Source organism: Marmota flaviventris, chromosome X (assembly GCF_047511675.1).
Source record: "Marmota flaviventris isolate mMarFla1 chromosome X, mMarFla1.hap1, whole genome shotgun sequence".
Classification (NCBI taxonomy): domain Eukaryota; kingdom Metazoa; phylum Chordata; class Mammalia; order Rodentia; family Sciuridae; genus Marmota; species Marmota flaviventris.
In genome coordinates, this window is record NC_092518.1 from 112348742 (window position 1) to 112492920 (window position 144179).

The 144179-nt window shown below is 37.1% G+C and overlaps 2 protein-coding genes across 5 annotated transcripts; one reads left to right on the forward strand and one right to left on the reverse strand.

Moving 5' to 3' along the window:
- The first annotated feature begins 3577 nt into the window (after positions 1-3577).
- On the forward strand, positions 3578-14262 carry Rab33a (RAB33A, member RAS oncogene family). The gene is made up of 2 exons (XM_027940063.2): positions 3578-3835; positions 13737-14262. The coding sequence occupies exons 1-2, from the start codon at positions 3578-3580 to the stop codon at positions 14190-14192; spliced, it is 714 nt and encodes a 237-aa protein (XP_027795864.1). The 3' UTR covers positions 14193-14262.
- Positions 14263-25852: 11590 nt separating this feature from the next.
- Positions 25853-84952, reverse strand: Znf280c (zinc finger protein 280C). Of its 4 annotated transcripts, XM_027940067.3 has the most exons (21): positions 84835-84952; positions 83138-83207; positions 82702-82782; positions 76216-76262; positions 71133-71282; positions 67883-67948; positions 67647-67783; positions 63482-63572; positions 60472-60648; positions 60220-60326; positions 52529-52749; positions 49492-49649; positions 48950-49050; positions 48071-48217; positions 41019-41150; positions 37985-38295; positions 36793-36933; positions 30911-30973; positions 27835-27953; positions 27652-27688; positions 25853-27526 (listed from the first exon to the last, which is right to left on the reverse strand). In XM_027940067.3, the coding sequence occupies exons 4-21, from the start codon at positions 76244-76246 to the stop codon at positions 27511-27513; spliced, it is 2205 nt and encodes a 734-aa protein (XP_027795868.1). In that variant the 5' UTR covers positions 76247-76262; positions 82702-82782; positions 83138-83207; positions 84835-84952; the 3' UTR covers positions 25853-27510. The 4 variants fall into 4 exon arrangements, with proteins under 4 accessions (XP_027795868.1, XP_071462385.1, XP_071462387.1 ...); XM_071606284.1 differs by lacking the exon at positions 83138-83207; XM_071606286.1 differs by lacking the exon at positions 82702-82782.
- Positions 84953-144179: the final 59227 nt, after the last annotated feature.

Consider the following 144179-nt stretch of genomic DNA (forward strand, 5'->3'; position numbering starts at 1 on the left):
AGAGATTTTTTAGTTGTAGTTGGACATTTATTTATTTATTTTTATGTGGTGCTGAGGATGGAACCCAGTGCTTTACATGTGCTAGGCAAGCACTCTACCATTGAGCCACAACCCCAGCCCCCAGCACACTTTTGTGGCACAATGACAGTACATACCGCATTAGGAAGTTGTGATAAAGACAGGTAAGTATGGTGGGGTGAGATTTGAACTGGCAAAAGAGTTTCCTAATTTTGGAGGTGATGAAGTTAAATTTTTAGTGGAATGAGAATAGGAAATGAAATTACAGGTATTGTTTTAAGAAGTTTTTAACCCTGGAAGCAATCTTTATTGGATGAAATGATCCAGAGTTTCCTTAGCCATTCAGCAAGAGTAGATCATTGTTGAGAAGTACAGTCAATGGGTGACATTTTACCTAGAGATGCTTCAGGGAATAAATATTGAAAACATCAACTGCAGAATAAGGAAATTATTTATAGTTATTTAATATTTTAAAGGACTTACAGGAGGGCTGGAAAGGCCTTGGGTTCAATCCCCAGCGCTGCCAAAAAGAAAAAGAGAAAAAAACCCTTACAGACATTGTTGTATATTGATATTTCTAAATCTATAATATACCTAGAAGGCTAAGGCAGGAAGATAGCTTGAGCCCAGGAATTTAGGGGCAGCCTGGACAATGAGATCCCCATCTCTTAACAGCAACAAAATAATAATAAAAATGATAATAAATTGATTGAATTGATCACATCTGTTGGTAAAAAAGGTGGAAACACTGTGAAATCATGACAATCAGGGCCTCATGAAACAACCACATATATTTAAAAGAATTTAATGATCCAAAGTTAAAACAGAAAGCATTTGTAAAGCACATTTGTTTTTGTAATAGGTGCAATTAAAAACTATATTTTACGTTATAAAATAGCAAAATGCCCATCAAACTGATTCCAAAAATCTTATGTGAAAGCCCCCCAAGACTTGTCCCACACAAGTAACATACACTTTTTATTAGGACAAGAAGCCCATTTTGTTTTGTTTTTGCAGTACTAGGGACAGAACTAAGGAGCACTCTATCAGTGAACACAACCCATCCCTTTTTATTTTTTATTTTGATATAGGGTCTCACTAAGTTTCCCAGGCTGGCCTTCCAAGTTGTTGGGATTATTGCCACCTTGCCTGGCTACAGAGCCCATTTTGAAATACCATATTCCCAGAAATCAAAATTTCTGTCTTACAGAGGTAGACTCAGTGACAAGTTTTTGCTAGAAGCATACATCTAAATAATCTTATGTGGTTATAATGCTTATTTTTATACTTCTTAGGAAGTTAGCATTAACTCTAGGTATGAGTTGGCAAAGACTCTTTCCACCATATGTACATGATGTTCCCAATTAATAGTTATCTCTCCCTTACTGTTTACAGCTATTCTTTTATAGGTAAAGGACACTAGGGGCATTAGCTTTTAATACAGATGAGAATGATCCACAAACTATTATCTAGGCATCAGGCAATAAAAAAACCAAAATACTGTGCAATGATGATTGATATGCTGTAGCATAGTAATTGGTATTCATGATGATGACCTTGGATTAGCCAACTAAGATTAATTCCTTCTCTGGATGGTTTTAATGTTGAATAATATGATCTAGGGTTTTAGAAATGGGTGACCCACATATATGATAAAGAGGTTAGCTATAAATATATCTACTAACTCAGTTAATACACTGAATAACTAGAAGACCCCATTTTGAGTAATTTGAACTTAACTGAGTAGTCACTTCCACTTTGCTCACAGACATATCACTGATACTGAATTGTTTTTCCTCTTGGTGGGAATGGATATAGTCATATTTGTCTCTTCCTGCAGCTCAGATTCACAAATAAGATGTCAGCTCGTGTGCAGCTTGAATCCCTGACTTTGATGGCATTATCAATATCTCATATGATGGTGCTATTGGCATATGTCACTGTCACCTTAGCCTATGAAATACAGGGAGGAGTATTCTTTAAAGCAAATATAAAATGGGTGCACTTTATTGTATGTAAATTGTTTCTCAGTAAAGTTGATTTCAAACAAATTCTGAACCTGCAGATCACTTTCGGAAGAGGGAATATGGGTCTTGACCAAAACGTATGATGATTAATAAGCTTTGGGAAGCTGCCCTCTAATACCGTAAGAAAGTTGTGTTCATTTATCATCTTCCAAGCATAATCTAGGCTTCTGGCAAATTAGACCCAACCACTTTGTTCTACATTCAGTTGCAGAGGGGGTGGTGAACCCTCCTAGGGATTCGCAATTCTCCTTGAAACTCTGCCATCCTGAAGGTTTAATAGTTATATGGAAGGCTCACGAATGCAAGGCACTGTGGAATTTATGCCATGTCCTAAGATCCCTCACCTGGGCCTGTAATGGCTAGCTCCAGAAACAAAATCCCCTTATTCTGGAGCGGCCACCACCAACTCTCCCCCTTCTCCTATCCTCCATGTGTCCCACTCCCGTGGCGGACCTTCCCTATTGGCCAGCCAAACACAACCGACTACGGCAGCCAATGGGAAACGCTCTCCTGAACATTCAGAGGATGGGTGCTCGTGGTGTGATGAGGGGAGGTTGGCGCCTGGTACGCGCCCCCCTACATCTGGCAAGTCTGTGACAGAAACTGTAACACCCCCTACACACGCACACCCGCGCCCCCTGTCTCCCTTCTTTCAGTTGCGCTCCTCCCCCCCCCCCCACACACACAGCCCACTGCGTGTCTTGGCAGCGCCCTCCCTGGCTCCTTGGTCTCTGCCAGAGCACCTGCTTACTCAATAAGACAGAGCATCCCTGCATTCCGAGGCTTGGTGGTGGTGTCGGTGTTGGGGGAGAGATAGTGGACCAAGAAGGAGCAGTGCAGCTGCCTGCTGCTCCGGAGGTAAAAGAGGTATCTCTGACCCCCCCACCCCTACCTTTGAGTTGATCGCACTGAAGCCAAAGTGCTCTAGTGATGCCTTAGTGTGCAGCTCTCTTTGTCCTCCCCAGCTGTGCTCCCTGCCGACTGACTTTGTGCGCTCCAGCCAAGGGGGGAAGGGGGAGAAGGGTGGGGGAGCTTAAAACCTATAAGACAAATAGGAAAAGGGAGAGAGGAAGACTATCCCAGGGTGGTGTAAGTACTCTCCCACCCCCTTCCTTTCCTCGGTAGTCGTCCTCCCTCCAGTGTGTCCCTGGGGTCCAGACAGGGGAGGGTCTAGGCAAAGGCACGGGAACAGGATCACATGCCCTAGCGTCCGGTCCTAGGGCACACACAGGCAGAAGGCGGCTCGCGGTTTGTCCATTCTCCTCCATCTCTCCTCTCCTTGGCTTTTGTGTTGGTGCCTCGGAGCTGCAAGGAGGGTGCGCTGGAGGAGGAGGGGGCCTAGGGTGAGAGGCACCCCCTTCACGCGCGCGCGCGCGCACACACGTTGCCGGCGCACGCACACACGGGCGGACACACACTCACAGACACGCACACACACGCACAAAGCTCGCTCGTCTCGAGCGCACTAACGTGGCCCTTTCTTTGTGTGGAGCCCTCGAGGGGGGTTGGGGCCCCAGTCCGGTCCCGGGGAGATGGCGCAGCCCATCCTGGGCCATGGGAACCTGCAGCCCGCTTCAGCCGCTGGCCTAGCATCCTTGGAGCTCGACTCATCGCTGGACCAGTACGTGCAGATTCGCATCTTCAAAATCATCGTGATTGGGGACTCCAACGTGGGCAAGACCTGCCTGACCTTCCGTTTCTGTGGGGGAACCTTCCCAGACAAGACTGAAGCCACCATCGGTGTGGATTTCAGGGAGAAAACCGTGGAAATCGAGGGCGAGAAGATCAAGGTGATCTAGCTGGTCAGATCTGGGAAGGGAGGGAGCTGGGAAGGGGCTTCGCCTGAGGGATAGCTCTAGTGGTTGCAAATGCCCAGCATTGGCTGAATAGAAGCTTGCTGAGCCCCAAGACCCTCCACACTTCCTCATCCCTTTTCTTCTCTCTCACTGAACCTGGTCCCCACCTCACCCAATTTTTTTAATGCAAGTGGGAGTGGTTGCATTCTTACCTTTTGCCCTGCCTGACAGTTTGTGCCAGGAAAAGCATGTTTGATTTCATCCTTGACCCTGACCTACTGAGGAGGAGCAGCGGCACCTGAGGGCAGAGGGAGGCGGGAGGCATCCCTTGGTTCTAGTCTGTGGGATGGATCCCAAAGCACTTTACACAATCTTGAAGTCTCTTATACCTCTTGAGTGCCAATAGGCTGAAAAAAAAACCCCACTTTTGCTAAGCCAGGTGGCATCAGAGGGAAGGAAAGCATGGAAATCCACAGAGAATGAAAGCTGCTTATTTTAAATTGCACTTTATTAGTTAAGATTAGGACTGAGTTGGAATTGGGGTGGAGTAGGGTGTTTATGCACAAAGCCATGAACCCTTTTAAGGATTGAGACTGGATCACCTGCTGGACCTTTCTAATAGACAAAACTTGTTCTTGGGGAACAGTCTTTCTCAAATGATATTTTCTTTACTTGTCTGGGGGTACCTAATGAATGAACTGCCCATTGGTTGTTGGTATTGTTCAGAAGGCCTTTGCAAAAGCTGCTGAGCACCTTAACCAAGGGCCAAAGAAAGTGCCTTTTCCCCCATTAGTTTATCAAATAGGCTAAGTACAAAATATTCTTGTCTGATCATTTGTACTCACATTTAGTTCAGAAAATGCAGAAATTCGATAGGACAGAAATATGTCAATGTGCAAAGGGTGGCAGGAGGGAGGACATGGCAAGGGCAACTTGCCATGGGAGGAGAGAACGGGGCAGGATGATGGGAAAAGAAGCTCCTGAAAAGCACTAGGGGGTGCTGGGGATATAGCTTACTTGATAGAGTGCTTGCTTCACATGCACAAGGCCCTGGGTTCAATCCCCACCAAAAAAAAAAAAAAAGAAAGAAAGAGGCACTAGGGACCCTGGAGACCCTCTGGACTCACAGTTGGCCTTTCCCTGAGCCTATGGTCAAACAGCCAAAGAAACTGCAAGGCCACTGTGAAGTGGAAAGAAAGACTGAGCAACTGGGGAGACTGATGAAACACTCCCAAATATGCAAGACTCCTTGATTATTAAAATAAATGTGGGTTGTTTTTTCTTTTTTTGGTACCAGGGATTAAACCCATAGGTGCTTAACCACTGAGCAACATCCCCAGCCCTTTTTATTTTATATTTTAAGACAAGGTCTTGCTAAGTTGCTTAATGCTTTCTGAAATTGCTGAGGGTGACCTCGAACTGCAATCCTATAGCTTCCAGAATCATTGGGATTACAGGTATTTGCCACCATGCCCAGCTAAAATGAGTGTGTTTAAAATGGCTTCAGAAACCAGGCCAAGGCACTAGATGTCAGGAAGATGAGCAGCTCAATATTGATAAGGCAGAGTACTAGGGTCTATGTTTTGAGTTGTAGATGGAAACAGTACCTTTATTTTATTTATTTATCTTTATGTGGTGCTGAGGATAGAACCCAGTTCCTCACAGGTGCAAAGCAAGCACTCTACCACTGAGCTACAACCCCAGCCCAGGAAGATAGAGCATTCTTTTGAATTTGTGATCTTTTTTCTTCTTGCATTTTTTTTCAGGGGGGGGGGATTGCTACACACCCTTTTAAAGTCAAGGTAGTTAATTATCCCTATATTTTCCTGGGACTCTCATTTTGATGTTTGCATCATGTTTGATGTTCCTCTAGTATGTCTAGCTTCTTTAATGTAAGGCTGTAAGATTCTGTAATGTCTAAAATATGCTTTTTCCCCCAAAGTGGAAATATATGGATGGGCTCTTAAACTCTCAAAAATCCTTAAATGTTGATACCCTGGATTTAAAAGTGGGGAATTAAATTCATTTGAAATTTGGGTGGAGGATAAAGGAAGTACTGGGGAGTCTAGGGGAGGGGAAAAGAAGAGAGGAGAGAAAGAAGTATGAAAGTGAGGAATGGGAGGTGAAGAATGGACCCTGCTTGCTACCCAATGGCCTCAGGGAGATTTTTTAAAAATGTTCTTCCCTTCTAATACCCTTATGCTTAGCCCAACTAGGTTTCACAGCCTCTGCCAAAGATTCCAGACTTTTTCCCAGAGGGCAGAGTCTGTGACAGTGTGACTCACTAGAAACAGAGCTCAGCACACCACCACGTGCAGATAAGTGCTTAACACGGGCTTTTTTGGGAAGATGATATTTTCAAGAGGACAAAGCCTTGTGACACTGCTCAAGAAGGAGCCCCTCTGAGGACAGATTCTGTAGTAACTCTAAGTGGAGTATGGGAATGGGGAGATGGTGAACCTGCTTCTTGTAAAGCTGCTTCAACATCAAGGCCAGAGCCAGCAGTCAAGAGACCAGCATGTCTGTGGGAAGATAGAAGAGCCTGGCAGCTGGCACATGATCTAGATAGGAGAAGATTTTGCTTCATCATCTGGCTGACCTGGAGTTTCTCAAGGAACAAGTGCCAAAACCATGCTAGGAGATGGCTGCCAAAGGCTTCCCCCTTCAGGGGAGGGAGAAAAGTCCAATGTGACAAGTTGAGATAGCCCTAGACCACAGCCAGCAGCAATACAAGGCTGTCAGGTCATAAAATCCCAGCCCTGGCAGGAGAATGCTAGAGAAGTCTTAAGGAGCTCTTGTCTTGTGCCCAAGGGTAGGGTGTGGTCTCTCATGGACTGCCTCCCTGTGTCCCAGAATAGCACATAAGACAGTGCCTACTGGGAAATGACTGATTTGCTGTAGTTGAAGCTACACTCTTAATCACCAGGGCCATCCCTAGGGGATTGAAGCCCCATTTGGTCTCTCCTCTCACTATGACCCCCACCCCCACATCATCACAACATTTACAATCCAGTGTTTCCTGGTGAAAATGACCTCAAGAAGAGCAATACTAGTAAACAACTTTGATTTATTGAATTAACAAGGAGCCCAGTCTAGGTACTTTACACACATTGTCTTATTTGATACTCACAGCAACCCTAGGAAATTAGGACTGTTATCATCCCCATTGTACAGATAAGGAGATTAAAGTTGGAAAAGAAATAACTTGCCCAATGACACATGGATCTGAGCTTCTGTCTTTGATTCTCACTCTCAAGCATTTTTCCCCTCTTTGTATCTTGCTTTCCTTGTAACAGGGTCAGGATTTCAACCCAGATTCAGAGCCCATGCTCTTTACCTCTGTGCTGTGCTCTACGTAGCAATATCCAGTCTCTAGATTGGGAAGTGTGCTCAGGGGGAGGCAACCAGTCTTGCCATCCCAAAGATGTATCCCAAGGACCCAGGAGCCTTCAAGATGTCTCCTTTAGGGCTGGGCTTGTAGCTCAGTTAAAGAGTGCTTGCCTAGCAAGGATGAGGCTCTGGTTTCCATCTTCAGCACTGGAGAAAAATAACTCAGAGCACTTAGAGTCCATGGGTTTTGCTTTTTGCACCTTGGGCATGAGAATTAGAACATATTCCAAGATAGAAGAGAACTTAGAGATTCTCTAATCCAATGTAATAATTTTATAGATAGAAAACTGAGGCTCAGAGAGAGAGAAACATGCCCAAGATCAAACAGGAGCAGGCCTGCAACTCAAGTCTAATTCCCTTTCTTGTGCTATTTTCATGCATCATGCTTTGAAGAACATATAAATCACCACTAGTCCATCCAACCTACAAGGTTACTTGTAACAACACACAGAGGGACATCATATGGGAAAGCTGACAGCTTTTTCTGATATCAGTCTAAGAAGGGTGGAGGCATTGCCTAACCCTAAAAGGTAGGACGGAACTTCTCTATGTGTCTGTCACAGGTTTAACTAAACCATATTGAGTCTGCCTCAGTCTAAAAGCACTGGAAAGGGCTGGGGATGTAGTGGTAGATCACTTAACTTAACATGAGTGAGGCCCTGGATTCCATCCACAGCACCACAAAAGAAGATAGAAGAAAAGAAAGAAAGAAAGGAAAATGAGGAAAAGCCTCAGAAAACAATGAATAGGGTTTGGGGGGTAAGAAGTAGAAGGGAAACTCAGAAACTAATTTTTCAGCCATTATTGATAAATTCTCATGATAGAAGCCCTCCTGTTTAGTTTGTTTCCTTCACCAGGCTGGGTACCCTTTCTGTCCCAGCCCTCAGAGCCAGGCAAACTGCAGGTCAGTTGTGGCTGTGGCAGGTGCAGCCTAGGACTGTGGATTTCTCTTCCTCTGCTGATCACTGAGAACAAAACACTGTCTTGGATTACTATAGCGAATGGATGAAGGCTGAGCTCAGTGTTCCTCAGAAGCTGCCTGCAGTCAGAATGACATCATGTCTTCCTTAGGGCTTCTGAGCTTCCTCCCATCCTCTGCCAGTTAGCTTAATGGTTAATTATCCATCAGTGTGTGTGTGTGTGTTTGTCTCCCTGGCTGCTGCTTTTTCTCTGTGTGTTTCTCTTTGTCTCTGTTCTCCTTTGCCATTCTGTATCAGCTTTGTGTGTGTATCTTAGATGCAGATAGACAATCCAGCTAGTTGAAAAAGGATTTCTTTTAAACTTTTCCCATCACCCACTGGGGTGTCCCCCAAAGGTTAGAAATATATTTGTCTCCCTTTTTTGCACTTTTACCCTCCCCCATCAGCCTCCAACAAAAGGACATTCATGCCTCATCTGTAGAAAGATATGTTCCCTAGAGAAAAGAAATACCCATGTCAGCTAAGAGCACGTGCAGGGGATGCAAGGCTTGCTAAATCTTTCATAGGTAGGGATAGCCCCAGGAAAATGGTTAAAAATGTTCAATTGATCTTTGGCGGTTCCCCATGCTGTGCCCTGCAACCCTCTTCTGGCACCCACCTGCCTCTGGCCCCCCATGGCATGTTGACCACATTCCTCTCTGTCTCCCCACAGGATTGCCTTTGCCTTGGCTGTATTTCAGTTTGGAGAAGCCAAGCTTTCTGTGCTTTCCAGGATGAAACCCAAAAGATCCAAGGAGCAAGACTAATGGGGAGGGCTGCTGAGCTTTCAGAGAATAACAACTAATATTTACAGAGAACTTTACATTTTGCAGAAGCTCTTTCTCATATTATTTCACTGGCTCATTCCAGCCACCATGAGAGAATGAGTTCCCATTGTGCAGAGGAAGAAAGTGTGGCTCAGTTGAGGGTGGTTAAATTACTTTCTTAGTCTTTTACTCAAATACTAAGGAGAAGAGCTGGAATGATGCCTTTCCAATAGCATCCAATCAGTTGTCCATCCAGATTCAGTGGTGGGGTTTCTGGGCTTCTCAGACAGTTGGTCCTCTGTATCCATGGGTTCCACATGTAAGGATCCAACTAACCAAGGGGTAAAATTATTCGAAAAATTGCATCTTCAGCTGGGGCTGTAGCTCAGTGGTGGAGTGCTTGCCTAGCATGTGTGAGGCATTGAGTTTGATCCTTAACACCACATAAAATAAATAAGTAAAATAAAGGTATTTTGCCTATCTGCAACTACAAAAAAAATCTTTTTTTTTTCAGCTGGGTGTGGTGGTGCATGCCTGTAATCCCAGCAGCTTGGGAGGCTGAGGCAGGAGGATCACAAGTTCAAAGCCAGTCTCAGCAACTGCAAGGCACTAGGCAACTCAGTGAGACCCTGTCTCTAAATAAAGTACAAAATAGGGCTGGGGATGTGGCTCAGTGGTTGAGTGCTTCTGAGTTCAGTCCATGGCATGAACCCCCCTTGGCATTTAAAAAAAAACGTGCATCTGTACTGAACATGTGCAAACATTTTTGTCATTCTCCCCTAAATAATACATTATAACAACCATTTTTTAGCATTTACTTTGTATTAGGTATTATAAATAATCTAAACATGATTTAAAGAATATGGGAGGATGAGTATAGGTTATATACAAATATAACAGCATTTTGCATAGTGGACTTGAACTTCCACGATTTGGGCATCCTCCAAGGATTCTAGAACCAAGCTGCTGGGGATACTGAGGGCTGACTATATTTAGTCATAATGTCATGTACTTACAAGGAATGTTAATGCTCACATGATAGCTACTGCTATCTTCATTTATGCAGATAAGGACACTGAAGATAGGGAAATTAACTTTCCTAAGGACACCCAACAATTACATAATTTGGGCCATGAAATGCAGACACGTTGATTTGACTCCACTATACCCCACTGGCCCTCTGAGAGAAATGAGGATCTGGGGTGTGTGTGTGTCTAAGAGGGTGTGGTCATCCCTGCACACAGGGTAGAGGTGATATTTATGGAAAGGACATGGGCCAGGGGTTATAAAAATGGTGAGAAGAACAGAACACTGAACCCCAAAACACAAGGAGATCATTTCCCATATCTGGTGAACCTAACAGCTATTGCTCCTTTTCTGAGGGCTCTGAGACTGCACTGCTGGGAGCAGCCTGCTTCCAGGCTTACCTCTCACCACAGACAGGGGTGCAAATAACTTAGATTAGGTTTTTAAAGAGCTGGATTGGGAGCAATGCCTACTGTTGAAATTCTGAGCCTCCAAATAAAAGCTTCCAGAAGGAGGCTCTTGATAGCAATACCCTTGGAAAGGCAGAGGAGGTCTCCAGCAGAGAGGGCCCTCCCTGCAGTTCCAGCAACTTGGGTGGTATACACAATTAGGAAGCCAAAGAAAAGCCAAACAGCCAACCTTACTCAGCCTCAAACACCTCACACACTCCCACCCGTGTTCCTGCTAGTGGCAGGTATTTTTAGAGTCCTGAGCTCATGGTGTTAAAGCATCTGCCACATGCCTGAGGGCTGATAGGGATTCAGCCTTACTCAGAGGCAGGAGGGAGAGTTAAGACTACTGGGGGGCAGGGTGGGAAGTGGAGATCAGGAGCCAAGTGGTAATGATATTCCTGGGCTAGACCTGCTCCCTTCCCCATGACCTCCAGTCCTTTCTCAGCCTACTTCCCCTTTCATCCTGTTCATAGCATCAGAGAGGTGGAAGAAATGAAAATCTTTTGTCTTTGCAGAAGCAAATCTATCTTCAAGGACATAGGTTTTTCTATGTAACAAAAGTCATATATTCTCTCTGAAATGGCCTTGGCAGATACCTAGACTGCCAGACTGTTTGTAGTTTTGGTGGCTCAGGCCAATAGTGCTTTTGATGATAATGAAAACCTTGATGGTGAGTGATCTGATGTAGAAAAAGACTGCTTACAGTCTAGCTGGAGAGGTGCCAAGAGCACTGAGGAGACAATCAGAGAACACAAATATATTCTAAATGGTATGATACAGACTCAAAATGCAAAAGAAATTCCTAAGGAAAAAAAATTGTATAGAAAGTGGGGAAATTAGCCAGGTGCACTAGCACATGCCTATAATCCCAGTGGCTCAGGAGGCAAGTGGATCACAAGTTCAAGGCCATCCTCAGCAACTCAGCAAGACTCTAAGCAACTTAGCAAGACCCTGTCTCAAGATAAAACATAAAAAGGGCTGGAGATGTGACTCAGTTGTTAGGTGCCCTTAGGTTCAATCCCTGGTACTAGAGAGGGGGGGGGAGAGGGAGGGAGGGAGAGAGAGAGACAGAGAGAGATATTTAGAAAGTTTGAGGAAGAAAGAAGATGGAGATATGAGCTTAGCCTTCAAGAATGGGTGGGATTTGGATAGGGCAAAGAGGGGGCAAGCAAATCTACAGTAGAAGGGTGGACTAGCAGGATCAAATGAACCAGGTGTAGCTACCTGAATAGTCTGAATCCAGGTTGGGAGAGTCAACTTATGGCAGACAGAAAATTTTCCATTTGAAGTCACACACAGTAGAGGGCCACTATAATTTCCTGAAGTATAAGATGACATTCAGATACAAGTGGGGATTTGGGAAGGCTAGTTTGAAAGTAGCATTCAGAAGACAGTGGAGTGGATATATCCAGAAATCAAAAGAATACTGTAGTCCAAGAGCAAGGAGGGGAAGGTCTGACCAAGGGACATGAAAAATGAAATAGAAGAGGGGGTTATGCTGGAGACATTTGAAGCCATGTCAGTAGAGGATGATGAAGGAGAGCCAGGACAATGAAAACTGATGTTCAGAATGATGACTCTGGGGCCCTGTAAGATCTTCACTCAGCAAAGTGATTCAATTATATTTACTAGATTATATTTATGGACCACTAACTCCAAACAAAGGCTATACATTGTTTTAAAAGCCATAGTAATCAATTAGTGGCCATAATCAAATTTTATTTGATAGCCGAGAATTGTATAGGGCATTGGGACCATCACTCTGAGCATGAATGTCTCTTGTCCAAGATGTTGGATGTATAAAGGGCAAAAGGATTGGGCTTGAGTGTGTGTGTTCCCTGGGTGTTCTCTTTGTGCATGTTAGTGATACCAGCTTTTTTTCCTTTATAAATTGGTCTTATCAAAAAAAGCCAGCCGGGCACAGTGGCACATGCCTATAATCCCAGTGACTTGGAAGGCTGAGGCAGGAGGATCACAAGTTTGAGGCCAGCCTCAGCAACTTAGGCCCCAAGAAACTTATTGAGACACTGTCTCAAAAAATAAAAAGGGCTGGGGACGTGGCCCAGTGGCTAAGTACCCCTGGATTCAATCCCCAGTATAAAAAAATTAAAAAAGGTCAAAGTGCAGAAGAAAATTCCAGTGACTTAAATAAATTCAGCTGAAAGGTGAGATTTTAACACTAACTTTGCTTTCTTTAAAAAGTAATGTAATATGGCTGGGGATGTAGTTCTGTGCCAGCCTAGCATGAAAAAAGGCACAGGGTTCAATCCCCAGCACTGAAAAAACGAAAAGAAAAAGAAAAAAATTCCAAATAAAGCAATGCATATTTATGGTAGAAACCTTGGAAAATACAAAAAAAAGTCACCTATAGTCCTGCTGCCCATAAATATATATAACCATTAATGTTCTATATACACTTCCATTCTTTCCTATACATATGTTTATGTTTCATGTTTTATTAAAAATCAAGACAATAGCATATGAATTTTTTTGGTGGTGTTGGGGATTGAACCCAGGTTTTCTACCACTGAGTTATACCTCAAATCCTGAAAAATCTTGTATCTATTCTTTTGTTTTTCACTTCCTTGTACTTTGTGAGCATTTCTCTTATCATTTATTCTTTGGAAACATTATTTTTAATGGCTGCATAATAGCCCATTGAATAGCTATACACTTTTGCTTCCTAGTGAGCATTTAGATTGTTTCCTGTTTTTAGAAGAGTATAAATAATACCATGGTTAAGATCTTTGTGCAGAATTTTGAGCACATCTCTGTTACGTCTTTTGTATAGATTTCTGGAAGGGGGATTACAAACTCCAAAATTTGTGAATATTTCTTGGATAATATTGCCAAAGTACCCTCCAGAAAATTTGACCAATTTATGCCCCAGTGTTTAAACTAAAAGCCTTCAGATTTTCAACTCTATTTGCAACTAATAATCTTAAGAAAAACTTGACAAACCCTAAAATTTCTGTCTGTACTTTGATAAGTCCATTCTGCTTATCTGTCAAGAACCACTTCCTATGTCGGGGCTTGTAACCACATTTTCTTTTCTTTTTTTTTTTTGTTTTTTGTTTTTTAGTTGTAGATGGACACAATACCTTTAATTAATTAATTAATTAATTAATTTTATGTGGTGCTGAGGATTGAATCCAGTGCCTCACACATTAGGCAAGCGCTCTACCACTGAGCAACAATGCCAGCCCCGTAACCTCATTTTCTTATGCTACAAGACCATATTTTCTTTTGTCTGTTTATGTTTCCTTTTCTGACTCCACATATGGGTTTTTGTATCTTCCAGGTTCAGGTGTGGGACACAGCAGGTCAGGAACGCTTTCGTAAAAGCATGGTTGAGCATTACTACCGCAATGTGCATGCAGTGGTCTTTGTCTATGATGTCACCAAGATGACCTCCTTCACCAACCTCAAAATGTGGATCCAAGAATGCAATGGGCATGCTGTGCCCCCACTAGTTCCGAAGGTGCTTGTGGGCAACAAGTGTGACTTGAGGGAACAGATTCAGGTGCCCTCCAACCTAGCCCTGAAATTTGCTGATGCCCACAACATGCTCTTGTTTGAGACATCAGCCAAGGACCCCAAAGAGAGCCAGAACGTGGAGTCAATTTTCATGTGCCTGGCTTGCCGATTGAAGGCCCAGAAATCTCTGTTGTATCGAGATGCTGAGAGACAGCAGGGGAAGGTGCAGAAACTGGAGTTCCCACAGGAAGCTAACAGTAAAGCTTCCTGTCCTTGTTGAAACCAAATGTTGTAAATACAAATTATCACTGGAGTTTTTTCTTTCCCTTTTAATGTGCCTGCATAATGCTGACACCTGCTTGTTTCCATACAAATTGATATCAAAATAAAATTTGTATAGATTATCACATGGCTTTATGTTTTGCTTTCCTCCTAGAAGACATTTTTTTCTTTCTTTTTGCACTACTGTGGTTTGAATTTGGAGCCCTGGTGCATGCTAAGTAAATGCTCTACCACTAAGCTACACCTTCAGTCTCAAGAAGACATTCCAGATTGTAATGAGCTTGCCCTACTATAGTGAAATACTCATGCAAATGCACACTCCCTACCAGACTTTCATGCTACCTGAAATACCCATTGAATCATTTCATTGGGACTAATTCATTCTCTTGCTCAGTGTCATCAGTGGGTAGAAGAAACACCCAGAGGGGATGACACATAGGCCAGATGTTTTTCTAGAAAGACAATGCAGGTGGTCAGGTAGAAAAGTTTTGAAAGGAGATGTGGACACAGTATTTCCTAGGAGTGTGCCTTTGGATGTACAGATAGACTGTTCTCTTCTTATTTCCTAAAGTTTAAAAATAAAAACTATACAGTAGTTAGATCCTGTTTCCTGTTTTTTACCAAGCTGGCTTGGACACCAAAGGTGTCACCTTGTCCTCCCTTTTCCTTTCTTGGATGGGACAGGGCTGAAGCTAGCAAATAGCTATTATGCTCCCAGATTTTTTTTTTTTTTTTTGGTACTATGGATTGAATCCAGGGGCACTAATCACTGAGACACAAGGGATATCCCCAGTCCTTTTTTATATTTTATGTAGAGATTGGGTCTTGCTGAGTTGCTTAGGGCCTCACTAAGTTGCTGAGATAGGCTTTTAAATCATGATCCTCCTGCCTTAGGCTCTCAAGCTGCTGAGATTACAGGTGTGCACCACTGCACCTGGCTGCCCCCAGAACTTTGTTGGATGGTATGGAATATATGTTACAAGAGACATGTCCCCTATGTTCAAAGGCCCTATAATCTAGTCACAGGGACAATGTACAACACTAACTACCTGAGAACAAGAATTAGACAACATCAAGTCCAAGGTTGTACTATGGGGATTGAAAATACTATGTATTTGGGGCTGGGATTGTGGCTCAGTGGTAGAGCGCTCACTTAGCCCGTGTGAGGCCCTGGGTTCGATCCTCAGCACCACTTAAAATGAATAAATAAATAAAATGAAGGTATTATGTCCAACTACCACTAAAAAAATAAATACTAAAAAAGAGAAAATACTATGTACTCAACATCAGGGCAGGCTTACAGAAAACCAAATGGAGTTATTGTGTCTATTGAATATAGTGTAATTTTTGATTGGTAAAGAGGAGGGTACTGGGCAAAAGTAAGGAGGTAGGAATGTCTTTGGGGTTGGATGGGAGGACACCTGGGAGTCTGACCCAAGAAGAACCCTGGTGGAGAGCTGAGTTTGGAAAGGACCTGTGCATCAGGGAGAACTATTTGCACCTGGTTTTTGAGACAATGGGAGCTTTGGGTGGTCCTTATAAAAACTGGCTACTAAAGGCATATCTGCAACAGCCCCAAGAAGATGGGGGAGGGGGGCTCCTTTGGGGCCCCTCTTCTTGGAATCCCACTGTGAGCAGGTCCTGGGATGACAGCTCCTGAGCTGTTTCCTGTTAGGAGTATGCAGTTCTGCTCCCAGACAGCAAAGGGTAATGCACACCAGATGTGCTTCCCACCCAAACAAAGAGCCTGTCTGGTCCTGCCTGGCTCATCCCTGCAGCACTCTCCCATGCTCATTTAGCCTCAGGCTCAGCTCAGTCCCTGGTCTGGTTCTCATCTCTGCCTGGTTCTGACTTCTGCCTGGATTCGTCTTTGGAACCTACTTAATATCTGGATTAGAGCTGGTCTTATCAGTTGTCCCTACACAATTCATTGCCCCCAAATGTCACCCAAACAGGAGGAGGGGTCCTGTTGACTGTTGATATGCTGATGGGTTGAACTCTAGTTACTATGCTTCTTCTGGAGGGGAAACCTCATGACCTTGTCTCATACTCTAGGTGCTCCAAGCCCAGGACACAACCTGCTGTTTTGGCACTTTTTGGCCCAGCTGCAGAGGTGAGCCACCTCTGAGTGACTTCTCTAATGGGCACATTTTGATCTGGTTCCTGGTTCCACTTGGTTAGGACCTCAGGGCCAGGTTGACAACATTCCAAGTCCTCTAACCAGGACTGCCTCTTCTTCGACCTTGATTAACTCCAACACCTTCCAGGCAGCTAACAAAAATTTACCAAGCACTTATGTGTCACTATTCTAAGCCCCAGAGATACAAATGAGTAAAATATACATACAAAATGAAATCCTGTTGTCAGAGAGACAGACACTAAACAAGAATGAGATATATAAGAAAGATCATTTGAGAGAGTGACAAGGACTCAAGGCCATAAGACAGGGTAAACTCAGAGAGAGAAACATATTAGCTAGCAAGGTCACAAAAGGCTTCTTTGAAGAGAGAATATTTGAGCTGAGAATTGAATGAGAAAAAACAAACATCTGTGAGATCATGGGGACAAGAACCCCAATCAGGGGAAACAGCAAATATCAAGACCCTAAGACAGGAGTGAGGCTGATATGTTTGAGGGACAGAAAGGGGACTAGTATGGCTGGAATAGAGCAAGCAAGGGAGACAGTAGTGGGAGATGAATTAGAGAAGTAGGGGCTTTGTAGGCTTTGACTGGGATTTGTTTATATATATATATATAGTTGTCAACGGACCTTTGTTTAATTTATTTATATGTGGTGCTGAGCATCAAACCCAGTGCCTCACACATGCTAGGCAAGCACTCTACCACTGAGCCACAACCCCAGCCCCTGATGTTATTTTAATTTTATTTTTGGTGCCAGGGAATGAACCCATAGGCATTTAACCACTGTGCCACATCCCCAGTCCTTTTTATCATTTTTTATTTTGAGACAGGGTCTTACCAAGTTTCTCAGGGCCCCATTAAATTGCCAAGGCTGGCTTTGAACTTGTGATTCTCCTGCCTCAGCCTCCTGAGCCACTGGGATTACAGGCATGCACCACCATGCCTAGTAGGATTTGGGTTTTTTAAGTGCAATAAGGAGCCAGTGGATTTTAGCACCATCTAGACTCAGTAACCTTCAGAAAGATTCAGCAGGCTGGCTGAATGCAAGAAGGAAAAGTCTTCTCTTTCAGCTCTTCTGAGATTGATAGACACCCCTTTCTGGGTGATTCCTGAGTGTGTGCCTCAAGGATGCCACTTCCATTCCTGGGTCCCACCCTAAAAACCAGGCTCTGAAAACTTCCCCTAGACTGTCAAGGCCCTTGTCATTGTGCTGTGAAGAGCAGACATTCACTGACCTGCCTATTATATCTTCTGTGCCTCACCTACCTGATCTTACCCCTCCCCACAGTATGAGATTGTTCTCCCCCAGTCACCTGGCAACACTCAAAAAGTTCTGGGGCTCACCATGTGTTTCCAGGAAACCTGAGAACCTCCAGAATCCACCCAGACCTCCTTCCAGTCCATTGGCAGGGTCCCTAGGTCCCTTTCCACAGGGTAAGATGCAGGGGAAGATGGGACCCTAGTTCTAGTAAGGTCCCTTTCCAGGTCCCAGCACTGACTCATGGTAACAGAAGTTGGCATGATGGTGCTCAGGCATCCCTTGTGTTGAGAGAAAGGATTTGGAAACAGGCTGAACCCAAAGCATACCTAACGGAAACCCAGAAGGCTAGAGAACCTTGTTGCTGTGAGGATGGAGAGGAATGGAGACATTCAAAGGAAGTTGGTGTTTCCAGGTTCCTCATTTGATATCACCGAGTTTCTGGAATTAATTATGATGGCCACTGCCTCTCCTCTATAGTTCTTCACTATCTAGACCTGTCACCTTGGGATCTTTTCTAGTGCTACAGAACAGAATTAGGAGAAATAACTACACTTAACTGCTTATTATGTGCTGGCACTGTGGTAAAACTCTTGACATTCTCTCATTATCTCTTTTAATGCTCTTTTATTAATCTATGAGGTAGGGATGATTTCTGTTTTATAAACAAGAACATGATACACTGACCAGATACCTCCAAGAAGCCTGATTGTCTGACTGAAGTATCAGTCTCTGAGCCAAAGGAGTCCCTAAAATGTCCTTGCATTAGACAATAGCTGGGGACCACACAGCCAACAAGACTTGCTGTTCAGGCTTTGGGGCTGAAGGATCTTGCCACTAGGCTCTCCAGAGCTGTCCCTCCCTTCAGTATCTGCTCAGGCCCCCAGATTCAGCCTGAGGATTTGTTCTGGCTGAGCTCAGTGAGGCTTAACATGATCTCTGCTGGGTCCTGCAATCAGAGCCCAGGGCCAGAAGCTGCTCTGAGCACCACTGCCTAGAGCAGGGCCAGGAGGGATCCCCAGTAAACACCTGAAGCTCCACCTGCAGGGGAGACTGCAGCCCACCTGAGTGTATGCCGGGAGTGGGGGAGGGTCTGAGCATGTGCTGAGAGCTCCATGGAAAGCAAGGTTCAGCTTCTTCTGAAACCCTGACCCACAGATGCAGACAGAGGCCAGCATTTATTCTCTCATGACACTGGGGGACAGAGTTGCTATCTTGCTTCATAGAGGCTCCTTTCTACTGGTCATACCTCATCACTTCACTGGAAGGGGCCTTGCTCCCTCTGGAAGAGCTGACCTACTGTCCTGAACCACCTAAATTCCCCTGAAGATGTCAGCACCATTCAAAGGCAGCAGTCTCCTACATGAAAATCTTGTTCTGCCTCTAAGCCCTGTTGACTGTATATGTTCCTAAAGGTTGGTACTGGGGCATCAGGACTGAGATGGAGATCCCAGAGATACTCCTGGACTAGTGATTCCCTAATGATGGTTCATAACCTACTTCAGGAAATCTATGGGGCACTTGTTAATGAACAGATTCCTGAGGCACCAGCCCAGCCACTTTGATCTATTAACTCTGGGTATGGGGACAGCAAATTTGCACTTTATAAATGTCCACAAGTGGTTATGATGTACCTCCAGGGGTGTGTGTGTGTGTGTGTGTGTGTGTGTGTGTGTGTGGTATTATCCCTCGGCTTCCTGATGAGCTCTAAAATCAGAAACTGTTTCCTGAGCCAGAGATTCAAAACCAGCTGTGTGAACCCTAGAGTAAGCTGGGTAACCAGGGAACTCAAATCTAGTGAAATAGATTCTTTCAGGCCCTAAAAAGAATAAATTAAACGGTTCCTGTTACACCCATTGTCCTTGGGCTGTTTGCCTGAAACTAGTAGGTAAGAGCCTCTTAACTACAAGAGTCAACTGAAGACCAATCCTAAGTATAAACACTTTCACACTAAGTACCACTCTGGATGAAAGGCAAGAGACAGAACAATACAATGAAGAGATTTTGCACGTCTGCCAAGCGCCTCCTGCTGGTAAGATTAGTAAAGGCAACAGAGTATTTACCAGACATTTTTCTGACTAGTACTGAGCATTTTCTGAAGGAAATAATCCTGGTCCCTATTTGGACACTGAGATACCTGGAACTTGAATATTACTTTTATAAAAGGAAATGGGCCAGGTGTGGTGGCACATGTCTGTAATCCCAGTGACTCGAGAGGGTGAGGATAACAAGTTCAAAGCTAGCCTCAGAAACTTAGTGAAGCCTTATCTCAAAATAAAACAAAAAGGGCTGGGGATGTGGCTCAGTGATTAAGCACCCCTGGTACCAAAATTAATAAGTAAATAAATAAGGAAATGGGCCAAGAGTGTCCTAAAACTACCTCTGCCAAATCATGAGAGCTGAATTCTCCTAAGGGGAGCCTGAGAACTGTTAAGAACTACTAGCCTAGGAGGAGGGATGGAGGAAGGGGAGACATTGAGAAAGCACCTTACCTGCACAGGGAGAAGTATTTTGGAGCCAAAGAATTAGGCCTGATACACTGGGAACACAGAGAGCTTCCCCTAGGCTATGATGCAGTTGGATTAGATGAAAAATGGACTTTGCCGGGGGTGCAGTGGTGCACACCTATAATCCAAGTGACATAGGAGGCTGAGGCAGGAAGATCACAAGTTTGAGGTAATCCTCAGCAATTTAGCGAGACCCAGTCTCAAAATCAAAAAAGCAAAAGGGCTGGAGATATAACTCAGTGGTAAAGTACCCGTGTGTTCAATCACCAGTACAAAAAAAAGAAAGAAAAGAAAAAGAAAGGAACTTCATGCCAAGCCTGGATCCAATTCAGCTCTTTGTACTTGATCTCTTCCCCAGCAAAAAAGTAAGTAGTGTGACTCTCTGAAATTAATCTTACAGTGTGTGTATGTGGTGCTGGAGATTGAACCTAGGGCCTCACACATGCTAGACACACACTACCACTGAGCTACATCTCCAGTCCTTTTTATTTTGAGACAGGATCTCAAAATAAAAAGGATTGCTCAGGCTGGCCTTGAACTTGTGATCCTCCTGCCTCAGCCTCCTGAGTTGCTGGGATTATAGGCATATGCCACAGTGCCCGGCACAAGATATATACATATTTTTAATCATTTCAAAGTCCTACAAAAGGAAACACTTTACTATTGCTATTAAATGTTTTCATAAAATTAATAGTTTGAATCTCAAAAACAAGTTAATAGTATTGGATAAGTACTCAAGATTTTTGGATGTGGATTTCTGTAAGTGGATATGTGTGTGTGCTTGAAACTGAATCTAGAGACTTGCACATGCTAAATACTCACTCTACCATTGAGCTATGCACACTATTTACAAAGTATGGACATTATTTCTAGACCTAGGTACCTTCTTTTACAGAAATCAAAGTGTTCCTTTTATGAGAGTTAACTGTGCTTGGGAGTAATTGGGACAATTCATTTCTCAGTGTTAAGTCCTTGTTTCTGTTGTTGGAAACAGTAGCATTTGGCATTCTTTCTTTCCTCCAACTTTATTGAGGTATACTTAACAAATAAAATTGTAAGTTTAACATGTACAATGTGATATTTTGACATATGTCAAATGATTACCATTCAGAATTCATTTTCTCCTAACAAATTATAAGTGATGTGTAGGTCTGACCAAAATAGAATCACAGAATCCCAAAACTCTAGAACAAGTTAGCATCCATGTTTTACAAACAGAGTACTTAGAGTTTTCCAGATAAAATCACTTTTCTGGTGTTCCTCTCACATAACTGACCACTTAGTTTCTATTTGTTGATTTCCTTTCATCTTCCTAAACTCTTATTGTCTTAATGCTCCAGAACTCAGTCTGCAGACTTTATTTTCTCTATCCCTTGGTGGTCTTGTAGTTTTTAAAAATAAATTCAATATTATTGACAGCTTGGACCTCTCCCTTAAGCTCTAAACTCATATATCCGAATGTTTATGACATTCCCCACTTGGATACATAATAGGTATCTCAAACTTAAACATGTCCCAAACCAAAGTCCTAATCTTCTCTCCCTAATCTGCTCTTTTAAAGTCTTCTATGTGTAAATTAATATCAACACCAGTTGCCCAGGCTAATGACCATGCTGTCCCACACATTTTTTTTTCACATTTTACACTGAAATCATCAACAAATTCTGTTGGCCTAACCTTCAATATATACCCCAAATTGAGTCACTTATCCCCTGTGCTCTTTCCATCCTAGTCTAAGCCCCCATCATCTACCATCTGGATTATTATAACCCTGATTATGCCCTTGGATTGCAAACAGCTTGTTCTCAAGACAGCAGCTGGGGGGATCCTATTAAGACTGTACTTGAGAAACTTTCTTTTGAGGTCCAAAGGATTGAACCATCTTGCTCATGCTTGACAAATGCTCTTCTACAACTCTTCTTAAATTTTGAGACAGGGTCTCACTAAATTTGCCAGGTTGTCCTCAGTCCTCAGACTTGTGATTTTTCCTGCCTGAGTCTCCAGACTAGTTGGAATGACAGGGGTGTACTGCCATACCTTGCTAAAATGATTATTTTACCTATTCATCGTCATTCCTTGTTTGAAAGTATGGCAGGCTTGTTCTCAAAATAACAAGAAATTTGAGGAACATTCTTAACTTCTCTATCTGATCCTGCCTTTTGATTACCAGGAAAACATCCAGCTCTGAGTTACACCTCCAGCCCTTTTAATTTTTTTGAGACAGGGTCCAAGTTGCCCAGACTGACTTTGAACTTGGGATCCTCCTGCTTCAGCCCCTCAAGAGGACTTTCATTTTCATTGTTTATCAAGGTATAATTTACATTACCCCATTCAAAATCTACTAATAGGGGCTGGTGTTGTGGCTCAGTGGTAAAGTGCTTGCCTAGCATGTGTAAAGCACTGGGTTCGATTCTCAGCACGACATATAAACAAATATATAAATGTCCATCAATAACTAATAAAAAATTTAAAATATCTACTAATGGCTTCCCAACACAGAATAAAAGCTAACTCCTTTAAACTCCCTATAAGGCTCTATTCTACGTGGTCCACATGATCTCCCAAGCCATGTCCTATCTGCCACCGCTTAGTCTACAGATCTTCTGCAGTGCCATCAATCTTGTGTTTTTTAACCAGGCACGATCCTGCTTCAGGGCCTTCTCCCCAGCCCTTTCTCCCATCATAATCATGTTAGCTGTAGATTTTTATTAGGTTAGGTTAAGGAGGCTTCCTTTATATTCCCAGTTTAATTTAAACAGTGATGTTAGATTCATATATCATAAAATTAGCCATTTTAAAGTGAACGATTTAGCGGCAGTACATTCACACTATCATGCAACCATCTCTATTTAGTTCTAAAACATTTTCATCATCCCCAGATAAAGTCCCACACCCATTAGGCAACTGCTCTCCATACCCTGCTCCTCCAGCTCTGGAAACAACCAATCTGCCTTTGTTAGTATGAATATGCGGATTCTAGATATTTCACATAAGTTGTATCATAAAACGTGACTGTTAGTGACTTTCTTTCACTTAACATGTTTAAAAGGGTCACACATGTTGCAGGATATAACAGTACTTCATTCCTTTTTATGCTTAATAATATTCTATTTGATATTCCACAATTTATCCCTTTATTTGTTGATGATATTTGGACTGTTTCTATCTTCTGGCCATTGTGAACAGTGGTGCTATAAACACACATGTGCTGGTATGTTAGTCTCTTCTTTAATTTTTTTTTTTTTTATAACAAGTCTCACTAAATTGCTGAGGCTGCCCTTGACTTTGGTGATCCACCTGCCTCAGCCTCCAGAGTCACTGGGATTATAGGTGTGTGCCACCAGACTTGGCTGAATTATTCTGGATATATACCCAGGAATGGAACTGCTGGGTCCCATGGTAATTCTTTTTTTTAAAAAAATACCTTTATTTGGGCTAGGGATGTGGCTCAAGTGGTAGTGCGCTTGCCTGGCATGCACGGGGTGCTGGGTTTGATCCTCAGCACCACATAAAAATAAAAAAAATAAAGATGTTGTGTCCACTGAAAACTAAAAAATAAATATTAAAAAATACTTTATTTTATTTATTTATTTTTATATGATGAGGATTGAACCCAGGGCCCTGCACATGCTAGACGAGCGCTCTACCACTGAGCCACAACCCCAGCCCCTCCCATGGTAATTCTATGCTTAATTTTTTGAGTAACTGCTAAACTATTTTCTATAGTGGCAGAACCATTTTACATTTGTACCAGTAGTATATGAGGTTTCCAATTTCCACTTCAGGGATTTTGTTCTTGTTCCATTTTTCTAGGCAGTACTTCTGATACCACTTCCTCATTTCCTTCAAATTTACTCAAATGTTGTCTTCTCAAGGTCTGCCTTAATGGCAACCACTCACCCAACCCTCAACCTATATATATATATATATATATATATATATATACACACACACACACTATTGTTCCCTACTTAATTTTTCTCTATAGATCACCATTCAGAATACTATAAAGTTTTCTTTTTTAGTTATGAAGGATGTTTTCTATTTTTAAAATTTTTATTGATACACTATAATTATACATTAATAGTAGGACTTGATGCCATATATTTGCACATTATTTACATTCTATTGTATTTCTCCCCACCACTAAAATGTAAGCCCCATGAGAGATGATTTCATCCTGTATTTCCAACACCTAGAACAGTGGTAGGTATATAGTAGATAATTATTTGATGAACAAACAAAGACTGAAGAAGTTGTTTTGTCAATGTGTCACAAAGGGCAAGAATCTAAATCTGTGTATAAGTGGTTACTTTTCTAACAATGGTGATGAATTGAAACTGACATATAACTTTTAGTCAGCTAAAACAAAAAGCCAGTAGGCAGGTATGCAAGAGATGGGTATTTCTGAATCAAGATGAAAAATCTATTTAGGATAGCCTGAAGATAAAGAGGGATCAGAGGCTGGGGTTGTAGCTCAGTGTTAGAGCACTTGCCTAGCATGTGTGAGGCACTGGGTTCTATTTTCAGACCACATATCAATAAATAAATAAAATTTAAAAATTCATCAACAACTAATAAAAATATTTTTTAAAAAAGAGGGATCAGGGTGACAAGATAAAATTCATTAGTACCAATTAAAACACAATTGTAACTGCCTATAATAAGTAAGGTTAATATTGATTGAAATGTTTTAAACATTAAAATGCTGTTACATGGCACAGAACTTTAAGAGTATTATATGTGTATTTTGAATCTTTATTAACAGTATTATATTTTTAAGAAAATACCCTGATATATAAGAAATAGAATTCTATGGAAGAACATAAAGCTGTATCCCTGTACCTAATGTACTGCTTATAGCATGTGGTGTTTCATGTTTCTGAACTGTTGGCAGAGAACCTACACATAAATAAAAAGAGAACCTATCTTTAAAATGCAAATAAATTATTTCTGGGTGAACGTTTAAAATTTTTTAAAAATGAGCATCATTAATTCCACTAAACTTGTATACTTATGAATCATTAAAGTGGCAAACTTTATATTACATATATTTTATCACAATTTAAAGGTTTTAAAAAATTGAGTAGAAAAGTGGAAATTGACAAAATATCCTAGAGATAGGTATGAAAATAAAAGACCAGAGTATCATGAAGTTCACTACTATGAAACAAACCACTTCTAAAAATTTTGGAAAATGATTCATAGTTTCAAAATACATTCATGAAGTTTTGATTTTGGAGTTTAAGGAAAAAAACACTCATGATTGAGTCAAATGACTTCAGAGCTTGTCCACCTTTATGTTTAATAAGATCACAAAGCGGGCTTTTGCTAGGTTTTAAAGTTCAAGAAAGAAGCCTGGTGTAGTAGTGCACCCCAGTAATCCCAGATACTTGGGAGGTTAAGGCAGAAAGATAACAAGTTCAAGGCCAGCCTTGACAACTCAGCAAGACCCAGTCTCATTGTAAAAAATAAAAAGGGCTGGGAATGTGGCTCAGTGGCAGAGTGCCTTTGAGTTTAATTCCCAATAATGCAGGAAAAATGTTCAAGAAATTACTTAATAAAATATAAACAGTGAGCTTCTAAATATGCTGGGAGAAAAAGTGCAAGATGCATTCAATAGATAATGTTCTTGATCTGTAGGCCAAGCAATCAGGCTTTCATGTGAGAATCAAAGCAATCTTTCTAGTTACTTATATGATACAATCTACAGTTTTATATGAAGTTATTTATTAGAAAACAATTCTCAAGGCCCTTTAACAATACAAATTTTATTAAAAAAATAAGTAACATCAAAACTGTTCAGCAAATCTATATTCAATGTAACCAAAATAAACAAACACCAAATTAAAAAAAATATACATCTATATATATATATATGGGCAAGAAACAAGTGCATTTTTTGGTCCCAATATTTTTGAATATATTATCTTTATCCAAAGGAATTACATTAATGGCTAAGAAGATATTATGTATTAGATAATCAGAAATGTAACTTTAAAATTTGTTTTAAGGTCTGAAAGAGGAGTTTTTGCCAATTCTTTATGTCTTTGAACTCACAATCCCTAAGATGTTAATGAAAGTCCCAAGATAGAGCATGTAATAATGTCTAATGAGCTGAACAAGTATCAAAATTAAGAAGCTACCAGTAGGTAGCCACATGAAATCTGTGGAGAATTATAAAGAAAATTATTGGAGTTCTTAACAAAAACAAAACAAACACAAAACAAAAGCTTTAAAGAGAAGAGTACAAAAATAGACATAACAAAACGGACATCAATAAACTTGATGAAGAACAACATAACATCAAGCTACTAAAATTTAATGAAAAAAATTTAAATTAAAAAATCTAAATATTAGTATTGCTGAAAACTCCTAGGATTAATACTGGATAAAACTTTAAATGACAATGTGAATAGTTGTTACTTTGGAACTGTAAATTTAAAGTTCTCTTTTCCAAAAACATAAAAGTAATCTTGGTTCTCTATACAACAGAAATTTCATTTTCTTTAGACTGCATGCATGCTATAGGAAGATTAAAGGGCAGCAGCCAAAATGATTCGACTTCAACTTGGATGTTGAAGCACTGATTTGATGGGCTTTTCTTGGTTAGAATCAACCCATAAGCTTAAGATCAAGAACGAAAGCCCCCAGTGGGGAGTTGTGCTCAATTTGGTGGGCCTTGAGGTCATCTCTGGCCAAATCAGCATCAGCATTATGGGAGGCCAGTCAGGTAGGAAGGGACTCTCCCCAAGATCTGATTCCTTAAGGCCACAAACTAGAAGAAGTCTCACAGTCAAATAATTCACATTCCTTGGAAAGACAGAACAGGCATCAGTTGTGTCCATCGAAGGGGGACACTGTCCAGGAGTACACTGGACATTTTTTGAAATTTCTGTGTTGCTTCTGCATCTGAAAAATAGGACAAAAAATAGAACAATGACAGACAAAGAATGAGGGAAAAAACATCTATCTGACCTAAAAATGTAAGACTTATAAGAAATTAAGAAAGCAGACAAAACAGACAAAAAAGATGAACAGCCATGTCATTTGGAATGTAATATTCAGAAGGCAAGTACAGGAGAAAAAAACACAAATTATTTTAAGCAAAGCAAGAAAAGATCATAGCAACAAAAGTTATTTTTGGAGAAAGTCAACTAGAGGAAAAAAAACACGTTAAGACATGTTAACCTGACACAAAGATAAGGTGGAATAAGAATCTAGTGCCATCTGAAAGCTGAAAAGAGCTGAATGTCATGAACTTTGTTTAACCACCTTCATGTGAGAAAACACTTCAGAACTTTGAACTTAGGAAACTGCCTTTGTGTAAGAAAACACTTCAGAACTTTGAACTTAGGAAATTCCAACTTGTCTTGCACCAGGTTGCACGAGCTCCATAGAGCAGGAATCTATTTCAACAAGCCGCTTTAAAAACAAAAACAAAAACAAAATACTTTAATATTTTTCATTTCTATTAATTATACATTTTAAAATTGCAACAGTGCTAAAATCCATCAAAGTAAAATGCACTGAATTAAAATTAAACTTACTCAGAAGTGGGTTCAGAAGTTGAGGTACTTTCGGAAACTGTAACCAGAAGAAGAGTTTTACATTTAAAACAGCATATATGAAGAATAAATTAATTTGTAATACCTGAAAGTCCATACTGTGGCTGATCAAAAGTACTAGATGAAATATCTAAAATTCAAAGTAACACTATTATATATACATACCATTCTCTATTACAACTTGGCAAGTATGAGTTTTACGTTGACTTAAGTGTTTAGCCATACGGTCTAAGCCAGAAGAATCAGTTAGGAAATCACACTTAAGGCACACAAGAGTAATGCCCCTACGGAAAAAAGAATTAGATGGTAAGAGAGACTCTTATCTTGTATAGAAATCAATACACAAGTTCAATGATTACTGCTCCACATAATATAACTTTTTATTTTATGTACCAAGATTATCATTTTCAAATTCTGTAATATGAAATATACATTTGCCGAGGACTTCCTCTGCACATTGTACTACTAGGTATCACAGACACAATTAGTGAAGAAATAGGGTACAGTCTATGCAGCCTATAATCTTGTGTCTAATTTAAGACAAAATTAGAAAGGAAATGTGAGATGGGCTAGGATTGTAGCTCAGTGGTAGACTGCTTGCCTGGAATATGTGAGGCACTGGGTTCAATTCTCAGCACCATGTGTAAATAAGTAAAATAAACATCCATTGGCAACTAAAAATATTTAAAAAAGAAAATGTGAGGATTTAAAAATAAATTCCTTAATGTAATTATTATCAGTTTATTAACAAAGCATAAATATATTTTTCAAGTTCATCAGATACTTTGAATTGGAATATCCTTCCTATATAGGAATAAAAAACAGTAACATATGGGTTGGGGTTGTGGCTGAGTGCTAGAGTGCTAGCCTAGTACATGTGAGGCACTGGGTTCGATTCTCAGAACCACATAAAAATAAATAAATTTAAAAAAATGGTAACAGAGCTGCGGATGTGGCTCAAATGGTAGCACGCTCACCTAGCATGTGTGAGGCACTGGGTTCGATTCTCAGCACCACGTAAAAATAAAAAAAATAAAGATATTGTGAAAAAAAAAACCCAGTAACATCCCTTAGATTCATTCTCCCCTGAAGTTCTAGTCTTAATAGTCTGTTTTTATACCTAGCTCTTACTCAGATGAATCACATATTATCTTTGTAAAATTGAAATTGTGTGCTTTCCTCCCCCAAATCATCCTTCCTGTTTGTTCTCTCTTATGGTGCCACTTCCCTGACACTGATACAAACCAGTAGTTATCTTTTCCTTAAAACATTCAATATTTCAAACACCTAGAACAGTAACAATTTATTGGGCAGGTTGAGGGTTTTAGATATATCAGCTGATTTATATCTTCTAACAACCCAGAGAAGCAGGCGCTGTCATTAGCACTTTTCTATAGAGGACAGGATCAAGTTTACTTAACTACCAAGGCCAGCATGAGATTTGAAACTGAACCCTTTGATTCCAGAGCTCATGATATTAAATATGATGTGATAACACTTCACTACCTAGGTCATCATTAAATCAGTTTTAACTACCACAATAACCTTTATCAGTCTATGCCTCATGCAACTACAACTTACCTTATATACCCAATCACAGTCTTCCTTTGGAACCCTTGATTCTACTCAAAACAATAGTGGTTTCCCCAATGTTCTCCAAATTAAAATTAAGTATAAATGACTTGGAATCGTTTTAAACAATTCTAAACTCTGGATCTAAGCTCAAAACCATTCTCCCATGGGCTGAAGCTGTGGCTCAGTGGCAGAGCACTTGCCTGGCACGTGTGAGGCACTGAGTTTGATCTTCAGCACCACATAAAAATAAATAAATAAAAATAAAGATAAATAAAATAAAAAAATATTCCTGCAGACATTGATTTTAATACCACATTATATAAACTTTGTGTTTTTCCCAAAATACACTACAAGTTATCCACTGTGAATGTCTGAATGTGTACTGTATGCTTTCTGTTTCCCATTATGCAAACTTTTATTCATGATATTTCTTCCAACTAGAATGCCCCTGTGCCTCTTAGAAGTAGAAAACATCTCTCTCCTTTGAAATCAGTTGCTTTGATTGTACTTATTACAAACCTCCTTATATTATTGTAGTTATTTTTGTTCATACATTTATATCCCTCCAATAAATTGTACATTCCTTGAAGAGAGGTACCAAGCTGGCTGCCTTCTTTATCACTATAATTTGTATAGGATCTGATATATTCTGTTGTATATGTGGCGGATGTACAACAAATAATTAAAAAATAAAGAATTCATTTTAATAAAATAGTAATTACAAAAATATTATTCTATAGAACTATAAACATACTAAGTACCATATATAAAAAAATGACCAATTTTCTTTTTAAAATTGAGAACCACCCAAGTTAGGAAAAAAGCATCTTAGATCTTTAAAATCATACAGTTAATTTAGAAACCAAGCACACAAGTGAGCTTGTCAACAAAGTGAAAATCAAATTAAAATCTCATCTTCAACATTAAACCTATTTTCATTCTTTAAAAATATTCAGTAAAGGTAACACTTATTTTACTTTTTTCCCCCAAGTCACTGAATTGAGTAATGATTTAAAATAGCATGACTATGTTTTAAAAATTGAATCAAATTTCCCTCTATTTATGAGTTGTTGGTTCAACATCATCCACGTTGTTTTTAATATGTACATTAACTTCTTTAACAAATATTTTCTGAATGCCTATTACATGCCACGCACTATTCAATATGAGCAAAACAAACAAGGAAAGATGGATGGAAAAGGAATTAGAAAACTGAAAAACCCACAATGCTTAGCAGCTTCTAAGTATTTGCGATATAACTAAAGTTAATTATCATTTAGAAATATTAATCAGTAATTCTTTCTGTACAGTAAGCAAGCTATGTACTTTTATTTCATAAAGAAAAACTAAGAATTTGAAAGCTATATATTAATTTTAACTATTACAATGTTTTAATGAACTCATTTCTATTCAAATATTATTAGCCTTATTTTTTGTTTTACAATGCAAATGCATGAAGATTTGATCTCAATGCCTGGCACCATTGAACCAAAGTTCAGTCAGAGATGACAGGCCATCCCTCACTATGATCAAAGAATATAGTGAACAGAATTGTATCATGTCCAGTAACAATCACTGAGAGTTTCAAATCAGGTACCCAACTATTACGTTTTTAAAAGTTACTATAATTTTTCAGTAAAAGAATGGAAAAAGATCAACCAGTTACCTGAGAATTCCTGAATGCTTCTTGAAAATATAAAACCGTTTACTTGGGTGGTTGCTATGAGAACTGGAGAGATAAAACACAAACAAGATTTTTAAAAACTTTTATTATATAAAAAGTTATATTAATTACATGACCACATTTCAATTCTTTTCTTAATTTTTCAATTTTGAATAAAAGATCATTATTAAATGATAAGATTCTGTTGATCACTGCTATGATCTGAATTATTGTCCCTCCCCCCAAATTCATATGTTAAAACCTAACCCCCATTGTGATGCTATTAGGAGGTAGAGCCTTTGAGTGGAGAGCAGAATTCTTATGAATGAGACTAATGCCCTTGTAAGAGAGACCTTAGAAAGACTCTGGCTTGCCCCTTTCACCAGGTGATGATGCAGTAACAAAATGCTATCAGGAATGGGCCCTCACCAGAAACCTGTTATCTGCTGGCACCTTGATTGTGGGCTTCCCAGCCTCCAGAACTATGAGAAATAAATTTCTGTTGTTTAAAAAAGCCACCCAGTCTATAGTATTTGGCCCAAATGGACTAAGACAGTCATTTCTGTTTAATTCAATATTTTTATCTTACATTCCATTTTACCTGTAGTATATTTTCTAATGACATATTTCCCTGAGAACATTCTTAAGATGTTCAGTACTTCACCACTATAAAAAAAATACTCAAAGAGTTAAAAATGCAAACAGCATCAAATTAATTCTTTCAATTATTAAGAGTAAAAACAATTAAAAAGTTATTTGCTACTAATGTATTTTGCTATAATAGAAATTGCTATGAATAATAATTATTTATTTTCTAATCTTAAAACATTGGGGGAGGGCAAATAGTCCTAATGATACTAGAAGTAAATTTTTTATTTTTTGCGGTACTGGGGATTGAAGAAAGGGGTACATTACCACTGAGCTACATCCCCAGTTTGTTTTAAATTTTTTAAATATTTTGAGACAGGATCTCACTTAGTTGCCCAGGCTGGCCTTGAACTTGAGATCCTCCTGCTTCAGCCTCCTGAGTCCTGGGATTACAAGCATGTGCTGCCACCATGCCTGGATTACTAGGAGAACTTTTAAAGAAAGTAAATTTAAGGAAGTGGAACTTGTGAGTTAAAAGAATGCTTCTCCTATGCAAAGAACCAAAAAACAACAACAATCTAAACTTTGTAGACAATGGTAATAGTTTTTATACCCCCGCCTTTTAACTCACAAGGAAAGCTTTCCTGTTAGAAACTAGCCTAGTGCAGCAACACTAAAAGTGTGGTCCATGGACCAGCAGCATCAGCATCACCTGAGATCTTATGAGAAATGCAGTTATCTCAGCTCTCCCTCACCATAAATCTAACAAATTAATCTCTGGCAGTGGAGCCCAGAAATTGATTTTAATGCATTTTCTAGCTGATTCCTATGCAAGTTAAAGTTTGAGAAGCACTGACTGTATTTTGCACTAACAGATACAAATGAGTAAACATGCCATGGCAATAGCTACCCTCAAACATAAGGTAACCACCACCAGCAAACTATGCATGCATGGGGAAAGAATCTGACATTAAACATTAAACCTATTTTCATTCTTTAATGAAAGAATCTTTACAATCTCAAGAAAATACTCTCAGAATAGGTACCATGGTAAATATAAAGAGCTTCTCTCACAAGATAATATAGACACACATGAAACAGAATAATGAAATATTACAGAACTCAAGAGAAATTATCCCTGTTGAGTGTCAATGATCAGACACTTCACAGAAGGTGAACTGAGGGAAGGAGAGGGGCATTCCAGGAAATAACTAAGAATAGGAAATTCACTTTAGATGTTGAATATGGAGAAACTATCTTGTGAAAAAGATTAATAATCTGGGGGCCTTTCTTCTGAGAATATACTTGGTTATGGTTTGGGAATAAAGGTACTTGACCTTATAGAGAACTTAGTCCTATGAGAAAAAGTTTATACCAGGTAGGAGTAAGGGTATGCCAATTACAGTGAGGTATGAGGCAAGAAAGCATAGTGCTACTAAAGTAGGAAATATGAAAGGGACCCATAAGGCCTTTAGAGAGAACTGGAATCTTTCAGTTCTATATAAGGCTAATGATAAATAAGAGTTTAATGTGTGGAATGACAGTGCAGGTTTGGGGCTCACTGGAATTTGGGAGCCTGTGGCCTATTGAGAATGATAAGGGACAGAATGGGACTAGAGGTCCTATGAGATATTTTGGGGCTTCTATGGAAAATGGGAAAAGAAGAATGAAATGACACATGGTGTCAGGGTTTAGAACTTAAATGTTCTCCAAAGCCCACATGCTAAAGCATTGATCATCAGCCTGTGGTACTACTGTGAAGTGGTGAAGTCTTTATGTGCTCTAGAAGTCTATGGGACATCAGACTCTTTCTTTTCATTTCCATGCCACCACATAGTGAGGGCTTTGCCCCAGTTTGTGCTCCCCACCATAATGCACTGCCTTGCCCCTGTCCTAAAAACAAAGCCATCTGACCATGGACTGAAACCTCTGAAACCCTGGGCCAAAATAAAATTTTCTTCCTTATAAGTTGTTTATCTTAGGTATTCTGTCATAGTCACAGAATTCTAACACACATAGGTTTAAGAAACATCAAAAATATTTTCCAATTTAATCCTTTATAAATGAGGGGCAGAGTTAATGTACCATTAGGGCAGTCATGTGTTTGGCACAGAGTGAGATCAACATTGTTCCCAGCAGCATACTGAGGAAAAGGCTGGCTGGGGCTCTATTTAGAACAACTGAGGTAAGGGTGTAAAACCACTGAGGTAGTGGGAAGGTAGAGTGATAAACTGCAGAAGGTAGATTCTCAGGAAGCCACAATATATGGTGGCAGAGCAAGAAAACCTCACCAGCTTCAGAAACTTGGGACAGTGAATTATTTCCAGCTGTTGCTTCACATTTATGCAAATAATACCCTGAAGCAGACTGAGTATAAAGGGTATTGGGATGAAGGTGGTTTGAATCCTAGACATACAATAATGTTTGACTTAATATCAAACAGAAATGAAGAACTAGGTCTCAGTAAACTCATCATTGAAATTGGGAGGATTTACAGTTGAAAGGTAAAAGAGAAAACACTGAGAGTGGTTAAAGTAGTGACAGTTTAACAGAAATTGAGTTTCAAACGTGAGTGATTAGGGACAGAGGGTGTAACTCAGTGGTACAGCACTTGATTAGCATGTTCAAGGCCCTGGGTTCCATCCCTGGTCCCAAAATCAAAGTGATTAGTCAAAATTATCAAATACTCTAAAGAAGTCACAGAGGGGTAAGAATGAAAACTAGTGAGCATATTTAGTATTGGGACATGACTGATAATTTTTTTTTTTTAATACCGGAGATTAAATCCAGGGGCATTTAACTACTGAGCCACATCTCCAGCCCTTTTTAATATTTTATTTAGAGATAAGGTCTCACTGAGTTGCTTAGGGCCTTGGTAAGTTGTGAGGTTGGCTTTGAACTCACACTCCTCCTGCCTCAGCCTCCCCGACCACTGAGATTGATAAGCATGTGCCACCACACCTGGCCACCTAGTTTAAAAGTTTAAACTACCTTTTAAAGGAGTAACTTTAGCTATAGGTAGGGATAATACTCATATTACAAAGAGTAAAAAATGACAAATAAGCTAGTAAAAAATATTCTTTGTAAATGCTGATTGTAAAAGAAAGATAAGCAAATACACAAAATAAAAACAAATCACCCTCATCCTACAAAGCAAAAAACAAACCCCAAAATCCAAGAACTCTTATAGGCAGAAGATATGTGTAGAAAGAAATTAAATGAATGCCCAAAACAGCTGAATAAAGTTGTGGAGGAAATATAGATGATTATAAAAGTGGATCATGTCTATTTTCTGAGATTAAACTATGGATGAAGGAAAAAATTTGAGGTAGGAAAAAGTTAATCTTGGGAAAATCAAAAGCAATGACCTCTGAGTAATCTGTAGGCAAGATTAATAACTGAGAAAATAGAATAAAATTCTTAAGGTCATGAAAAGTATTTAGACAACTGATGCTGATAAAACAGATATTTTTAAAAGACCAAATTAAAGATCATTAATTCACAGCTGAAACAAGTGGCTCGATAGACTAGAAGCAAGCACAGATACTTCAAAAAGGATAAAAGATTCAAGAACAGCAAGACTAAGCATGACTGAAGATGTAAAAGGATTCTAGGACAAAAAACAAAGCACCATTCAAAACAGATGACCCTTAAGGCTTGGTGAGGTTGACTAAAAAATTGGATTGATGCTGCTGGAATAGAAACAGTGATCAAGACCCTAAAAGTAATGTAATGAGAATTTGAAATCAATATTGTGTACAATAAGATAAAATGAGACTGTGGTAAGAAAGGGAAGTGGACGCGAAAGAAGTTAGAAGTGGACGTGAAATGCTAGCACAAAGAAGTCAAAGTATCCTGAGGTCAGGCTGAACGTTATGGAGGTGGGGTGGGAAATGCTGAAGTCATCAAAAAGTGAGGGAAAACCCTTCATACCTGGGGTAGCCTACTAGGACCAGAAAGCAACAAATAGACCTTGTTACAATCTTCGATAAAACTACTTTTATTGGTTATATCTTTTTACTAACTGAAATAGAACTACCTCAATATTTATATCTGAATTTTTTTGGCTATTTAAAAAAGTCCATCCTAAAGGAATAAGTCCCTACAAAATAAGTCCAAATGAAAGTAAAATGAACTCTGAAGTCTTTCTTCTAGCATGGAGTACACAGTAGGTACACAAATTATGGCAGCTGAATCAATATATGAAAAAGAATTCCAGGGCTGGGGTTGTGATTTAAAGATAGAGCACTCGCCTAGCATGCGTGAGGCACTGGATTTGATCCTCAGCACCAAATAAAAATAAAATAAAGGTATTGTGTCCATCTACAATTAAAAAATAAATGTTGAAAACAGAATTCTAATAGCAATAGTATGAATGGAGTATTCTTATAGCTTCTTATTTCATATTTCACTGAATGAATTTAAACATAGATGGATGGCTAGAGAAAGGAATGGATAAATGGATAAGGGAAGAGTGGAAGAGGGAAAAGAAGAGAGAAAAAGAGAGGGAAAGAGAGGGAGGCAGGTAGAGTAGCAGGCCAAAAGAAAAAGTAAATAATATTCTTAGCATTACTGAAAAACCTGGAGCCTCTCAAAGTGATCATTTGAAGAGGGTAATTCGTGTAGTTACATGTGTTTATTTGATAAATATATTGAAGACATTTAAAATTTTATATTTAAGCTGGGTGTAGTGGCTCACACCTATAATCCCAGTGACTAAAGAGGCTGAGGCAGGAGAATTCCTGATTTGAGGCCAGCCTGAATAAGTCAACGAGACCCTAAGTAACTTAGTGAGACCCTGACTCAAAAGTAAAAAGGGCTGAGGATGAAGCTAAATAGTAAAGTTGCCTAGGGTTCAATACCCAGTACCAAGTTTAACTAAATTAAATCAAAATTTTGTATTTGAAAATAACCACTTTTTTACTGAGAAGAAAAAAAAATTCCCATAGCAAAACACATTTCCCTAATAAAGCCATTCTTATTTCATTAGTCTAACTGTTCTTACAATTTCTTTCCTAGTATTTTGATCAGTTACTGTACTGAAACAGTGCAAGGAACATCCTTGAAGTTCCCTTATGTTAGACTTTTAGCTCCTTGATAAGACAAACTTGCTTCTAATATGGGAACTTTGTTTTTAAAAAATCAACTTCTTGAATGGATATTTTAATTATTATTATTATTTAGGTGCTTGGGATGAACTCGGGGCCTGGCAACATGCTAAGCAAGGGTTCTACTGCTGAACTAAACCCCCATCCCTGAATGACAATTTTGATCAACAATTTACATATTTAACTTACCTCATCATATGATTTATAAAGGCTTTGTTACAGTTAGTGTTGTATTTGCAAAAATTACAGTGGATATATATAGAAAAGTGGCTTGCAAAGTCCTTTATTTTGGAATGACATTCAATGCACTTGTGAATTCCCCGACGACACCTTATGAAGGCAAAGGGAAAAAAATGATAAAAACATATTGTAAAACAAAAACAATAATGCAATGTCTTATTAAGAATTGATTAATTAAAAAAGGAGGTTATATTCCATTTATGTATGATGTGTCAAAATGTCTTCTACTGTCATGTATAACTAATTAGAACAAATAAAAAATTTTTAAAAAGAATTCATTAATTGAGGGGCTGGGGTTGTAGCTCAGTGGTAGAGTGTGCTTGCTTACCATGATTGAGGCACTGGGTTCAATTCTCAGAACCCCATTAAAAAAAGATCCATCATCAACTAAAATATATGTGTATACAAAGAATTCATTAATTAAAGACAAGATGTTTAAATTAATATCCTTAAATAGAAACTTAAAATTTGAAAATATACTTTGAAACAATAAGTTAGAACAAGTGCAAAAAGTCAAACATCAGGGGCTGGGGTTGTGGCTTAGTGGTAGAGAGCTTGCCTAGCATGGGTGAGGCACTGGGTTCGATTCTCAGCACCACATATAAACAAACAAATAACTAAAGGTCCATCAATAACTAACAAAATTTTTTTTAAAAAGTCAAACACCGGGCTGGGGATGTGGCTCAAGCGGTAGCGCGCTCGCCTGGCATGCGTGTGGCCTGGGTTCGATCCTTAGCACCACATACAAACAAAGATGTTGTGTCCACCAAAAACTAAAAAAAACCATAAATATTAAAATTCTCTCTATTTCTAAAAAAAAAAAAAAAAAGTCAAACACCAGTTAATATTTCCATGGAATGAAATGGATCAAATTAGCTGATTCAACTATCACAAGATTAAAAATATGGAATAAACACAGTAATTTGAATTTTGCTCAGCAAACGTAAAAAGTCTATCTTTTATCATGTAAATGGTAATAAAAAGGTCTACTTTTTACATTCACTTGCCTTTATGCCAGATAAGTGATTATCATGTAAATGTGCAAGAGGGTTCTGTGATATAGTAAATTATATTAAAATGAACTTTTAATATTTAAAATTAAATTAGTATTTTTAACAGGACTAATAAAGATAAAAAGTACCTTAAGTTTTTCAAAGCTATGCTGATTTTATTTTTTCTGTTGCGTTGTCTCTTCTGCTTGTAAGAGTGTTTGGCTTTGCTTTTAGTTGTAACTCCACTCTGTTTACTTGTGTTGGGTTTACTTGCAGCAGAGGCAGCTGCATTAGGCTTACTTGTCTTAGATTTACTTGCATTAGATTTTGTGAGATTTTTAGCAGTTGTGCTTTTAGACTTTGGAGGTAAGACCTGAAGAGAAGAAGTACTTGGAGCACAATTGGATGGTGTACTTGATGGTCTTGGCTGAAGAGGTCCAAATGAAGCTCGAATAGTAACCTAAAACAACAACAATATATATATATATATATTTATTCTAGAAAATTAATTTCACAGTAGTGTTAAAAATATCATCTGTAAGTTCTCACATTTATTATCAATGTATTTTAGACAAGTTGCCAAAACAATTCCATGGGGAAAGAATACTCTTACCAACAGATGGTGCTGTTAAAAACTAATATCTATACACAAATCATACTGCATAGTAAATACAAAATTTAACTCCAAATGTACCAAAGACCAAATTTTATGACCTCAAAAGGTAAAACTTTTATAAGAAAATATGATAGTAAATCCTCATGGCTATAAGTTAGGCAATGGTTTCTGAAATATTTCACCCAAAGCATAAGCAAAAACAGCAGACAAAAAAATAGACAAATAGGCATTTCTTCAACGACACAAAAACTTGTACATGAGTTTTTGTAGCAGCATTACTCATAACAGCCAAAAGAAGAAACAACTCAAATGCCCACCAAATGATGAATGGATAAATAAAAGGTGGAATATCCATAACATGAAATATTATTTAGTCATAAAAAGGAATGAGATATTGAAACATGCTATAATATGGATGAACTTAGGAAACATTATGGCAGCCAAAAGAAATCAGTCCCCAAAGATTACATACTGTATGATTTTATTTATAATAGGAAAATCCATAGGGACTGAAGGTAGATGTAAGTTTGCATGGGATGGTGGAGGAGAAACAGAGTGACTGCTAATGGGCATGGGGATTCTTTTGGGGGTGATAAAAATGTTCTAAAATTGACTGTTGGTGATGTTTTAAAAACTCTGAGAATGTTCTAAAATAAAATCATTGGATTGCACAATTTAACTAGATGAATTACATGGTATGAATTGCATTTTCAACAAAGTTGTTACAAAAAAATCACTGTAATACAAAAAGTTAAATATAATTATTTTGAAAATAGTAAATATAAAAAACAATCAATTCTCTCATTTATTCTAAATGGTCATACCAATTAAATGAAATTTAGCTTGGTATTAATTTCCTGCTATTATATATATATTTTTTCTATTGGTAGCAGTTATGTTAACACAGATATTAATGGATAATTAGGAGTGTTAGTGCAATTTTAGCAATATTAAAAAAGCATGTTCCCTGGCTATTTTTATACTTCAGTATAAGTAAAAAGTTTTCACAAACAGAGATCAAAATTAAAAGCTGAGGATATAGCTCAGTGGTAGAGCACTTAGCATGTAGAAGGCCCCAAGTTCAAACTCTAGCACCTACGAACTACCTAACTACCTCCTACCTACATATGTAAACAAATAAATCCCACAGCCTAAAATCACTCTGTAAAGGCCTGCATTATCAGATCGTCAGTAAATGTGACCTTCTCTTTCTTTCTGGGGACTCATTGGGCATGATTTTTGCTTCCAAATATCATAATGGAGGTTAAATCAATTTATCGTACAGCATGGAGATTTTAATAATGCTCAGAAGTTCCTTAATGGTAGCTAATATAAAAATTATCACCTAACATTTGGAAAAAGAAAATATTCAATTATACCCAATAGTTAATGATGGAAAGCAATCACTTATTAACACTCTCTTTAATCATGTGACTATAATTCCCTCTATGTACTTGAGGAATAGTCTATGTGATGTTCTGTGAAATACACGTGACTTTGGTATCATATAAAAGCCTAGGACAAGGAGTCAAAGGACCTGAAATTAAATTTCCATACTACTTGTTTCTAGCCATGTGACTGTGGGTAAGGAATTTATCCCACCTAAGCCTTCTTATCTGTAATATGGGGAGAATATGTACCTTGCCTATCTCATTAGAGCACTGCATAGATGAAATAAAAAGAATGTATGAAAAGGCACATTGATAAACTTTTTAAATTTGGAATTAAGCTTATTCCAAATGCTCTAAGATATTAATATTAATATTGGGGCACTTTGTTACTTGCAAGGGAAGATATGAGAAGTGTGTACTTCTTACATTAGTATTCTGCATGGAATGAATGACTGTAGAGAAGGACACCAGATAGTTTTTCTCATTCTAAAATCTCAGATCATTGCTTCACATTATATCTTCTATTTGAATTAACTAAAATATTCACATTCAAAAGTATGTACTCAAAGTTAAATATCAATGTCTGGGGATTATTTCAGTTTGGATTATCCATCCCTTCTCTGGAGCAAATATTCAAGTAATAACTTCATATAAAGAAGTCAGAGAAAACATGTATATAAGGCAAACAAGAAAAGGAAAGTTTGTAGTTAGATGTGTGCTTCTTACTAAAAACAGCAATGCTATCCAGGAACAGAACTTGTTTCAACAAACCTATGGCATTCAAGGCATTAGGACAGATGCTTGGGACACAAAGATAAATTAAACAAGATTCCTGAACTAAAACATTTTATAGTCTAGCCCCTGAAACAGACACATACTAATAACTGGAATAGCTCAAAAACAGCCTACAGAATACTGAAACAACAGCTGTCTCAGCCTATAGTTAATCTAGTTGCACTCTCTACAAAGTAATATTGCTTCAACAAAGCACACGTCAATCAACTCAAAAATACAGTTTTGAAGTTTTCCTTTCCAAGATAAAGAACAATAAAACCTAAAATTAAGGTCTTAATTATAATCAGATGTTATTTTGTATATTATAGATAACAGATGAAACTAGGCAGGAGTTTATTTCTCTTATAAAAAATGTTAAAATACAACATAGTTGATACTCACTTTTGTTCCAGGAGGCAATCCTTCCAGTTCTTTAGGCTTTATAAATGTACGATGCTGGGTCTTATGATCTGTTTTCTCCTTGCAGGTCAAAAATTGTAGCCTGCATTTTGTACAACGATGAATTCCTTTTTTCTGTTTACATAAAATAGTAGAAATAATAGTAGGAACAATAACTTTTACCACCATAAATTCTGGGGCCTGAAATTCATCTTAATTCTAATAATTAAACCATTTAAAACCAGTATCTTACCATCTCTCACTATAAATAATGTCATAATACCCTCTTTATGTTTTTTTTTTTTTTTTTGGTGCTAGGGATGAGACCCAGGGCATTGTGCATACTAGCAAAGTGCTTTATTTCTTTTAAAATCAATCCTTACACTGGTATTTGAGTTTCAAAAGTTTTTGTTACCATAAAAATATCCAATATAAAAATTATATCAATTAGGATCTAATTGGGAAAGTCCTATACCAATTGTAATGGGAAGGTGCTTTTAATTATAAATTTGAAGTATATACTATTCAAACACATTATACTGAGAAAATGAATTACACCACATTTTTATCCTTAGAAAATGTAAAGTACAATTTTAGCTATTTCCATTTGTCTTCCAAGTTAGTAATATAAACTGAACTTTCTAAAATCAAACAAATCTAACCAGAAACTCCCAAGAAGGTTAAGCTGCAGGAATAGTTATAAAAAGCAAACCTATCCAATAGAGCCTTTTGCAATGATGATGTTCTACAGCTGTACTATCCATTATTTTCACTACTCATATGTGGTTACTGAGCACTTTAAATGTGGACAATTGCAACTGAAAAGCTGATTTTCTAATTTTATTTAATTTTAATAAGTTTAAATTTAAACAGACACCTGTGGCTAGAGGCTATAATATTGTTAGCATGAGTATGGAGGGTTAGGGTTAGGGTTTTAAATGAGCACTGTTTCCAATTTACTGTTTGAGAACCACTTGACTGAGTTCTTCCTCAAGTAAAGTCCTATTAATAATAAGAAATATGGGGCTGGGGGATATAGCCCAGTGGGGGGCTGGGGATATAGCTCAGTTGGTAGAGTGCTTGCCTAGAATGCACAAGGCCCTGGGTTCAATCCCCAGAACCACAAAGAAAAAAAAAAGGAGAACTATGACACAAGAAAAATTTGTCACTTGCGCAGAGCTGGTTAATGTTCTTTCCACTATATATTATTAATTGTAATCTTTATGTATATGCTTGCATTAATTAAATTTTTTTCTATTATATGTAAATTCAGAACATAAATACATGTTTTCTCTAAAGCTCTAGCTCCATAAGCACAACAATCTTTTTTTAAAAATATTTTTATTAGTTGTTGATGGACCTTTATTTTATTTATTTGCATGCGGTGCTGAGAAGTGAACCCAGCCTCATATGTGTTAGGCAAGCACTCTACCACTGAGCCACAACCCCAGCTCATATCACTATATAAGACCCAATCTTTCAGAATAATCAAAATGAGCTGACATATGAAAAATACCAGGAGTTACTGATGCACAGCAGGCATGTGGTGAATAAAATTTCTATAAAAAGCTCAAACTACATATTATATAAAACGTATTTTACTATGTTAGTTTTATCTTCAGACTGTTTGGGAGGTGTGGTGTCTTATATTATATCATAAGTACAGTCAACATAAATAAACTCACCTATATATGCTCAAGAGAGAGGTGGAAGGGGAAAACTCACCCAAGAAACAGAAATCAAGATAACCAGAAAGAAAATCCTACAAAGTATAATTCCCAGAAATCTTTTCTCTACCCATACCTCATCTAGTTTCATGGCTTCATTTATTTACTTGTTAGTGGGGATTGAACCCCAGGGTACCATGGAGCTACATTTCCAGTCCTTTTATGTTTTTTATTTTGAGACAGGGTCTTGCTAAATTGCTGAGGCTGGCCTTGAACTTACAATCCTCCCGCGTCTGCCTCCCAAGTCCCTGGGACCGCAGGTGTGTTGTCAGTAAGGGTCAGTTTCATGGCTTTAAATAGCCACAATCCAAATACCTACTTGACATCTTTGTTTCACCGTGTATGTGTGTGTATATGTGTTTGTGTGTATGTGGATGTGATGGCGAGAGAATGTGTTCCTCCCTAGTTTTGCCAATGTCTCGGTATATGGGAACTCTATTTCTATAGCTATACAGGACAAAAGGAAAAAAGGAGAAAGTCTGGTTATTCTTAACTCCTTTTTCTTATACCTTACATTCAACCCATTAATAAAATGTATTAGCAATATCTTCAAAAGACATTTATAATCTTTTCACTTCTCATTATCTCCATCAAGTCAGGCACACTGGTGTGTGCCAGTAACTGAAGTAACTCAGGAGGACTGCAAGTTCAAGGCCAGCCTCAAAACATAGTGAGGTCCTAAGCAACTTAGGGAGATCCTGTCTCAAAATAAAAATTAAAAAGGGTTGGGGGCTGGGCTGTGGCTCAGTGATAGAGTGCTCACTAGCATATGTGAGGCACTAGGTTCGATCCTCAGCACCATAAAAATAAATAAATAAAATAAAGTCATTGTGTTCATCTACAACTAAAGAAAAATATTTTTTAAAAAAGGGTTGGGGATGTCGCTTAAAGGCAAAGCATCCCTGGGTTGGGTTCAATCCCTAGTACCAAACAAACAAAAAAACTCATCATTCATCACCTCTAACCACTTCTACCACTCACATTAGTATAAAACCAACCACTCATGTAAACTCTTGCAATAGGCTTCTATTTTTCTCCCTGTTTCCACCCTTCAATCCCATTACAGTCAATTCTTACGGCTGCCAGAGCGATGTTAAATACAATGCATATCTTTCATATACGAAAACTTCTGAAAGTGGCTTTCCTTAATACTCCAGAATCCTGACTCTAGCTTATAAGGTCCTATATAATCTGGTTTACTTTCTATTGCTGCAACCTCATCTCTTCCTACTTGTTTACTGTGATCCAGCTACACTAACCTCCTTGCTGTTTCTTGAACATCCTAGTTATATGCTCACTTCATTATCCTTTGCCTGTCCCAGATAGCTACAAGACTTACTCCCTTATCTCCTTTGAAGAGGCCCCCTGTTTTTTACCTCATACAAAAAACAGAAACCACTCCTTCACCTAAGACCTGGCAACTTCCTATCCATTTGTATTTTTCCCATTGTACTTGCCACCAGTTAGCATACACATACATTCAGATCTTCCTCCTTGCTTGCACACCTGTGCATGCATACACAAACATGTGCAAACATGTTGTTTTTCCACAACAATGTAAATTCCAGAGGGCACAAACTTTGCTTTTCTCACTTCTGTATCCCCAATACCTAAAATAGTCCCTGGCATTTATTAGGTTCAATAAATGTTTGTTAATTAATGAGGCAGACAGTAAGAGACTGACAGACCACACACAAGCAGCAGGCACAATTTAGCTAGTTCAAAATGTCTACCATTCCATTCAGTGAGCATTTGCACAGAGCCCTGAGGTTGGAGACATTAATCTACTATTCCCTCTTATGCTTGTATACATTCAAGATGCTAAGGATGATGATGATGATATAGTACCTTTTAAAAATAACATTATATTCAACCAAAGAAACAGTAATGTGAAGTTCCAAGAGTAAAGAAGAAAGTTGTCTGACTTGAACTTTTTGACAAGCATATTATAATGTTTGGGTGATTTGAGTGATTTTTCATGGGTAATGACTAATATCTCTCTTTAGGCCTCATATCAGTGTGTGGAATATGGGTCTGTAGTAAAAACTTGGACTCTTAAGTCAATTTTTGGCTTTGCCATTTATTGGAGAATGTGATATTATGCAAGTTACTCTCTATAAAGCTTTATTTCCTCACCTATAAAATAGAAGCAATTACATACCTGCTTAATAGTGTGACTATAAATATTAAACAAAATAGTGCACATAAAAGCACCAGTGGCTGTCATATGGCAAATGATTAGTATATGGTAACTGCATATTCTTATTACTAAGGAGTTAATGAAGATATTTAACACATCTGAATTCTTTCATCCTTTCATAAAAGTTATACAAACTGGACTGCTAGCGCTAAAATCACTCAAGATGTGATAATGTATTTATTTTTTTTTAGAAAAAAGTTACAATCGAAGTCTTCAAAAATCTGTAGAATAAACTACAGGTTTAATAATTCTTATTGTCTAAAATTGCACTAATAATGTCATTTCTATTATAAGATTATAATCCTGCTCAGTTCTAGCTTTTGAGTATTTACTGAATAATACACAAACTGAAAATAACTTGAGGGATGCCTGATGATCCTTTGATCAATAGATTCTTTTCCTTTTTATTAGTGACTGCCTACCTCTTAGATACATGAAACTTATCAAAAAAAAAAAAAAAAAGGCTGGGGTTGTGGCTCAGTGGCAGAGCACTTGCCTCACACAGGAGGCACTGGGTTCGATTCTCAGCACCACATAAAAATAAAAAACAAAATAAAGATATTGTGTTCATGTATTTAAAAAAAGGAAAGAAAAAAGAAATTGAACTCCTGTGATGGGTCAAATGTTTAAGTCTGACGCCAATTCATATGCTGAAATCCTAGCCTCTAATGTGATAGCATGGGAGGTGGGGTTTTTGGAAGGTAATTAGGTCATGAAGCTGAGGCCCTCATAAATGGGACCCTGGAAAGCTCTCTTGGGACCCCTTTGTCATGTAAGGACACAGTGATAAGATGACTATCTATAAATTAAGAAGCAGGCCCTCATCAGACAACTCAGACCTGCTGGGATAACTCTTTCCAACACACCTGGTAAGTTAGGACATATGAACTAGGGCATTTAGAGTGACTACAGATTAGATAAAGAACTTAAAGAGACACAGTCCACATAGCCTACCCTATCAATTTCTACCTTTCTAAGCATGTATCACTCCATGTCTATATCCACATACTCTGGAGCCTAGTAAAGCAAAGGAAAGAATTATGCTAAAAGCCTTATTATGAAGCAGGGAGAGTACTGCTTTTTATTTCATTCTTTTCAAAATCAAAAGCCAAAAGTGAAATACAGAGCACAAAGAATAGTGTTTCTCAAATTCTATTCCTTAAGAAATGTTAATAGGTATTATACAAATAAAGGGTAGAAGCCGGTCACAGTGGCACACACCTGTAATCCCAGTGGCTCGGGAGGCTAAGGCAGGAGGATCATGAGTTCAAAGCCAGTCTCAGCAAAAGCAAGGCACTAAGCCACTCAGTGAGACTCTGTCTCTAAATAAAATACAAAATAGGGCTGAGGATGTGGCTCAGTGGCCAAGTGCCCCTGAGTTCAATCCCTGGTACCAAAACAAACAAACAACAACAACAAAAAAGGTAGAATGGTCAAACAAGTTTAGGGAATATTATGTACTGTGTCCTACTTGAAAATTTATATATATATATATATATATATATATATATATATATATATATTTTTTTTTTTTTTTTTTTTTTTTTTTTTTGGTACTGAGGATTGAACTCAGGGTTGCTTTACCACTGAGCCACATCCCCAGACCTTTTTATTTTGAGACAGGGCATTGCTAAATTGCTGAGGCTGGTCTAGAACTTGGAATCCTCCTCCTTCAGCTTGTCAAGATGCTAAGATTACAAGCATGTGCCATTGCACCTCAAATTTATATTTTCTTCTTCTTTTTAGTTGTAGGTGGACACAATACTTTTATTTTATTTATTTATTTTTTAAGTGGTACTGAGGATCAAACCCAGTGCCTTACACATGCTAGGTGAGTGCTCTACCAAGGAGCTACAACCCCAGCCCAAGATTTATAATTTCTGTTAGGATATTAAAAGCTCTAAAAAGTCTGGATTTTAAACACAGCAAAAAATTCTACTAATTTTGTAAACCCAGCCATTTGTGAAATTTATTAAAAACAATTTGTGAGAATACCTATTAATACCTGATGGAACACTGTTGGGGAAATCCTTGAATGGAAAGATTTTGCCAGAGTTTCTTAAGAACATGGTAGCTGACCAGGATAAAAAAAAAATACATTGGTACCATGGCAATGGTAACATTGACAATCCTGGATGTGTCTGAAAATTCTTTAATAATTTTTTCCAATTAACAACTACAAGTTGATTTCATGATTATCTAATGACCATAACCAAAACCCATATTAGCACCAGTACTTAATAAATTGGCCATGACAATGCAGTCAATAATAAGAAAATATAATAAGCTGATCAGTGAGGAGGCAAAGCTTGATTACATAATCAGATTCAGTAAATCCACTGACTTCTGATTTTGACAGAAGCACTGTTACTCTTTTAAACATCCAAGAACAGGCTCACTGCTTCATGAAAGTTTTCAGCCCAAGTGACAGTCTAATTGTTTCAGGAAAAGAACCAGTGGGGAGAAAAATGAGAATTCAAGGGAAAGGTACAAGCACTAATACTGGTATCATAGAAATTACATAGCAGAACTGTACAAAGTCATACAGGAAAGAATTGCAACCTAAATATAGTTCTCCAGCATAATTCACATATCTGGTAATAAGGGTCACTGCTGTTTCTTTTGCTATCAGCTGCTATAAGAGACCATTCTGGGTCACTAATGACAACTACAGGTCTTCCAGTAATACAAAGTGGGTTGGGAAGTAGAAGTAAGGTTGGAGGAAAAAAGGAAAACAGAAGGTTATGAGTCCTCAGTCTTAAGCTTCCTTGGTTCACATATTCTTTTCCCTACTCTTGATAACCACCTTCAAAATCATTCCTGTGTCTACCACTCTTGGACCCCAAAATATCCAACCTGAATATTCCACTCATCTTCCCCTTTCCCTCTATTCTGAGGTTCCCTTTCTAACTACCTTTCAGAACTTTTATTGTATATAAGCCTCAACATCATCAGAAAGCAGGCAAGGGAAAGAAATGAAAGTTTCACAAGCATAAACATAAACTGTAAATTAATTATGTCTTTCAGAGCAACTTTGCTTCCTGTTCAGAAGAAATTTAACCAATGTTCTAAGTATGTCTAACATTTCATCAAAACAATGCAAACAAATACGAACTACTAAATCTCACCTGATGTTTCATGTAATGATTCATATAGGGGGTTGCCATTCTACTAACTTTGAGGCAGAATGGACACAGCAAGTTCTTCGTGTTTTCATGGGATGCTCTAAAATGAGTTTCTACATCAGAAAATGTTGAAGATCTAAACTGGCAAACCTAAAAATAAAAAGAAGTTTTAGTTTAACTGAAGCTTTATAATTGCATAAAATGACATCAAATTAGCCATGATGAGGTACTTGTTAAGAATATTCTGAACTACTAGTTTAGCTTTACTGTCTATGCAACCAAGAGTCCTATTAGTAAAAGTAATAAAGATAACTCTGAAACTGAAGAGTTATCTTTCAAAGTTAGGGGTATATTCCAAAACATAGCTAGACTCCCTTCTTTTCACCATCCCCATCTTGACTTGAATTTTCAAACTTTGATGCCTCTTGTTCTGTAAAGTTTTTCCTGCTATACAAAAAAGTATTTTCTTCTTTAGATTTTTAAAGGCTATGAAACAGTGGCAATTTATCGTTACCTTGCTTTCTTATTACTGACAGTCACTTTAAATTCTGGAAAAACAATGGTCCCAAAACATGTAATTGGGTTCTCTATAACTAGAAGCATTTCCTGTTTTCCTGTAATGTCTACATTCTCCCCTAATACGATAAGCCTTTAGGTTTCTTTCTCCAGCAGGATATCTCTTTGCCCAGAACAGGAGGGTCAACAAACTATGGCCCACAAGGCAAATCTAGCCTATCACCCCCAAGGGAGTTTTCACTAATGAAGAGGCTCTTCAATTTTAGTACGATAACTACCTTAAATGGTCAAAAATCCAAAGAACAACATTATTTCATGGCACCTGAAAATTAAATAGATACCTAAGTATACAAAAAATCTGTTTACCTGGCAAATATATGGCATTTCACCAGGTTTATGAGTATCCTTCATATGTTGTAAAAGAATATGCTCTGTTTCAAATGACAATTCACAGATTTTGCAAATGGCTGCAAGTGGGGAAAAAAATCACACAATTTTAAGGATGTATATTTAAAAAGGATGCATTTTGTAAATCTGTAACAATGACAACAAGATGTAACAGTAATAGTGGTAGAAATAACAGTGAGGGTGTTCTAATAATTCTATCACTATTAACATTGTTCTAAGGGCATTATTTAGTTTATTTAATTCTCATAACATCACTGAGGGAAGTGTACTACTAGTTTTAGCCACATTTTTCAGATGAACCAAAAATATAGAAATATTAATGAATTGTTTACAAGAGGCATTTCAATTTTAGTAACAAATTTTATTTAAGTATAAGAGTTAAAAACTGTTTTTTAAATTTTACCCTCAAAGTCTATTTTACCATCAGGATTCTTAAGGTTCTTTCATAGTTCAGATGATCAAAATCAGTAATATTCATAATTTCAAGGATTGTCACTTACTAGAAAACTCATGGGGAGTGTGAGTACTCTCAATGTGGCACTGCAACTGGAAGGGCGTGGGATACTGTCTGTAGCAGTGCTGGCAGGTGGTGTGGTTTTCCCAGCTCTCACTATTCTGCTTCTCGAGTTCCAAGTGGTGCTTCATATGGTTCATGAACCTATAAATCATTGTCAACAGGTACAAAGATTCAGATTTATAACCAGAGAGAAACCTCACAAATAAACGTCTGATCTTAAATTTTAAAAATACAGTTGTCTGACTAAATCAAAATAATATCTCCAAGGCCTTAAAGTCCTCTAAAAAAAAACAGCCTGGGCAAAACAGCAGGACCCCATCACACACAAAAAAGTGTGTACTTTATTCATTAAGTGGCTCACTAAACAATTTTTCTTTTCATCTTGTTTCAAAACGTTCTGCGTAAAGAAAAATAGCAGGCTTCTTCTCAACACATGAAATACTATTTACATTTCAAAATAAAACACTTATAGAAAGAAAACTACCACCAACAGTAGCTATGGAGTCATGAAAGAAATCTTTTGAAGATTTTGAAGATATATATGTATGTATTTGTATATTGGTTTCAAAATGCATGTAAAAATAATAATAATAATTAAAAGAACCTTTTGCTTTATTTAGTGATACTGGCTTACTGTTGTTACAAATTGTTGGGCTGGGGATGTGGCTCAAGTGGTAGCGCGCTCGCCTGGCACGCGTGCGGCCTGGGTTCGATCCTCAGCACCACCAAACAAAGAGGTTGTGTCCGCCAAAAAGAAAATAAATATTAAAAAATTCTCTCTCTCTCTCTTTCCCCTCTCTCTTAAAAAAAATTGTTCATTCTTCCTTACAGAATGTCATTTAAGGCACAGAGTATACAATAAATGGGCATGCCTACTTTGAAGAGTGTACTGAAGCTTTTGGCTGAATTTCAAAGTAAAATTTCAATCAAAGCAACAATTTTAAGAATGGGTCAACTACTTACAATAACTCACTATAAGTTCCTAAAGAAAATCTTGAAACAGGGTGGACTAGATAGCAATCATTGTGAAAGTTTAAAATTTATCTCTTTTTTACGCCTTCAAAACACTGCTTCTTTTTAGAGTTGATTATGAAATACCTTGCAATATCTTCTTTATTCCTTTGGTTTTGGAAAATGTCTGCAATTTACTTTGAAAACTACCCAAAAAAATCAAATGGTTCTATCAATAAATAGATACGTGGTAAAATAAGTACAAGCTCAGCATCCCTAATCTGAAAATCTCAAATTTGAAATGCTCCAAAATCTAAAACTTTTGCACACCACGATATCATAAGGTGAAAATTCTGCACCTTACTTCATATGATGAGTCACAGGCAAAATGCCAAGTATACCATAAATATTATATAAAATCACCTTTAGACTATGTGTATAAGGGACATGAGAAACAAAAAAAAAATTTGTGTTTAGACTTGGGTCTTGAATTCAAGACATCTCATTATAGATATATGCAAATATTCCAAAATCTGATAAAATATCCCAAATCTAAAGCATTTCTTGTGCCAAGAATTTTGGATAAGGGATACTCAACTTGTATAGTAAAATGTTAATGGTAGAATTGTGTTGATAAGGGCTGGGGATGTGGCTCAAGCAGTAACGCGCTCGCCTGGCATGCGCGGGGTGCTGGGTTCGATCCTCAGCACCACATAGAAATAAAATAAAATGTGTCCACCGAAAACTAAAAAAATAAATATTAAAAAAAATTATCTCTCTCTCTTTAAAAAAAAGAATTGAGGTAATAAACAGATGGTCACTGTAAATTTTTTTAATTTTGTTGAATATTCAAAAATTTTTATTATAAAATGTTAGAAAAACAACCTCACTTAACATAAATGTCAGGCTACACAAGCAATGAAAAATACCTATTGAGATGTCTTGTTACTTTGTTTTGCTACTACCTCATTTGAAATGTTAAGATATGTAATGTAACACATAACTCAAAGACTACAAAGTACATGTTCTTAAAATTTAAAGCATACATGTATAAAATCTTTAAAATTCCACTGGATGGTGTGACTCTACTTTGTGTACAACCAGAGACATGAAGATTGTGCTCTATATGTGTACTATGAACTGAAATGCATTCTGCTGGCATGTATAACAAATTAGAATAAATAAGTAAATTTTTAAAAATTCACTGGAAATTAAATCTGTTTTTAAATGTATTAAATCATAAAATCAAAGCAAACATGTTTCATAGAACTTGAAAATTTCTAAAAGATGACCACCAAAAAAGATCACTATCTCTATAGGTAAATATGTTAAAAAATTTAAGTACAAACAGAAAAATTTGAGCATTAAATAAGACCAGCATGGAGGTTAGATTAGATAATGTATTTTTTCTTGTGATATAAAGAAATTTAAGGGGCTGTGGCTGTAGCTCAGTGGTAGTGCACTTGCCTAGCATCTGTGAGTCACTAGGTTCAATCCTCAGTGCCACATAAAAACAAATAAATAAAATAAAGGTATTGTGTCAATATACAACACAAAAATATAAAAAAAGGTATGTAAGATTCACAAGCAACTAGAAAATAAAAACATGTTACAAAACTCTTAGTTCACTGTTATATAGATAGCAAAGAAGTAATTTTCCTTAAGTTATAATATATTTTGTCCTTTCTTAAACTAACTGAAAAAATATGATTATGGAGATCCAGGAGTAATACAAGTATTACTAATAATAGTAGTATTACTACTAAAATATAAGTGAGCAAAAGGGCTAGGATTGTAGCTCAGTGGTAGAGGCTTGCCTAGAACATGTGAGGCACTGGGTTTGATCCTCAGCACTACACGAAAATAAATAAAATAAAGGTATTATGTCCATCTACAAATAAAAAAAAATACTAAAAAAAGAAAAAATAAAGAGAGGGCAAAATCTTTTCAACATACTGTTTTACCTAGAGTGGGAAAGAAAAATAATATAATATTCATATTCCAAAATTCAGTATTTTATACATTGTAGTATCTAATTGTGAAACAATTGTAAGTAAGTATTTACATACCTAATATTATTTTTAAGAACTTTCAAGCAACTGAAGCATTTAAAGGTTGTGTAAGTCTTCGGTTCTTCCTCCATGGCTCCTTCATGTCTTCCATAATAAAAGTCACTAACTAACATGATCAATTTTCCTTTCTCTGAACCAGTATTAGTTTTGTCTTCGGCACATGAAAGTTCTGTTTTAACACTTTCCATTAAGTTATTTATCATGTCCGGGCAACAACGCTAAAAAGAAGGGGGAAAAAAGCCTTTTTTATATCTCTTTTAAAAATGAAAGGTCAAAAATGAATTCTGTGTTTGGGCTGGGGTTGTGGCTCAGTGGTAGAGCACTTGCCTCACATGTGTGAGGCACTGGGTTCAATCCTCAGCACAACATGAAAATAAATAAATAAAGATATTGGGTCCATCTACAATTAAAATAATATTTAAATAAATAAAAATGAATTCTGTGTTTACATCTAGGGCCAGATCATATAAAACTGTGCATGGCAATATATCTGGAAGGACATTCACCAAAATGTTGGCTTTCTTTTATAAATTTTGAACAATTCTAACAATAAATACTTACTATATTGATAAAGAAATAGCTTCAAAAACAAATTGAAATCCTTAAGGTCAGGGATATCTATATATTTGACTTATATATTTATAAATGAAAATACTTAATAATTTGCTTCTTGGCCAAAAATAATATATTTCATATTTGCAGCAACATATAGCTTAAAGAAAATGTTGTTTGAAATGACTATGTATAAGCTTAATTATTAAATAACAAAGTAGTAATTTAGTAAGCTTGGTTGGAAGCAGACTCTAAGCATTGCTAACCTGCCATTCTCCAGAGTTAAGGTGCTAGAAGATATGTGTCTCACAAAGAAAGAAGCATCAATTATATCTTGCAAATCTCAACACATTCTATCTGGAATGCTTAAATATTAGACAGGGAAGTCTATCTCATGAATAAAATCAAAACCTCACATAAACTGATCCTATTGTGGAATACTTTCATACACAAGCCTTTTTTCTCAATAAGAAAATGTATTCAGGGTCAGGCATGGTGGCATACTCCTGTAATTCCAGCAGCTTGGGAGGCTAAGGCAGGAGGATCTCAAGTTCAAAGTCAGCCTCAACAAAAGCAAGACACTAAGCAACTCAGTGAGACCCTGTCTCTAAATAATATACAAAACAGGGTTGGGGATGAGGCTCAGTGGGTGAGTGCCCCTGTGTTCAATCCCCAGTACCAAAAAAGAAAAAAGAAAGAAAGAAAGAAAGAAAAGAAAAGAAAATTTATTTATTGTCTCTTAGAATCATTTAAAAACAAAAATAAATAGGAGAAAATATTCACAAACCACAGATCTGATAAAAGGTTAATATCTAAAACATACAAGATCTCTTATAAGTCAACAGAAAAAAAACCAAACTGATTTAAAAATGGATACAGGAACTGAATAAGACATTTCTCAAAAGCAGATATAGAAATAGCTAACAGGTAGGTGAAAAGGCACTCAACAACATTAATTATCAGGGAAATACAAATCAAACCACAACAAATTATCACCTCAAACTTTACCAAAAAGACAAAAGATAAGTGTTGGTGACAATGTGGAGAAAATGTATACCCATAATGGGAATATAAACTGGTGTAGCCACAGTGGAAAACATATGGAAGTTCCTCAAAAATTAAAAACAAGTACCAAAAAATCCAACAGTGTTATTTCTGGGTACACATCCAAAGAAATTGCAATTAGGATTTCAAAGGCAAATCTGCAATCTTGTGTTCATTGTATCATTATTCACAATAGCTAAGACCTAAAAGCAATCTAAATACAAATGGATAAAGAGAACGTGGTGTGTGTGTGTGTGTGTGTGTCTCACACACACACACACACACACACACACACACATACACACTGGAATATTATTCAGCCTTAAAAAAGAAAGAAATTCTACCATTTGAACAATAGACTTGCAAGATATTATATTAAGTGAAATAAATCAGCAATAGGACAATACCATGATTCCTCTTTTAAGAGAAATCTAAAATAGTCGAACTAATAATACAGAGGATAGACTGGTAGTTGCCATGATCTGGGAGAAAGAGCAAATGGGGAAGTTTAGTATTAGTCAAAGAGTATGAAAGTTCAGTTATTCAGCATGAGTAAGCCCTAATGGCCTACTATACCAGCATATTGCCTACAGTTAACAATACTGTATTGCATACTTAAAATAATTTGCCAAGAGGGTAGATTTTATGTTGTGTTCTTATCACAAAAATAATACAATGGGCAGTTGCAAACTTTTAAGGTGATGAATATATTTATGGCATAGACTGTAGATGGTTTCACAGCTGTAAACTAATTTCCAAACTCACTGAATTGTATGTATGAAGTATGTACAGCATCTTGTCATACCTCAGTAAAGTGGTTTAAAAAAGGGACAAGCCTATATAACAAAACAAGTTAGGTTGGGAAACAGTAACTTTCCTAAAGTCTAAGCTATGTACACATAAAATAAGTACAACATAAAAGACTCAAAAAATAAAACATAATAAAGTAAAACAGAACCAAGACCAATTAAATGTATCTTACCAATTAAATCTCTCCTATCAATGAATATAAATGGGCTTAAATGAATGAAAACAAAGATTTTCATGTAGGATTACAAAAGAAACTAGTGAAAATAAGAAATCTACAAAAAATAAAGTGATTTGGAAAGGTTGAAAATAAAAGGCTAAATAAGAAAATAACAGGTAAATTGCAAACAATAAAAAAGCAAGGGTTGTAAGCTTGCTATCACATAAAATTCACATAAAATGGAATTTAGATGAAAAGCATGAAACAATCAGATAAAAAGGGTATTTAAAAAAATGTCAATGGTACATTCACAATGACATTATAAAAGAGAGAGATATCCACCTATATCCTAAAGAGCAGCACCACAAACTAGAACAGGAAAATATCAAAGGAAATATTGATAATGTGAGACTTGGATTTGTTGAGAGCCACAGCCGAAGGGGCCCCAGCAAACTTCCAGCTGCCGGCTGATGATTGGCTCACAGCGGCCCCAGCAACATCTAGCTGATTGGCTCCTCGGCCCCAGCAACATCTAGCTGATTGGCTCCTCTGCGGTGATGCTCATTGGACTGTTTCCCTGCCCTTTCAGACCACGGAGCTGCTCATTGGGGGACTTTTTTGGCTCCGCCCACGTGACCCAGCCAATCGGCCTCAAGAGCAGGAGGTTTGTGGGAGGTGGAGGAGAAGCTTGTGGGGGGAGAGACAGGCTTGTGGAAAGCCGGTGGTGGCAGTTGAGGCTCTGAGGGGTTTTCCTGAGGAGCTGTGTGGTTTGGCGTGTTTGGTTCTAAAAATAAAGTTAGTTTCTTTTGACAAGTGGCTCCTGATTGTGCCCAGCCAGACTGCGGCATTTGGTGGCCCGTACGGGGAACGAACCCGCGACCTTGGCGTTATCAGGAATAAAAGCAGCAAAGGGAGTGTTTGGAATTTCTCCCAATAAAATTATTACTCCATATACTATGAATCAAATTGATGAGTTAGCTAATGAGTTAAATACTTGGGCAATAATCATGTGCAAATCTAATGTTTCATTTGATAACCACTTACCATCTAATCCTTTATTGTCTTTTTGGTCATTGCATCCTGTAATTTTTCCAAAAATGACAAGAAAAACACCTATCATGAATGCTCCAAATATATTCACTGATGGGTCAAATAATGGTACAGCAGCAGTAGTTACCCCTGATCAAACTTTTACATTTTTAGTACCCAAACAATCAGCTCAAAAGGTAGAGCTTAATGCAGTTTTACAAGCTTTTGTGATGTTTAAAGATTCTGTATTTAATTTATTTTCTGATAGTCAGTATGTAGTTAATGCTATAGTATCTCTTGAAGATGCTGGTAGGATTTCCCCTTCTTCTACTGTTTTCTCTTTGCTTTCCACTATACAAAGTCTAATCTGGGACAGAAAAGATCCATTCTTTATAGGACATATCAGGGCACATACAGGATTGCCTGGAGCCCTTAGTTTGGGCAATGATTTAGCAGATAAAACTACACATGACATACATATTTTCTCTACACTAGAAGAAGCTATAAATTTTCATAAAAAGTTCCATGTCAATGCTAATACTTTACAAAAGCGTTTTAAAATAACTAAGGAACAAGCTAGACAAATAATAAAACAATGTCAAAATTGTGTGACCTTTTTACCACAAGTTAATCTTGGAGTCAATCCTAGAGGATTGATACCTAACCATATTTGGCAGATGGACGTCACACACTTGCCAGAATTTGGAAAATTAAAATATTTGCATGTTACAGTTGATACTTCTTCTGGATTTTTGATGGGCTCCCTTCATGCCGGAGAAAAAACTAAAGATGTTATAGCTCATTGCTTACAAAATTTTGCCACTGTGGGTGTTCCAAAACAGTTAAAAACAGATAATGCCCCTGGTTATACTTCTACCTCTTTTAAACAATTTTGCTCAACATTTGGCATTACTCATATAACAGGAATCCCATACAATCCACAGGGACAAGGCATAGTTGAAAGAGCTCATCAAACTATTAAAATGTACTTATTAAAGCAAAAAGAAGGAATTGGGAAGGGGTATATATTCCCCAAAGATAAACTTAAAATAACCCTTTTTACTCTAAACTTTTTAAATTTGGATTCATCAGGACTTAGTGCTGCGGAAAGGCATATGTGTCCAAAAAATGTGCATAAGCCCAAGATACTTTGGAAGGATATTCTAACAGGACAATGGAAAGGTCCTGACCCAGTAATTGTCTGGAGTCGGGGGTCTGTTTGTGTGTTTCCACAGGGAGAACAGCAGCCGATTTGGATTCCAGAGAGATTAACCAAGGTCCTGACCCAGTGATTGTCTGGAGTCGGGGGTCTGTTTATGTGTTTCCACAGGGAGAACAGCAGCCGATTTGGATTCCAGAAAGATTAACTAAAGCGATTTCTACAGACCAAAAAGAAGATGATTTGGCTCAAATCCATAACAACTGATATCCAAAACTCCAGTTTGGCTATTCTTACATCTGCAACAGAACCAGGATGCTTTTTTCAATATCTATTTTATTATTGCCCTTTGCCATATCATGAAGTTCTATTTTGTTTTTTGAGCTCATACAGACCTAGGTTAATGTTTTGCTGATCAGTTCTATTTTTTGACTATAGAGTTTTTAAACATTGCAATGGAGATTTCACCTGTAAAAAGTTATAAGGCCTTTACTATAATGTTATGTGTTGTATGTATTATGTTATGTGTGCACACTTGTGTTTTGTGTTATATGTTTGAATGTCCATATATCATATATGATGAGCGCTCATGATAAAATGGATCCAAATATTTTTTTTTTTTCACGTGATTTACATGGTTTAATTTAAATTGGGTAAACAACTGTTGAGGATTGTTTTAATATGTAAACAAAAAAGAAGGTTAACAGATCTGTTTGTTTACTTTCACCTTTCCTTTTCATTATATTTAATAATTCTCTTAAAGATAATGTAAATTGCTAAGAAAATTGTTTTCTTTTAGTGCCTTCTGTAATGTTACATAATTTTTTCTTTAGCCATTATTGCCAGAATTCCTATCTTCATCCCAGTGCTGGTGAAGTCAAAGATAAAACCAATCTACACCTTCTACAATAGCCATCACTGAACTGCTTGCAGAACTTGCCTGGACACATTATGAGCTCACCTGTATGCATTGTGAACTATCTGTTGGTGCAGCGACTTGTGGTAGTGTTGGGGTATTTTTGCTGATGATGTCACCGGTGGTACAATTTTTCAAAGGAGCCCTCAATTGGCTTAATGTCATGGCATTTTGCATCCTCCTCTACTAGTGATGGTCTAAAATTTGGGGGCCAACAGAGGTGAGGCAAAGAACCTCACCCCCCCACTGGTGCAAAGGCCTATCCACAAGTATAGCTGTATGCTGGACCGGTAGTCAGTGACGGGTATGATCCAATTGCAGTGGTACCAACCTAAGACAGGAGGCTGACGCCTAGAGGTCAGTTCATCCGATGACGGGTAAGGACCATATGTTGAATTGGACTGCCTAACAGGCACGGTCCCTAAACCACATGCTTGTTGTTTAAACAGAGAGGGGGAGATGTTGAGAGCCACAGCCGAAGGGGCCCCAGCAAACTTCCAGCTGCCGGCTGATGATTGGCTCACAGCGGCCCCAGCAACATCTAGCTGATTGGCTCCTCTGCGGTGATGCTCATTGGACTGTTTCCCTGCCCTTTCAGACCACGGAGCTGTTCATTGGGGGACTTTTTTGGCTCCGCCCACGTGACCCAGCCAATCGGCCTCAAGAGCAGGAGGTTTGTGGGAGGTGGAGGAGAAGCTTGTGGGGGGAGAGACAGGCTTGTGGAAAGCCGGTGGTGGCAGTTGAGGCTCTGAGGGGTTTTCCTGAGGAGCTGTGTGGTTTGGCGTGTTTGGTTCTAAAAATAAAGTTAGTTTCTTTTGACAAGTGGCTCCTGATTGTGCCCAGCCAGACTGCGGCATTAAGGAAATATTGATAATGTGAGACTTGGATTCACCTTTCTCAAATACACTCTGGGAAGTAAGTGTAGTAATCTATTCAATAGTTTTGCCCCCAAAGAGATTTGTATTTGGAATTTTAAAATACGTCTTTTCCCCCTATTTTTTTTTTTGTAAAACGCTTAATTTCAATAAAAATATGCCAATCTTCAGAACAGTGAGCAGTACCTTTTCCTAAGTTGCTTCTTTGCTTTGCACTCTTCTCATCCCTTCTTTCCCATATATCATCTACATTACCTTTTTTCTTGCTTCCTTCCCCACTTCGTGCCATTTACACTGGGCATGCAAAGAGAATACAGACTATCTTTATACAGAAAAAACAGAATACTGTAATATCTTCTAAAATATTTTAAGTGGAGTTTCTCCTAAATCCCACACCTTCATTAGTACTTTGAAAATCACCTAAATCCTAATTTCAGGAGTTTCCTGAAAAGCTAGAACTCATTTGAAACTATATAAAGTATATTCCAGATTGAGTTAAAACTATCATTTCATATACAATGTCCTATCATTAGAAGTCTGTTGAAAATTAAATGGGAAAACTAAGATTTTCAACAAGTCATGTGGCATGCATTTGTCACAATGGATAAAAAATACATAAAAAAAGAAGGTTGGGGTTGTGGCTCAGTGGTAGCACACTTGCCTAGCATGCGTGAGGTATTGGGTTCGATTCTCAGCACCACATACAAATAAATAAAATAAAGATCCATCAACAACTAAAAACTATTTTTAAAAATACACAAAAGGAATTTTAAGTTTTATGTAGAATCAAGTACCTAATAAAATGCCTGCTTTACAAAAAGTTTGAAGAATGGCATGATATAGTCACTAGAGCATTCTGATTAACACTATTTTCATTTAAAATTAAAGTGCACTATGAATGCACTGTGGCATGTATATGAACTGAATTTTCAAAAAAAATTTAAATTTTAGGAATGGGAAGATTTTATAATCTTCTATAAAGACAATCATTACAAATATCAATTTTTACTTGAGTTATACTGAAATACCAATGAGATGATTTATTATCTAAATATATGAACAAACCAGCTTTACTATGGATCAATCCTGAATATTTTCATGGATTTGTACATATTTTAAAAAATCAAATTTTGAAAAAAGCTTTACCTTCATGTGGTATTTCAAAGGATCCAAAAGATTGAATTGAATATTGCACTTTGGACAAGATCTTAGGAAAGGTACTCCAGTTTTATTTTGAGTTGAGGTATTTGAACCTAAAATAGATTAAGGACTTTAATGACTCAAATTCATCTTTTCTTTGAACCTTAAATAACCACTAACCATTGTAAAATTCATCACAATTTCTAAAATTCTGTAAATAATACAATTTCTTTTTCATATGCCAGATTTCATACTTACCTGTTGTTGTTGATACCATAACCTGGGAAGATGCCTCTGAAGGGGAGTTATTTAAAGACAATGAAGATGAGGGATTTATTTCAGAAACACTTTTGCTGGCTTTTGGCTTTTTTGGATTAACACTGTTTACTTTAGAAGTAGAAGGACGTTTTAATCCAAAGGAAGATTGATCCATGTCTACAAAGATTTAAATAGTGGGAAAGATATTTATAAATACTTTAGTATAGACTATTACATAACATTACTACTAAAATAGCCTTATGTTTAAAATCACATAAAAATTACCTTGGGGCTAAAGGTAATATAATTGAATTACTGTGTTATACAAATGACCAAAAAAAACCCATGCTGATAATTTATATAAACAAAAGGTAGAAACTGTACAAACAGCTTTTTTTTTTTTTTTTTGGTGCTGGGGATTGAATCCAGGGCCTTGTGCATGCAAGGCAAGCACTCTACCAACTGAGCAACAGCTCCAGCCCTGTATAAACAGCTTTTATGGACTATATATATTTAGCAAATTCATGAAATAAACTTTATGCAGGAAAATTCTAAAGATACTTTCAAAAGAAATATTTAAACAGGTTATCATGAAAGGAGTCAGGCCCAAAAATTCCAAGCCAAAAGAAAGAAAAATAAAAGCACAGAGAATCTCCACCCAGTACCACAAAAACAAAACAAAACAAAATCAAGTTCATATCCAATTTTCTCTAAGAACCTTCTATGATCATATTGGACACAAGTTCAATAATCATGCTTCCAAACAAATACCACATACAACCATTCATAATTATCACTACAAAAAAACAGTTTAAGTATTTAAAAACTTATGATGCAGTTTTCACTTATCACTTATGTGGGCCTCAAACAAAGCCATGAGATAAGCAATTTTATCTCCAAATGGCTCATTTCAGATCTAGAGAATGAATGCATTATGTGAGAAAAGTAAAAGTATCTATTTTAATGTGAGAAAACTGAAGTGTAAAGAGCTTAGGTGACCTGATAAAGGCAACAAAAATCATTAGAAAAGAGGCTTAGGGCTGGGGATGTGGCTCAAGCAGTAGCGCGCTCGCCTGGCATGCGTGCAGCCCGGGTTCGATCCTTAGCACCATATACAAACAAAGATGTTGTGTCCGCCGAGAACTAAAAAATAAATATTAAAAAATTCTCTCTCTCTCTCTCTCTTAAAGAAAAGAGGCTTAAATATATATATATATCTTCCTAGCCAACTATAACAGTGTTTATCATTCAGGGCAAAGTTCCACTCTCTGCAATATAATAACTTTTAAAGTAAGAATAGGAGTCACTGTCTTTTTGTGTGTGGGGGGCGCGATACTGGAGATTGATCCCAGGGACACTTAAGCACTGAGCCACATCCCCAGCCCTTTTCATTTCTTATTTGAGACAGGGTCTTGCTAAGTTTCTTAGGGCCTTGATAAAGTTGCTGAGGCTGGTCATTTTTTTTTTTTTTTTAATTTCTAAGGCTGGTCTTGAACTTGCTATCTTCCTGCCTCAGCCTCCTGAGCTGCTGGGATTACAGGCATGAGTCACTGTACCCAGCTAGAAGTCACTGTCTTTAACCACTAGAAATTTTAGAAATTCAGACTTATTCTGATAAATAAACAATGGGCTTTGTAAATTCAGATTTAAGACAACTATTTTATCTCCCTATTTATTTTGGTTCATGGGTATTTAACTAGATACCTAGACAGGTGAACATCAAACAAGTATTAAAAAAATGGGAAAATACTTTGGGCACTAATATTACTATAACTTTTTAGTTTGGGTTTGATAAATGTTGTATACTAATTTGTTAGTAAAAAATTTTAACATAAAAAAATTTTTTGTGAGCTGGGTAGGGTGGCTCAGGCCTATAATCCCAGCTACTCAGTAGGAGGCTTAGGCTGAGTATCCCAAGTTGGAGGCCAGGCTAAGCATTTTAATGAAACTGTCTCAAAATAAAAAAATAAAAGCGCTGGGGATATAGCTCAGTAGTAGAATGCCCCTGAATTTAATCACCAGTACTGAAAAAAAATTATCACTTTCTCCATTTAATGAAATATATCAATTTAGCTAATACAGAAATAGTAATTTCTCTGATTATAGAGAAGTTTTCAGCTAGATAAAATTCCTTCACTGGCACATAATTTATTTTGGTTAATGAAGAACTTCATTATGGCAGACAAAGAACTGTAATTATTATTCAATTAGAAAATTTTACTATTCCTTCAATGGGTATGTACTGAGTATTTATCATGTGCAAATCACTACTTCTTTAGTTCTGTCACTTTATAGTACTACTCTATAATGATATTTAACTACAATATCTACACATCATTCATTTGAACAGAAAGATACTAGTCTAGTAAGGAATCAACTATAACCATACATTTGTTCTCATACTAATAGACTTGCAAATAATCAATACTTTATTTTTAAAAATATTTAGAGCATTAGAGGACTTCTTGAACTCACAGAAATTGTACCAAGGTTTTTAAACCCATTGCTGGTTCCATGTGAGAATATGTTCAAAGAATACATGCTAGCAAACTTAATAGAAAAAAATTCCATTATTAAATATGGTTTTACATAAAATCACCCAAGAAAGGAATTCAGAAATGATTAGCTCTAGCCAGATGTGGTAGCAAACACTTGTAATCTCAGTGACTCAACAGGCTGAGGCAGGAAGATCACAAATTCAAGACCAGCCTCACACAATTTAATGAGGCCTTAAGCAACTTACTTGAGACTGTGTCTCAAAATAAAAAAAGGACTGGAAATGTGGATTAATGGTTAAGTACTTCTGGGTTTGATCCCCAGTACAAACCAAAAAAAAAAAAAAGAAAAAATAAGAAATGATTAGCTCTATTCTTATAATACACACAAAAAATTAACAAAATGTTTGGACTTCAAGATAGAATTTAATTCCCTATGTATATTCATCATGCCTCCTTCTGTAATTTTTATTAAAAAGTGCTAAACCAAACCTTCCAAAAATTTTTCAGTATACCTGGGGACAGTGGTGTTGTATCCTGGGTCGAGCCAAACAATAAGACTGAAGAATCATCTGATTCAACTTGTGATGAATTCTTTGAAAAATCCTGTAAAAAGTTATAGTTAAAATTTTGTTTCATAAGTTTTTATAATGGCAAAATTAATTGTGTGCCAACATAATGAAGAAAACCTTATTGATTAAATTACTATAAACTATAAAACAAAAAGGTAATTACTAGTTTCTGCCAAAATTAACCCCTATTGGGTAAGGATATATGGGAACTCCTTGCATTATTTTTGTAATTTTTCTGGAAATTTAAAATTAGCTTGAAACTAAAAGTTGAAATTTAAAATTAATAATATTATTGGCAAAGTGGAGGTTATATTTTTAGTTGTAGTTGGACACAATACCTTTATTTTATTTATTTACGTGGTGCTGAGGATCTAACCCAGAGCCTTCCATGTGCTAGGTGAGCGCTCTACCGCTAAACCACGACCTCAGCCCAAAATGGAGGTTATATTTTGGTATAACTTTTCTTTCTTTCCCTTATATTCTATGTTTGTTTTTAAATTATTCTAAGAGACAATAAATAAATTTTCTTTTTGGTACTGGGGATTGAACTAGGGGACACTCAACCATTGAGCAACATCCCCAGCCCTATTTGGTATTTTTATTTAGAGACAGGGTCTCACTGAGTTGCTTAGTGCCTTGCTTTTGCTAAGGCTGGCTTTGAACTTACAATCCTCCTGCCTCTGCCTCCCAAGTTGATGGGATTACAGGCGTGTGCCACCACGCCCGGCTTGGTACAACTTTTCTCTAAGAAAATTTTAGCAGTATCTTTCAAGGGCTTTCATAAGTTCATATCCTTTAATCCAATTATTCCACTTCTAAGAATTTGTGATATGCAAATGAAATGTTTAATGGAGAATTATTTAGAAGAGTAAGAAATAAAAGCTCATATCTGGTAATGGAGAATGGTTAAATAAATTAAATGATAGACTATCATTCACCATCATGCTTTTGAGAAATATCTTTTTCTTTTGACAAAGAAATATGTTCTCAATACAGTGTTCAATGAAAAATGAGGAATAGGTTATCAAACCAATATTAATATGGCCCTGGTTATTATACTCTATATACCACACTAACCATGTACCAGAACAAAAGTCTTCTTTGTTTTCTAACCCCTCCCATATACATTACTTTTGTAACGGGAATATAAAGATTTTGCTTGCTTGTTTTGGGCTTAGAAGTTGAGTTCAGTAGATTGTAAGAATTTTACTTTGCTACTGTTTTCTAATGATGTTAGTTTGTTAAGAAGATAAATATTAAGTGACCCAAACCATTCCATCTCTAGAATTTGAGGCATAACAGGCAGATTTCTGCATAAGCCTTTATATTTATTGTAGAAAAACAATAATGGTTATACTTAATTGTAATCAAGCACAATCTTACTGAAAGGTATTTTCTCTAAATAGTTGCACTTATAACTTGTTAAAATAATTCTCCAATTAGAAATTTCTTATGTCTCATAATGATTCAAAAAGGTACCAGAAGAGGTGATATACTGGGATTTAGAAGACCTGTCTATTTACTTAAACTATATAACTTTGGAAAATTCACTTCTGAGTTTCAAGTCATTTATCTTTTCAACAGAAATAATAGCCACCAATAATTTAAAATGCATTTGCCTTTTTTCTTTCCTTTTCTTTCTTATTTTTATTTTTCATTTTTGGCAGTACTGGGGTTTGAACCCAGAGGCACTGTACTAGTGTGCTACATCCCCCAGCCCTTTTTATTTTGAGACAGGATCCCATTAAGTTTGCAGGGATTACAGGCATGCCTAAACCTCCCAAATTGCTGGGATTACAGGTGTGCACCACCATGCCCAGTGGTACTTGCTTTACTCGTAGTACATGTATTATACTAAGTAGTTGTTACAATAATATTAATAAAGACCTTATATAATCTCCTGTTTTATAAATAGGTAAGCTCAGGCTTAGTGCAGTTAAATAAGGTTCTCAGTACAACTCAGTTTATTGCTGATGCAGTAGGTGGAATTAGAATCCAGGTCTGCCAAAATGCAAAGACTTTGCCCATAAGCTATAGTGCACTGACTTTAAAAGTGATTCTAATCTCTCTCCCTGCCTCATTGTTGGGGCAGAGAGAATAAAATAGTTCAAAAAATTAAATAAAACTCTTAATAGGATTCTCAATTTATTTGAGAATATGTATCTATCATTTTCTTTCTTTCTCTCTCTGCACCAGGGACTGAACCCCAGGGTACTTAACCATTGAGCCATGTCCCCAGCCACTTTTTTTTTTTTTTTTTTTGGAGAAAAGGATCTCACTAAGTTGCTTATGGGCTCACCAAGTTGCTGAGGCTGGTCTTCAACTCACATTCCTTTTGTCTCAGCCTCCTGAATCACTGGGCTTACGGTGTGTACTACCATGCCCAGCTGAATCTATCATTCTTAACCCTGGCTGTACAATATAATCACCTGGAGAATTTTACAATGTCAACACAGTAAAAAAGGCAGGTTTCTTAGAGTCATGACAATAGCTTTAACCTCCTGGACACTTTAAAGAGTCTCAGAAACCTCAAGGTTCTGTGCACATCACCATTGCCTTAAGCAATGTTTTCATTTTTAAAAGAATATACTTAAATATACATACAGATTTGTGAATAGGCACATTTTTAAAACTCAGTGTTAACTTGGATCAAAATCCCATATCTAGCTCTGTGGCCTTGAGTGGATCAGTTAGCCTCTCTGTGCCTCTTTCCTCAATCATAAAATGGGACAATAGTGCCTACCTCATAGGAATGTTCTAAGAAAGAATATATAAATATATATATATATATATAAATTAACAGACCCCTAAATGGTATTACTTTACCTATTATGTTAAGTTTAAAAAACTGAAAAATGAAAGTATGTTCAGAATAAAAATCTTCGGAATAATTTTCTCAGTTAAGAATATCTGTTTATGATCTTAAGTTGATTTCACCGAAGTAGAAGAATAAGCAACATTAGAGGCTGGGAAGGGTAGTGGGGAGAGGGAATAGTCAGAGATTGGTATAAAAACACAATTAGGGGCCGGGATTGTGGCTCAGCACTAGAGCGCTTGCCTAGCACGGGCGGGACCTGGGTTTGATTCTCAGCACCTCATAAAAAAAAAAAAAAATAAAGGCATTGGGTTGTGTCCATCTACAAAAAAGATTCATTTTCTCTCCCTCTCTCTCTCTCTCTCTCTCTTTCTCTATCTCTCTCTCTCTCTTTAAAAAAAAGACATATACACGTCTTTAAAAAAACACAATTAGTGGTGTTTATAGTACAGTAAAATGACTATTAAATATTTCACTGTACATTTTAAAATAGCTAGAAGAAAGAATTTAAATGCTTCTTACACAGACAAAGGATTAACGTTGAAGGAGATGGATGTTAATTGTTCTTATTTGATCACTTCATGTTGTATGCATGTACTGAAATATCGCATACCTCCCAAATATGTACAACTATGTATCAATGAAATAATATATTTTTTGGTACCGAGGATTGAACTCAGGGGTACTTGACTCCTAAGCCACATTCTTAGCCCTATTTTGTATTTTATTTAGAGACAGGGTCACACTAAGTTGCTTAGCACCTCGAAGTTGCTGAGGCTGGCTTTGAACTCGTGATTCTCCTGTCTCAGCCTCCTCAACCGCTGGGATCACAGGCATGTGCCACTGTGCCCAGAGAAATAATATTTTTTAAAAAATTAAAATAAAGGGGTTGGGGTTGTGGCTCAGATGTAGCATATTGGAAGCACTGGGTTCAATCCTCAGCACCACATAAAAATAAATCAATAAAATAAAGGTACTGTGTCCAACTACAATAAAAAATTAAGTAAAATTGCCACAATACAATATTCATTACTAATTATACTTTTTAACTCATATTTAGATTGCATAGTTTTCAATACTATACCTATTTAAGCTACCTGATTTATTAACATGGTAGATAATTAGTTTTGTAGTTATTATTCTGGGTATTAGTTGAAGTATATCATAAAAGTGGTGACATTTTCTGAGGCAATTATACTTATAATGGAATGGTAACTAGCTATGAGAGTTCATAATTTTAACTTGGTATCTAGTATGTCTCTGAACCAATTGTGCATTTTCAGAAATACTTACAGGTTTAGATGTATTCTGAACAATAGCAGAGCTCTGTGAAGATTTAGATTCAGGATGAAATCTAGGCAAGGCAGTCACTGGATTTGATGCTGGGTCTTTGTAGTGTTGACTTGTAGACTTGAATAAACCAGGAATACCTATATGTAAAATTATACCATAGATTGAATATATTTATACATAATCAATTCTGTCAAATTACTTTACTTTAATGTTAAAATAGTACATTAATACTGTACCTGAACTGAGTGAGTCATTTTTCATTCCCTTTGAAGATGAGCTGGAATTACCTCTGTTCAAAATATCTATAAAAATAATATTTATTTTAAAATTCATTATTTTAATGAAATAAAAGTAATAAAATTTTTCCAAAAGTATATCCATATGTAACCAATAACAGAAGTATATTTCTTTCCCTTAATGGTGACAAGATTGTGACTAAATACAAGACCTTCCTCAATCTCTATGCCACGTTTACTTTGCTAAATGCCTATAAGTTTCATTAGGGGTGAGCTGATTGGATTACTCAGCTCTTGATTACTCAGTACTATTACTCTTTTTTGTTTTGGTACCAGGGATTGAACCTAGGGCTGCTTAACCAATGAGCCACATCCTCATCCCTTTTTATTTCATATTTTGAGAAGGGTCTCACTAAGTTGCTTAGGACCTCGCTATTGCTTAGGCTGGCCTAGAACTTGTGATACTCCAGCATCAGCCTCCTGAGTCACTGATATCATAGGTATATACAGTACCATTACTCTTGAGTTCTAAATAAGAATTCTTTTTGGTACTGGGGATTGAACCCAAGGGTGTTTGACCAGTGAGCTACTGCCCCAGCCCTTTTAATTTTTTTTTTTAACTTTTTGAGACAGTGTCTCAATAAGTTGCTTAGGGCCTTGCTAAACACTTGCTAAACTTGCTAAACTGTTGAGTCTAGCCTTGAATTTGCAATCCTCCTGCCAAAGCCTATAGTCAGTGGGACTACAGGCATGTGCCACTGCACCCATGTGAATAGGAAATTTTCCTTTTTCATCTCCTAGTAGAAAAGAACCAAATCTATAACTAAAAAGAACAAAAAAAAATGTAGGAGGCAGGTTAGATTTGGCTGGCAGGCTGTAAACTGCAGGCCCTTGTTATAAGGATTAAAGACTGTTCAATAGAATAGTAAAAATATTCATTCAAAAAAGAAAATAACTAATCTCACAAAATAATTATACAAAGTAAAGTGTCACACAAAGGGTTATTTTCTGATCACTATAGAACTTTCCCAGGAAAATAGATTTCTTTGTTGATTCAAAAAACTTGGTATTGTTTTCATTCAGAAATTTCAAGATAAGTATTTACTCAAATCATTAAAGAGTTATTCCTGCTGGCCCAGTAGCACATGCCTGTAATCCCAGAGGCTTGGGGGGCTAAGACAGGAGTATTGCAAGTTTAAGGCCAGTCTCAGCAACTCAGTGAGATTCTGCCTCAAAATAAAAAATAAAAAGGGCTGTGTATGCAGCTTAGTGGCAAACTTACCATGGGGTAAATTCCCAGTATCCACTCCCTTAAAAGAGTTATCTCTACTTTTTCTGTTGGGAGTCTACTGAACACAAACTTTTAGTACCTTCCCTCCTGCACTTTATGGTACTTCTACATAAACATTTAGGTTCATACTCCATTTGCTAAAAGTATTTTATGATTTATACATAAAACACCAATAAACTTATTTACATTTAAATTCTGAGTTAATAATTTAGAAAAGAAATTCCACTGTTGTCCAATTCCTTTTTTGTTAGAATCATTTAAAACGAAGAGACACTATTCTAGTTCAGTGCTATTAATAGTCGTCTACAATTGACTTGCTGTAAGATGGGTGTAGCCAGAAGGTACACATAACACATGTAGGCACACAGAACAGAGACTGTATAATCTTGCAGTGCCTATACATTTTATAGCCATGAATCAAGATGATACTTTGATGAGTCAGTTGCCTATATGTGAGAATCACTATAACACACTAACACAAACTTATTCAGTATATTTTGATATTTTAAGCAAAGCATTCCAAATACTTCATTTTCTGTACATCTGGGCTGAAGGGAGAAAAAGAAAAAATCCAGACTACTTGGCTCCATTAATAATTAGCATTTCCCACTTAAAGAGAATGAAGAGAGATCCTATAGAACGGGAGAAAATCTTTGCCAGCTACTCTTCTGACATAGAATTAATATCCAGAATATATAAATAACTCAAAAAATTACCTCCAAAGAGTCCACAAATAACCCAATCAATAAATGGGGCAAATAAACTAAACAGACACTTCTCAAAAGAATAAACATAAATGGCCAAGAAATATATTAAAAAGTATTCAATATCACTAGCAATCAGGGGAATGCAAATCAAAACTACACTAAAATTTTATCTCACTCCAGTTAGAATGGCAGTCACCAAGAATACAAATAATAACAAATGCTGGCAATGATGTGGGGAAAAGAATACTTAAGACACTTATGTGATTGTAAATTAGTATAGCCATTATGAAAATCAGTACGAGGTTCCTAAAAAGATGAGAAATGGAATCTCCTAGTGATAGGAATGACCCAGCTATACCTCTTCATATTTATCCAAAAAATTAAAGTCAGCATGCTACAGTAATACATTCATACTCATGTTTATAGCAGCAGCACAATTCACAAAAGCCAAGTTACAAAACCAATCTAGATATCCAACAACAATCGAATGGATACAGTGGATATACTATAGAAATTTTTTTTGGCCATTAAAGAATATTATGTCATTTTCAGGAAAATGGATAGAGCTTTTTAAAAATTTTTTTAATAGTTGTAGATGGCCATCATGACTTTATTTATTTTTTATGTGGTGCTGAGGATCAAACCCAGTGCCTCACACATGCTAGGCAAGTGCTCTGTCACTGAGCTACAGTCCCACTCCAAGCTTGACAGCACTATGCTAAGCAACATAAGCCACACTCAAAGCCAAGGGTCAAATATCTTCTCATATGTGGAAGCTAGAGAGAAAAAAAGGAAAAAAAAAAACAGGGGTGGAAGAGAGGAATCTCATGAAAATAGAGGGAGACAAGCAAAGTAGAGGAAGGGTACCAGGAGTACTGTGGGGGTGTGTGCTGGTGAATAAAACTGACTAAATTATATTAGTGAATAATGAATCCCACTATAATAATTATAATGTCTCCATAAATAGTAGGAATTCTAATCTTAAAAGGCCTATAATGTTGTCAAGTGATTTTAATCCTTAGTTAATTAATTATTTTTTTTCTCACATATGATATTTTAACCTCTCACCTCCTTACTCCCATCCCAACCACATCCCCATCAGGATTATCACAAGTTCTTACTAACCTTTACCCTTCTTCTCATCTCCAGTTCCAATAAAAGAACATGTAAATCAAGTACATTAACGCAACCAAAGGTTTTTCCACTTGAAACAACAGACATTATATGAAATTTCACTGAAGTAAATACTTACTTGAAATGGCTGGTTTTGAACTTGATATCTCTCCAACAAAGATCAGCTCATCATCATCATCTTCATTCCGAGCTTCTTCTACTTTCTTCTGCCATGGTTCCAGCTCTTCTTCTTCACATTCCATGAAGAGTTCTGCCATTTTTGAATTATCTAATTTTCAAGCAGAGAGAAACAACTCTTATTTTCAAAAAGAAAAGTACTTGGTTTTGTAATACAAAACATGCTATGTAAGATATACTTTAATATATATAAAGCAATTATTAGATTGATATTTGTAATTAGTACATGGTAGCAAAAATAAAAAACTCAGAACTCAATCTGTAAGATCTAAATTAGTAAAAAAAAAAACTTGGCTAGGTTAATAGATGATAGAGAACAGTAGCCAATAAATTTTAAAATCAAATCCAAAGTGAGTTTGTTATATGACTAGGATACGATAATATCTACCAAAAGGATTGTACCTAATCATTATCTGAAAAAAAATCCACCTATATTAACAAAAGGGAGATAAACTAAAAATATGAAGCAATAGGTAGGAAATACACTGATACAGATTCATGAATACTAAGCACAGAACAAAGCAGGGATAAGGCCCTAGACTGAAAATAAGGACATTAAATGAAGTCTATTCCATACTAAGACACATTAGACATTTCTCACTGGAAGAAATTAAGCAAATAACATACTGTGAATACCATCAGGCTGTAAGTTCTGACTAAGCACACAGAGGTCTTAGGAAGAATTTTAGTGTTCACTCATAAATATGGTTATGGGCTGGGAGTGGTGGTGCATGATCAGGAGGCTGAGGCAGGAGGATCACAAGTTGAAGGCCAGCCTCAGCAACTTAGCGAGGCCCTAAGTAACTGAGACCCTGTTTCTAAATAAAATATAGTAAAGGGCTGTGGATGTGTCTCAGTGGTTAAACACCCCTGGATTTACTCCCTAGTACCAAATAATACACACACACACACACACACACACACACACACACGGACTGCCAATGAGCACCAGAAATGTGAAGAAAACCTACTATGTGAAAGACCCAAGCAACAAACCACATGAAAAGATCTTTTTTTTTTTTAATATTTATTTTTTAATTCTCGGCAGACTCATCTTTGTTTGTATGTGGTGCTGAGGATCGAACCCGGGCCGCACGCATGCCAGGCGAGTGCGCTACCGCTTGAGCCACATCCCCAGCCCCAACATGAAAAGATCTTAAAGAAAATAGAGATAATACAATGGAGAAAACAGTAAAGAGAATATAATTAGCATCTTTAGAAAAAATATAATAAACAATAAAATCCACGAAAAGATTAAAAATAACACAGCAAAATCCATTACAAAAAACCCAAATGCCAAAGTTGAGTAAATGTGGAACTGAAAACAAAATATACATATACATTAAATAGAAAAGCCAAGATTGTTATAAAATTAATTTCAAATGTACAACATTCATCTAATAAAAACTTCACCGAAAGAACAGAGAGAAAGGAGAGGGGAAGGAATCAAAGAAAAATACAAGAAAAATTCCCAGTTCTAAAGAATAAAGGGCCCACCATCAAGCAGCACAAAGATCAAGAAAAAATACTCTGAGGGACCTATGAAATTTCAGAATGATGGAAATAAAAGCATATCCTAAAACTGGGGTGGAAGGAGAATAAAGTTAAAATAATGGTTTTAAATATCATGGGAAAATAATTTTCTAAACTTAATCTTTTCATCAAGCATGAGATAGATATTCTTTTATCAAGAATAAAGACTAGCAACATCAAAAAAATTATTTACCATTCTCTCCTCTTCAAGAAGAATCCACCAATATATGAGATTTAAGAAGAAGGAAAATGAAGTATGCAAAAAACATTACATTCAACACAATACAAAAATAAAGGAAAGTCCTAGGAAAATAGTTTTTTGTTTGTTTTTCAGTTCTGGAGGTAGAACTCAGGGCCTTAAGCAGGTTAGGCAAGTGCTCTGCCATTGAGCCATATCCTGGTACAATCAGGACAATAGTTGTTCAGTACTGAGCAACCACTCACAGTAAATAAAGCAGAACATTATTTCAAGAAGGTTTGACAATCTTTCGTGCAAAAAGATTAAATATTAAATTGTTAGATTATCTGACAAGTTTTACCATGTAGAAAATCTAGTTAAAAGGCTATGGAAGGGTGCAGAAAGACTTTGCTATAGAGTTTAACAAAAATTTAAAGGCTAAAAATATTTAATTGCAGGATATGAAAAAAAGAGAAAAGAAAATGTATCCAAAACATATTGATACCATGGTACTATGCTCATCAGTGAACAATATTTATTATGGTCAACATAATAAAAATACTGAATATAATTTAACTAAAAATTTATATATAACTGAGAAATGGTTGGAGAGAGGGCTAAAGTGTAAGAAACATGAAATTCTCACTGTTATGGCTTAAAAAGTATTGAAGGAAACCTAAACTAAAATAATAACAATGGGCATGTATATATGTGATTTAGTGAGAAATGGATGGGGGAAACAACTAATAAATAAAACAACTTCAGGAGTCTGGCTTATACACGGATATATTTATCTTTTAAATGTCATAATTTATAAAGGTAATAAATAACACTAAAAATGATGTCATTTTAACTTTTGTTCCAAAATTAAGACTTTTAAGGTCATGCTTTAAAAGTCATTTATAAGCAATGATTTGGGAATAGGAACACACACACACACAAAAAAAATCTTAACAAACTGGTGCTATCTTTTTTTAAATTTAATTTTGTTTTATTTTAATTTCCCCTTCAATTCAGGTATTTCACAAAGTACTTGTGTGCATATGCTTTCACACATGCTCTCTCACTCTCTCTCCTGTGGTCACTGGGCTAAAACCCCGAGCTTTAAACATGTTAAAAAGCAATTGCTCTTACCATTGAGCTATACCACCAGCCCACAAATCTTTTTTTTTTTTTGTGTGTGTGGTACTAGGGATTGAACCCAGGGGTGCTTCAGCACTAAGCTATATCCTCTGTCCCTTTTATTTTTTGAGACAAGGTCTCGGCTAAGTTGGTGAGGCTGGCCTCAAACTTGTAATCCTCTTGCCTCAGCCTCTTAAATAGCTGAGATTACAGGCATGCACCACTGTGCTTGGCCTTAGTCCACAAATCATTTCTTAACATAAAGTTGTTTAATGCTTAGTATTTCATCTACCCCCTTAAAAGAAAATCACCATCCTATCTTCTCAAATATAATCAATATTATGAACTGACCCCTACTTTTCTAAATGATACCTCAAAACATTACATACGATGTTCTAAGTTAAATAATTAAAAGCATAATTAATGGTTTAGCACTTATATACTCTGAATATTTGAAAATACCACCCTCATTATGTTCCTTGGAGCTCTCATTCCTATTTCATCTACCTAGAATATGCATTCTCCTCACATTATACTGTCCATATCATTCAAGTACAGTGGAAAGAGCATGTACTTGACATAAAACTGAACATAGTAGTTCCCTCTTATCCACAATTTTACTTTCCATAGTTTCAGTTACCTGTAGTCAACCATGGTGTGAAAACACTAATGGAAAATTCCAGAAATAAACAATTCATAAGTTTTAAATTGCAATCTGTTCTAAGGAATATAATAAATTCTTGCACTTTTCTGCTGTTCTTTCTAGAATGTGAATCATCCCTTTGTTTAATTTATTTACAACTATATATACTATCTGCCTATACTTACTTAGTAGCAATCTTGGTTATCAGTGGTAACACACTAGTTGTGTTCAAATAACTCTTATTTTACTTAATAATAGCCCCCAAGCACATGAGTAATAATGCTGGTGATTTGGATATGCCAAAAATAACCTGGAAATTGCTCCAAGTGAAATTTATTGATTTAACAATGAAAGAAAAATTGGTACACCAAGTTTGCAAAGATCTATGGTAAGAACAAATTTTCAATCTGTGAAATTATGAAAAAGAAAAAAGAAATGTGTGCTAATTTCACTGTTGCAACTCAAAATGCAAAAGTTATAGCCACAGTGCATTGTAAGTGCTTAAAGATGGAAAAGGCACTAAGTTATAGGGTTTGGTACAATTTGGCTTCAGGCATCAGCTGGGGGTCTTGGAACATATCCCCCAGAAAATAGGTGACCACTATAACATAAATCTTCACTGTACTACTTCTAGTCATGTGAATCTGGAGAAACTGCTTGAGCCTCTTTCTCCTTACTTCTAATATGCCTATAATATCTAAAAAAATGCTAAGAGAAATTCAGGAAAATGCCACATGAAATACCTAAGATACTCAAAAAATATTAATCCCCTGCCCTTTCAGTTCAATTATAATTTGCTCAATAAACCCATTAGACCTATTTTTCTTCCACCTCTTACTATACCGACGATCTATGTCATGCAATTCAAGGTTTAGTATGTATGATTTCAAATTTCTCACTGTTTTTAAATGTGTTGTAATTGTACATGTTCAACTAAAATAAGCTCCTTCAGATTAAAGAACACATTTTGTTCCTTTGCACTTCCTCCAATATTCAGTAGTCTATTGGATATGTACCAAGCCCTTAATCTACAGGCTAAGAAACTTGGTAAACTCAGGCAAAACCAAATGTGAAGAAATGAGGGAGACTCATATATACTGATAATTTTAAAAAATCATTTATATACTCATTGATATTATAGTGATACCATGTGGACACAAAGGTTTTTCCTCATTCTTTTTAACTAGGTGCTGCCCTTGTCAATATAGTCAAGATGTACTGTTAAGAAGTTTAGAAGTTACATAATAGCAAGTACGGTATGATCTTATTTAGAAATTTATTTTTTGTCTATAATTTATTTTTTGTGGTTTATGTACACCAAACCTGTAAGTTATCTCTGGGGATAAGGAGGAAACATTTCATTTCTACTTTACTTTCATTTTTATTGCATAGTATTCATTTTTACTATTAATATGTATTACTTTAATACATTTAACTATTTTTATTTTTAACAAAATATGCCCACTTATCTCTCAACTTTACTCCTTAAGAAAGGTTATCAATACAAAAGTCATGCATACTAGTATCAACTGCAGCAGCAATACTTACTTTTTTGTTGAAAAGAGTTGTCGTCATCCATCAAGTTGCAGAGTCACCTAAGAACAAACACATGACATCAATCAATTTTATGAGTCACTTTAAGTAACACTAAATACTGAAATATGAAACTTGATTCAGAAATCTTTGGGTCTAATTTCAATCTCCAGCAAACTCATGTGACATCAGGCAAGGTAGCAAGTTAGGTCTCAGTTTTCACCCTAAAAAATAGAGACCTACTATTAGAGTGGATTTTGCTTAATTAAATGTACACGTACCTAATCTTTTTCTCCCATAAAAGCTTACCTTTAGAATTTGGTTATGTTTAACATACACATGTAACTCACTTTGTATAATTGATTCATTCATGAATGAATGTAAATTTATTGAATAAAATGCTGAATGTTTTATTAAATTACAAATAAATTTTAGACAACTTTATATAAAAATGAGTAATTATGCTGTAATATATGTTTTGTAAATCTGAATTTTGAAATGCTAAGTGACATTTATATTTAACTGCTATCTCTTCTTCACATTTCAGGGAAAATGCTATTGTTACTAAAAAACCCCACGTATTTAAATAAGTTTTCATTTTATATATTTTTTTTTACTTCTTGTTAATTCTTACTGAAAATAACAGAAAATTAGTTGGCTACATTTCACCATAGATTAATTCATTTAATAAAACTACTCATTGCCTTCTGTGCTCAGTGTAATGTGTTAAGTTCAAGGGAAAACAACCAAGAAGAATGAGTCATAGTTCTAGGGAAAAAAACAGATGAATAAGTCACAGTCCTTTTTTTCAGAAGTTTACAATCTGTCTAGAATTATTTGGGCTTTTTTGTTTTCAGTGCCGAGGATCAAACCTAGGCCCTTACACATACCAGGCAAGCACTCTGCCACTAAGCTACACCCCCAGTCTTATTTGGATTTTTAAAACAGCTATTACATTAAACACCAAAACCATTTGAATTGGTTTATTTAAAGTAATAATTTTATTTTGAGTTGTATTCTGAATTCTCATACACATATCATATATTCTACATACAAAATATTCTTTTTTTTAAAAAAAAAAAGCTTTCATTTACAAAACAGAAAAGATCAAAACTAGGCATCAGAAATCTAAAGTAGCAAGATAAACAGAGCTAATTCAGTCTTTACATTTGTCTTTATCCTCAGATTTGCAAAAGTATACTTTCCCTAATTCCAAATTACTTGGCCTAAATCCCAAGAAAAAGATATTACTTTAACTCCAGAAAAAGTTACTGGCATAAATGTCTGAATTTCTACTCTGAGTGAATTTTGTCCTTTAATAAATTTCCTTACTTCTGAGGCCTATTTAGTCTCTAACTCAACTATTTCATTAGTTCTTGTCTCTAAACTAGAATTAAGATAATACCTAAGTCAATTAGATAAATATATGACAATTCTTGCTTAACATTAAAGAAGAACACAGCATGTATTTTAAGGGTCATAAGTGCAAGTCTGCAAGATTCAAATAATATTTTTTATTAAATTATCATAAATATGTATTAGTATAAATACCCTAAAATGAATACTAAATGTGTAAATAGTGTTTATGAATAAGTTATATGCACTGCATGTGGCTACAGAGATGTCTTGAGGCCCATAGCAGCCACCAGGGAGCCTCAATTGGTACATTCATAAATACTTTAAAAAGTCAGAAATCCTCAGATGCTATTTGAACCATAACTTCATTTTAAAGTTGTGTTATCCAATGAGGTAACCACTAGGCACATGTGGTTACTTAAATTTCAATTAATTAAAATAAAAAATTCAGCTCTTTAATTACTCTAGCCACATTTCAATTGCTCAAAAGCCACAAGCAGCTAACTAGTGGCTACTGTATTGGATAGTGCAGCCACAGAACATTTCCATCAGACAACACAAGTCTAAAGGATCACTGCCATATTTAGTTCCAGTTAAAAAAAATAAACAAAAAAAATTCATAGATTCCTTTGGGGAAGAATTGGAGGCCATAAAAACCTCTCAAGTAATCACTTTAGAGTTGTAGTGGCAAGGCAAAAAACAATATGGGGGATTAAGTCAGCTGTTAGAGAAATGGAATTTTCAGCAAAAAATATGCAGTGGGGGATCTTAGAGCTCCAATAATAGCAACTCCAGAGGGTCTCTACATTTGCAACTAAGAGTTCTCAAAAAGGAGGAAAGAACTTTCCATTTCAGCTACTGACTCAGGTAAATAAATATACCCATGTTTAATATATTTTTCTTATGGAGAGAAAATGAATTCCAAGTAATGACATACCTCTTGAACACAACCCATTCATTTTGGGGGGTATTATGTATAATTATAATATTTAGTTTTTGGTTTTTGCTTCAGTTTTTTTTTTTTGTACTGGAGATTGAACCCAGGGGCTCTTTACTACTGAGCTACATCCCCAGCCCGTTTTATGTTTTATTTAGAGACAGGGCCTCACTACTGTGCTGAGGCTGGCTTTGAGCTTGTGATCCTCCTGTCTCAGCCTCCTGAGTCACTTGGATTACAGGCTGCTTTGGTTTTTATACATGTAAAATGTAACCATATTTTTAATTTTTTAAAATTATGGACTAACATAATTCAAAAATTTTAAAAATTAAGAGGTATCACCTCATACTCACTGGGATGGCTGTAATCAAAAGATAGATAATGACAAGCATTGAAAAGAATGTAATAAAATTGGAACTCTCATACACTGCTGGCAGAAATGTGAACTGGTACAGCTACTATGGGAGACAGTTAAACACATAGATATAAGACCAAACAATACCACTCTTAGATTGACAAATAGATAAAATGTGATACATCTACACAATGCAATAATATTTAGGAATAAAAAGGAATGACACATTGACACATATACAATATGTATGAATGTTGAGAACATTAGACTAGCTGAACAAAGCCAGTCAAACAAACCAGATATTATATGATTTCATTTATAATGAAATGTCCAGAAATGTTAAATCCACAGAGACAGAGTAGAGTAGTGGCTACCAAGGTCTAATTGGTACAGGGTTTCTTTCTGGAGTGATGAAAATGTTCTAAAGTTGATTGTGGTGATGCTTATAGAACTTTGTATGAAAACCACTGAGTTGTACACTTTAAATGGGCAAATTGTATGTCATATAAATTATATTTAAATAAGGGTATTTAAAATAATAAGATAGTAGCAGTTAAGACTAGGAGTATTGGAGTCACTCTGCACAGAAAGAGTACTTAAGAAGCCAACAAAGAGAATAGTAAAGCTGTAAGATTTGGGGGTAGAGAAAGCGAAGAGGTAAGATATGGAGACATTTAAGTCCTAATAACATTTAAACACCTGAAGCTAGTCATATTGGAAGCAAACTATCAACTAAGGGGTTTCAGTTAAGAGAGGAAAAAAACTAATCATTTTCAGTTTACTTCACTTCAAACCAGATTTCAGCATTTTTATTCAAGAGTAAAAAATACATTCACCAATTGTTTATCCCAACATTTTTTAAACCAAGGTCAACAGATCGCTGGGGAAAAGATATACTCCAGATGGTACAAAAGAACTCTATTAACAATATAATTGTTTTTGTTTTGCTGTGTATCTAAAAAAATTAACATAAACGTTTCCTGGGATCATCCAGATGACCACCTTATAACTAAGCCTGACCACAAAATATTAGTACTGATGTTTTTATCTGTATTTACTACTGCATTGTCACTAAGTACTATTACTTTTATTGGTATGGCAATAATAAAATAACAAAGGGACAGAATATCTAAATGTTGTATCTTCACTAAAAGAGCAAATTACAGTTATCTTTAGCTACAGAAATGAAGGTATTGAAATGGTTGAAATAGGAAAATCTTGATCTTCATGATATAGATATGAAAAAAAATCAATATAAATAGGCAGTAACTTTATTTTAGCAAAATATATTATTCATTCAATACATAAAAACTGATTGAAATATCATTGATTTTGTTGTTTCAAGTGCTTATTTTGTTTTATTGTTGTGTAAAAACTCTGGGACTATTTTAAACATTTTCAGTATGGGGTGCCTGTAAAAATGTTCTTATAATAGTAATTAACTAGTACATTACTCAAAACCAAGACATATTTGTTTATTCCTTGGTTCCTTGGAGAATTTCACTGGCATCTAAACAATTCAAACTTCCAAACCAGGTTTTGGGAACAAATCACATACAATTCAAGAAGGAAATATTCTCAAGAAGTTTTTATATTGAGCAAATTATTCCAGATACATTTTGAGAAGGTATTTCTTTAATAATTTTGCTGTTTTTTCCTAATTTATTTGTGTTTTCAATTTTGTCTTGATTTTTCATTCTTTGTCTATTTAAGAAAATAGCTAGTTTAAACTAGAATTTAAAATTCACTAGCATAATATTTTGTGAAGTTGGCCTATATTTTAAAAAATTTTCTTTTATATTAGTTTTTGGGATAGAGCACTATAATAAAATTTACTTTCTGAAAAATAATGTTTATATTATATTCTGGCTAAGGCCTATAGCTACAGGAATGTAATTTTGGAGCAATTCACATGTAAAAGACATAACCTGGGGAAAAGACTGATGCACTATTATTGGCCTCTCAAAAGCAACCTATATAATAAATATTTTACATAATTTAATAACATACTCTATAATCACTAATTCCTAAAATAATACATGAAGCATGTATTATTAATTCACATTTTATAGGAGTAAAAATAACAGGGAAAGTGTAAATTAAGTGCACTGAGCACAGGGCTTAAAAACCTCAATGGGAATTTTGGGTCTACCACTTTATGGCTGCCAAATCTAGGAAGCTTAATTAACTTTTTGAGACCTAGTTTCTCTATCTGTAAAAGAAAAACAGAAGTACCTTACTTGTAGTACAACTATGAATAATTTAAAGCATACGAGATAATTCTTGCAAAGTACTTAGAATTATTTTGCTTCATAATTTTTTATCTGAAGTTATAGCACAAGTGGAGTATAAGCACTAAAAAAATTAAAATTCAGCTGGACAACGTGGTACATGCTTATAATCCTACCACTTCTTTCAAGGCTGAGGCAGGAGAATCACAAGTTCGAGGATAGCCTAAGCAACTTAACAAGATCCTCAGCAATTTAGCAAGACCTTGTTTCAAAATAAAAAATAAAAAGAATTAAAAAAAGCTCTCTGGGTTCAATTCCCAATTATCAAAAGAAAAAAGAAAGAAAATACCGTCACAGATAATTATGTTTATGTAGATTATATCTGATATTTAATAAAAAGTCTACTGTAAGTTTATATAAATACTTTTAATGAAATATTTCTTTTTAAGTTTTAGTTGTAGATGGACAAATACCTTTGTTTATTTATTTTATGCGATGCTGAGGATCAAACCCAGTGTCTCACATGTGTGAGGCTAGTGCTCTACTGCTGAGCCACAACCCAGCCCCTAATGAAAATATTTTTAAAACAAAAAATATAGTTAGAAAAATGGCATTTACATTTTTGCCAATGTCTTTAACACTTGTCTTAAAAGAAAACTAGAAGTATTTCTAAATTCTTTTTTATTTGGTACTGGGGATTAAACCCAGGGGCATTTAACCATTGAGTCACATCCCCAGCCCTTTTTAATATTTTATTTTAGAGACAAAATATTAGGGTCTCGTTGAGTTACTTAGGGCCTCACTAACTTGCTGAGGCTGGCTTTCAACTTGCAATCCTCCTGCCTCAGCCTCCTGAGCAGCTGGTATTAGAGGCATGCACCACCACTGCACCAGGCTCTAAATTCTTATTAAGTATCTAAAAAGTTGTTTTCATTATTCCTTCATTTTTAAATGTCAATTATTAGTAAATGACCTAAAAGCATAAAAAATAAAATTATAATGGTCCATTGAACCCAATTGGTACATAGTGATGACTATTTGAATGGATATACTGAAGGTGAAACACTCTTTAAAAGAAAACAACTTTGCAGAGAATGAATTTTTAAAAGTCTGGACACATTTTATTCAAATTACTGAGAAAATCAAGTCTTTATGAATCATTACTTAAAACAACCTGACTAAAAACCAAATATTAAGTTCTTCTCCAAAGTAGGAAGACAGAAAAAGTATTCAGGGCTATATGTCTAATTAGTGAATATAAACAATAAATATTTCTGGTCTTTGAAAAGTTACTTTTGAGTAGTGAAATATTTTCAATATAAATTTTCAATATCCTATCTATCACTTTTTAAAGCTATAGAATACTTTCTATTTACAAAAAATGTTATTCGATTTAGGATTTCCTCTTCCCAATTAGTTTAACAGCAACAAAAAATTCTTGGTGGGCTGGGGTCGTAGCTCAGTGGTATAGCGCTTGCCTAGCATGCACAGGCTCTGGTTTCCTCAGCACCACACACACACACATAAAATCTTGGAATGGTTCTAAATGTCCTCCTGAAAAAAAGAAAACAAAACAAGTGGGAGGGAAGGAGGGTATGGAATTATAAAGCCCTTGGTCTTACCTTTCTCTTTCCTTCTAAAAAAGACAATGGTGCAGAGTAAAACGCTGGACAGAAAAATCAAGACTGGCCTAGAAAATTTAACTGGAAGAAATAAATTAAACAGAAAAAGCTGAGATTTGGAGTTCTTCAATATCAGAACTTTTTCAATAGGTTATTTTTCAACATGTTTGGAAATAATATTGAAATACTAAAAGGCTGAAAACATGGCATCTTAAAAATATAAAGGAGAAGGGAATTGAAATTGAATAATATTTTGTAGAATTTTTAAGGTGAACCTTCTCGCTTACTCTCCACCCCGCCCCCCACTCCCATAGAGCAGGGCATAATTTAGTGAACTGAGCATTGGATGAGGGTCAGAGACCACCGCTCAAGAATTAGTTCTGCTTCCAAACCACATAACCCTGCTCAATTCCTCTCCTTGAGGCTATTTTCTCACCTTCAAAATAGTTCTATTGGGGCTGGGGTGTGGCTCAGTGGCAGAGCCCTCTGGAAGCACTGGTTTGATCCTCAGCACCACATAAAAAATAAATAAACAAAATAAAGATACTGTATCCATGTATAACTAAAAAATATTTTTTTAATAGTTCTATTGCCAGGTGTGGTGACCACACACCTGTAATCCTCGTGACTCAGAAGGCTGAGGCAGAAGGATCTCAATTTCAAGAACAGCCTGGGCAACTTAGAGAAACCCTGTCTCAAAAAAAGGGGGGGGGGCAGAGATGAAGCTCAGTGGTACAATGTCCTTGGGCTGAACCCCTAGTATCACAAAAACAAAAACAAAACACCCAGAACCAACCAACCAAAAAACAACAGTTCCATCAACACCCCACCTCAAAAAGGGCTTCAATGAAATATACAAATATGTTATAATTTTAATAGAATTTGTACTGATAAGCAAACCCTGCCAGGCTGGGGATACAGCTTGATAGGTCTGCCTTGCATGCATAAGGCCCTGGGTTCAATCCCCAGCACCACAAAACATAAAAAATATATAAAATAAAGCAAACCCTGCCTTCATAGGCTCAGTGTAGTTTCTGCTTGAGTCACAATTTACACTGCAGCCCCAAAGCAGGACACCTCACAAATGCTAAAAGGATATTTTTGTAATTTAAAATCCCATTTCTAGGCTTTAAATTTATGTTTAATGACACTAAAAGATCTAAAAACTCCTAGTCCAAACCCTGAAACAATAAAGCCAAGAATTTATTTTCAGATTAAAATCTATGTACAAAACAAATATTTTCAAACAAAGAAAATTCCATGGATGAAGGTCTCCCATGCTTGTAGAAACTGCTTCACTTGACAATGTCCTCAAATTTCTCCTTAAAAAAGCATAAAAAGTTTAGTTAAGTTAATAGGAACTCCCTCCTCTTTATAGGTTTGTGAAGAAAACCTCGGAATGAGATAATTTTTTCCATCTCATTATGAAAAACCTGCACAGCTCACTGTTAGAAAACCGTGTAACTCCACGTTTCTCCTCCGGGCTCGTATCCTCTAGACAATAACGGGATGGAGCACGATTTCTATGACAGAGGAAAGGCAGTCCCTCCGGCAAGAACAAGGGTGTGAGCCTGGAATTACTGGTAACCTGGGTCGAGAGGAGGGAGATCCTAGGCAGTACGAAGGAGCCCTGATGCCTGAAAGTTCAGATGCCCCCTAGTATTTCCCACCATTGAACAGACTGGGGGGTGGGCGGGTCTCCGCCAAACCTTGGCATCAATCGTACAAAAGGCCAAAGGGAGTTGTCTCCAGAAAGAAAAGCCAAAAGCAAGCTGGGGATGGAGAAACTCACAGGCCTCTGGTGGTGAGGGGGTGGCGACTGTGGCCCGCGCGGCCCTGTACCAGTAGACAGCTGCCCGCGAGACCGCGACCCGCCTTGGGCGGCCAAACCTCGCCGCGGAGCAGCTATCTTTCCAAGATCCCTCCCCCTCTAAGGCCGACGCAAAATGGTGGCCCACCCGCCGTAGCGCCGCCAAGCCCATCCCCTCCCCCGCCACCTAATCAATACCGGATACCCGCTCCGCATCTCGACCCTCAGCCCGCTGCCCTCAGAGCTGGGCAGCCACGGCTGCCCTCACAGACACACCAGAGAGCCGCTGCCTCAGGGCACAGGCGGGGGCGGGGGCCGCTTACCTAGAGCAGTGCAGATCGGCCTGACTGGGGCTCAGAGGAGGAGGAGAAAGAGGAGGAGGAAAGGGAGGAGCGCGAAAATACTAGGCGACCGCCACAGCAACAACGGATGCCCCTGAGATTTTCAGCGCGCAATGAGCGCCCCAGCGAGTGCAAAGCATATAACGAAGCGCGCTGCCTCATGGGTAGAACCCGCTCCGCCTCTGCACATCCGGGTACCTTTTCTAACGGTCCCTGGATGGCGGGTGCAAACATGTGCACCGCTTTACACACCCTCGAAGGCAACTGTGCAGGAGCCAAGAGCTGTAGGCTGTGGACCTTGGGCAAGGGGAGGAACTAACAGGGATGTCAGTCTCCCCAATGAACCTGCCCTGCCCTTCAACCTCCGATTGCAGTCTAAAATTAGAGCTGCATATTGTCTCTGATCACAGGGAAATGCAAATTCTGATTCCTCCTTGTGTTGTGACTGCTAGAGGAACCAGTTTTAAAATCTGTACTTGGTGCATCCCTCATCTTTTACCAAAGAAATGTAAGTCATTTAATTGGTAAATTTCACCAAGTTTGTCTTAAATATGTTTTTGCTTGACTCTGTTATTTTTTAAAAATTTTATCTATTTTATTCATTTTAGTTGTTGATGGACATTTATTTTTTTATTTACATGTGGTGCTGAGAATTGAACCCAGTGCCTTACACATTAGAGACAAGTGCCCTACCACTGAGCCACATCCCCAGCCCCTGTTATTCTTAATTCTGTCATAAAGGTGCCTATAATGATTACCAGAAGGTTAAGAAAAAAATATATTTACCAGATAAACACTTGATAAAATACTGCTTGCACATTTTCCCTTCTCTCTTTTTTTTCTTTTTTGCTTGTTGTTTTTTGTCCCTCCCCCACCCCCTTTTTTGTTTGTTTTTTCATCTTTTTGGTTGGTTCTTTTGGGCAGCAGGGATTGAACACTGGAGCACTTTATCACTGAAATGCATCCCTAGCCCTTTTTATTTATTTTTATTTTTTAGTTTGAGACATGGTCTAGCTAAGTTGCTGAGACTAGCCTTGAGTTTGTGCTCCTCCTGCTTCAGACTCCCAAGTTGCTGGGATTACAGTAGTGTGCCACCATGCCTGGCACATTTTCAAAGCATCAGGTTTTGAGCTGTAAAGAATATTTCCTCTTCCAATTTTCCTCATGAGGCCTGTGGCACTAGTGCTTCACTTTTCAAGAGTTACTCAGATATAACTGTGGCTTATTCTTTTTTAATATTTATATTTTTAGGTGTAGATGGACACAACCCAATGCCTTTATTTTTTTATGTGGTGCTGAGGATGGAACCCGGGTCCCGCCCGTCTTTAACGCATACACAAGTCCAGAAATTCACTGAATCCTAATGTTTCCTATTTGTGCTGTTTTTTTTTTCTCATCTATACAGCCATTTGCTTTTGGCCCTAAAAATAAGCTTTTCAGGAAATGACAGAGAATAACCAGAATTACAAACATGAAAAAGTTTCAAAACCAAGCAGGCTAATAAGAAAGCTCATGAGCGTTCTCCTTTGGCACTTCCAGCAGAAAGTTTAAAACTGGCAGATGTCTCCCCAGCAGAGGCAGGGTGATTTCAAGTTCAAAGCCAGCCTCAGCAACTTTGTGAGGCCTAAACAACTTAGCAAGAACTTGTATCAAGATAAAAAAAATCAATCAATCAATCAATCAAAAGGGCTGGGGATGTGGCTTGATAGTTAAGTGGGTTCAATTCCTGGTACCAAAAACAAAAAACAAACACCAACTGGCAGATGTCCAACATGCCTGACATTTTCTTCTGTGCAGGTGGAAAATGTAAAGCTTCAAGTCTCCAACTCACCCACCCATTTTTTAGGCAGGTAGGAAATTTAAACTGGCAAGTTTCCAATCTGCCAGCCATTTCCTTTATAATAGGCAGAAATTTTAAACACATTAATCTCCATCCCCACCCCCTAGACACTATAAAGGCCCAACTGACTACTTCTGCCTCTCTCAAGTCAGCCCAGACCTGTTTGCATGTCCATCTCACTACCTGGAGTTCCCTGGGTAATAAAATTTCTCCCAGAATCCTTGATGAATAATAGTTTCAGGAGCCTCCACATCTGATTAAAATTAGGAAGCAGGAGGGCCCCGTAACAGAATAACTAGAAAACATTTATACACCAAAATTTCAATTTAATTTATTATTGTTTCATGAAAAATGTAACTGCCAAGAAGACCAGAAAACTCTAGTTAGCAAACTTTCTGTTAACAAAGGAGAAAAAGAAAAGAAAATCTACATGAGAAGCCAAATCATAATGGAAAGGATATCTGATGAAAATGGAATTGACACATGGGGAAACTGGGTGATTTCAACTTGTCTATCCTTAAAACTCCTTTCTGTGCTTGTAGAAAACTGATCTTTGGTTCTCCTGACTACCTGGCCATGTGTTCTCTTTTTTTCACAATTACCATTAAATAAAGATTTGCTTCTAAATAGCCTGTTGTGGTGATAATTTTTAAAATAATCATAAATTCACATAAAAATTCATTTCTTGCATATATTCAAAATACTGCATATTCATCATCACTATCTAATTCCAGAAAATTTTCATTATCCCCTCCAAAGAAAACCACACCCTATTAGTAGCCACTCTCAATTCCTTCCTTCCTCTATTCCCTAGCAGTGATTAATTAACTGTGTATATCTATGGATTTGCTTATTCTGGATATCACATAAATGGAATCAATCACACAATATGTAGTTTTGGTGTCTGGTTCATTTCACTCAGCATGTTTTTGTTTTGTTTTGTTTTGTTTTGTTTGGTACCAGGAAATGAAGGCAGGGACACTCGACCAGTGAGCCACATCCCCAGCCCTATTTAGTATTTTATTTAGAGACAGGGTCTCACTGAATAGCTTAGTATCTTGCTTTTGCTGAGGTTGGCTTTGAATTCATGATCTTCCTGCCTCAGCCTCCTGTGCTGCTGGGATTACAGGTGCACACCACCACACCCAGCTCACTTAACATGGTTCTAAGGTAGATTCTCCCATGTTGTAGCACTTACCAGTGCCTCTTTTCTTTATATGGCTGCATAATATTTCGTTGCAGAAATATATCAGTTTTTGTTTATCCATACTTTAGTTGATGGACATTGAGTTGCTTACACTTTTCAACTATGATTAAAAAAAAGTCACTATGAACATTGGTATATAACATTCCAAAAAGAAGTTTTATTGAGGTATAGTTCACGTACCATAATTCACACATTTAAAGTGTATAATCTAATGGCTTTTAGTATATTCATCAGTATGGTGACTATCACCACAGTCTATTTTAGAACACCTTCATCACCCCAAGAGAAACCCCTATACATTAGCTATCATACTCTACTTACACACCCTCATTCCCCAGTTATCTTCCAGACATATATAGCCACTAGTCTGCTCTTTGTGTAAATTTCCCTGTTTGGGATATTTCATATAAATGGAAGTATATAATATGCCATCTTTTGTGACTGGCTTCATTCCCTTGGCATGTTTCCAGGGTTCTTCCATGTTTCAACATATACTTCTTTCCTTTTTGTGACTGTATAATATTCCATTGTGTGGATTTAGCACATTTTGTTTACCCATTTGTCAATTAATGGACATTTGTGTTGTTTCCATCTTTTGGATATTATGGATATTTGTGTGTACATTTTTGTATGCAGATATGCTTAAATTATTCTCTGTTATGTAACTAGAAGTGTAAATATTAGAATATGTAATATTAATAATTATGATTAACTATTTAATGGACTGCCAAGCTTTTCCACAATGTCTGTGCCATTTTTCACTCCCACTAGGATTTATTAAGTTTGTAATTTCTCCACAACCTCACCAAAACTTTCCCTTTTTTAAAAAGGTAGAGCTGTTTTAAAATACTTTTATTTATTTATGTGGTGCTGAGGACTGAACCCAGTGACTCACATGTGCTAGGCCAGTGCTCTGCCATTGAGCCACAGCCCTAGCCTCAACACTTGGTCTTTTTCATTTTTGTTTTTGCTTTTTTGGTTATAGCCATCCTAGTGGGTGTAAAGGGGAATTTCCTTGTGGTTTTGATTTGCGTTCCTCTGATGACTGATAGACTGATATTGTTGAACATCTTTTCATGTATTTATTGGCCATTTGTTACATATTCTTTGGATATCTATCCAAATCTTTTTGCTAATTTTCAAATTAGACCTTTTGTAAAGAGCAGCATTAAGTTTACAGTATATTGAGCAAAGTGTACAGCAATTCCTGTATACTCTTTATCTCCCACATGCATTGCCTTCCCCATTATCGATAGCCCTTACCAGAGTGTTACACTTATCATAATTGGTGAACCTGTGCAATCTAGGATTGACACCCCAGAAATGATTAGTGAGCAATGCAAGAACACGGATAATCAAGTATTAACTTTGTGTGGTTTACACTGTCAAGTGTAGAGAGAATTTAGAGAAATGGGAAGTTAGAGCAAAGGGAAGTAGACATGCAAGGCCTGTGTTAAGCTGAGTTTTGACTAAGCAGGTTCTTGAAGGATGAATACAACTTGATAAAGCAAAGAAGAGGCATTTCAGATAACAGTAGGGACATGAAGGAAGGTAATGAGACATAAATGAAAAGTATGGTTCTGTAAGACAATAAGTGATCCATCTGATTAGAGGAGTTGTATATTAGTGTTAAGGGAAATAAGTGAACATTAATTTATTCTTTTATGTATTCACTCATATAGCAAATGCTATTGTGCACTATGTCATGTGTTGGGAATACTGAGATAAATGTCTCCAACTTTCATATATTCAAGTGATAGAAACAGGTTCAGAAACACAAATACACCATGATAGAGATGTGTTCCATGTGGCCTCCTGACTCAGCCTAGATTGAGTCATATTTCATTTAAATGTCCTCATTTCACTTCTGTTGAATCTACCTTCACAGATATATCAACTGTGTCCTCATAAGTCTGAAAACGTGTTCAGGAGAATGTGGTGGTGTTTTAGTTGTGTGCTTTTTGTTTTCTCCAGATGTGAAAAGAAACATGTAACAAGTGCTCTGATTGGAACACAGCCGGAAATTAGCTGAGAAATTAACCAATTTAACATTCTTTCCATAGGACACTCAAGAGTGTTGGAAGAGTTCTCCACAGTGTCTAAGAAATCAGAAGGGATACCTTTGCTTCCTCCTCACAGAAGAGTCTCAAGGGCTTCACTCTGCAAGCAGTCTGTGAAAAAGGCCTGGACGCTGGTGGAAGATTTAGTTCTAAACCTTAACAGAAATGCTAAGTACTGTTTACCTAACCAACAATTTGACTTATTTTCTCATTTATTTTCACTTTAGAGAGAGAAATCAAGGGATCTGGTCTTGGAGGAGGTGCAAGGCAGAAAAGTCTTAGAAGAAAAGTGTGCAGGGTAGAAAGGGAGCATGTGTGAAGAAGATTGAGGCTTTGAGTGAGGTGATTGTGGATTAGCACTAACCTAATGTACTGCTATACATCCTTGCAGACAAAGATGCTGGGGCCACAACTTCTTGCTGTGGGGGACCACTTGGAAGGACAAATAGTCACTCCTACAGGGTTTGGGGCACCGACCAGAAGCTAGGACAGAGGAATGTGAGTGGGCTAGACTCTGCTCCTCTCTGGTGTGGATTTTGCACCTCTGAGAAAACAGCCTTCTATGGTTAAGTAGGATTTTTTTTTTAATCCTTAAGCATGGTGTTAGCTGAAGGCTTTTGTAGCTGTTCTTTATCAACTTGAGGAAGTTCTCCTCCATTCCTAGATTACTCAGAGTGCTTCTCATGAATGGGGAATTGGATTTTGCCAAATGATTTTTCAGCTTCAATTGCTAGAATCATAGAATTTTCCCTTTTTAGGCTATTAATACGATTGGTTATGTATAATAATTTTTAAATGTTGACTAAGCCTTTCATGCACAGGATAAATCCCAGTAGCTCGTGGTGTATAATTCTTTTTACACATTGTTGGATTAAGTTTGGTAGGATTTTGCTGAGGATTTTGCATTGAAGTTCATAGGAGATATTCGTCCATAATTTTATTTATTTATTTATTTTGCACCATCTGTCTGGCTTTGGTATCAGGGTGACACTGAGCTCATAAACTAGTTGGGAAATGTTATCTCCCATTCTGCTTTCTGGAGGAGATTTTGAGAATTAATGTGATTTCTCTGAAAATGTTATTAAATTATTCATCTAAAAATCATATGAACCTGGCGATTGCTTTTGAGAAGGTTTTAAAGCACGAATTCACAGTAGAATTAATAGGACATACTTTCCTATGTCATATATGAATACATGATAAGTGAAACCACATCATGTACAACCACAAGAGTGGGATCCTAATTAGAATAAGTTATACTCCAAGTATGTATAATATACCAAAATACACTCTACTGTCATGAATACCTAAAAAGAACAATTAAAAATTATGAATTCACATTCTTTAATAATTATATGAATACTCAGATGATCTATTTTGTCTTCAATCCATGTTATTATTTTGTGATTTTTAAGCAGTTGTTCTGCTTCATATAAGGTCTAAAACATATTCATGTAGAATCCTTTGTATTATTCCCTTGCTATCCTTTTGATGGCTGCAGGATTGGTAGTGATACTCTGTACTGCATTCTTTTTTTTTTTTTAAACTATGGATTGAACCCAGATGTGCTTAATCACTAAGCAACATCCCCAGCCATTTTTAAATATTTATTTAGAGATAGGGTATCTCTAAATTCCTTAGGGCCTCACTAAGTTTCTGAGGCTGACTTTGAACTCTCAATCCTCCTGCCTCAGCTTCTCAAACCGCTGGAATTACAGGCATGCCTGAACTGATTCATTCTTTTTTTGCGGGGGGGGGGGGACTGGGGATTGAACTCAGGGGCACTTGACCACTGAGCCACATTCCCAGCCCTATTTTGTAATTTATTTAGAGACAGGGTCTCAATGAGTTGCATAGTGCCTTGCTTTTGCTGAGAGCCACTGGGATAACAAGCATGCGCTACTGTGCCCTGTCATTTCATGCTTGATATCTGTAATCTGTGTCTTTTTTTTTTTTGTCAGACTTGCTGGAGGTTTGCCAATTGTATTGATATTTAAAAAGATCCATCTCTTTGTGTATGTGTGTGGGGTGTGTGTGTGCGCCTTTTTTGGAACTGGGGGTCAAATCCAGGGCTTTTCAAATTCAAGGCAGATGCTTTGCCACTGAACTACATTCAGCCCGAGTTTTTTTTAAAAATTGGTTTCATTATTGTTTTTCTTTTCAATTGCATTGATTTCTGCTCATAGACATAGGCCGTTTGGAAACTCACTATTTAGCAGAAAAAAAAAACTTGTGTAATAAATCATTGTGATTGTATGAGCCAATTTATTTGAAATGGCTAGAAAAAGAAAATCTATGGACACAGAAATTAGATTAGTGGTCACCTGGGGCTGGGGTGGATATGGGGATTAATTATTAATTGTAGGGGCTGGGGATGTGGCTCAAGCTCTCCTGGCATGCGTGTCACTGGGTTCGATCCTCAGCACCACATACAAATAAAGATGTTGTGTCTGCCAAAAACTAAAAAGTAAATATTAAAAAAATTCTCAAAAAATTATTAATTGTAAATGTGCCTGAAGGATTTGGATGAAGTGATGGAAATATTCTAAAACTGGATTACAGTGATGGTTGTGTAACTTGATAAATTTACTAGAAGTCACTGAACTGTAACTTGAAAAGGGCAGTTTGCACATCAATAAAAGTTGAAAAAACAAATGATATGGTACAATGTGAATATATGCAACAACAGTATTATGGAGACTTATCCTCCTTTAACAACCAAGGAAATGGAGTCTAAGGAATTTGCCAAAAGTAACACAAATAGTTATGACAGAGTTAGCATATGAATCTAGTGTTGCTATGTGAAGATCAGTCATCAACCAAGGTAGTAATAAAAGAGACATAGAGGTGTATACCTGGAAATAGTATAGTTCCACAGTAGAAGTTATTCCTCTCTAAAAATGGTCCACACCCTAAAGCATGATGCAGATTCAGCCCAGTGAGAAGACTGCTTTAACAGATAGTGCTGAGTATATTCTGAACTCTCCCCCTTTCTCCAGCACCACCACTGCCCTGGGCATTCAATTTGCCCACAGCTGTCGCTGTTGAAATAGAGATAATTCACTGCTATCTTAGCTTTTCTGGGTTGCTAATTCCTGATGAAAATTCCTATGTGGGAATTGTGATTGGTGGTGTTTAGTTCATGCAACTAAATCTACACTTCAAGAAAGGTGAAGTGAGAATTTGACATCTCTATTAGCTTCCATATTCGAAACCATGTTCACTTTCTTCCAAGACTCATATATTGATGAATTTCCTTAGTGCAGAAAGAGAGTGCAGGGGTTGGTGGAATATATGCACATGCGTGCTCACACTGCTCCCCCCTCCCCACCATGCTTTTTATTCTAGCCTTGCTCAAACTGAAATCCACACACCAGCGTCTGCAGAACCTCTAGTCCTGCTCTATGTCTTCAGAATCAGAATTAGATTATTATAAAATAAACACTTCAGACAATTTGTGTGTCCATTAAAGTTTAGAAGTACTGCTTTACGCTGGGCACGGTGGCACACGCTTGTAATCCCAGCAGCTCAGGAGGCTGAGACAGAAGGATCACGAGTTCAAAGCCAGCCTCAGCAAAAGCGAGGTATTAAGCAACTCAGTGAGACCCTGTCTCTAAATAAAATACAAAATAGGGCTGGGGATGTGACTCAGTGGTCGAGTACCCCTGAGTTCAATTCCTGCTACCCGTCCCCCCAAAAAAGAAGTGCTGCTATACATTATATAATATGCAGTCCCTTTTAATTTTCAAAGAATAGTCACAATTATTCTCCACTCATCCACAGAGTTGCTAGAGTTAGCAAATTAAAAAATGAGACTCCCACTTAGATTTGAATTTCAAGATAAACAGTGAATCATTTTTAGTATAATTATGTGCTGTATTTTTTTTTTTTTGGCAACCCAACTCATCCACATAGCCCTGGCCCCACAATTAGCAAAATGAACCAATCCAGGAGAAATGGATATGATAGCCTATAGGAATGTATGCACACCAACTTTTTATTGGAGTACTGGAGATTATAACCAGCATGAGAGCAGAACATGTAGACTACAATTTCAAACGCACTCTGAGTTCTGCATAAGCATACCTGAGGTCCCTATAATTTGAAGGATGTATGGCTTCCTCTATTGATTGTTCCATTGAATAAGGTTTTGTTTTAAAAGTATACTTATGAATTTCAATTACTTTTACTTAATTTTGACCAACAGTACATTTTTTTTCTTTTTGCTGGAGATGGAACCCAGGGCCTGTGTGTGCTGGGAGAGTGCTCTCCAGCTGAGCTACAATACTTGTATCCCACAGAACCTTACTTTCAATCTTTTTAAATTATGGATGAACCGAGTCTCCTTTTTTGTTTATTTATTTTCCATATTGTTTATTGTTGTGAACTGAGTCTTATAGATAAGCTCCAGAATCAACCTAGATGCCCATCAACAGATGAATAGATAAATAAATTGTGGTATATATGAACAATGGACTATTTCTCAGCCATAAAGAAGACTGATTTTATGACATTTGCCAATAAATGGATGAATCTGGAAACTATCATGCTAAGTGAAATAAGCCAATCCCCCCAAACCAAAGTTCGAATATTTTCTCTGATATGTGGATGCTAACCTACAATAAAGGGGGGAGGAAAGAATAGAAGGTCAGTAGATGAGACAAAGGTGAATGAAGGGAAGGTGGGGGGATAAGATTAGGAAAGACAATGTAATAAAGCTGACAAAACTTTCTTATGTACATATATGAATACACCACAGTCAATCTCATCATTGTGTATATTCACAAGACGGGGATTCTAATTAGAATAAGATATGTTTCATGCTTACATAAACATATACAAATAGATTATACTGTCATGTATAGCTAATTAGAACAAATAAAAATAATCATAAAGATGTGTGATACGTAATATATGAAAATACATGCTGGTCACCCTCTGGAAACAACTTCATTTTTTTTCTAAAGATACAGAGTTTTTGCCCTTCTCTCTAGGAGTCTTAGAAAAAAATAGGTTTCAAAAGTTCTATCTAAAGAGAAACAATAAGAGAGGTAAATAGGGAGCCTACATCCTGGGAACAAATTTTTACTCCTCACACTTCAGATAGAGCCCTAATATCCAGAGTATACAAAGAACTCAAAAAATTAAGCAATAAGAAAACAAATAACCCAATCAACAAATGGGCCAAGGACCTGAACAGACACTTCTCAGAGGAGGACATACAATCAATCAACAAGTACATGAAAAAATGCTCACCATCTCTAGCAGTCAGAGAAATGCAAATCAAAACCACCCTAAGATACCATCTCACTCCAGTAAGATTGGCAGCCATTATGAAGTCAAACAACAAGTGCTGGCGAGGATGTGGGGAAAAGGGTACACTTGTACATTGCTGGTGGAACTGCAAATTGGTGCGGCCAATTTGGAAAGCAGTATGGAGATTCCTTGGAAAGCTGGGAATGGAACCACCATTTGACCCAGCTATTCCCCTTCTCGGACTATTCCCTAAAGACCTTAAAAGAGCGTACTATAGGGATACTGCTACATCGATGTTCATAGCAGCACAATTCACAATGGCTAGACTGTGGAACCAACCTAGATGCCCTTCAATAGATGAATGGATAAAAAAATGTGGCATTTATACACAATGGAGTATTACTCTGCACTAAAAAAATGACAAAATCATGGCATTTGCAGGGAAATGGATGGCATTAGAGCAGATTATGCTAAGTGAAGCTAGCCAATCCCTAAAAAACAAATGCCAAATGTCTTCTCTGATATAAGGAGAGCAACTTAGAGCAGGGAGGAAGAGCATGAGAAAAAGATTAACATTAAACAGGGAGGAGAGGTAGGCAGGAAAGGGAGAGAGAAGGGGAATTGCATGGAAATGGAAGGAGACCCTCATTGTTATACAAAATTACATATAAGAGGAAGTGAGGGGAAAGGGAAATAAACAAGGGAGAGAAATGAATTACAGTAGATGGGGTAGAGAGAGAAGATGGGAGGGGAGGGGAGGGGAGGGGGATAGTAGAGGATAGGAAAGACAGCAGAATACAACAGACACTAGTATGGCAAAATGTAAAAATGTGGATGTGTAACCGATGTGATTCTGCAATCTGTATACAGGGTAAAAATGGGAGTTCATAACCCACTTGAATCAAATGTATGAAATATGATATGTCAAGAGCTATGTAATGTTTTCAACAACTAATAATAAAAAAAGTTCTATCTAGGAGGCAGATTGAATGATATATCAATCATAATTAGAAGCATCATGTTCAAAAATTAAAGAAAACTTTTAGGAACCAAAGATATATACCAATTGCCTTTATGTGTAAGATTGCTTAATTCACCTCAACATTTTAGCCAGTATAATTATTGTCAAGCAACCACACAGTGAATTTTCAGTGCTTTCTGTTTATAGGAGTAGTTTTCTAAATATAAACTTCTTGCATGGATGAACAAGAAATGAGCCACCTCCAAAGAAGCTTACCAACAAAACTGTTCATTTATTATATGATACTCCCACCAAATCTTTTGTTCTTGACTGATGATGAAATGTCCAGGAACTGTCAGAGGGACTATGTTTCCAAGAAGCAGAATATAATGAAGGACTAATGAGAATCAGGGACTAAGTAAACACACTTTTCTTCACAGAGGTTTTATTTTCATGTGTCTTGCCACCTTTTTTTTGGTGGTGGTGGGGGGTATGGGGAGTGAACTCAGGGGTACTTGAGCACTGAGCCACATTCCCAGCCCTATTTTGTATTTTATTTAGAGACAGGGTCGCACTGAGTTGCTTAGTGCCTTGCTTTTGCTGAGGCTGGCTTTGAACTCGTGATTCTTCTGCCTCAGCCTCCTGGGATTACAGGCATGCGCCTCTACACCCAGCTGTCCAGCCACCTTTTAATTCAATGCTTACAAGCCTCACTTTATAGGCATGTACTCCTAATGGGCGAATGATCCACCCTAGTTTATTTTTTGTATCAAGCCATAAAGGAGCCAATTGAGTAGATTTTTGTTAAATATTAAATATGATTGCAGCAAGAAATTACAAGATACTCCTGGAACATCTTGTACCAGAAGTTAAATATAAAAGGTCATTGGGTCAGGTCAAAAACTCAGGAGCCAACTTGAAGATTCTCCTGCTGCTTCAAAGGGGGCAATTAGAGCATCCGTTGGAATAATAATGAAAATGGATTTAAATATATCAAATTGAATTCAAGGAATTCTTCAGATTGATAATCTAAATCAATACTAGGGAATCAGTATGGTTTGGGAAGCAAAAATAAAAGAATATAGCAAGTATTTAGTCCACTTTCATTTACATGTTTTACCTGAGGGTAAACACATAGTTTAAAAAGGGACATTTCTCTTTACAGAAACATTCCAGCTAATAAATGAGGAACAGATGATAGAATGTCATCATTTTATTATCCCTAATGAAACAGTGCAGCTCAGACAGAATCCGCAAGTGTTGTTAACTTCATGAAAACATTGCCCTGATGCCTTGTGTATTGCACCACATATAAAAAGTTCTTGTAAAAAAAAAATCAAACTAAAATCCCACCAAGCCTCTAAGTCTATAGAATGACTTACAAAAAATGCAGAGAATAAGTGACACAATCAAAAAACACAGACTATGTAAACCTGCATAGGACAGACAACCCAGTATTGTGTCAATAAATTGAAAGAGGGAAGAGGCACTCTAGATTAAAAGACAGTTAAGACCTATCAAACAAGTGTGGTATATGAAATGTATTTGGATCTCAGTTTGAGTAAACTAACTGTAACAAAAACATTCATGACACAATTGGGGAGGGTTTGAACACTGACTATTGTTGCTATTAAAACTTATTATAACTTGTTTTGTGGTAGTGGGGATTGAACCCAAAGCCTTGAGCATGTTTAGCAAGTGCTCTACCACTGAAGCTAGACCAAAATGAGGAAATAAAAGGGGGGAGGACCCCATGAAAACAGAAGAGAGATCAGTGGAGTAGAGGAAGGGGATTTAGGGGAAGGGAGGAGGGACAGGAAAAGGGAGGAATGGTGGAATGAAACTGACCAAACTATCCTGTGTACATATTGAACATATCACAGTGAATTTCACCTTTATGTATACCTATAATGCACTAAATTAAAAACTGTAAATAAATAGAAGAAAAATTAGCAGAATAGAGGAAAGGGAACAGGGGGAGGGAGGGAGGGAATGTGGAAGTACTGGGGACTAAATTAGAGTAAATTATGTTCCATGCTTATATAATTATGTCAAAGTGAACCCCAGTATTATGTATAACTATAATGCATTAATAAAATTTTAAAATTTCATTATAAAAATTACAGGTATAATAAAGTTATTATTATTACATTTTTAGAAGTATCCTTATTTTTTAGATATGTGTGCTGGATCTTTACAAATTTGTTTGATTTAAATTAATCAAAAAGTAAGGATGAACCAAAATTGGCCATGAGATGAATATTTGTTCATCTAGGGCTGGGGATGTGGCTCAAGCAGTAGCGTGCTCGCCTGGTATGAGCAGGGTGCTGGGTTCGATCCTCAGCACCACATAAAAAAATAAAATAAAGAAGTTGTATCCACCGAAAACTGAAAAAATAATTATTAAAAAATTGTTCATCTAGATGGTAAATACATAAGAGCTAATTATACTGTTGTATTCACGTTAAAAAGGTATTATTTGGGCTGGGGTTGTGGGTTTGTTGTAAAGCGCTCACCTAGCAGGTGGGAGGAACTAAGATCAATCCTCAGCACCACTTAAAAATAAAATAAAGGTTATATCACCTACAACTAAAAAAGAATATTTAAAGAAAGGTATTGCTTTTCATAAAATATATTTAGGCTGTAAAATTGTACTTAGAAAAAGTTCTTATTTTTTATGTTGAAATATACATTATATAGGCATATGAGCATACATAGATTAGGGGTATAAGAAAGCATAAAAAATCCCTACTGTTGGTAGGATTAAATATGAAATATATTTTTTTATTGGATTCTGTGTTTTTTGTATATGGGAAACATTTTTAATTGAGATCCAAAATCCATGTACCATACAATTAACACTTGTAAGGTATACAATTAATTGCTTCTTAATGTGTTCAAAATATTGTGCAACTATTACCAATCCAGTGCCAGAACATTTTCACTTATGCAGAAAAGAAAACTCATGCCCATTAGGTTGTAACTTGCTAACCTCCTTTTCTTTCCTAGTCATAAACAACTTCCATGAGAGTTGGTGTCTATAAAGTTATATCTATTTTGGACATTTCATACAAATGGGAGCATATAATATGTAGTCTTGTGTATCTGGCTTCTTTTAATTATCATGTTTTCAAGGTTCATCCATGTAGTAGCACAAAATGATACTTCATACCTTTTTATTACTATAATTTTTCATTGCATGAGTATAACTTTTTTTAAACATTTAATTTTTTAGTTGTAAGTGGACACAATACCTTCATTTTATTTTTATGTGGTTCTGAGAATTGAACCCAGTGCCTCACACATGCTAGGTGAGCGCTCTTCTTCTGACCCACAACCCCAGCCCTGGTATATCTCCTTTTTGTTAGCCACTTGTCAACTGATTGACATGTGGGATGTTTCAATTATTGACCACATTATCTTCCCTGAATGTGTTGAGGAAATGTAATTTTCTTAGAACAGGGCTGCAGAGAAACAGATTAATTCACATTGGTATTTCTTTTTCCATTTTGAAGTGAACATAAATAATGCTCCTGGGTATAAATTATCATATGGACATATGTTTTCCATTCTCTAATGTATACATCTAGAGTGGAATGGCTGAGTTTAAAGTATTTCCAAAGCAACTCTACCATTTTACAATCCCACCATAATGCATGAAGTTTCCCAGTTCTCAATATCTTTTCCAACATTTATTTTATTTTGTTTTTGTAATGGGGATGGAAACCAGGGGCATTTTAACACTGAGCTACATCCCCCAGCCCTATTTATTTTTTATTTTGAGACAGGGTCTCAATAAGTTGCTTAGGGCCTCACTAAGTTGCTGAGGCTGGCCTTGAACTTGTAATCCTCCTCCATCACTCAGCCTCTTAAATTGGTAGGATTGCAGGTGTGTGCACCACTGCACCTAGCTATTTGTACTTTTTTTAAAAACTATAGCTAGTTTAGTAGGTGTGAAGTAGTATCTCATTGTGATTGTTGTGATGTGTATTTCAGGCATTCACTACTGTACCTGGCTACAACTTTTATGTTTTTATGTATCTTTTTTTTTTTTTAAAGCTGGGTCCAGTGGTACATATCTTTAATCCCAATGATTTGGGATATTGGGGCAGGGGGGTTGAAAGTTTGAGGCCAGCCTTAGATATTCAGAGAGACCCTGTCTCAAAATTTAAAATAAGAGAAAGGGTTGAGAATGTAGCTCAATGGTAAAGCATCCCTAGATTAAATCCCCAGTAATTAAATAAATAAATAAGCCTGGCATGGTGGTGTGTGCCTGTAATTCCAGCTACTAAGGAGGCTGAGGCAGGTGGATGGCAAGTTTGAGTCCAGCCTGGGCAATGTAGCAAGACTTTGGCTCAAAATGAAAAATTTTAAATGGGCTGAGGATGTAGCTCATTGGTAGCACGCTGGCCTAACATGTGAAAGGCCCTGGTTTCAATCCTCAGTACTGGAACAGCAACAACAACACATTAAAAGTTGTACATATTAATGGAGAACTATGTTATGTTTCATACATGTATACTGAGGGAAATATTAAATCAGGTTAAACATATTTATTTCCTCAAACACTTATCATTTTTAGATGAAAACTCTCAAAAAACTTTCCTTTAGGTTTATGACACATATAGTACATTATTGCTCTTTATATTCATCCTACTGTGCAATAGCACGCAGAATTTCTTGTTCCTACTTAACTATAACTTAGTACCCATTGATCAACCTTTCTTCATTCTTCTGTCATCCTTTCTCAGCCTTCTCTGCTCCACTCCAGCTTCTGGTAATCACTGTTTTTATGAGATCAACTGTTTTAGATTCCACATATGAGTGAGAATGTGTGTCACTTGTCTTTCCGTGTCTGGCTTAATTCATTTAACATAATGATCTCTATTTCCAACTATGTTATTGAAAATGATGGGATTTCATTCTTTTTATGGCTGAATAGTATTCCATTATGTATGTTATGGGTTTGTTATGAAGTATACCTTAAAGATTTATGGTTGAAGACTTGTCCTCCCATGTAACAATGTCCAGAGGTGGGGATTTGGGCAATTGATTGGATCATGAGGTCTCTAACCTCACTGATCGAGTAATCCATTGGTGGATTAATAATTTGATAGCATTAGTGAGACATGGTGGAATTCCACAGTCTGGCTGCAGCAAAATAACCGGGGGGTGACGAACAACTTGTATACATTGATACAGCAGGAGTGGGAGCCCTTTATTGTAGAACAGGAGCAGTATATATACATTCCACACAGCTTATCTTAATTAACATAAACTCGATCAGTCAACCAATAAGGAATCTCCACACTTAATGGCTCGCTGGTGTTACTTCACAAACCACTCCCTCTGGCAAAATGCCAGGCGCCATCCAGACTTGTTTACAGACTCTAACATTTCCCCCTTTTGTTTAATTTAAATAACGACCATAGTGGTTTTTACACAAACACCATAAATAATCTGCTACAAGCAGAAGGGGAGGATACAAAATGTCACAATACCAAGCCACTTGATGGCTCCATGCAAGAAGCCCTTGGGAAAATTATACCAGCAATGACACCGTTAGCAAAGATACCGAGTTAAAATTTGTTGTAGATTACAGTTTGTTGTCTCAGTCCAGGTAAAGCAGTGTTTCAATACATTAACTCACAATCCAGGTAAATAAATCACAGTCCAGGTAAGTTCTGCAGGCAGCTAGCTTAATCCGAAGTCTCGTCTGGTTCTCAGCCGAAGTCTCCTCCGGTTTTCAGCAACACTGGAAATTCTTCCACCCTTGTTTTCACCAGCACTGGGACGAAGGCAGGAACTCCAGCAATGATGTTAAAGAAAATCCTGTAGTATTCCAGCAGGCGCTAAGAAAACAACCTTCTGAACAATTTAGTACATTATCTCAAGGTTTTTTACATTTGAAATAAGCCTTAATAGTGCTCATTACTCATTAGCTGCCAAGTGTGGGAGAACCATTGTAGTTACTGGCCTTGGAAGCGATCAAACTTCAGGGACGCGGGCCATCTTCTGCCTGCAGCCTCCCGGGCAGCCCCAGATGGCCCTGGGGAGTGTTCCGGACTCAAACTGCCACTGGGGAGAGTCCAGGGCTCAAACTGCTTCCCAGCACAGGGAGCAAGAGCCTGGGAGACTGTGCCTCCAGGTCAGGTCTAGATTTGAGCTCCCGGCAGTGGTGTCCTGCTCCCCGGGCGGGGGGTGGGGAAGAGCCCACTGCCGCCACTTGAAAAGTCCTTGCTGGGCCATAACCAGCTCGCGCACATGGCAGCCGCCGTGCCGATTTATGCACCCTCCGGTAACAAAAAGTATTCAGTAATAGCCTTTTGCTGCAACTTTTTTCCTGATAATCCTTCTTCTTCTGAACTTTCTTTTTCTTTCTGACTAAAGTTCCTGGGCTTCCATCAACACATGCCCTAACTATTCTTGGTTCCATTGGGGTGCCTTCTTCCCTTAGTAATTTACTTAACACCCCTTCCATATTTTCATCACAAAGACAATACAACATTTCAAGAGAAAACAAGGCACAAACATACTGTATCAATCTTCTCCATTTTCTCGAAATGGCCATTTTTCCTCTCGCCCTATCTGCCTAGGGACGAGCAGATTTGCTCCCGTCCTATCTATGGACGGGCAGCTTTTTTTTTTTTTTTTCGTCACTTACCCCCGAGTGTCCCTGGGCTCCCCGTATGGGCCACCATCTGCCGCAGTCCGGCTGCAGCAGAATAACCGGGGGGTGTCGAACAACTTGTGTACATTGATACAGCAGGAGTGGGAGCACTTTATTGTAGGACAGGAGGGGTATATATACATTACACACAGCTTATCTTAATTAACATAAACTAGATACATCAGTCAACCAATAAGGAATCTCCACACTTAATGGCTCGCTGGCGCCACCTCACAAACCACTCCCCCTGGCAAAATACCAGGCGCCATCCAGACTTGTTTACAGACTCTAACAGTAGAAAATATTGGAAGTGGGGCCTAGTTGGAGGCATGCTCTGGAAGAATATATCTTGCCCTCGCTCTTTCCTCATTCTCACTCTCTGTTTCCCAACCACCGTTAGGTGAACAGCCTTCTTCCACCATGCCCTTCTGCCATGATGTTTCTTTCTCATCACAGGCCTAAAAGCAATGGAACTGAATACCCTGAAATCCCAAACCAAAATAAATCAATCCTTCTTTAGGCTGTGTTTCTCAGTTAGTTTGTCACAGAAAAAGAGAAGCTGAGGGGCTGGGGATGTGGCTCAAGCGGTAGCGCGCCCTCCTGGCATGCGTGCGGCCCGGGTTCGATCCTCAGCACCACATACAAAACAAAGATGTTGTGTCCGCCAAGAACTAAAAAATAAAGATTAAAAATTCTCTCTCTCTCTCTCTCTCCCTCCCTCTCTCACTCTATCTTTAAAAAAAAAAAAAAAAAAGAGAAGCTGACTACCAGTATACATATTTTCTTTATCCATTCATCAGTTGTTGGACTTCTAGGTTGATTCCATATCTTGATTACTGTGAACAGTGGTGCAGTGAACATGAAAGAGCAGCTGTCTCTTAGACATATTGATTTCATTTCCTTTGGCTGTATACCCAGGAATGGGATTGCTGGATCATAGGGTAGTTCTATTTTTAATTTTTTGTCGATCCTCATACTGTTTTCCACAATAGCTATGCTAATTTATATTCCCACCAACAATATGCAAGGGCTCTCTTTTCTCCTCATACCCACAAGCACTTGCTCTCTTTTGTCTTTTCAATAATACCAATTTTTACTGTGTTGAGGTGATAGCTCATTGTGATTTTTTTTCCTTTTTATTGGTTCTTTTTAGCTATACATAACATTACACTCATTTTGACATGATTATAAAAGCATGGAATATAATTGATTCTAATTCAGTCTCCAATACGTGAATCTCACCATCATTTTGGTTTTGATTTGCATTTCCATGACAATTAATAATGTTGAGTATTGTTTTCACATACCTGTTAACCATGTGTTTGTCTTTTGATTTTTTCCCTCAATACTGGGGATTAAACCCAGGGGCATCTGCTACTGAGCTACCTCGTCAGTACTTTTCATTTTTAATTTTGAGACAGGGTCTCACTAAGTTGCCCAGCCTAATCTCAAACTTGCAATCCTGTCCCATCCTCCAGAGTTGCCGGGATTATAGGCATGAGCCACTATGCCCATCTTTTGTCTTCTTTTAAGAAATAACTATTTAGGCTTATTAAACATTTTAAAATCAGGTTATTTGGAGGAGGGTTGCTATGGAGTTTTTTAAGTTCCTTATGTATTCTGGATATCAACCCCTTGTCAGATGTTTAAATTTGCCAATTTTTCTTCCATTCTGTAGCTTGTCTCTTCATTCTGTTGATTGCTTCCTTTGTTGTGCAAAAGCTTTTTAAATTTGATGTAATCCCATATGTCTATTTTTTGCTTTTGTTTCTTGTGCATCTGGGACCTCATCCAAAAAATCCTTGCCTATTCCAATGTTCTGAAGCATTTCCCCTATGTTTTCCTATAGCATTTTCATAAGTTTTGGGGTCTTACATTTAAGTCTTTAATCCATTTTGAGGTGATTTTTGTAATCAGTGAGACAGAGGGTGGAGTTGCCATTTGACCCAGATTCCACTCCTATGTGTATGCCCAAGAGATATGAAAACATACAATAACTTATCAATGAATATTCATAGAAATAATATTCTTAATGCAAAAAAGTAGAAAAACAAAAAATGTTTATTACATGATGAATAGATTGATAAAATAAGGTAGACAATAGATGTTATTCAGTCATAAAAAGAATGAAGCACTACTACATGCTACCACATGAACGAACCCTGTAAACATTATGCTATGTGAAAATAGCCCAGACACAAAATATCACGTGTGATCCTATTTATATAAAATATTTAAAAAGAGAAAAATATAGACAGAGTACTGACAGATTAGTGTTAGAATATAAAAATAATAGTCTTTTAAAACAACTGAGCTATAAATTACAGGCCTATATTTTACACATTCAATAATTTTTATTTCAGTTATAGGAATATGCAATCAATACTGCAGTTAATCATAATACAATTTAATCACCTCAGAATGAACCCCCTATAATTGATCACTTTAAAATGAAACCCCCCTATACTTTTTATGGCTATCATCTGTCATTCCCACCCTCTGTCCCAGCCCTAATCAACCATGAATCTCCTAGCTGACTCTACTTGTTTGCCTCTTTTGAATATTTATCACTGGAATCATACCATATGTGGGTTTCTGTCTCTGTATCCCTTCACTTAACATTAGCAAATTTCCTCCATGGGATAGCATGGAGCATTATTTCATTCCTCTTAATGGCTACATGATAAATATCCCATATATGAGTATATACCATTTTTATTCCATTCATCAGTTGGTGAACATTTGGGTTGTTAGCCCTTTTTGTGTATTAAGAATATAACTGAAATGAACATTGGTGTTCAGGTTATTGTGTGAACATATGTTTTCAGTTCTCTTGGTATATATCTAGAAGTGGGATTGATGAGTCATATGGTCACTATAGTTTAACTTTTTATTTGGTAACTGGATTGAACCCAGGGGAACTTAACCACTGAGCAACATCCCCTCCCTTTTTAATATTTTTATTTTGAGGCAGGGTCTCAGTAAGTTGCAGAGCCTCGCACAGTTGCTGAGGCTGGCTTTGAAATTGTGATATTCCTGCCTTAGCCTTCCAAACCACTGGGATTACAGGCATGCACCACTGCACCTGACAACTATGGTTTAACTTTGTGAGATACTGCTAAATCTATCTCCATTATGGCCACATATTTTTAATATTCTTTCCCATTTGAATGAGTGTGGAATTTCCACACATTCTTTCCAAACACTTAAAAACTTATACCTATTTTCTTAGGTATAACGTGGTACCTCCTTGCGGGTTTAACTTGTATTTCCCTGTATTAATTGATTTTCTATTACTATAACTAAATACCTGAGGCTGGGTACTTTCTAAAGAAAAGGGTTTTGTTTAGTTGACAGTTTTGGAGGTTTGAGGGAAAGACCCTTGCATTTGCTGGCTGTGATTAAAGCCTTATGGTGGATGGCATCATGGAAGGAGCACAAGCAAGAGGGATCACATGGCAAGACAGGAAGTTAGGACAGCTGGGGAGTGGCCAAGCTTGTTCCTTTTTAAAAATATATTTTTAGTTGTAGATGGACACAATATTTTTATTTATTTGTATGTGGTGCTGAGGATCGAATCCAGTGCCTCACATGTGCAAGGCAAGCATTCTACAACTGAGCTACAGCCCCAGCCCCAATCTTGTTCTTTTATAACAGCCTTCTTGTGAGAACTAACCAGGACTTGATGAGAATTTATCAATTTCTTCCCAGGGCAATGCCCTTAATGACCTAAAGACTTTTGACTACACCCTGCCTCTTGCAAGGTCCTGCTACTTGTTAACATTGCTACACTGGGGACCAAGCTTCCAACATATGAACCAAACCAGATAACCCCCTAAGGATTAATAGCACTAAGCATCTTTTCATGTATTTACTGGTCATTGGTTTACTTTCCTTGGAGAAATACATATTATGTCCTTTGCTAATTTTTAACTAAATTGTTTACCTTTTTTAGGTATGATAATTATGTGAATATTTTACATAGTAGGCTCTTTGAAAATTATGATTTTTAAATATTATTCTCTTAATCTCTGTGCTGTCTTTTCACTTTCTTGAGGGTGTTCTTTGAGGCATAAATTTTTATTTTGATGAAGACCAATTTATATACTTCCTCTTTTCATGTTTTTGGTATATATATATATATATATATACACACACACACACATATATATACATATATATATATAATTTTTTATTCTTTTAGTTGTCGATGGAACTTTATTTTATTTATTTATATGTGGTACTGAGAATCAAACCCGCTGCCTCACACATGCTAGGCAAGTGCTCTACCACTGAGCCACAACCCCAGCCCCTGTTTTTGGTATATTTAAGAAACCATGTTATTATCCAAGGTAATAAGATTTGACATCTATATTTCTTCTTAAATATTTAGAGTTTTAAATCTTATATTTAGATCTTTGATATCTTTTGAATTAATTTTTATTTACAGTATGAGGTATGGCATATAATCCTTCTTTTTTGCCCCTGGTACCCCCCCCCCAAAAAAAAAAAATCCTTCTTTTGCATGTAGATATCTGTTTCTTCAAGAACCATTTGTTGAAAAGACTATTTTCCCTCATTAAGTGGTCATGGGTTTATGGTATATTCACAAAAAGAATATTATTTATTGATAAAGTGGAAGAAAGTACTGATACATGCTATGATATGGAAGAACCTTGAAAATGTAATGCTAACTGAAAGAATCCAGACACAAAAGCCAATTATTATGATTTTTTAAAATATGATCTATCCAGATTAGTCAGGTAGGCAGAAGATGAGTAATTCCCAGAGCATGGGTGGAGGAGTGAATGGGAAATGATTACCTACTGGGTATAAAGTATTCTGGGATCATAAAAGGAGTTGAAACTGCAGAGAGATGGTTGTTGCAAAGCATTGTGAAAGTACTAGATGCCATTGAATTGAACACTTCAAAATGGTTAATTGTTTAGGTGAATTTCACTTTTTTTTAAGTTTATTTATAATTTTTATTTGTTTTGACTTAGGAACACTAACAATGAATTTAATTGAAACTATTCTTTTTTTTAAGAGAGAGAGAGAATTTTAATATTTATTTTTTAGTTTCCGGAGGACACAACATCTTTGTTTGTATGTGGTGCTGAGGATCGAACCCAGCGCCGCGTGCATACCAGGCTAGCGTGCTACCGCTTGAGCCACATCCCCAGCCCTGAATTTCACTTTTAAAAGAAACAAGCATGGTAGCAAGGTTTAGGGAAATCCACATCTAAAATGTGCAGAAGAGTAAATGTAAATACATTTTCTATAGGAAATCTCAGATGTGATATATTCTTGCTGGCTTTTCAAGAATCATGAGAATTCAACTGTGACTGGTACACCATGAACTGAAGGATTCAATTGTTATTAAACTGATTTTTACATTGCATTGTGCCTGTTAGTCCCAGGTGGATAGAGATATTATAGGAAATATGCTGGTAGGAATAATATTTCCCCATCAAAATGACACATGCAAAGGCTGTTTTAGAGCATGAAAAAAAATTGCCTTTTATGTCCAATGATTGATAGATTTCATTTCAGCCCTCATTTTTAGTGTCTAATTTATTCATTGAATGGTGCAGAAAGATGCCTAGCAGCCCTAATCTTTAAGGAATTCAAAGTTTAACGAGGAAAAGAAAGTATAAAATAATCCATTATGGGCCTTAATAAATATGAAACCTTTTCACCAGTTAGTTCCCCACTGGAGTTGTCATGACTGTGTATTTGAGCAGATGGCTATTTTTTCCTCTGAATCAGTTGTAGATGAAGGGTGAAAAGTTGGCTCTCCATTACTCTTGAAACCAAATACTAATCCACCACATCAGATTACATGCCTCCTCCTTCCCCAGGATTTCTGTCTAGCTCTACGACTAAGCTGTGCAATCTCCCACAGAGTTGTGGCATTTTGCCACTGGAATGAGTCCTTAAAACTTATCTAATTCATCTGCCTATTTCATGCTTGGGCCTTTTGTTACCAAAAGTAACCATAGGGCTTATATCAGTTAAAAAACTAGATTCTAAGTAACAGAAAACTCTAATCTCTTTGACCTAATGAATAAATGTAGGCTTGGAAGCTGTTTCATTTTGAGACTCAAAAATAGCACCAAAGTCAGTTTCTTTCTGTCTATGCTTTCTTGATGTCTGCCTAATTTTAACTTGCCTCTTGTGGCTGGAATATGGCTGCTTATAGCCCCAGGGATCTTGTTTCTTTGAGTCATGCAAAAGAGAGGGTCACCTCTGAAACCCCTCTAGAGTGAAAAAGAAAAACTTTTCTTTCCCCCTCACTCTCAGGAAGTAACTGTTTTCATTGGCCTCAGCTGGGTCATGGTTATAGCCAGCTCATAGCTGGGACTATGGTGATATATATATTTTAGGTATGATAATTATTTGAATATTTTACATAGTAGGCCTTTGAAAATTACGATTTTTAAATATTATTCTCTTAATCTCTGGGCTGTCTTTGAGGCATAAATATATATATGGACACAATAACTTAATTTTATTTGTTTTTATTTTTATGTGGTGCCAGGGATAGAACCCAGTGCCTCACACATGCCAGGCAAGCGCTCTACCACTGAGCCACAACCCCAGCCCCTATGCTGATTTATTTAGATAGGAATTATGCTGTTTGTGCTAGCATAGGCTCACAGGACTACCCTGATTTATTTGGATATGAATTATGCTAATTTGCCTATATTGGACTCAAGTGTTCCAAAGGGGGCCAGAGTAGGGATGGACACTAAAGAACATGGGGTGGGCACCAAGAAAAAGGAATGAACACTGGGGTGGCTACACAGGGTCTGGCACAGGGTTTTGGTTTAGCCATTGACAAAATCAGGAAAATCTCCATCCCAAGCTGCAATTTCCTTCCTTTGCACAACAACTCTGGTTGTAAGGAAGGGTTTTCATATCTTTCTCTGAATCCACTTCCTTGTTCCTATCCAACTCTGAGATCCAATGGTTCATTCTTGCTATGCTATTGTCCTTAGACCCTGTCTGTTTCTTGCAATTTATTACTTCTTTCTCATCAATGTCTCTTCTGCCTGGGCCTCACAGGTCTTTACTGCATTGACTGACCTCAAACTGACTGGCTATCTCTGGAGACATTTTCACTTTCACTCCTGGATTTAACAGTACTGACATTTAATTGTTTCTTTTTATTTATTTATTTACTTACTTACTTACTTACATGACAATATTGGAATGCATTACACTCATTATTACCCATGTACAGCACAATTTTTCATAACTCTGTATATAAAATATGTTCATGCCAAATTATGCCATTATACATGTACTCTCTTTTTTGCATTACAATTCTTAATACACATATATACCACAATTTATCATATCTCTGTTTGTATGTAAGGTATGTTGACCCCAAATTCAAATCTTCATACATGTATTTTGTATAATGATGACCATCACCTTCCACCATCCTTGATATTCCCCTTCCCCTCCCTTTCCCTCCCACCCCTCTTTCCTATCTAGAAATAATCTTACTCCCATGCTCTCCCTCCCTACCCCACTTTGAGTCACCCCCCTTATATCAGAGAAAATATTCGGCATTTGTTTTTTTGGGATTGGCTAACTTCACTTAGCATTATCTTCTCTAACGCCATCCATTTACCTGCAAATGCTATTATCTTGTTCTTTTTTAGTGCTGAGCAATTAATTGTTTCCTTTTTACTCCATTTGAGGGTTCTTCCTCAGGACAAATTCAGAACTTGTGCCCATAGTGGTTGTGTGACAAAAGCTGTCTGGTTCTCCTCTGAAAATTTAAAGAGGTTGTCCTGATCTATTTTCTAAGGACTCATCCAGCTGTGCAATTCTGTGGCCCTGAATCAAATTATTCAGTCACTGTAGACATGAGAGTTTGAATGAATGGAATGTTTGGAAGCCCACCTGGCTTTGTGGGGTTTGAGTGGGGCTTTCCCTTTTCTCTTGCATAGAGCTCAGCCCTGAATTTGACCAATGTACCAGAATCCTCCCTCCCTTGTCTCAAGCATCTTTTGCGTTTCGCTCAGTGGAGCCTTCTAGACCTGTGCCATCGTCTTCAAAGGCGGCTGGCTCAGGGATGTCATCCTTCTGTGTAGCCTGAGCCTATGATCCAGATGTGTCCTCTCCTACATCTCCTCTGGGTCCCCCTTAGGGCCTCAGGAAGGAGTGAGAAGAGAGAGAGGGAGGAGGCGCCACGCTCTCAAGAGGGCTGTCCTCTGCTGCCCAGGCTGGTAGGGTCTCGGTGGCGCCTTTCTCCCCAACCCCCAACTGGGCGCTTTGTCTGGCAACTATGCAGTGGCCCTTCCGGCTCTTCCACACCTGCCCCCGCGGCCTCCCACTTCCTTTGTGAGGTGGCTGGAGCGAATTGGGACTAAACGGTTCTCTAAGGCCTTTCCTCCTACCCCTCGCCCAGCCAGGGGTGGAAGGCGCGGGCACCGGAGGAGATGGGGCCGGACTCTGTGCTGAAACCACCCCAGGGGAAAAAAAATGTCCGCCTAAGTCCCACCAGTTGTTTTCAGAGGGACAGCCAGCCCTCCTTGGGAGGAAAGGGCAGCCAGACATGAAAGCCACCTCCCCCACTCATATCCCAGAGCCAGTGCCGGGAATAGGGAACCCTGAGGCAGGTATTGGAAGGGGAAACCCGAGCCCGCTCCATTAGGCCAAGGAAATTTTAATTGGAGTGGTTGGATGTGGTGATGGGGCAGCGGGCAATTTCGGGCTGGTGGGTGGTGGGGGCCTGTTGGAGGTGAAGAAGCGGCACCCTGGCGCTCCTTTGCAAAGCACCAAGTCCAGAGTCCTCTCTACACTGGGGTGCTGAGTGGGTCCCAAGGCTTATGTCCCAGGTCGAGGACCGGAACTTGGAGCACTCACTTTGCGCCTTCCACTCCGTGCTTGGCTCAGGCGGGCTCCCAGGGTCTGGGACATGTGAAACAGCTGGAGACTTTGATTGCGGAGCGACTGGTGCCTTTCTCGGCTATCCAGGGCTGACTGGCTGCGGGCAGGGTAGCCAAAGAGGGAGGAGGCTGAACTGGGGAGGAGGACGCCTGTTTGTGTGTTGTTTTTAATAACAAGCCTAGGACATCCAAAGGGGAGCTTTCTGATCCCCGGGGACCCTCAGGGGACGTCCGAGTGTGGTGGCCGCAGACATGTTCCTGACAGAGCCTAAGCTCCTTCCAACTTGTCAATTCTATTGTTGCCATTGCTGGAGGAGCTGGTCATTTAAAATCTCTGGCTGCCAGGGTTGGGGCTGTGGCTGTGCCCCAGCGGTAGAGCGCTTGCCTAGCTAGTGTGAGGCCCGGGGTTTGATTCTCAGCACCATATAAAGGTAAATCAATAAATAAGGGTCCAACAATAACTAATAAAAACTTTTTTTAAAAAATCTCTGGCTGCCGCTGCTCTGCTACATAAAAGCCTAACTGACCACTCATAGGACTTGGACACCACACTCCTGGGAACCCGAGTCACCCCTGGGTAAGGGTAGCTGGAGACCGCCAAAACTCTGCCAGCATTTTTGTAAGAAAGGCCTCCAGTTTTCGGCAGCGTGGAGGAACACGTGGACTAAGCGCCTTGGGTTCGGGCATTGGTCTCTACCGCCCATTCCCTCAGGGCTTTGTGAACCAGTGGAGGGTGTTGGAAGTTTGTTCTTCCTCTTCTCTAAGGCCTGCCCCCAAATCCCCACTCCCCACACTGGGCTTTGGTGATCTCTCCCTGAACTCTTTTTCTTCGCCTTAGGATCAAAGATGAATCCCAGCAGCAGCATTTGGCTGCTGTAGGGGCCCACAAGTAGCTGAGTAATCTGACCGACTTTAGTGCAGTGTGGACTTTTCTTTGGCTTCTTGGGGTTTTGCTGAGGTTTACAAAGAAACAAAGGGAGGGAGGAAGGAAGGAACAAGGGAGGGAGGGAAGCGATGTGGAAATTAGGCAGCGTCAACTACATTAGCTTTGAGCATTTCTGGGACTAGAGTCCAGCTTCCCAAAGTGGATATCTGAACTTTGATGTCATGTCTAGACTTGCAGATTTAAAACTTTAATGCTGGAGCAGTCATTTGATTTACCTAGTGAAAAGGAAAACAGTGTAAACACGAGTCACCCTCTGACCCTGATGTTTATTAGAGATTTAGGAATTTGAAATTTTATATATATAGACAATAAAATTTTTCAACATCTCTGTACATTCTCCTCTCGAAGATCTGCTTGATAGAATTTATGATATGGGAAAGATGTCAGTTACAAGAAAGCCTGTTCAGGACAAGAGTTTCCAGCCTTTTAAGCTGTGCAACTTTTTTTGTTAAGACTGCTTCAGGATTTTTTTTTTTTTTGACATGGGAAATATTTAGTGTCAAAAATATCAACTAAAAGCAAAAGACTGTGTGCCCTTACTTTTAATGGGTTGAATTTCATCATTAACTGCTGGTAGGAAGCAAGACCAACACCTGCCCTGTAGAACTGAATCTTTTTTTTTTAATATTTTTTAAGTTGTTGATGGACTTTTAATTAATTAATTAATTAATTAATATTCAGTGCTGAGAATTGAACACAGTGTCTCACACGTTCTAGGCAAGGGCTCTACCACTGAATCACAACCCCTGCCCCTAGAATTGAATTTTTATGCTTTTTTTTTTTTGTATTCTCTTCCCTCCCCCTCCTTTTCTTTCTTTCTTTCTTTCTTTTTGGTTTTTCCAGTCAGGGTATCCCTGTGTTGTCCAAACTGTGCTATTGTAACTCAAGATCCTTCTACCTTACTCTCCAGAGTAACTGAAATTACAGCTGTGCTCCACTACCTCTGGAGTTTCTGTTTGTATTAATTTCATTGGACATGAATTTTTCCTGCACATTGGTAAATAATGTAAATTTAATTTGATTCATTTTATTCCAAAGTGAAGTTTATAGGCAAAATTTTACAGATTATATAATGGTAGAACCTTTTGTATAATTGACTGGTTTTCCAGAACATAATCAGTAATTTTCAAATAGTCTTAGTAAATAGTATTTCTTGATATATTGGCCTATTATTTGTAGACTATTAATGAAACAAATTATACAAATGAATAGAAGTTTAGATTGATCTTCACATGCAACCTATTATATTGTCCTGTATTCATATTATATTACTAGTATCTAGAGTAAGTTAGATTCTAATTCCTACAATAATTCTGTCTTAAATTTATTTTTTTGTGTATTTATCAAGTTTTTTTTTTTCAGTACTGGGGATTGAACCCAGGGCCTCAAGCATATTAGGCAAGCACTCAAATACTGAGCTACATCATCAGCCCTATTTTTGTGTACTTATGACTAATCTCCATTATTAAACATTTTTCCATTTATGTATTTTGTTTTTCTAACTTTTGGAAACTCATAATTTTAAATAAACATTCAAGAAGCAAAGTCCATTTTTAAAAGATCATAAGGAGAGTGTGAGAATTAAGTTAGGGGAAGCTTTATAAAGTGTTTAACATAATATGTAGAATTTATTAAACACTGTATAAGTGTTCATTTCCTTTTTACTTGTGATTCCATGAACAGTTACAAATTGATTTTGACCTAAAACTGTTAGGAACTTCTTCAAGTCTTGGATGCTCCTTGGACAGGGACTGTTTTGAATTTCTAGAGTATGTTCTGAACAAGACGATGGGCCTGTTACCCTTTTTTTGTGTGTGTGCTAAAGACTAAACCCAGGGCCTTAGGAAGGCTAAGCATGCATTGTACCACTGAGCTACATTATCATTATCATTATTTTTATTTTTGTTTTTTTTTTTGTAGTTGTAAATGGACAGAATGCCTTTATTTTATTTGTTTATTTTTATGTGGTGCTGAGGATCAAACCCAGTACCTTACACATGCTAGGCAAGTACTCTGCCACTGAGCTACAGCCTCAGCCCTACACTATCATTTTTAAGTGTCCCATAAGAGGTTCTGCAAGTCATGAAAATCAAACTATTTTAAAAAATGGGTTCACTATAAAGTCTCACTGCATTAAAAATGTTGTGATTTGGAAATCGTTGTGGGAAAAATGGGGCAACCTAGATATTTAAGACAGATTGCAGATTTTAGAAGAGAGGATACTTCAGTTTCTTAAATCTTTATCTTTTAATAAAGATTTATTTTGTGGGGGAGTTGAGACATAAGGTTTATTGGGAAATCCTGAAGGTAACTTTACCAGTTACCTTCCCAGGAGACTTTACCAGAGAGTTCAGGGGCAATGGCTGGATAGGAACACCTCTGTCCCTCATGGTGCTTTGCCAAGTAGTACCTCCTCTCCTCATAACACTACACCAGAAAAAGAACATATTCTCCCCCTCAGAACATCTTATCTTGTGGTGAATAGCTGGATGAGGGACATATATTCTTTCCAAAGTGCCCTCATTTCTGCACCAGTTACCACAGAGAGGGGTTTCATAAATTAGTGTATAGAAGCAGTGACATCATCAGCATTAGCTTGCTTAGTCTGCTTTGTTCCTTGTGTGACCAGCATGCCAAGGAGGAGCTGTCCAGGCATACATGCAAAGCAGCAGCTTTCTACAGCTAGCACTATGTACATATATCCTCTCACATGTGAGAGAAAGTCAGTGTTGTTCTATTTTCTAGACATTCTGAGTCTGGATCTGCTCCCTCTTCCCTTGACTTGGCCAGGGTTTCTGGTAACTAAAGGAGTGTTCCAGGGACATGGTGTGTTATTATCCTAAGGATGATACATAGTACTACTCAAAATAATGAAAAACTGAAAATAAGCCAAATGTTCATCTGTGATTAGTTAGATGAATAAATTTGAGCCATGCTCATTAAATGGAAACCCATGCAGCAACAGGAATGAATAAACTACAAAAATATGCAACAACATGGATGGGTTAACAAACATCATGGTCAGTGAAAGAAGTCAAGAGCTATTTTATGATAGCTCTTAAATATAGTTCAACAGAGACAAAAGAGCCCACAGTGTTATACTGGCAAAGTGATTACCTTGGGAAGATACTAGTTACTAGAAGGTGGTTTGACAGGCTTCTGAGGTGCTGGTAATGATTTTTCTTGAACTTGATGCCAGTTATGTGTGTTCATTGTGTGAAAATTCATTGAAGTGCAGTTGCAGTAAACTTCCTTGTGCATTTTCTGTGTATGTTATATTTGAACAATAATAATTTAATGTAATAATGTAATAATAATTTACAATAAATAAATACATCATAGCTAAAATAATATAAAAAATTAAGTATATGAAAAGGAAAAGTTCATGCCTGAGGGAAAGGGAAGGCACTGGGAAATAAGATTGATCAAACTATATTATTTGCATGAATGTATCCCTGCATATGTACAATGATAATGCATAAGTTTCTTAACCCTTTAAAGGGAAGGAAGATACTTACCTGACAGAGTAGGTATAAAATCTTGATGAGCTTATGTATGCCAAGGTCAATAAATGTTAATTTCTTTTGTGACATACATTAAATAATTTTTATTTGTTCTTTTTAGTTATACATGACAGTAGAATGTATTTTAACATATTATACATACATGGAGTGTAACTTCCCATTCTTGTGGTTGTACATGATGTGGAGTTACACTCGTGGTATATTCATATATGAACATAGGAAAGTTATGTCCAATTCATTCTACTGTCTTTCTTATTCCCATTCCCCTTCCCTTCTCTTCATTCCCCTTTGTCTCATCTGCGACATTTTCCCTTTATTCTATGATTTTCATTTTGAAAACAAGTTTTAAATGATTTCCCAGTCTATGGTCACAGCTGCTTAGGAAGCTGAGGCCAGAGGATCACTTGAACATAGGAGTTCAAGGCCAGCCTGGGAAATGTAGTAAGACCTTTGCTCTCAAAAAATAAGTAGGGCTGGGGCTGCGGTTGTGGCTCTGTGGTGGACTGTTTGCCTAGCATGTGTGAGGCACTGGGTTTGAGTCTCAGCACCACATAAAAATAAAATAAAATAAAGGTATTGTGTCCATCTACAACTAAAAAACTATTTTTTTAAAATAAAATAAATAGGGCTGAGGGTGTAGCCCAATGGTAGAGCCCTTTTGCGCAAGGCCCTGGGTTTGATCCCCAGACGAGAAAAACAAATAAATAAATGAAATTATTTCCTTTGGCATATTTAATTGATACTTTTTTTTAAAAAATAGTTTTTTTTAAAATATTTATTTTATGGTTTTAGGTGGACACAATATCTTTTTTTTATTGGTTGTTCAAAACATTACAAAGCTCATGATATATCATCTTTCATACATTTGACTCAATTGGGTTCTGAACTCCCATTTTTACCCCAAATACAAATTGCAGAATCACATCGGTTACACACTCACATTTTTACATAATGGCATATTAGTGACTGTTGTATTCTGCTACCTTTCCTATCCCCTACTATCCCCCCTCCCCTCCCCTCCCATCTTCCCTCTCTACCTCATCTGCTGTTGTTTAATTCTCTCCCTTGTTCCCCCCGCTTTCCCCTCACAACCACTTATATGTAATTTTGTGTAACATTGAGGGTCTCCTACCATTTCCATATGCTTTCCCTTCTCTCTCCCCCCACTCGTCTTTGTTTAATGTTAATCTTTTCCTCATGCTCTTCCTCCCTGTTCTGTTCTTAGTTGCTCTCTTTATATCAAAGAAGACATTTGGCATTTGTTTTTTAAGGATTGGCTAGCTTTGCTTAGCATAATCTGCTCTAATGCCATCCATTTCCCTGCAAATTCCATGATTTTGTCATTTTTTAGTGCTGCGTAATACTCCATTGTGTATAGATGCCATATTTTTTTTATCCATTCATCTATTGAAGGGCATCTAGGTTGGTTCCACAGTCTAGCTATTGTGAATTGTGCCGCTATGATCATTGATGTGGCGGTATCCCTATAGTACGCTCTTTTAAGATCCTCAGGGAATAGTCCGAGAAGGGCAATAGCTGGGTCAAATGGTGGATCCATTCCCAGATTTCCCAGGAATCTCCATACTGCTTTCCAAATTGGCCTCACCAATTTGCAGTCCCACCAGCAGTGTACAAGTGTACACTTTTCCCCACATCCTCGCCAGCACTTGTTGTTGTTTGACTTCATAATGGCTGCCAATCTTATTGGAGTGAGATGGTATCTTAGGGTGGTTTTGATTTGCATTTCTCTGACTGCTAGAGATGGTGAGCATTTTTTCATGTAATTGTTGATTGATTGTATGTCCTCCTCTGAGAAGTGTCTGTTCAAGTCCTTGGCCCATTTGTTGATTGGGTTATTTGTTATCTTATTGTTTAATTTTTTGAGTTCTTTGTATATTCTGGATATTAGGGCTCTATCTGAAGTGTGAGGGGTAAAAATTTGTTCCCAGGATGTATGCTCTCTATTTACCTCTCTTATTGTTTCTCTTTTTTTTTTTAAAGAATTTTTTTTTTAATATTTATTTTTTAGTTTTCGGCGGACACAACATCTCTGTTTGTATGTGGTGCTGAGGATCGAACCTGGGCCGCACGCATGCGAGGCGAACACGCTACTGCTTGAGCCACATCCCCAGCCCTTATTGTTTCTCTTGCTGAGAAAAAACTTTTTAGTTTAAGTAAGTCCCATTTGTTTATTATTATTTTTTTTAGGATGTTCATTTTTTTTATTGGTTGTTCAAAACATTACAAAGCTCTTGACATATCATATTTCATACATTAGATTCAAGTTGGTTATGAACTCCCAATTTTACCCCAAATACAGATTGGAGAATCACATCAGTTACACATCCACATTTTTACATAATGCCCTATTAGTAACTGTTGTATTCTGCTACCTTTCCTATCCTCTACTATCCCCCCTCCCTCCTCTCCCATCTTCTCTCTCTACCCCATCCACTGTAATTCATTTCTCTCCTTGTTTATTTTCCCATTCCCCTCACAACCTCTTAAATGTAATTTTGTATAACAATGAGGGTCTCCCTCCATTACCATGCAATTTCCCTTTTCTGTCCCTTTCCCTCCCACCTCATGTCTCTGTTTAATGTTAATCTTTTCTTCCTGCTCTTCCTCCCTGCTCTGTTCTTAGTTGCTCTCATTATATCAAAGAAGACATTTGGTATTTGCTTTTTAGGGATTGGCTAGCTTCACTAAGCATAATCTGCTCTAGTGCCATCCATTTCCCTGCAAATGCCATGATTTTGTCATTTCTTAGTGCTGCGTAATACTCCATGGTGTATAAATGCCACATTTTTTTTTATCCATTCATCTATTGAAGGGCATCTGGGTTGGTTCCACAGTCTAGCAATTGTGAATTGTGCTGCTATGAACATCGATGTGGCAGTATCCCTGTAGTACGCTCTTTTAAGGTCTTCAGGGAATAGTCCGAGAAGGGCAATAGCTGAGTCAAATGATGGTTCCATTCCCAGCTTTCCCAGGAATCTCCATACTGCTTTCCAAATTGGCCGCACCAGTTTGCAGTCCCACCAGCAATGTACAAGTGTACCCTTTTCCCCACATCCTCACCAGCACTTGTTGTTGTTTGACTTCATAATGGCTGCCAATCTTACTGGAGTGAGATGGTATCTTAGGGTGGTTTTGATTTGCATTTTTCTAACTGCTAGAGATGGTGAGCATTTTTTCATGTACTTGTTGATTGATTGTATGTCCTCCTCTGAGAAGTGTCTGTTCAGGTACTTGGCCCATTTGTTGATTGGGTTGTTTGTTATCTTATTGTCTAATTTTTTGAGTTCTTTGTATACTCTGGATATTAGGGCTCTATCTGAAGTGTGAGGAGTAAAAATTTGTTCCCATGATATAGGCTCCCTATTTACCTCTCTTATTGTTTCTCTTGCTGAGAAAAAAACTTTTCAGTTTAAGTAAGTCCAATTTGTTGATTCTTGTTATTAACTCTTGTGCTATGGGTGTCCTATTAAGGAATTTGGAGCCCGACCCCACAGTATGTAGATCGGAGCCAACTTTTTCTTCTATCAGACGCAGAGTCTCTGATTTGATATCTAGCTCCTTGATCCACTTTGAGTTAACTTTTGTGCATGGCGAGAGGAGGGGATTCAGTTTCATTTTGTTGCATATGGATTTCCAGTTTTCCCAACACCATTTGTTGAAGATGCTATCCTTCCTCCATTGTATGCTTTTAGCTCTTTTATCAAATATAAGATAGTTGTAGCTTTGTGGATTAGTCTCTGTGTCCTCTATTCTGTACCATTGGTCCACCCGCCTGTTTTGGTACCAGTACCATACTGTTTTTGTTACTATTGCTCTGTAGTATAGTTTGAAGTCTGGTATCGCTATACCTCCAGATTCACACTTCCTGCTTAGAATTGCTTTTGCTATTCTGGGTCTTTTATTTTTCCATATGAATTTCATGATTGCTTTCTCTATTTCTACAAGAAATGCCGTTGGGATTTTGATTGGCATTGCATTAAACCTATAGAGAACTTTTGGTAATATCGCCATTTTGATGATGTTAGTTCTGCCTATCCATGAACAGGGTATATTTTTCCATCTTCTAAGATCTTCTTCTACTTCTCTTTTTAGGGTTCTGTAATTTTCATTGTATAAATCTTTCACCTCTTTTGTTAGGTTGATTCCCAAGTATTTCATTTTTTTTGAGGATATTGTGAATGGAGTGTTTTTCCTCATTTCCCTTTCAGAAGTTTTGTTGCTGGTATACAGAAATGCCTTTGATTTATGCGTGTTGATTTTATATCCTGCCATTTTACTGAATTCATTTATTAGTTCTAGTAGTTTTTTTGTAGACCCTTTTGGGTCTTCTAGGTATAGAATCATGTCACCGCAAATAGTGATAATTTAAGTTCTTCTTTTCCTATTTTTATGCCTTTAATTTCTTTCGTCTGTCTAATTGCTCTGGCCAGTGTTTCGAGAACTATATTGAATAGAAGTGGTGATAGAGGGCATCCCTGTCTTGTTCCAGATTTTAGAGGGAATGCCTTCAATTTTTCTCCATTCAGAATGATGCTAGCCTGAGGCTTAGCATAGATAGCTTTTACAATGTCGAGGTAAGTTCCTGTTATCCCTAGTTTTTCTAATGTTTTGAACATAAAGGGATGCTGTACTTTGTCGAATGCTTTTTCTGCATCTATCGAGATGATCATATGGTTCTTGTCTTTAAGTCTATTGATGTGGTGAATAACATTTATTGATTTCCGTATATTGAACCAGCCTTGCATCCCAGGGATGAATCCTACTTGATCATGGTGCACAATTTTTTTGATGTGCCTTTGTATCCGATTCGCCAGAATTTTATTGAGGATTTTTGCAACTAGGTTCATCAGAGATATTGGTCTGTAGTTTTCTTTCTTTGAGGTGTCTTTGTCTGGTTTCGGGATCAGGGTGATGTTGGCCTCATAGAATGAATTTGGCAGAGCTCCCTCTTTTTCTATTTCCTGAAATAACTTGAAAAGTATTGGTATTAATTCTTCTTTAAAGGTTTTGTAAAACTCCGCTGTATACCCATCCGGTCCTGGGCTTTTCTTGGTTGGTAGTCTTTTGATTGCTTCTTCTATTTCATCCATTGATATTGGTCTGTTTAGGTTGTCTATATCCTCCTCAGTCTGGGCAAATCATATGACTTAAGAAATTTATCGATGCCTTCACTATCTTCTAATTTATTGGAGTATAAGGATTCAAAATAATTTTTTATTATCTTCTGTATTTCTGAAGTGTCTGTTGTGATATTGCCTTTTTCATCCCGTATGCTAGTAATTTGAGTTCTCTATCTTCTTCTCTTCACTAGCATGGCTAAGGGTCTGTCGATTTTGTTTATTTATTCAAAGAACCAACTTTTAGTTTTGTTAATTTTTTCAATAGTTTCTTTTGTTTCAATTTTGTTGATTTCCGCTCTGATTTTAATTATTTCTTGCCTTCTGCTACATTTGCTGTTGTTTTGCTCTTCCTTTTCTAGGGCTTTGAGATGAAGTGTGAGCTCATTTATTTGTTGGTTTTTCCTTTTTTTGAGGAATGACCTCCAGGCAATGAATTTCCCTCTTAAAACTGCTTTCATTGTGTCCCATAGATTCCATATGTTGTGTCTGTATTTTCATTTATCTCTAAGAATTTTTTGATTTCCTCCTTTATGTCTTCTGTAACCCATTGATCATTCAGTAACATATTGTTCATTTTCCATGTGATGTAGGATTTTTCCTTCCTTCTTTTATCATTGATTTCCAGTTTCATTCCATTATGATCAGATAAAATGCATGGTATTATCTCCACCCCTTTATATTTATTGAGGGTTGCCCTATGGCATAATATATGGTCTATTTTTGAGAAGGATCCATGTGCTGCTGAGAAAAAAGTATATCCACTTGATGATGGTTGATATATTCTATATATGTCAGTTAAGTCTAGGTTATTGATTGTGATATTGAGTTCTATAGTTTCTTTATTCAACTTTTGTTTGGAGGATCTGTCCAATGGTGAGAGAGGTGTGTTGAAGTCACCCATAATTATTGTGTTGTGGTCTATTTGATTCTTGAACTTGAGGAGAATTTGTTTTATGAACGTCGCAGCACCATTATTTGGTGCATAAATATTGATAATTGTTATGTCTTGTTGGTGAATGGTTCCTTTTAACAGTATATAATGTTCTTCCTTATCCCTTTTGATTAACTTAGTCTTGAAGTCGATTTTATTCGATATGAGGATGGCTACCCCTGCTTGCTTACGAGGACCGTGTGCGTGGTATATTTTTTCCCAACCTTTCACCTTCAGCGTGTGTATGTCTTTTCCAATCAGATGTGTCTCCTGGAGGCAGCATATTGTTGGATTTTTTTTTAATCCATGTTACCAGCCTATGTCGCTTTATTGGACAGTTTAAGCCATTAACGTTTAGAGTTACTATTGATATATGGTTTGTACTTCCAGCCATGTTTGATTATTTATCTTCTTTTTTTTCAAATTTAGTTTTTTTCTCCATGATTAGCTTTCCCCCGCCCTCTGTCTTTACAGAGGCACTTCCCACTGATGGTTTTGGTTATTGTTTTTCATTTCTTCCTCGTGTAGTGTTTTGCTCAAGATGCTTTGCAATGCTGGTTTTCTGGCTGCAAATTCTTTTAGCTTTTGTTTATCATGAAAGATTTTTATTTCGTTGTCGTACCTGAAGCTTAATTTTGCTGGATACAGAATTCCTGGTTGGCATCCATTGTCTTTCAGTGTTTGAAATACGTTGTTCCAGGATCTTCTCGCTTTCAGCGTCTGTGATGAAAAATCCGTTGTTAACCTTATTGGTTTACCCCTGACTGTAATCTGCCTCATTTCTCTTGTAGCTTTTAATATTTTCTCTTTGTTCTGTATATTGGATATCTTCATAACAATGTGTCTTGGTGTTGGTCTACTGTGATTTTGTGTGCTCGGTGTCCTGTATGCATCTACAATTTGTATATCCGTTTCCTTTTTTATTTCTGGAAAGTTTTCTGTAATTATTTCATTCAGCAGGTTACTCATTCCCTTGGTTTGAATCTCTGTACCTTCCTCTATCCTGATGACTCATAAGTTTGGTTTTTTTATGTTATCCCATATCTCTTGGATGTTTTTCTCATGATTTTTTACCAGCCTTTCTGAGTTGGCTAGACTCTTTTCAAGATGATATATTTTGTCTTCATTATCTGATGTTCTGGCTTCTACTTGCTCCACTATATTAGTGATACTCTCAATTGAGTTTTTAATTTGGTTTATCGTTTCCTTCATTTCTAGAATTATTGTTTGATTTTTTTTATAATCTCTATCTCCTGATAAAGATACTTAACTTCTTCTTTTATCTGTTTATGTAATTCATTTTCAATGTGTTCTTTCACTGTTTGGATTTGCTGTCTCGTATCCTCTTTAAGGTTCCATTCCATCTGTCTAAGGTATTCCTTGAGTTCTTTATATGACCATTTTTCTGCTGACTCTAGGTCCTCCTGAATATTTAGGCTGTCCTTCATTGTTTGTACTCCTTTTCTTCCTTGCTTTTTTATGCTGCTCATGTTACTTCTTGTTCTGTTTGACTGCTGAGTTACTGTTTACTCTTATAAATTTATTTGATGCTTGGGAGGAAAGATATTAGAAGGGAAGGGAAGAAGTCACTAAAGAGAATGAGAGTAGGCAGGTAGAATTCAAGGAAGGGGGAATAAGAAAATTGAAAAGAAATGAAAAGACAAAAGAAAAAAATAGAAAATAAAGAAAGAAAAATAAAAAAAATTTTTTAAAAATAATAATGATAATAAAAAAATGAAAATTAAAATTAAAAATAATAATAATAATAAAATAAAAAAATTAAAAACATTAAAAAATTTAAAGAAGAACAACAACAAAAAAATGAAAATGAAAGAAAAAAAATAATAATAAATGCAGTCATAGAGTTCGATTAACTTCTCTTCCAGTAGGTGGAGCTGTGCCCACTGGGCCAAGCTTCTCCTCTCAACAGGTGGGAACCAATCACTGTTCAGCAGCTCTTCCTCCCAGACTGGGCGGGTCTCCAATCCTGAGTGCCTAGGGCCTTCTCTTGTGTTTCCTCAAGCCAGGCCCCGCTCACCTGTGATACTCACCACAATACTGGCTACACGCCAGGTCTGCTGCTCCTGGGAGCCCTGTTATCATGAACGCCTGGGCACACTATCCCTGTTTGCCTCCCTCAGACACTAAGTTTGTAGAGCTTGGGGCTGAGAACCCCCAGCGAATTTGCTTGCCCTCCGGTAGCCACGCCCCCCGGTAGCTGGTGCAAGAGACCTCAGTTGTCAGCACTGGTGGGAGTGGTAGCCGGGAGTTCCGTGCTACGAGACCCGTGCCACTCCTGATTCCCTCGGTCTGGCTATCGCACTCACAGGACAGCTGGGAGGGGCCCTTACGGGAGAGCTAGGAGGGGCCCTTAAGGTTTCCCCGCTGTGTGGAGAGAGATGGCTAGGGGATTACACACCTGTCGCGCTGGTTTCAATGAAGTTTTCTCCTCCGCCTGTGACGTCAGTTCTCTGCCATGGTGACCGTTCGTTCCCTTTGCCGGGTGACCAATGCAACGGGTGGGTCCTGACTGTCTCTTTCAAGCCCCGTTTCAATCCTGTGGCCACTGCCTATGAAGGCTCGGTTTGCTTTTACCTCTGTAAGTTCAGAAGGGCCGACCAGTTATTTCAGCGGGATCGTTAGTGCTGAGTCACGAGAAGCAGGCGAATCGGAGCTTGAATGCAGCCGATCCGGGCTCGGTGTGTGTGTTCCGAGGGGCCCAGACTGTTCGCCCCAGAACCACGTCAGCTCAGCATTGCCTAGTGATCCTGAGCAAACAGCATTTAGACAATTTACGACTCCCTATACACGCGCAGCTGAAGAGGTCAGAGACTTGATCCCTCCGCGCCCACCGCCATGTTGGATCCTCCCCCCATTTGTTTATTCTTATTATTAACTCTTGGGCTATGGGCGTCCTATTAAGGAATTTGGAGCCTGACCCCACAGTATATAGATCGTAGCCAACTTTTTCTTCTATCAGACGCAGTGTCTCTGATTTGATATCTAGCTCCTTGATCCACTTTGAGTTAACTTTTGTGCATGGTGAGAGAAAGGGATTCAGTTTCATTTTGTTGCATATGGATTTCCAGTTTTCCCAGCACCATTTGTTGAAGATGCTATCCTTCCTCCATTGCATGCTTTTAGCCCCTTTATCAAATATAAGATAGTTGTAATTTTGTGGATTGGTTTCTGTGTCCTCTATTCTGTACCATTGGTCCACCTGCCTGTTTTGGTACCAGTACCATGCTGTTTTTGTTACTATTGCTTTGTAGTACAGTTTGAACTCTGGTATCGCTATACCTCCAGATTCACACTTCCTGCTTAGAATTGCTTTTGCTATTCTGGGTCTTTTGTTTTTCCATATGAATTTCATGATTGCTTTATCTATTTCTACAAGAAATGCCGTTGGGATTTTGATTGGCATCACATTAAACCTGTAGAGAACTTTGGGTAATATCGCCATTTTGATGATGTTAGTTCTGCCTATCCATGAACAGGGTACATTTTTCCATCTTCTAAGATCTTCTTCTATCTCTCTCTTTAGGGTTCTATAGTTTTCATTGTATAAATCTTTCACCTTTTTTGTTAGGTTGATTCCCAAGTATCTTATTTTCTTTGAGGATATTGTGAATGGAGTGGTTTTCCTCATTTCCATTTCAGAAGTTTTGTTGCTGATATACAGGAATGCCTTTGATTTATGCATGTTGATTTTATATCCTGCCACTTTGCTGAATTCATTTATTAACTCTAGCAGTTTCTTTGTAGACCCTTTTGGGTCTGTTAAATATATTATCATGTCATCCGCAAATAGCGATAATTAAAGTTCTTCTTTTCCTATTTTTATACCTTTAATTTCTTTCGTCTGTCTAATTGCTCTGGCCAGTGTTTCGAGAACTATATTGAATAGAAGTGGTGATAGAGGGCATCCCTGTCTTGTTCCAGATTTTAGAGGGAATGCTTTCAGTTTTTCTCCGTTTAGGATGATGCTAGCCTGAGGTTTAGCATAGATAGCTTTTACAATGTTGAGGTAAGTTCCTGTTATCCCTAGTTTTTCTAGTGTTTTGAACATAAAGGGATGCTGTACTTTGTTGAATGCTTTTTCTGCATCTATTGAGATGATCATATGGTTCTTGTCTTTAAGTCTATTGATGTGGTGAATAGCATTTATTGATTTCCGTATATTGAACCAGCCTTGCATCCCAGGGATGAATCCTACTTGATCATGGTGCACAATTTTTTTGATATGCTTTTGTATTAGATTTGCCAGGATTTTATTGAGAATTTTTGCATCCGAGTTCATTAGAGATATTGGTCTGTTGTTTTCTTTCTTTGAAGTGTCTTTGTCTGGTTTCGGGATCAGGGTGATGTTGGCCTCATAGAATGAATTTGGAAGAGCTCCTTCTTTTTCTATTTCCTGAAATAGCTTGAAAAGTATTGGTATTAATTCTTCTTTGAAGGTTTTGTAAAACTCCGCTGTATACCCATCAGGTCCAGGGCTTTTTTTGGTTGATAGTCTTTTGATGGCTTCTTCTATTTCTTCCTTTGTTATTGGACTGTTTAAATTGTGTGTGTCTTCCTGACTCAATCTGGGCAGATCATATGACTTAAGAAATTTATCGATATCTTCAGTATGTTCTATTTTATTGGAATATAGGGGTTCAAAATACTTTGTAATTATCTTCTATATTTCTGTAGTGTCTGTTGTGATATTGCCTTTTTCATCCCCTATGTTAGTAATTTGAGTTCTCTCTCTTCTTCTCTTCATTAGCATGGCTAAGGGCCTGTCGATCTTATTTATTTTTTCAAAGAACCAACTTTATTTTTATCAATTTTTTCAATGTTTTTTTTTGTTTCAATTTCATTGATTTCTGCTCTAATTTTAATTATTTCTTGTCTTCTACTACATTTGCTGTTGTTTTGCTCTTCCCTTTCTAGGTTTTTTGAGGTGTAGTGTGAGTTCATTTATTTGTTGTTTTTTTCTTTTTTTGAGGAAAGAACTCCAAGAAATAAATTTCCCTCTTAAAACTGATTTCATTGTGTCCCATAGATTCCAGTATGTTGTGTCTGTATTGTCATTTGTCTCTAAGAATTTTTTTATCTCCTCCTTTATGTCTTCTGTAACCCATTGATCATTCAGTAACACATTGTTCATTTTCCATGTGATGTAGGATTTTTCCTTCCTTCTTTTATCATTGATTTCCAGTTTAATTCCATTATGATCAGATATGGTGCATGGTATTATCTCCATGCCTTTATATTTACTAAGAGTTGCCCTATGGCATAATATATGGTCTATCTTTGAGTAGGATCCATGTGCTGCTGAGAAGAACGTGTATCTACTTGATGATAGTTGATATATTCTATATATGTCTGTTAAGTCTAGGTTATTGATTGTGCTGTTGAGTTCTATAGTTTCTTTATTCAGCTTTTGTCTAGAGGATCTGTCTAATGGCGAGAGCGGTGTGTTGAAGTCACCCATAATTATTGTGTTGTAGTCTATTTGACTTTTGAACTTGAGGAGAGTTTGTTTTATGAACGTTGCAGCTCCATTGTTTGGTGCATACAAATTGATAACTGTTATGTCTTGTTGGTGGATGGTTCCTTTTAACAGTATATAGTGTCCTTCTTTATCCCTTTTGATTAACTTAGGTTTGAAGTTGATTTTATTCAATATGAGTATGGCCACTCCTGCTTGCTTCCGAGGGCCGTGTGAGTGGTATGATTTTTCCCAACCTTTTACCTTCAGCCTGTGTATGTCTTTTCCTATCATATGAGTCTCCTGAAGGCAGCATATTGTTGGATTTGTTTTTTTTGATCCAGGTTACTAGCCTATGTCTCTTGATTAGTGAGTTTAGGCCATTAACATTTAAGGTTACAATTGAAATATGATTTGTACTTCCAGTCATGTTTATTTGTTTATTTATTTTAGTTTGGCTAGTTTTTACTTTTTGGTTATTTTCCTCCCCCTTTATTGAGATACCTCCCGCTGTTAGCTTTGGGCACTATTTTTCAATTCCTCTTCTTGTAGTATTTTGCTCAAAATGCTTTCCAGTGCTGATTTTATGGCTGCGAATTCTTTTAGCTTTTGTTTATCATGAAAGATTTTAATTTCATTGTCACATCTGAAGCTTAATTTTGCTGGATACAGTATTCTTGGTTGGAATCCATTATTTTTCAGCGTTTGAAATACATTGTTCCAGGATCTTCTTGCTTTCAAAGTCTGTGATGAAAAATCAGTTGTTAACCTAATTGGTTTACCCCTGAATGTAATCTGCATCCTTTCTCTCGTAGCTTTTAATATTCTCTCCTTGTTCTGTATGTCGGCTATCTTCATAATTATTTGTCTTGGAGTTGGTCTATTACAGTTTTGAATGCTTGGGGTCCTGTAGGCTTCCAGGATTTGGCAATCCATTCCATCTTTCATCTCTGGGAAGTTTTCTAGAATTATTTCATTTAATATGTTGTCCATTCCTTTGGTTTGAATCTCTATGCCTTCTTCTATCCCGATGACTCTCAAATTTGGTTTTTTTATGACATGCCATATCTCTTGAATAGATTGCTCGTGGGATTTAAGCATCTCCTGGGCAAAAGGAGTCCTCAGTCTTATGGGGAAGACAAATTATTTTATAGGATGAATGCTATTATAGGGTTGGCCCAGGAAATAGTGAAAGCAGAGAAATAAAAGCAATATTTGTTTATGGAAAATTCAAGATAAAAAAAAACCTTCAAGATATATTGCATGCCAATGAAAATAAAAATCTACTATGTAATTTAAGGAGCAGAGGATTTATTCCTGAAGATATTTCCCATTAGATGAATGATCTTAGTCAAGGGAATTACTCTCTGCACATTTAGATTTATCATATTTAAAGCAAAGTTTTGAACAAGATTACAGTCTCCCAAGTATGTTACATAGAATATTTCTAATGCATAAATAAAGAGCTGTGTGGTCAAATATATTTGAATATTACTGGGTTTAGCAAAATTAGATTTATTTATTAATGAATTTGCCAAGTTTTAATGAGTTATTATAAATTATAAATCCTTAAGAAGGGAATATAATTGTTCATAATTTTTTACACTATGGAATCTCTCTGTACTATGGAACAGAGTTATTAATTGTGTCAGTTATGAATTCAGTTTGCTACACAATTTTCTCAAGAAATAGTTTACATAACTCTTACCCTTAAGTCTGTGATTATTTGAAATTTTAATTTTTAATATGTCATGAAATTAGGCTCTAACCTGTTTTTATTTTTTCATATAACATTATTCTATTTTGACAGAATCATGTTGAAAATATTCTTTCCCCTATTGGATTGCTAAGGAATATCAGTTATAATATTTGTGGGTCAATTTCTAGACCCTGCATTCTGTTCCATTAATCTATGTGTCCATCTTTCTGCCAGAACTACCCTATCTTGAATACTTTAACCTAATAAATCTTGAGATAAGGCAAGTGCAACTCCTTTAAATTTTATACTCTTTATTTAAAAAGAAGAGTTTTATCTATTTTAGGTTCGTTTGTAAACATTTTATTATCAGCTTCTCATTTTTGTAAGGAAGTCTCCTGGGATTTTGGTTGGTATTGTGTTGAATCTATTGATCAATTTGAGGAGAACTGATATTTTCATACTATTTGGTCTTCCAAATGATGAATACAGTAAATCTTTGTATTTAAGCCTTCTTTAAATTTCTCTTAGCAATTTGTTTTTAGTTTCCAATGTGCAGGTCTTGCACATTTTCCATCATGTTTATCACTATGTATTTCATATTTTGATGCTGTTTTAAATATTTTAAAAATTTAAATATCCATGGTTAGTATATAAAAATAACAGTTGTTTTTGTGTAGTGACTCCATATCCTGCAACTTTAATGAACCCACTTATTAGTTATAGCTTTTTTTAGTTATTCTAGAAGATTTTCTGTTTGGACAACATATCATTCAGGAATGATGGGAGTTTAAGGTTTTCCTTTATTATCTGAATGCTTTATTTCATAACTTATTTCATTCACTAGAATTTTATCTGCTTAACATTGAATAGAAGTGAGTGGTAAGAGTATGTATGCTTGCCTTGTTTCTGATTTTAGGGGAAAATTTTTCAGTATCTTATCAGTAATTGTGTTGTTAAGTGTAGGTCTTTTGTAGTTCTTTTCATTAGATTGAGGAAGATCCTATTTCTAGTTTGCAAAGAGATTTAATCAAGAATGGATGATAGGGTTGGGAATGTGGCTCAAGTGGTAGAGCGCTTGCCTGGCATGCATGCGGCCCAGGATCGATCCTCAGCACCACATACAAACAAAGATGTTGTGTCCACTGAAAACTAAAAAATAATAAATATTAAAATTCTCTCTCTCTCTCTCTCTCTCTCTCTCTCTCTCTATATATATATATATATATATATATATATATATATATATATCTTTAAAAAAACAGTTTAAAAAAAGAATGGATGATACACTTTGTTAAATGTTTTCTCTGTGCTTTTAGACATGGTTATATGGTTTTGCTTTATTCTTTTTTTAATATGGTAAATTATAGTGATTGACTTTGTTAAACCTAATTTACATTCCCTAGATAAATTCCATGTAGATATAACAAATTGTCCTTTTTATATATTATTAGTCTCAATTTGCTAAAATTTTGTTAAGAACTTTCAAATCTAATTTCTTGAAAGATATTAATTTTTAGTTTTCTTTGTAATATGTTTGTGTGATTTGGTATTAGGGCAGTGCTGCTGACTGACAGAATGAGTTTTAGCACAGCTTAGGTGGGATCAATGTTTAGGGTCTCTCAGGATGGACTCAAAGTGTTGGTTAGGACTAAGATCTCATATAAAGACTTGATTGGGAAAGAACCCATATATTTTTTTCTTTCTTTCTTTCTTTCTTTTATTTCCAGTAGTGGGACATGAACTCTACCACTGAGCTACATCCCCAGCCCCTTTATTTATTTATTTTTAAATTTGAGCCAGGGTCTCGCTAAATTGCCCACACTGGCCTTGAATTTGCGATCTTCCTGCCTCAGCCTCCCAAGTAGCTGGGATTACGGGCCTGTGCCACCAAAGCTGACTGAAAGGACTCATTTCCTATCTCATGCTCATTGGGGGAATTCAGATCCTTGTGGGTTGTTGAAATGAGGACACTGTTGAACATTGTGCAGATGTTGTCCTCAGTTCCTTGCCACATTGGCCTCTCTGACATGACAGCTTACTTTATTAAAGCCAGAAATAGAGAGATTGTAGCAAGATAGTAATCATAGACTCACAGAAGTAAAATATCACAACATTTTCTGTACTGCATTTGTTAGAAGCAAGTCACCAGGTCAGTTCATGCTCAAGGGGGAAGGAGAAGAGGCATGATAGCAGGAGGCTGAAATCATTAGGGACCATCTTATCATACCCTGTCTCATTCCTGATACTAGTTAATTGCATTCTTTTTCCCCTGATCAATTTGGCTGGATATCTGTTTTATTCTCAGAGAACCAGCTTTTCTTTAATGCTTTTCTGTTTTCAGTGTGTTTGCTTTCAATTTATTCTGATTTCCAGACATGGAATGACAAATTATTGTATGGTTTCATTTATATGAGGTATTTAGAATAGACAAATTCATAGAGACAGAAAGTAGAATAGTGATTTCCAGAGACTGGGGTGAAGGAGAGATGGGGAAGTGATAGTTTAATGGATTTCTGTTTGAGATGATGAAACAGTTCTGGAAGCAAACAGTGGTGATGGTTGCACAACATTTTGCATGGACTTAATGTAATTGAATTGTACACTCAAAATGGTTTTAAAATGGAAAATTTTATGCAATGTGCATTTTGCTACTAACAACAGCATCAACCACAAAAATATCCAAAATAGTCTTTATCTCATAGTTTTGAGCTTAAATGAGATCATTTGTGTGAAGTATTTAGCACAATTAGAGAATGCTTAAGAAAGAAAGGATAAATACTTTTGTAATAATTTACAACTAAAGTTAGAGGAGGAATAGGCTTCCTTACTAGTGGGATAGTGACTTCCCCACTCTTGGAAGTGTTGAAGAGGAGACAGAACAGACTTCTAAAAGTTTCATATGTGAACAAGTCACCTGGACCTAGTGTAAAATGAAGATTCTGATTTAAATAGGCCCTACCTGGGGTATGAGAATCTGCATTTCTATCAATCTCTGGTGGTGCTGATGCCACCAATTGGCCTCAGTTGAATAGCAGGGCACTAGATGATTCTTTGGAGGGATGCTGGAGAAGGTATGTGATAATCCATCAGGTGGAAGAGTTAGTTCTCTGTTGCCTGGTATAGTGGCTTATTGTCATGTGTGGCTTTGAGCACTTGAAATATGGCTAGGCTGAATTGATATTGCTGTGAATATAAAAGACAAATATTTAGTATAAAAAGAGACTAAATTATCTCATTAACAATTTTATATGAATTACATGCTGAAATGATAATAATTGGAGTTAAATAAAAAGTTAAAAACTTAAGAAGGGTTCTGAATGGAAGGAAATTGGCCAGCATCTAGAGGGCATGAAATGTTAGAAGATTTTTTAAAATATTTTTTTAGTTGTAGTTGGACATTTATTTATTTATTTATTTATTTTTAAAAATTTTTTATTGTTGGTTGTTCAAAACATTACATAGTTCTTGATATATCATATTTCACACTTTGATTCAAGTGGGTTATGAGCTCCCATTTTTACCCCATATACAGATTGCAGAATCACATCATATTTATTTATTTTTATGTGGTGCTGAGGATTGAAACCAGGGCCTCACGCATGGTAGACAAGTGCTCTTTTACTCTGCCACAACCCCAGCCCCAGAATATTTTCTTTTTTTGGTAACATGGGAAGAGCATAAAGCTGATAGGAAGGGAAAACAGTGAGGGAGAGAGTGGGTTTCCAGAAGCAGCAAGGGGGGATGAGGGAGGGAGTGATGTCGCTGAGGAGGCAGCATGTAATCAGATTTATTCTGTATTCAGACCATTGTATGAATCACAGAAAGACTAAAAGGAAACACATCAAAATGTTAAGGCTGAAAAGACAAATTTAATATAAAATATGTTAGGGCTGGTATCTGGGTGGTGGAAGTGTTGTTTACATTATTATTTTTGTTTTCTTTTATACTTTTATCATTTGTGTTTTAAATTTTTCTTTAGAATTTCCTTTCCTTAGAGTTCATAACTTTTAAATCAGGGGAAGTATTATTTGTTATGAAAACAAAAGCAGAAAATCTATTTCCTGATGTTGGAGGAAGATAAATTAGAGGTAGTGGGCCTCTGACTTTAGCACACTAAGCCACCCTGCAGGAGCTTGGACAGGAAGATGCACAGCACAAGAATTATCGTATTAGTTCATGTATGCAAATGGTGAGGACTAGAAGGATGATCTTTTTTATTTATTTGTTCTAATCAGTTATATGTGACAGCAGAATGCTCTTTGATTCATTTACACAAATGGGGCACAATTTTTCACTTCTCTGATTATAGAAGGAAGATCTTGAGACTGTCAAAAGTAGTAATCTTTAGATGTTTGGATTTCAGGTAATTTCTATCTTTCTTCCACTTTTATATACAGTTTAAGTTTTTGATTTTTATGTTTTATTTTTTGGTACTAAGATACCCAGGGGCACTTAACCACTGAGCCACATCCCCAGCCCCCATTTTTAAATTTTTTATTTTGAGACAGGGTCTTACTAAGTTGATTAGGGCCTTACTTAGTTGCTGAGGTTTGCCTTGAACTTGTGATCTTCCTGCCTCAGCCTTCTGTGTCACTGGGATTACAGTCATGAACCATCCAGCAGTTTAAGTTTTTTATAATGACTGTGTACTTTTTTAGATCATAAAAAAGATTAAAGCCGGGCTGGGGTTGTGGCTCAGTGGTAGAGTGCATGCCTAGCACGTGTCAGGCCCTGGATTTGATCCTCAGCACCGTATAAAAATAAATAAAATAAAAGTATTGTGTCCAACTGCAACTAAAAAATAAATGTTAAAAAAATTAAAGCCAGTGTAATTTTAAAAATAGATATAGTCTTCATCACAGAAGTTAATAGACCCACTAAGTTAATGTGATATTGGTAAAACCACATCTTGAATCCTCACTCTCCAACCTGGAAGAAGCAGGTGGCTCTGTTGTGACCTAAGTATGGAGAGGGACAGTTCGCAGGTAACTAGATCAGTGATAGAGTGCTTGCATAGCATGCACGAAGCCCTGGGTTTCATTCTAGCACTGCAAAAACCAAATAAAGAAAACGGTATACACACACAAAGTCCTTAGTGCTACAGCTGCAAGGAAATAAATTCTGCAACAATCTGAGCGAGTGTGGAAGCAAATTCTTTCCCAATCAAGTCTCAAGATAAAAACATAGTCTGGCACTGAGTGCAGTGATTCACATCTGTAATTCTAGCTATTCAGGAGGCTGGGGCAGAAGGATCACAAGTTTGAGGTCAGCCTCAGCAACTTAGTGAAACCTTGTCTCAAAATAAAATAAAAGGGACTGGGAATGGGTTCAATCCCCAGTAACTCCTCCCCCCACCACACACACAAAAGAAAACAACAACAACAACAACAAAACATAGTCTGACTGACATCCTGATTTGCAGCCTCATGAGACCACAAGCAGTTAAGTCATGCCTGAACCCCTGATCTAAAGAAATGGTGAGACTGTAAATGGGTATTGTTTTAAGCTGTTGAATTTGTGGCAATGTTGTTATGCAACAATAGAAAATTAATACATATTTCTACCAGCTCTGTGTGAGAATTTGAGATGCTTCATATCCTTACCAACCTCTGATATTGTCAGTCCTCTTAACATTGGCCATGGTGTTCGTTGTATATTATGGTTTTAATTTAATTTTTTGATGACTAATAATGTTGAGCCATTTTTTGTATCCTTTTTTAAATTTGTTTTTTAAATTTGAGGCAGGGTTGAGACTGGCTTGGAACTTGTGATCCTCCTGACTCAGCCTTCAGGGTTGTAGGGATTACAGGGTTGTGCCACCATATCTGGCTTCCTTTTTCATATCCTAATTAGTCATTTGGATGTACTCACCTATGAAGTGCCTTACAAGTATTTGTATTTATTTATTTGTTTTTGTTAGTTCACTGCAGTTATACTTAATAGTGGTGTTCCTTTTTTTTTGGTACTGGGGATTGAACTCGGAGGCACTCAACCACTGAGCCACATCCCCAACCCTATTTTGTATTTTATTTAGAGACAGGGTCTCACTGAATTGCTTAGCATCTCACTGTTGCTGAGGATGGCTTTGAACTCGTGATCCTTCTGCCTCAGCCTCCCAAACCTCTGGGATTACAGGCGTGTGCCACTGCATGCGACTAGTGGTGTTCATTTTTACATAAATGTCCATGTGTATAATATAACTAGCTCCACTTCAGTTCCCAGTACTTGTTTCCCTCACCTCCTCCCTCACCCCATTCCCTTTATTCTACTCTACTGTGGTCTGCCTTCTATTTATTTATTTTTTAAAATTTATGCTTCATAGATATACATAAAGGTGAAATTCCCTGTGGAATATTCATATATGTACTTCGCAAAATTTGGTCAATTTAATTCTGCAGTTACTCCCTTTTTCCATCCTTCCTCTTCTATGTTCTTTGTTCACTCCACTGATCTCCCTTCTATCTTAATGGGATTCTCTCCCCTCCCTTCCCCCCTGATTTTGGTCTAGCTTTCACATATGAGAGAAAATACTCAGCACTTGCCTTTCTGATTCTGGTTTATTTCACTTAGTATGATATTCTCCAGTTCTATCCTTTTATCAGCAAATGCCATCTATAATTTTATTCTTCTTTATGGCCAAGTAAAATTTTATTGTGTATATATACCACTTTTTCTTTATCCAATCATCTGTTGACAGGCATCTGACCTGGTTCCATAACTTGGATATTGAAAATTGTACTGCTATAAACAATGATGTGCCTGTATCACTATAATATGCAGATTTTAGTTCTTTTTTTTAGAGAGAGAGGGAATTTTTTAATATTTATCTTTTAGTTTTCGGTGGACACAACATCTTTATTTTATTTTTATGTGGTGCTAAGGATCAAACCCAATGCCCTGCACATGCAAGGCGAGCACACTACCGCTTAAGCCACATCCTCAGCCCCAGATTTTGGTTCTTTTTTTTTTTTTAGAATTTTTTTTAATATTTATTTTTTAGTGTTCAGTGGACACAACATCTTTGTTTGTATGTGGTGCTGAGGATCGAACCCGGGCCGCACGCATGTCAGGCGAGCGCGCTACCACTTGAGCCATATCCCCAGACCCCCAGATTTTGGTTCTTTAGGATAAAAATACCCAGGAATGTGATAGCTGGGTTATAGGTGGTTCCCTACCTAGTCTTCTAAAGAATACCCATATTGCTTTCCAAAGTTTTACTAATTTGCAGTCCTACCAACAAGGTATTCTTAATGATCTGAGTGAGATGAAATCTCAATGTAGTTTGAATTTGCATTTCCTTGATTGCTAGGATTATTGAACATTTGTTTTTCATATATTTGTTGGTCATCCGTCTTTCTTCTTTTGAAAAGTGTTTGTTTAGTTTTTTTTGCCCATTTATTGATTGGGTTATTTATTTTTGTTAAGTCTTTTGAGTTTTTTTTTTTTTTTTTTTTGTATTCTGGATATTAATCCTATGTTGGCAGGGTACCTGGCAAAGATTTTCTCCCATTCTGTAGGCTCTCTTCACATTCTTGTTTTCTTTGCTGTGCAGAGGCTTTTAAATTTAATGCCATGTCATTTATTGATTCTTGGTTTTAGTTTTTGTGGTTTAGGGATCTGTACCAATATGTTGGAGTGTTGATGCTGTGTTTCCTTCTATTGCATTGTTTGTGATCTAATTCCTAGGTTTTTGATCCATTTTGAGTTGATTATTCTACAGAGTAAGAGGGATCTAGTTTCATTCTTCTCCATGGGGATGTAGTTTTCCCAGTACCATTAGTTTAAAAAGCTATCTTTTCTGGGGCTGGTGTTGTGGCTCAGTGGTAGAGCACTTGCTTCACATATATGAGGCACTGGTGTTCGATCCCCAGCACCACATAAAAATAAATAAATAAAATAAAGATATTGTGTTCATCTACATCTAAAAAGATTTTTTTAAAAAAACAACATGTTTTTGGCACCTTTGTCAAGTATCAGATAACTATATTTATGTGGATTTGTCTGTATTTTCAATTTATTCCATTGGTCTTTGTATATATATAATATATATATATATATATATATATATATATATATATATATATATTCCATTGATATATATATATTCCATTGATATATATATATATATATATATATATATATATATATATATATATATATATATATATACATATACACACACACCAGTATCATCTGTTTTTGTTACTATTGCTCTGTATATAATTTGGTATCATATATTGTGATGGCATGAAGATTGCTCTTCTTGCTCAGGATTACTTTGGTTATTATGGGTCTTTTTACTCTTTCATATGAATTTCAAGGCTGTTTTTCTATTTCTGTGAAGAAAGACATTGGTATTTTGATGGGATTTCATTGAATCTGTATAACACTTTTGGTAGTATGTCCATTTTGACATTATTAATCCTGCTGCTCAAGAACATGAGAGGTTTTTCATCTTCTAAGGTCTTCAATTTCTTTCTCCAGTGTTCTATGCTTTTCATTTAGAGGTCTTTCACCTCCTTGGATAGATTATCCCAAGTGTTTTAAAAGGATATTGTGAATGGGATAATTTTCCTGATTTCTCTCAGGAGATTCATTATTGGATTATATTAAAGTTATTGAATTTTGTGTATTAATGTTGAATCAATTTTGTGTATTAATCTTTTATCCTGCAACTTTGCTGAATTTATCAGTTCCACAGGTCTTTTGGTGGAGTTTTTTTTTTTTTTTTTTTGGCCGGGGGCAGTGGGAGGGGGACATCTACCAAATTACCAGCAAACAGGAATAATTTGACTTCTTCTTTCCTATTTGTAGCCTTTAATTTCTTTCTTTTGCCTGATTGTTCTTGATGGAGTTTCAAGAACTATGTTGAATAGGAGTGGTAAGACCCCTTGTCTTGCTCCTGATTTTAGAGGAAATGCTTTCAGTTTTTATCTGTTTAATATGATGTTGGCCTTGGGTTGTTGCAGAAAACCTTTTTATGTTGAGGTAAATTCCTTCTATCCTCTGAAAACCAGTGTGGACTTTCTCACGTATATTTTGGAGCGTGAGGGATATAGTGGTCTAAGGTAGAGGTATTGTAGTCTGGATTTTGTGGCTGGTGAAGGTGTACAGGGCTGCTGCCCCTTTGGAATGTACAGGTTGCAGGTTGGTGAACCTGTTTCTGGGCCCATGGAGTGGCTGGTGTCTGTGGGATGCTCCTTTGTAAGCTCCTCTGTGCGGTGTAATGCCCTTGTGTATGCACGAGGTTCTCCGCAGGCTACTTGGGGTTATCCCCAGGAGTTGCCTTCTAGTGGTGCTGGGGCCTAGGAGCTACTTCCCTGGTTGCTATGGTTTTCTCACCAGCCCATGCTTGTGGGGCTTGTTTCTCATACAAGAGAACCAAGTCTGTGTTCTTGGAGGGTGCTGCATAGGCTGGTTGCTTCTGTTGTGTGTGGGGGCACAGGGTGCTGGGCTCAGTGCAGTCGCTGGCTGCTGTAGGATGTTGAGCACCTGTTGCCTTCTCAGGGGCTTCTTCACAATGGCATAGAGCTTGGTGGATAACTGTAACTATGCCATCTGTGAATGCAGGCTGTCTGTAGGCAGTCTGTGGCACAGAAGCCTCCACTGTGGCTGATGTAAATTTTTGAGTATTTTTACTTAAAACACCTTATTTAAAAATAGTTTCCCTAAAGTGCAAGAAATAAAATCAAGAATCAATATGGATTCAAACTAAAAAGCTTCTTTTCAGCAAAGGAAACTACATGAAGAGACAGACTACAGAATGAGAGAAAATCTTTACCACTTGCACTTCAGATAGAGCACTAATCTCCAGGATATACAAAGAACTAAAAAAAACTTAACACCAAAACCCCCCCAAATAATCCAATCAATAAATGGGTTAAGGAACTGGACACTACACAGAAGAAGAAATACAATCAATCAACAAATAAATGGAAAAAATGTTCGATATCTCTAGCAATTAGAGAAATGCAAACCAAAAGTACTCATCTCACTCCAGTCAGAATGGCACTTATCAAGAATACAAGCAATAAGTGTTGACAAGGATGTGGGGGAAAAGATACACTCATACATTGCTGGTGGGACTGCAAAATGCTACAACCACTCTGGAAAGCATTATGGAGATTCCTCAGAAAACTTGAAATGCAACCACTATTTGACCCAGCTATCCTATTTCCCAGTTTATACCCAAAGGACTTAAAATCAGCATAGGACAGTGTCACAGCCACATCAATGTTTATAGCAGCTCAATTCACAATAGCTAAACTATGGAACTAACCAAGATGCACTACAACACTTGAATGGAAAAAGAAAATGTGGTATATATGCACAATGGAATATTACTCAGCCTTAAAGAAGAATGAAATTATGGCATTTGCAGGGAAATAGGTGGAGATGGAGAATATCATGGTAAGTGAAATAAGCCAAATTAAAAAAAAAAAACAAAGGTCAAATGTTTTCTCAGATTAGCAGATGCTGATCCATAATGGGAGGTAAGTAGGGAAGAATGGAGGAATTTTGGATTGGGCAGAGGGGAGTGAGGAGTGGGCAGGGGTTGTGAGGGTGGAGAGGATGATGGAATGAGATGGACATTATTATCCTATATACATGTATGATTACACAATGGTATGACTCTGCACCATGTACAGCCAGAGGAATAAGAAGTTGTGAGGCTGTGGTTATGACTCAGTGGTAGAGCGCTTGCCTGGCACGTGTGAGACACTGGGTTTAATCCTCAGCACCATATAAAAATAAATAAATAAAATGAAGATATTGTGTCCATCTACAACAGAAACAAATATATATATATATATATATATATATATATATATATATATATATATATAAAGAATTTGTGCTCCATTTGTGTACAATGTGTCAGATGAATTCTACTGTCATGTAGAACTAATTAGAACAAAGTTTGAAAAAAAATTAGTTGCCTATTTTATTGTTACTAAGTTTTTAGAAGTCCTTTATATAAACAGGATGAGATTTATACAATTTGTAGATTAAAATCTCTTCTCCTGGTCTGAGGCTTGCCTTTTCATCCTCTCAATAGAGTCTTTTAATGAAAATAAAAATGTTCTCAATTTTAAATTAAAAATTCCCACATTTTATGTTTAGTGTCCAATTTTGGACATATAATAGATTCCCCCCTTGTCCTTGCAAATAGGCAATATTAGCAAAAAACTTAAAAATGCACCGTAATTTGTCTTTGGGGTGGATCAGAATATGCTACTCTAAAATATGTCACTTTGGTGTAAGAATGATTTGGAGCTGCCAGGTGTGATGGTGCACGCCTGTAATCCTCTGGGATTGAGGCTTGAGAGGCTGAGGCAGGAGGACACAAGTTCAAAGCCAGTCTCAGCAACTTTGCGAGAGCCTAAGAAACTTAGTGAGACCCTGTCTCAAAATAAAAAATAAAAAGGGCTGGGGATGTGGCTCAGTGGTTAAGTGCCCCTGAGTTCAAACCCAATATCAAACAACAACAATGACAACAAAACATAATTATTATTTGGAGCTAAAGGCAATTGAGAATGAGCAGGTGCAGAAAGAATTCCTTGCTCTCCCCTGTTTAAATGTGGGCCATGAATTTCCACTGGAGGAAGCCTTCCACCACTCATACCAAACATTCCTTACAAAAATAACCCTGTCTTCCATTACTTCCCCCATGTACTTCCAGTCACATTCCCACAACTTATCCCTTGAAGCTGAAACCCTATTTTTTTCTGTTGAAAGGGCACCTAAACCTGAGTCTATCTGCTTCTTTGAGTTTCTTTGCCTTTTCATCCTCTCAATAGAGTCTTTTAATGAAAATAAAAATGAGTTTCACTTCTCTTTTGTGAACTCCCTTACACATAAATATTAATAAAAATTGTGTGACTTTTCTCCTGTTAACAGGAGAAAAAGAATTGTAAGTTTAATTCACAGCCCCCAGGTACGGACCCTATCAGGATAAAGAAAAAGTTTTCCCTCTTTGACATCTTGTGGGAGCACGATAATTAAGATGGTACAAGGTCTGGAAAGCATATTTTATAAAGGCTGGTTGAGGGGGATGTGACGTTAAGTCTATGGAAGAAAACACTACTGGTTTGGAGGATAAATGGGAGGGCTGTTAAGGAAAGGAAGAATAAAGGAAGGCAATTAGCATTTACTAAGCATACACTTAGCTCCTGACTCTGTGCTAGGAACATTAGAATAGTTAATCTTCAAGGAAACTGAAGCTCAGAAAAATTAAGCCGATTACCCAAATTACATAGTTAGAAAGTGATGAAATTTGGCTTCAAAAAGGTCTTCTGGTTATTTCCTTCCTAGCCACATATACCCAAAAGAATTGAACACTGGTACTCAATCAAATACTTATATGTGCATATTCATAGCATTATTCACATTAGCCAAAATTTGGAAATCACCCTAATGTTCATCAATGGATGAATGTTTGAAGAAATTGTGTTGTGCAAATATGGTGGAATGTTATTAAGCTTTAAAAATAGAATGAAATACTGGGGCTGGGGCTGGGCTCAGCAGTAGTACATTTGCCTGGCATGTGTGAGGCACTGGGTTCGATTCTCAGCACCACATATAAATAAAGGTCTATCAACAACTAAAAAATAAAAAACTAACAAACTTAAAAAAAAGAATGAAAAACTGACGTTTGTTACAATTTGGATGAACTGTAAAAACACTAAGCTAATTGAAAAACGACAGAAAAAAGGTCACATGCTGTATAATACCATTTATATGAAACTTTCAGAATAGATAAATCCAATAGAGACAGAAAACAGACTGGTGGTTGTCAAGGATTATGGAGAGAGAAGAATGGGGAGCGATCGTTTAATGGGTCTGGGGTTTGAAAACAGTAGATGATGATAACGGTTGTGCAATATTGTCAATGTACTAAATATCGTTGAATTGTTCACATTAAAATGGTTAGTTTTGCTGGATGGTGTGGCTCCTACTGCAATTTCAGCAATTCAGAAGGCTAAGGCAGGAGTATTGCAAGTTGGAGGTCAGCCTGGGCAACTTAGTAAGACCCTGTCTCAAAATTAAAAAAATAAATAAATAAAAAGGGCTGGGGAAGTTCAATGGTAAAGTAACCTTGGGTCCAATCTCCAGTATCACAATAGGAAAAAAAAGCTAATTTTATATGATCCGAATTTTTTGAAAAATAAGTTGTTCTTGCTCCAAGTATACTGTTTTCTTCATTAAGACCAGCTGCTTCCCTGGGGCAGTAGAAGGAGGAAAGTACAATTTGGTTTAGTAGAAAAAAGAACTTTCATACAGTTATACAGTAGTGTAATAAGCTGACTTGTGTTGTATACTAACACTAGAAGTATTCCAGTACGGCGTAGACAACTGTTTATAATATTGTAGAATGAGCCTCTAAGTTTCCTTTTAATGATTAGATTCCATAATTCTATCCTCTTTTATAGTTTATGACTTAGAGCAGAATTCAAGCATAACACAAGAAAATATGTAATGTCAAATACTGGTCTTTGTGATAGAGCCTACAAATAATACAGGGCAATTTATAAGAGAAATGACAAACTTTGGTAAATGTGCATTTTTTAAATATTATAGCTTTATAGAATATTAAAAACAAACTATGAAAGAAACCAAACTGCAGATGCATTAAAGTGTGGCATGTGTTTATAACGTTGCTTTTGCAAATGCTGTTTTATTCACTTATTGTAGAACTTTTAAAATAAGTCATTTAAAAACAAAGCTCCTTTTAACAAAGTTTACACAGGTGGTCATGGGATTAGCTGGTGGTGGCAGTAACTGAGGAGGCTTAAAGTAGTCTTGCAGAAAGCTAAGGTAGTGATTTGCCCAGAGGGAAGGCCATAATTCTACAGGGCTTAGTCTACTGGATGTGATGGATAAGCTCAGGCCATAGCTGCACACAAGTCAGAATATAGTCCTTCCAGGTAAGGAGGACTCTAAGGTACAACCCTCCTTGTTTGGCTGAAAGGTAGTGCTCATTTTCTGGAGATGTAAATGAAAGGGAATACACATTTTGAAATATGTGCATGTTTCTTCTCTCCTTCAGTACTGGAGATTGATCCAGGAGAGTGCTCTACCACTAAGCTACATCTTCAGCCCTTTTTATTTTTTTTCAGACAGGGTCTTGCTAAGGTTGCCAAGGCTGGCTTTGAACTTGAGATCCTCCTGCCTCAGCCTCCCAAATCACTGGGATTACAGGCGTGTGCCGCCATGATGGCTATTTTACCTCTTATTTCAATTAAATTTCCAAATTTAACAAAGCCTGGATTCTGAAGTTGGTTCTGAGTTCAAATTTTAGTTCTACCACTTACCAAATTAACAAATCATTTTTTTGGCCTCATTTTTTCATCTGTCAGGGAAAATACTGGTAAGTATCTTATAGGGTGGTTGTGCACATAAAAAGATCTTAGCATCACCTCTGGTACATGTAAGCACTCACGCACAGTATTAGCTATTATTATCACGTGCTGCTTGAAGAAATTTTTAGATGGAAAAAATTTTTCAAAAATGTGAATTTTAAATGAAACAAAAAATCCTCTTGGAACAAAGGAATTCCAAACATTTGCTTATTCACAAATAATCTTTTAGGTCCAGCTGCCTTGAAGCAACCCAAGTCTACCTATAACATAAACCACAATATATTATATAGTTGTTGCCTACTCTCCCGTGATTGGGAAATCCACGTGAGAGGCTCAAAAACAGGTGT

Coding starts and splice junctions, on each gene's coding strand:
- Znf280c (XM_071606285.1), bottom strand. CDS start 76,246: ATGGATGACGACAACTCTTTTCAACAAAAAA. Junction 71,283..76,215: donor CAACTCTTTTCAACAAAAAA/GTAAGTATTGCT, acceptor CTTGAAAATTAG/ATAATTCAAAAATGGCAGAA. Junction 52,750..60,219: donor CTTTGAAATACCACATGAAG/GTAAAGCTTTTT, acceptor CCTTCTTTTTAG/CGTTGTTGCCCGGACATGAT.
- Rab33a (XM_027940063.2), top strand. CDS start 3,578: ATGGCGCAGCCCATCCTGGGCCATGGGAACCTGCAGCCCGCTTCAGCC. Junction 3,836..13,736: donor TCGAGGGCGAGAAGATCAAG/GTGATCTAGCTG, acceptor TGTATCTTCCAG/GTTCAGGTGTGGGACACAGC.